The 140,793-nt window shown below is 51.9% G+C and overlaps 4 protein-coding genes and 1 long non-coding RNA gene across 19 annotated transcripts; 3 read left to right on the top strand and 2 right to left on the bottom strand.

The window, feature by feature from the left end:
• Positions 1–12,997: 12,997 nt before the first annotated feature.
• Positions 12,998–16,454, top strand: PNMA8C (PNMA family member 8C). The gene has a single exon (XM_004455881.4). The coding sequence runs from the start codon at positions 13,498–13,500 to the stop codon at positions 14,107–14,109; it is 612 nt and encodes a 203-aa protein (XP_004455938.1). The 5' UTR covers positions 12,998–13,497; the 3' UTR covers positions 14,110–16,454.
• Positions 16,455–29,437: 12,983 nt separating this feature from the next.
• On the top strand, positions 29,438–35,153 carry CCDC8 (coiled-coil domain containing 8). The gene is given in 9 exon segments (XM_058292716.1): positions 29,438–29,870; positions 33,228–33,417; positions 33,584–33,839; positions 33,841–34,005; positions 34,008–34,371; positions 34,374–34,564; positions 34,566–34,649; positions 34,651–35,104; positions 35,107–35,153. Coding segments are annotated over 9 exon segments (2,184 nt in total).
• An 8,301-nt stretch (positions 35,154–43,454) lies between these two features.
• LOC131277650 (uncharacterized) lies at positions 43,455–54,567 on the bottom strand. 3 transcript variants are annotated; one of them, XM_058292713.1, is made up of 3 exons: positions 50,417–54,567; positions 45,245–45,353; positions 43,455–43,994 (listed from the first exon to the last, which is right to left on the bottom strand). In XM_058292713.1, the coding sequence occupies exon 1, from the start codon at positions 54,365–54,367 to the stop codon at positions 53,450–53,452; it is 918 nt and encodes a 305-aa protein (XP_058148696.1). In that variant the 5' UTR covers positions 54,368–54,567; the 3' UTR covers positions 43,455–43,994; positions 45,245–45,353; positions 50,417–53,449. The 3 variants fall into 3 exon arrangements, with proteins under 3 accessions (XP_058148696.1, XP_058148697.1, XP_058148695.1); XM_058292714.1 differs by having other exon boundaries at positions 45,264–45,353; XM_058292712.1 differs by having other exon boundaries at positions 43,455–45,353.
• A 9,741-nt stretch (positions 54,568–64,308) lies between these two features.
• LOC101425320 (hypoxia inducible factor 3 subunit alpha) lies at positions 64,309–123,794 on the bottom strand. Of its 6 annotated transcripts, none has more exons than XM_058292708.2 (25): positions 123,695–123,794; positions 118,105–118,295; positions 117,104–117,249; positions 114,991–115,075; positions 114,537–114,649; positions 113,946–114,151; positions 111,965–112,071; positions 111,372–111,519; positions 105,611–105,729; positions 104,694–104,884; positions 101,772–102,169; positions 100,498–100,615; positions 98,382–98,463; positions 83,793–84,034; positions 80,051–80,198; positions 79,225–79,346; positions 69,768–69,833; positions 69,336–69,434; positions 68,351–68,456; positions 67,200–67,342; positions 66,995–67,082; positions 66,279–66,319; positions 66,010–66,188; positions 64,996–65,077; positions 64,309–64,867 (listed from the first exon to the last, which is right to left on the bottom strand). In XM_058292708.2, the coding sequence occupies exons 1-25, from the start codon at positions 123,718–123,720 to the stop codon at positions 64,805–64,807; spliced, it is 3,309 nt and encodes a 1,102-aa protein (XP_058148691.1). In that variant the 5' UTR covers positions 123,721–123,794; the 3' UTR covers positions 64,309–64,804. The 6 variants fall into 6 exon arrangements, with proteins under 6 accessions (XP_058148691.1, XP_071069734.1, XP_071069735.1 ...); XM_071213633.1 differs by having other exon boundaries at positions 101,772–102,043; XM_071213634.1 differs by lacking the exon at positions 123,695–123,794 and adding an exon at positions 122,340–122,429.
• Positions 122,180–139,846, top strand: LOC111763550 (uncharacterized). Of its 8 annotated transcripts, none has more exons than XR_009184789.2 (4): positions 122,302–122,422; positions 130,577–130,819; positions 131,312–131,387; positions 132,242–139,846. It is a non-coding gene; the product is annotated as an uncharacterized lncRNA (long non-coding RNA). The 8 variants fall into 8 exon arrangements; XR_009184790.2 differs by having other exon boundaries at positions 131,312–132,585; positions 133,232–139,846; XR_009184784.2 differs by having other exon boundaries at positions 122,180–122,365; positions 131,312–139,846.
• The last annotated feature ends 947 nt before the right edge of the window (positions 139,847–140,793 follow it).

Here is a 140,793-nt window from a genome sequence, read left to right as displayed (position 1 = left end):
TCCCCCACCTACCAGCTGTGTGAACGCCGAGAAGTCACCGCCCCTCTCTGCACCTCGATTCCTTCATCTGCAAGGTGGGATCATAACAATACCTGGGCGTAGGGCTATTGTGTGAAGAGAACGAGTTAATATTGGTAAAATGCTTACAACAGTGTCTGGCGTATTACACAAGTGCTGTATAGTATTTTTTTTTTTAATTTTATTTCTCTCCCCTTCACGGCCCCCCCTCTGCTTTCTGTGTCCACTTGCACCTTCCCCGGCACCGGGAATCTGTGTTTCTTGTTGTTGCGTCATCTTGCTGTGTCAGCTCTCCGTGTGTGCGGCGCCATTCCTGGGCAGGCTGCACTTTTTTTCACTGGGGGTGGCTCTCCTTGCAGGGCCCACTCCTTGCACGTGGGGCACCAGAACAGAATCAAGTAAGCTGCAATAAAAATATGCTCCTTTAGCTTCCTACCATCAAATCTGCACTTGCCAGCATACACCTGGCTCTCTCTCCTGTCCCCTGGAGGACGCGTCCACACTCCCAGCGAAAAGCCCAAGTCCGTGGGGAGCGGATGTAGCTCCCGTGGCTGAGCGCCTGCTTCACGATCCTGCCTTCAATTCCTGGCATCTACTGAGAAAATCCCCACCAAGTGCCTTCTCCACGCTGGGGTCCCAGCTCCTTCCTGGGGAGAACTTGTCCAACTCGCGCTCTCTCCCGCATCTTCCCTGTAAACGTCCTCCCTTGACCCACCTCCAGCTCCCCCTTTTCCCGGCTCCCCTGGATGGTGAAGTGCCTGAAGGGGCTGCCACCCTCGCTGGCTGCTCTCTGCCCCCACTTCCCAACAGGCGGCCCTTGTCAGGGTCCTGGGACCCCCTCCTGTAAACTCAGCCCCTCTGCCTTCACACAGACACCCCGACTCCCAGAAACCCTCCCCTCGGTGCTGTTTACATTCCTGGTTTTTAGTAATATCGAACACACAGAAGAGTTTCAGGACCAGGCCCCAGGACACCCGCACGCCCTTCACCCCGACCCCCCAGCGCCGCCGCGGGCGCCACCAGTCCCATCACCCCCCTTCCTCCCTCCCTCTTTCCATATCTATATAATTTTTTTTTTTGGTGTGGTAAAACAGACCATATAAAATTTACAGTTTAAACCATTTTAAATTAAATTCATTAATGCAGGATCACAAATTGCATTTAGTTGTTTTAATTTGTTAAAAGCTGCCTGGAGCAATATGCCAGAAACCGGTTGGCTTTTAGAATGGGAATTTATTAGGTTAAAAGCTTAAAGTTCGGAGGCTGTGAAATGTCCACGTCAAGGCGCCCTCAGAGCTGCTCTCACCGAAGGTCAGCGGCCGGCGATGCTGGACTCCGCCCCGGGGCAAGACCCGGTGGCCGCTCGGGGCAGGGGTCTGCCTTCTCCTCCGGCTTCCTGTTCCTGAGCTCAGCTCGGGCCACAGGCCTCTGGCTTGCCTCCCGCCTCCCTGGCCTCCTACCTCCCCTGGCCTCCCCCCTCCCTGGCCTCCCTGCCTCCCCCCTCCCCTGGCCTCCTCCCTCCCTGGCCTCCTACCTCCCCTGGCCTGCCCCCTCCCCTGGCCTCCCCCCTCCCTGGCCTCCCTGCCTCCCCCCTCCCCTGGCCTCCTCCCTCCCTGGCCTCCCCCCTCCCTTCCTCCCCCTCCCCTGGCCTCCCCCTCAGCCTCTCCTGGCCTCTTTCCGGGCCTCCGGGCTCCCCCAGCTCCAGCCTCCAGCCTCCAGGGCCTCTCTCAGCCTCTCGGGGCTCCTGCCTCTGCCGCGTTCTCTCTGTGTCTCTGCCTGTTTCTCCCGGGTTCAAGGACTCCAGCGAGACCCTCCCCGGGGCCCACCGCCCCGCAGGCCGCAGGCGCAGGCCCCAGCGGAGCCAGGCCAGGGCCCCGCGCCCCCAGGAGCGGATCCGCTCCACGGACACGGCCTTTTCCGGGATCCACAAAAAGCTCCAAACGGTGACAGGCGTCATCTCTTTCTCATCTCCGTCCTCCTGGAGCCAACGGTGACAGGCGTCATCTCTTTCTCATCTCCGTCCTCCTGGAGCCGTCCCTCGCCGCTGCCTGACTTTCAGGGCCCTGGCCCTTTGGAAGAGCCCGAGCCGGGTCGTCCTGGAGGCTGACGCTCCGTGTGGGCTTGTCACCAGCCTGTCCTCACGTTTAAGCTCTGGGGACGCGTTTCTGGCAGAAACTCCACAAGGTAACGCTTGCCCTTCTCAAACATCGGGTGGCAGATGATTTTGGTGACGTTTGCTGTGGTCGTTTGACTAAAGTGGCGCCTGCCGTGCCTCTGCACGCGAAGGCACAGCTTTTCCCATTGTAACTTCTCTCTACCCTTTTCAAGCTCAGCCCCTTGGGTCCCCCCGCCCCGCCTTTGCTATCCTCTCCAGGACCCACCTCCTCTGCCTGACCTGGAAAAGCCGTGAGGACCAAAGCCCCGGGCCGTCTGCTCTCCCCGCACCACACCGTCTCAGAAGACGTCCCTGCAGCGCCAGGACCTAAAACACCCCCCCGCTGCTGAGGGCTTCTAAAGTCACGCCTCCCGCCCTCCCCTGAACGCCAGGCTCGTGGGGCTGACTCCCTTTGGATGTCTGCCAGGCACCTCACGTTTCAGGTTTCTGAGATGGACCTCCTGGCCCCCAGCCCGTTTCTCTGTTAAGCTTCACCTTCTAATGAAGGGACCCACCTCGTTCTAGTTGTTCAAGTCAAAATCCTCAGCATCATTAAAACTGTTCAAATTGAGGCGGGAATCACGTACCATATCATTAGCCATTTTGAAGTGTACAGTTGAGCAGCATTTAGTGCCTTCCTAAGATTGTGCTGCCATCCCTTCTGTCTAGTTCCAGAACTTTCCATCCCACCAGAGGAGACCCCATACCCATTAAGCGGTCACTTCCCATTGACCCCTTGCCTCAGCTCCTGGCAACCACTAGTCTACTTTCTGTTTCTGTAATTCACCTGTTCTGGATATTTCATATAAATGGAATCATGCAATACATGACTTTTTGTGTCCAGCTTCTCTCAGCACCCAACATTTGTAGCATGTGCCAGAACTTCATACATAAAAAAAAAAGTTGTAAAATATATATAACAAAATTGACAATTGTATCCATTTTAAAAAGTATACAATTCAGTATCGTTAATTAGTCACAATGTTATACAACTATCACTATTTCTAGAACTTTATCATCATCCCAAACAGAAAGTCTGTACCCATTAAGCAATAATGCCTTGCCCCACTCCCCCAGCCTCCTTTTTTTTTAAAGACTTATGTTTTTTTAATTTATTTCTCTCCCTTTCCCCCCATTGTCTGCTCTCTGTGTTCATTCCGTGTGTTCTTCTGTGTCCGCTTACATTCTCAGCAGCATTGGGAATCCGTGTCTCTTTTTGTGGTGTCATCTTGCTGTGTTAGCTCTCTGAGTGTGCAGTGCCACTCCTGTCTGAGTGTGCAGTGCCACTCCTGGGTGGGCTATGCTTTTTTCACGTGGGACGGCTCAATGTGGGGTGCACTCCTTGCACATGGGGCTCTCCTACATAGGGGACACCCTGCATGGCACGGCACTCCTTGTGCACATCAGCACTGCGCACGGGCCAGCTCACCACACGGGCCAGGAGGCCCTGGGTTTGAACCCTGGACCTCCCATGTGGTAGGCGGACGCTCTATCAGTTGAGCCACATCTGCTTCCCCAGAATCACTTTTGATTCCTGGCCTCCTCTTGCACCACTCCCATCTGATTCATTAGCAAGTCGTGTGGATATGGCCTCGAAACCCCATCTCAGGTCCAGTTTCACTGGAGTCCAGGTGATGTGGGCTATGGGTGGGAGGCTCTTTGTCTCTTAATAGATAACCTAAGCTGTCTGTGACTTGTGGGTGTGGGACGGTAAGAGGCTGCAGTCCTGCCCTCGGTAACCATGGCAGCGACTCCAGTCCCAGGAAACAGTTTAACAATGCAAAGTTTATAAACTTTAAATATTCAGGGAAAATGCAGACCAAATGAGCTAGAGGCTTATCTGGAATGTGTGAAGTCCATGCTGGGGGCTTACCTAGGATGTGGAAGATATATGCTAATTCAAGCCTATTGAGAACTGAGACAAAAGGATCTTTGGCCTTTCTTCTCTGTATAAAAGGGACTCAAGAGTCTTGTTCAGGGCTCGGGATTGAAACAGAAAGCTCCCGAGTCCGGCCGGCCGTCGATAAACCATTTTTCCTTCTCAAAATCATTCCTGAGTCCTGACCTCTCTATATGCAAATAATTGAACCTCTCTCAAATTCTACAACACAGGGCCATGTGCTGTGGCTCATTCTGTGGACGTGGAGTCCATGGGGCGCGGGGACGGGTCACCTGGAACCTGTCCCTCCCCGTTCTAGACCACGCTGTGGTACTGGGGCTGCAGAATTCTTTGCCCAAGCCAGACGAGCCCGCCCGTCGAAGGCAGAGCGAGCGGAGGCTGGACATGCCTGCAGGAGGGTCTGCTCCAATGCCTGCGAGGACCGTCCCGTGAGTGCCAGACCCCCGGTGGGGCACACATGTCGTCCTGCTGCTGTAACAAATGATCAGAAACCCAGTGGCTGAAAACAACACAGTTTTTCTTCTTCTTCCAGTTCTGGAGATCAGAATTCCAAAACAGGTCTTATGGGGCTCACACCAAGGTGTCTGCAGGGCTGGCGCCTCCTGGAGGCTCCAGGGGAAATCCCGTTTATTTCTCCCAGCTCCTCGAGGCGGCGGGCGCTCCTGGGCAGTTGGCTCCATCACTCCAGTCTCTGATTCCGTCATCACGTCCTCCCCCTTCGATCTCCTGCCTCTCCTGGAAGGACCCCTGTCATTCCAGCGGGCCCCCTGGTGACCCAGCAGGGGCTCCCCACCTCGAGGGCCTCCACGTGGTCACATACGCACAGGTTCCGGGGATTAAGAACTAGCCTTTTAGGGATCTTCATGGGGGGGGGGCGCGGGGGTCGTATTCATCCCACGGCAGGTGGCAAGACAAGGGGGGTGGGACAGGGCGGGGCAGGCTCCCCTCCCGCTGCCGAATCCCAGCACCGAGCCCCGAGAACTGCAAAGCTGACCCTGCTTCCAGGTCCCGAAGAGGGCAACCGGTCAAGGTAGAGAAGGACGTGACATACTTTATTTAACAGTTGGTCAAGTTCATTTGGAATAATTCAACATTCAACTACATGGTAAAGGCGCCTTCATTTGACCCTTGTCCCAGCCCTGCCCAAGCTCCAGAGCCACCGTTTCCTCCTCCCCCCTTCCTCAGTCTCCCCCCTGCCGGCCCCAGCGTCGCTCTCCTGCACTGTTGCCACAGCCCGTCCCTGCTCCACTCCTGACCCCTGCAACGCAGCCCCTCTCAGTAGCCAGACAGATTTTTTTTTAATGTAAATCAGAACCTGCCAGTGCTTAAAATCCATTTACGGATGAGATATATGTGCCAGGACAAATTTTGTTAGAGCAATGCTTCAATAATTTGTTAAACTGCCTTTTGCCTGTTCTTTGATTTTTTGACATTGAAATAAATGAATTTTAAAAAGCCCGGCTGGCTTCCCAGTGGTTTCCCACGACGGGGCAAACGGCGCCTCCCTTCCCTTGGCTACTAGGTTGCCACCACCTGACCTCATCGTCCACTACGCTCCCCTTCCAAAATGATGCTCAGTCTTGTGATGAGAAGCCTGTCAGACTGCAAAGTTAAAAAAAAAAAAAAGTAACACGCAATGCTGTTGAGAGTAGGAAAAACAAGCCTCTTCTTCTTACTCCTGGCAAGGGCATGTGTTGTTGCGACTCCCAGGAGGGCAATTTAGTGAGAGTGATTCTCTGTGGAGTCTCTGGGGCCTGATCCTCCAGGTTCAAGTTCCAGATTTGCTACTGATTCGCTTGAGCAAGTTCATCTTTCCCTGTGTGCCTCAGTTTCCTCATCTGTAAAATGGAGCTCATAATAATTCTTCTTCAAAGGGTTGTTGTGAGAATTAAATTAATAGTGCAAGGAGTCTGAGTAGTTGAATGGAACAGGGACTGTGGAAACGGAGAGGGAGTGAGTTCATTTGCGTGTCTAGCCAGATGGTATTTATTGAGCCCCTACTATAAGCAGGACAGTGTTCCAGCTCCTGGAGATGCAGCCTGAACAGGGCGGACTTCTGGAATGGTTCACGTCTCCTGTTACCCTCTCCCAGAGTTCCTGGCACTGCTTTTCATTTCCATTGATGTCTGTTGGGCTCATTGATGAACCCCAGGTTAGCACAGGACTTGGAGCTGGTTCTAAATATATATAGATATATATTGCTGTGTGAAAGAATCAATTGCTCCTTCTCAGTTCTCAGAAATCCACATCCTCTCTGCTCCAGCACCCTTGTTTGACTGGCAGCTCTATAGATGGTCTGACTCTCCTCCACCACCACCATCTCACTCAGAGAAAAGCCCCGAGGCTCCACCAAAGGCTATGAGGTCCAACAAGATATGGCCTTACCCTCCCTTCTCTCACCACCTGCTTCCTCTCTGAATTTCTTCTAAATTGTCCTTGTTCATTCTGCTCCAGTCCCACTGGCCTCCTTGCTGTTCCTCCAACACAACAGGTGAGCTCCAGCCTCAGGACTTTTGCATGGGCTGTTCCTTCTGCTGGGACGCTGTTCCCACCTGGGGTACTTTTTCCTCAAATATCCACATGTTCAAACGTGCATGACGACTTCCTCCCCGATGAGCCCCGCTCACGTGTCACCCCCTGCAGCCTTTCCTTCACCCCCCCACAGGCATTTTCTCTCTCTCTCCCTTTTCTGCTTTGTTTTTTTTCCCATAACCATAATCACCTCGTGACATGTTCTATCTTTTATTTATTTTGCCCACGGTCTCTCTCCCAGTGGAGAATCAGGGAATTTTGTCTGTCAACAGAGCCAAGAGTACAACTAAAGAGTAACTTGGAAAAATCCCTGCAACAGATAGTGCAGGTAATGTGTTAACTTCCTTCATTTGAAAAGCTCTCTTACTCCTCAGCAAGAAAAAGAACCCCCAATTAAAATTAAAAATAAATAAAATAAACACATAAATATTCACTAGCTGTGTGGCCCTAAGTCAGAGACTTATCCTCTTTTACGCTCAGTTTCTCTGAAAATACAGGAGAGTCTCAATAAATAGTTATTGACTGGATGAATGATTAAATCAATAAAATAATATCCAATTCATGGGCTGTAGTAACAATTCCATGGCAGGACGGATAGAGGGCTTAGAATTTTGTCTGGCACGTAGCGTGCCCTGGGGAAGGGCTAGCCAGGGCGGGTGTTTCAGATAGTCTTATCTGTTTGTGTTTCAGATAGTCTTATCTGTTTATCGCATCCTTCACGAGCCCTCCCAAATGTCACATCTTCCAGGAAGTCTTCTCAGCTGAGGCCAGGCACGATTAGTGGCTTGTTGCTCCAGATTGCCCCAGAGCAATCTAAGCAGATCTCTCTTTAAATCCTGTCAAAACATGTCCCAGGGCAACCAAGCCCAATTAGTGTCTTTTGCACTGTGTGTGGCTCACCAGGAAGCGGAGCTCATCGGTGGTCATTGTGGGGCTCCTCTCCCCGGCGGTGGGCAGGCTGGCTCGGGCTGCCGTGACGGCGGGACAGAGGCCCCGAGAGCAGAGCCCGTGCCTCACACACTCGGGCACGCCCGGCTCGTCGCCCCGAGCCGGGAACGGGGAAGCCTCTTGGTAAGTATTTGGGGACTGAATGAACGCACGGTCTGTCCCCTGCTTCTCGGCTGGGCGTGGGCATGAGTCCGGGAACAAGCAACTGAGCTTCAAGGATTCCTAAGTTCAAAGAGCTTTTGAGGGAAAACTCACCTTTGAATTAAAACGGGCATTTCTATTATGGAGTCAAACATGACCTTTCAAGGGCAAAATAAGACTTCAAAGAAGGCTGTTTCCTGAAAATCCTAGATGGGGGGGGCGATCATTTTCTCTTTCTTTGAAAACTTGAAAGCAACACTTTAGTCTAGGCCTTTTGTTTATAAAGGAAAGCAGGTCAGCGCCAGGGGCGGGACGGGGTCAGCAGCTCGTTATAGAGACTGGGCCTCTGGCGACTGCGAGAGGAGCTGGGGACCTAGAGCCCGACAAAGGCTGGGTGGGAGCTGGGGCCACAAAGGGCTGCTGGTGGAGGCAGCTCTACCAGGCCGTCGCCTCGATGGGTTAGTCTGTTGTTTATTCGGGAAACCGGATGTGATGCAGGAACAACAAAGACAAAATCGCAACCTGGAGAACAGCGTGGAAACTGTGAAAAGGAACCCGCAAGCACAAGCTGGAACCCACGTCTGTCTCTTTGCAACTGCGACCTCAAATCCATGCTCTTCCCCCACGAAGCTGCACCCCAGCTGGCCCAGACAGAATTCAGAGACACTGCAGGAGGAGATGGGGGGGGGGAGCTGGTGGAGCTGAGGCCAGGATGCTGCCCCCGGCCAGCCAGCCAGCTGCAGCTGCTTCACTTCCACCTTGGAAAATCTCCTGCAAATTTCTCTTTTGGACAACTCTACTCCAGAGCCATCCAGAGGAAGAATTCTAGAATATATGGACTCGGCTAAGTTGGCACAGAACAAAATCACCCCACAGTTCAGGAAGAGAGAGTGACCTGCTTAAGGTCACACAGACAGAACAGGAGCTAAGCCGGTGACACAGTAAAGCACCTTCTCAGGGACTGACATGGTGTTGTATGAGGTTACACACTTGGGCCCAGGAGTCAGGGTGCCGAGGCAGAAGTCTAGCTTTGTATTCACTAGCTGTGTGGCCCTAGGTGAGTGACTTAACCTCTCTGATCTTCAGTTTCCCTAGTATAAAACTGGGGACCATCATAGTACCTATGTCATAGGGTTGCTGTGAAATGAAATAATGTACACAGCTTGGCATGACTCTGGGCACACTGGGAGGATGTGTGGCTTACATTACCATGTTTGTTATTCCAATTTTCCTGCACTTCCAAGTACATTGGCCATTGCACTTCCCCTTCTCCTTGAAGATAGGTGTGGTCACATGATTTACACTGGCCAATGAAATAAGAGCAGAAGTCATTCACACTCATCCCTTCCTGGTGGAAGCAGTTCAGTGCTGGTGTGGGATTCCCCAGGCTCCCTCTTCCCTGCTCTGGTGATACTGGGAGCACACATTGATCCGGAGATCAAGGTAGCCCAGACCACTGAGCCACAGCCCTGGAAAGTCACCTGGACCCACAGCAGACTTTGCCTGAGCAGGAAATAAACCTTTCTTGTGTTAAACCTCTGGGAAGTGGGGACTTCTTTGTTACTTCTGCATAACCTAACCAATCCTGACTGCTACAGGATATTAATCAATGGATGTTAAAGACGTTATTATCAATAAACATGCGTAGTGGTGTCATTATTATCAATATTGTTAGGACTTGAACTTTGCTAAGTGAGGGAATCATTGTACACTTAGGCTGAAGAAAGGAAGGCGTAAAGGGAAGAGAGAGGGTTTAGAGAACAGGGTCAAGAATGTGGATCCTGGTTGGAAGGAGATTAAAAACAGACTGAGCTTCAAGGGAGTTCCCACTAAATTGGGGCAGCAGTTATCTGTGAGGGAGGCTTGACAGGTATTGCCTAAAGCCTCCTGTGTGCTGGGCCCAGATCATCCTGGTTTCTCCACCTTTTAAATGAATGAGATTAGTCAATATTTAAACTCTTTTATGGAGAATTACTCAAAAGATGTTGAAGGGTGAATTGATTAAAAGTTTATTGACACAATTAATGGTGTAAATTAGGCATCTCAAACTCTTTAACACCTACAGAGAAGAGGTGGGTGATGTAGAGCATAAGTTGAACTGAATACAGAACAATAGGGAGTGGTGGGGACCGTGGAAAAATAGAAAGCAGGTGCCCCATCTAAAGGGAGACAGCAGCTTCTCAGCCCCAAGAAATTTTCACCGAATGAGACTGAGGGTCTGTTTTGACAGAGCCTCTCATTTTCAAGAGAAGCCAGAAATCTGTATTTTCTTGTCTATATATATATATATATATATATATATATATATATTTAAAGATTTATTTATTTCTCTCCCCTTCCCTCGCCCCAGTTGTCTGTTTTGTGTGTCTATTTGCTACATGTTCTTCTTTGTCCGCTTCTGTTGTTGTTGGCGGCATGGGAATCTGTGTTTCTTTTTGTTGCACCCTCTTATTGTGTCAGCTCTCCATGTGTGTGGCACCATTCCTGGGCAGGCTGCACTTTCTTTCGCGCTGGGCGGCTCTCCTTACGGGGCGCACTACTTGCGTTTGGGACTCTCCTGTGCGTGGGACACCCTGGCGTGGCACGGCACTCCTTGCGCGCATCAGCACTGTGCATGGGCCAGCTGCACACGGGTCAAGGAGGCCCGGGGTTTGAACCGCGGACCTCCCATATGGTAGACGGATGCCCTAACCACTGGGCCAAGTCTGCTTCCCTATATATATTATTTTTAAAATGTTGACTACTGATCCACATTTTTTGAAAAATGGTGAGGATTGGCCAGATAAAACACATCAGAAGACCAGTTTCCAGTGTTTAGTCTTCCAGTTGCATTCCCCTTAGGAAGGCTCTCTTCAGCCTGGTTCACACCCAGGTGTCCGCTAGCTGTGCCCTCAAGGTTCAAGATTCCACCCGTCCACAGGTGGGAGACCCAGAGGAGGAAACACCTTCAGGAATGGGAGAAGCTTCTTTGATATTTAAGAGAGAGTGACGTTCCTCAATGAACATGAGATAACGCTGTGCTGCGTCTGTTGTAAAGATAATAGATTTAAGGCTATGAGAATTATAAAATGTGAAAAAGACAAAAAACAAAATGTTGTACAAGCTAAATGCCTATGAGTCTGTGTTAGGTAGATGCATTTGGGGTGCAAGTTAGAGAAAATCCAATTCAAACCAGCTTAACACAATAAAGATAACGTCCAGAGCATACAAAGAACTGCCAAGCAATAAGAAAAAGATGACAGTCCAATAGGGAGGCAAGGGAAAGACTAATAAGATCTCCAAATGGCCAATAAGCATCTGAAAATCTTCTCAAATTCATCGATCGTCAGGAATATTCAAGTTAGAAACGCGAGTTTTCATTCATGAGATGCCACAACGAGATGCTCACCACAACTGCCAAAGTGAGAAAGCCAGAAAATCACTAGTGTTGGCAAGGTGGAGCAGGACTGGAACGCTCAGGCGCTGTCTGTGGAAGTGTAAAATGGTACAAATGATATGGGCTATGTGTGGGGGCTGTGTGTTTCTTCATGAATAACACGGGCTGTGTGTGTAAATTTTAGAACTTAAGATTCCAGCATAAGCCATGTGTGCATGCAAACAGTAAGAACTGCAGCCCCTGCCTTTTGTAACCATGCCAACCGCTCCAGTGGTTCCGGGAAAGCCAGTTAGATAATATAGGCTCTAAAGGCTGTGGATATTCAGGGAGGATGCAGACTATGTCAGTTCAAGCTTACCTGTAATGTGGGGGATGTGTGTTATTCAAGCTTATCCAGTACTCAAACAATGCACCATTTGACTCCCCACTCCCACATCCTCTGTATAAAAGGGACCCAAAAACCCTATCCGGGACTCGGCTTTTTGGACAAGAGTCCACTGTGCCCCGCCAGTTCTTAATAAATTTTCCTTCTCAAAAATATTCCTGAGTCCTGGCCTTCCACACGCGATCAATGAATCTTCTACCACGTTGGGCAACGGTCTGGCAGGTTCTGCTAAACCTGAACATGTGCCTAGTCTTATTGCCAGTAGATATGCCCATCCACGGTCACCAAAAATCCTAGAGCATTTAACATGTGATTTCACATTTATATGAAATACAAAAACAGACAAAACTAATCCATGCTGCTGAAAGTCAGGACAGTGGCTACCGTTGAGGGGACAGAGTGACTTGGAGAAAGCACAGGGCATCCTCCTGGGAATGCTAACAATAGCCATTTATTGGTCTGGGCACTGGATGTTGTGGTTGGCTTGTGAATTTTCATTTATAATTTGTGCACTTTTCAGTATACATGTTGTACTTCAATTTTTTAAAAATTGAAAATGTTTCACGGGTACATAAATTTCAGGCATGGTTTGATCCAGAAGTATATGATGTCATCCGAGCTTGGTTTCTCTGTGATTCTCTCAGCTCAGCCTTCCTCTGGCTGCAGAATTCATGCTCAAAATGGCTTCTCTCATAGCTGCAAAATGTCCCCCAGCAGTTTAGTCTTCACATTTGGAAGGGAAAAGGAGATGGTCCTCCTCGCAATTATTTACAAGGGTCCTGAGCTTCGTTCTAATTGAACTACTTACTTCACGTTCCAGCCCTAAACCAATCACGGTGGCCAGAGAGACGCCATGCACTGATTGGCTTAGGCAGGGTTACCTGGGTAACGATCTCTGAACCAATCACTGTGGGAGTGGGTGGGATTATGCTGATTAGTCTAAGCCAATCGGGGCCCAACTCTGGAGCCTGCCCTGGGAAGGACGTCAGCCCAACCCGAACGGTAAGGCTTTTTATTACTGGGTGCGCAGGGGAGGATGGACACTGCAGTTATCACATGCCAGGAGATTAAAAATTTTGTTTTGAAACAATCCCACACTTACATGAAAGTTAAAATTACGAGTACAAGGAATATTTTTACACCTGGATTATTTAAGAATAAATTGCCAATCGGGCCCCATGGTCTCTGGATGTTGTAGTGTGACGTGTCCTAAGATATTTCACCCTGAAGATACTCTTGTGTTCTATGGGCAGGTACTTTGAGACAAGGCTCCTATTCCCCACCCAACTTTCCATTTATTTCTTTAACGTTGGTGCTCAAATCGCCCCACCTTTCCTTACTTTCTGACGCGAGGAGATGTTCCAGGCTCATCTTACACCTTCCCTACCCCCACCTTCTCCCCTCCCCTCCTATTCTGAGGCTGGGCGGCCGCCCCTTCACCTCCCAACGAGCCCCTGGCCTCTGATTTCAGTGCGGCGGGACCCGGCCAATGGCAGAGGCGGCCCCGCCCGCGGTTGCCTTGGAGACCGCGGGAACGCGGCGCGGAGGCGGCGGTGACGTCACTGCGGGAGCCTGCGCCGCGCTCGCACCCGGGGCTGAGCCGGGCCCAGCGTTCTCGCGGCAGCCCCCGGAGCCCCCACCGTCGACGCCCGGGATCTGCTGAAACTTCCAGGGCCTGCGAGGTCGTTGGGGACCCCCGCCGAGAGAGGGGGGCAGGTCTTCAGACCCTCCCTGGTGCGTCCTCGCCCGGGCCCGGGAGCCACGCAACGGCCCGCGAACACCCACGGCGGCGCCCGCGAGCGCTTGGAAACGCCCGGGAGCCCTGTCCGGGGGAGGCCGGACCTTGGGCAGCCCTTCAGGCCGGGGCTGGGGGAGCGTGGGGGACGGAGCTGGACAAATCGCGCCTGCCTGTAGCTTCCGGCCGGCGAGGCCTCACTCTCAGGTCGATTTGGGGAAGGAATCGAGGCATCCTGGAGAATTTCGTGGATCCCCGGGGCAGCGTGCACCAGCGGGCCTACTGCTGCCTCCGAGAGCTGGGCAGGATGCTGTTTGGCGTCAAGGACATCGCCCTGCTGGAGCACGGGTGCAAGGCCCTGGAGGTGGACAGTTACAAGTCCCTGATGATCCTGGGCATCCCCGAGGACTGCAACCACGAGGAATTCGAACAGACCATACGGGCCCCCCTCAGACCGCTGGGCAAGTTCGAGGTGGCCGGCAAGGCCTTTCTGGAGGAAGACAGATCCAAGGCGGCCATCATCAGGCTCGCGGAGGACATCAATTACGCCGTGGTCCCCAGGGAGATCAAGGGCAAGGGCGGCGTGTGGAGAGTGGTCTACATGCCGCGGAAGCAGGACGTGGAGTTCCTGACCAAGCTGAACCTCTTCCTGCAGAGCGAGGGCAGGACTGTGGAGGACGTGGCCCGGGTCCTGCGGCAGGAGCTGTGCCCCTCGGGCCCGGGCCCCAGCGCGCTGCCCGCCGCCCAGGGCTGTGCGCCCGGGCGGGGGGACGTGCCGGGGGCTGGAGCCGCCGCGGGGGTGGGCGGGGGGCCGCCCCTGGACTCCACGGGAGGGAGAAAGGCCGGGGACGGCGAGAGAGGCAAGAGGAAGCACAAGAAAAACCGCCGACGGCACCATGCATCTGACAAGAAGCTGTGAGGTGACGCGGGGTGGCCGTGTGTGTGTGTGTGGGGGGGTCTGAGTGGGTGTGGTCCACACATGGTCGAGTGGGGGTCATTCATTCATTCCCGCGTTTATTGCCCACCGTGTCCCAGGCACCGTTCTAGGAGCTGGGGTTACTGAACCCACAAAGGTCCCTGCCTAAATAGCATTCGTGTGAGTGGGTCACGCTGTTACTGGGCTGCGTCTGCGCGAGTGTGAGTACCGTTCGAGTAGATGGAGGTAGTAGCCGAGTGAGCATGAATTACATCTGCTTGAGCGTGGGTCATTCATTCATTCATGTAACTGATATTTCCTGAATACCTACTGTGTGCCAGAGATACAGAAGGGAACAAAACGGACCAAAATCCTCGCTCTCGTGGCACTTTATATTAAATTTTTGAGTACGTGTAGGTACCATTTGAGTGTAAGTCGTCTCTGAGTGTGTGTGAGTCATGGGTGAGTTCGGGCGGGTAATATCTGAGTCGTTGTGGGTAACACTTGACAGCGTGGCGTAATGACACCTGAGTGTGTGTAACCTCCGAGCGAGGGCGCGTCCCAAAGATCCACTAGCGGCTTGGAACCACCTCGACATCCCGCTGGACCAGCTGCGCAGTCGCAGTCGAAGGCGGAGCCGAGCAACGCGTCCAACAGTTGCCATGGGGACCGCGGGGCTGCCCCAGCGCGCGCGCAAGTGTGGGCTGGAAATGGAGAAGAGGAGCGCCGTACTCCACACGCCGGGTCGCCCTTCCTGGGATGGCCAGGCGTCGGGGCCTCCTGCCCTGATTCCACATCAGCCTGTCGGCCCCTGCAGTGAGGGTGTGCGTCCCTCCGCCCCGTCCCCCGCCCCAAATTGAGTCGCAGTAGCTCTGACTTCGGGCGGGGGCGGGAGGAGTGCGGCTGCTGCACTCTGTAAAGCGTAAAAGGCCAGACTGCGGGGAATGACCCAAAGGAGGTAAACCATTAAGAGGGCACCTTCAAGAGTTCTTGGTGAACAAGTTTAATATCGACTTCCTGAGGCTGTAATCTGAGTCCCCTGTGGTGGCAAAGAGGAAAAAAAGGGAAAAGGGCAAAATCAGGTAAAATCCAAATATACGGGGGGGGGGGGGGGGGGGGGGGGTAAACAGATCTCTCCCTCTGGGTGCCCTGACTTGTGAATTTGCAAACTTCCGTTAGCTCAAGGATCGGCAAAGATTTGATCTGTATTTCTCTTTTTAAAAAAATGTCATTCTCACATACATGTGCGGTTTTCCTACCTACCAACCTGGAACACTGGGGACCTCCAGTAGGTTATGGTGGTGGCATCAGTCACCTTTGTGACCTCCGACATCCAAGACTTCCATCTTATCTCCCAGAGGCTGTAAGGTTTTGCCCTCCAGTGAGAGTCAACAGATGAAGGTTTTCACCCTACTATCCCACCTTGGCAGTCAGGGTACAGGTGAGGGACCTACCCTCAGGAAGCCAGAAACTCCTTTTAGGTCCTTGAGTTCCCAGCAAGTGTCAAGAAACAAGGAATTTTAGAACCCACTTCCATTGGCAAGTGAATATCCAGCTTTCTATCTAAAACCTTGATTTCTGTCCCATTTCCCAAGCTGGCTCTCTATCATCAGTTCCAACTTCTTTTCTTTTATGCAACAGTCAGGATAAAACTTTTCCTGCCACCTCAACACATATTTGAATTTCTTGGGAGTGCATCCACGATCTAGAAGTTTGTAGCGCTATACTGATCACTTTATTCCTTGTAAATTCGACCCAGGTATAGTCACCCACACAGTATGGTACTACTGTATTTATTGTTCAGTCACAGAGTATGTGCTTGAAAAAATGTCGCACCAGCCTCAGCATATTTGTTGGTTGCATGCTCTACTCCCATCAAAGCATAATAGTCGTGTAGTAACAAAGGATGGGGTGACATTTCTTATTATCATTGTGCAATATCAAGACTGTATGTTTATTATGGGTGCCGGATGTTTCCCACACAGCGTTTCTATTTGTGATTCACAGCGTGAGAAGTTGTTCGATGTGGCCAATGAAACCAAATTTTTCTACCACTTCCCTTTTGAGTTTTCCTGGACCAATTGAGTTTTCTGGGTTTGCAGTGTAAGCTATTACATCAAACTGTTACCATTCGAAGCTACTTATCTGGGTGTCAAGACCCTGTTAGCACAGCAGATCCCAAGCAAGAATTCACTAGTAAATTGGATGTGCTGGCCAGTGGGAGGCCGCAAGTGGTCTTTGAAAACCCGATTTTAAAAGTGGGTTAATTTATAGCCCTTCATTGTCCTTTGTGATTGATGCTGTGTTGTACAAATGTGAACTTATAAAATAAATGTATGCTAATGAAATCAGGCCCCTGTTTGATATGTTTGGAAGTCCATAGAATATTTAATTTGGAAAAATGATCTGGCTTCTGTGGGTTGCCTGAAGTCTTCCAGCGTTGCATCATTTTTTTAAAAAAGTGGTGTTAGCAGATCTCAGTGACCAAAGAGGACACAAAACACATAACTTTCCCCTATCCTGTGGGCTCCTCAGGATCTCAGGCCATTTTCCAGTGGCTGATGGGAAAGGTGAAATGGTTAACAGTTACCCCGTGTTACAGGCCCTGTGCAAAATCCTTCCTGTTCACTAGCTCCTTACAGCCTCCCGGCCCTGGGAGGAGTGGCACTCCAGGGCCACAACCCCTTATCTAAAACCTTCAGGCCAGATGTGGTTCAGGGATTTTTGGATTTTAGAGAAGGATACTGTGATTGTGCCAGATACTGCATAACAGGTGGTCTGGGAAGACCCCGTAGTGGAATGCAGTAATAGCAAATGTAGGGGATTCATACTAAGTGAAGTAAATAAACACGAAATGGCCTCATGTGCCTCTAGGTCTTGCCTCCAAAGTTTTTCAGGTTTTAGAGCCGTTTGGATGTTAGAAGAGCAGAGATTATGAACCTGTATTATTATCAGGGGATGAGCATCATCTCATTTTATAGATGAGGAATGTGAAGCTCAGAGGGTTAAGTGTCTTGCCTAAGGCCACAGAGCAAACAGTTCAAGTGGGATTAAAACCCAGGTCTCGATTTTATGCTTTATTAATAAAATTGATTTGTTTAAAAAACACAAACACACACATCTAGGTCCTTCAGATGGGAGTCTAAGCTCCTGACACAGGCCTGGCTCTCTGGGCCTGGGGAGGCCCCAGCTGACATCGGAGTCACAGAGCCTCTTCTCTGGTAAGTGACTTGGCACAAACTCCCTGAGAAAGAAGCCAGTGGTGAGCAGCACGTGGAGGGACTGCTGGGGCAGGGGGAGGCTTAGAGCAGAGGATAATGGGAAGGCCTCTGTGTTAACAGTAATAAAATTACTCTTCATGCTTTACTGTATACTTACTATGTACCAGGCACTATTCCAAGCACTTTCCATGAATAATTCATTTAATCCTCACAATAACACTCTGAGGTAGATACAAATAATCCCATTCTCCAGATTAGGAAACTGCGGCCCAGAGCCATAAAATTCGTAACTAGAACCAGGATTTGCACTAGGCTCCAGAGTCTATGCACTTCATCGGCAGGCCACAGGGTTCTGAGAACCAGAGCTTGCATTTGTTGAGCATTTCAGATGGCCCAGGTCCCTGCCGTTGCTTAACTTCCATGGTCTCATTGACTGCCCACGGCCTCCCTGCGAGCCAAGTCTTACTCTGTCTACCATTTTGCAGATGAAGAAACCCAGGTTCAGAGAAGTGAAGGACTCACCCCAGGTCACACAGCTCCAGAGTGATGGTGCCGGGATTTGAACCCAGGCCCAAGACACAGAGGGCAGGCAAGGCGGCAGGGCCCCAGGAGAGGGGCTGGCTCGGCCCAGGAGGAATGGTGTCTGGTAAATCCAGGAGAACGAACAGGAAGGCGTCCGCCCACCACCCTTGGTGAGGGCGGGGGTTGTGTGGGTGGCTGGGAAGCCCTGAGGGATCAGCACACACGCCTGTGATTGCCGCCTGGCGGAGCAGCTGCTCGTGCCCGCGTGCCTAGGTTGACACTCTGCCCTCGCCGTCCTCCTCTGTGCCCGGGGGGCCGCCCTCCCTGGACGGCACTGCCCAGCCCCCTCTGCCCTCTGACTTCCTGTTGGGATCAGCCAATGGAAGCAGCAGGACACCAGGGGCAGGAAGAGAGAGGCTGGGACGCTCTCTCCCTGTCCTGCGTTCGGGTGATCCTGTGTCCCCTGCGATTACAGTTCCTATCGGGAGGCACCCCCTCTTCCACAGCCCCAGCGCTCACAGCCTCCATATCACCTTCTCATGAAGGCAGCGTCCTGGACATCTGGAGGCACAGAGTAGGGTAGAAAACAAGACCTGGGTTCAAGTCCTGTCTTGTCTGCTTCATTGGGCGGGAGCCTGGGTAAGTCCTTTAACCTTAAACGCCTCAGGCTCCTCATCTGTAAGATGAGGGTGGGGGAACCTCATTCACTGGGTTTGTGGGAGGAGTAAATACGTTCAGATATGTAAGGGACTTAGCTCCCCAGCTAGCAAGGGGGCTGCCAAGTGGTGGTGACAGGGGCTGGGCCCAGGGGCTATGGCGTGTTGCACTGAAAAACATCACATTAGCCTGGTTTTCCATTTCTTGCTTCCTGAACTTGATACATGTGTGCCCTCACAAGGTGGATCTGATCCCTGTGGGCTGGCAAAAGGCTGTTTTAGGGAAGTGGATGTGTCTCAACAGATAGAGCATCCGCCCACCATATAGGAGGTCCAGGGTTCAAACCCAGGGCCTCCTGGCCCATGTGCAGTGCTGCCACATGCAGGGAGTGCCATGCCATGCAGGGGTGTCCCCCTGTGTAGGGGAGCCCCACACCAAGGAGTGTGCCCCACACAAAAAAAGCACAACCCACCAAGAGTGGCGCCACACACACGGAGAGCTGATGCAGCAAGATGACGCAACAAAAAGAGACACAGATTCCCAGTGCCGCCTAGAATGCAAGAGGACACAGAAGAACACACAGTGAATGGACATGAGAGCAGACAATGAATGAGGGGGGGAAGGGGAGAGAAATAAATTAAAAATCTTTTAAAAAAATTTTTAATAAAGGCTGTTTTGGAGCCCAGTATGCCGAAATGTCAACTGATGAATACCCCAGGGCAGGGCCCCTTGGGGGGCAGTACCCCCCCTGTGTCCCTGCATTAACAAGGGACACGGCAGACAGGACTTCAAAGCCTTTGTAGTTGCGCAGCTGGGCCTGGGTTAAATCTTGGCTCGCCTCTCAACTAGCTGTGTGACTTTGGGGAAGTGCATGCACCTCTCCAGGCTCACATCTTCATCTGTGAAATGCCACATGGCCCTTTGCAACAGACAGAGTGGACAGCTCGTATGGCAGTTTGAGATTATTTTATGAATCCCGGAAAGAGAGAGAGTATGTTGTTCAACTAATCTATTCCTGTGGGTATGATACCCTCTGATGGCATGAAATTCATGTGAGGGTCCTTTGATTAGATTACTCTGACAAGATCAATTTAGAGCTTTTGATTGGACAATGTCAGCAAGGCGTGACTTGGGTTGAGTGTCCACCCCTTTGCTGGGTCTGATATAAACCCAGAGATACAGGGAAGCAGACTTGGCCCAGTGGATAGAGCAACCGTCTGCCACATGGGAGGCCCACGGTTCAAACCCCGGGCCTCCTTGACCCGTGTGGAGCTGGCCCACGCGCAGTGCTGATGTGTGCGAGGAATGCCATGCCACGCAGGGGTGTCCTCCACGTAGGGGAGCCCCACGTATGGGATCCCCACGTGCAAGGAGTGCGCCCTGTAAGGAGAGCCACCCAGCGTGAAAGAAAGTGCAGCCTGCCCAGGAATGGCGCCACACACAGAGCTGACACAGCAAGATGATGCAACAAAAAGAAACACAGATTCCCGGTGCCGCTGATAAGGATAGAAGCAGTCACAGACGAACACACAGCGAATGGACACAGAGAGCAGACAATGGGGGGGGGGGGAGAAATAAATAAATCTTTAAAAAAACAAACAAAACCCCCAGAGACACAGACAGACACAGGAAAAGGGAGCCGCCATATTTGACCTGCCATGTGAGGGAGGTTTTGCCTCCAGCTGAGCTGCAAAGAGAGAACCGCCCGAGAAGCTCTAAGAATCAAGGCCCAGAGAGAGAGAGAGGAGGCCCGGGAAGGGACAAGCCCTGGGCCAGGCTTGCTACAGCTTCAGAAAGGAGAGGCCTCAGCAGAGATGGACGGCTGGCTTGCTTTGCCATGTGGTAGCTGACTCCGGTGAGAAGTCACCTCCTACGGTGCCTCGATTTGGGCTTTTAATGGCTGTGGAACTGTAAGCTTTTACCCCAAATAAATCCCCTTTATAAAAGCCAACCCATTTCTGGTACTTTGCATGGGCAGCCCTTTGGCTGACTAAAACAGCTTGCATTCAGAAAGTTGTTCATCACAGCTTTATTTTTCGTAAGAACCCAAGAACCCCAAATCAGAAGCCACCCAAATCTCTGCCAATAGGTGAATGCATAAACAAGGTGTAGCATATTTATGCAGTAGAATTTTACACACTAGCAAAAAGGAGTGAAGTACTGATAAGGATCTCAAAAATCATGCTGCGTGAAAGAGGAAGACAAAAAAGGGTACATATCGTATGATTCCCTATATATAAAACTCTAGAAAAAGCAAAACGACTGAGATGCAAATCAGATAAGTGGTTGCCAGGGATAGTGGGTGAGGGGGACTGGGAGGGGAACCCACAAAGGGCACAAGGGAATTTTTTTGGGGTGACACGAGTGTTCTATAACTTGGTTGTGCTGACAAGTGATGCTCAAAGTTATCCAACATGACCTTAAAGAAGGTGCATTGTATTATGTGTAAAGTTTGTCTCAGTAAAGTTTATTTAAAATATATAAACAAGCTGCAGGGTGCCTAAGAGTTACCTCCTGAGAACCTCCGTGTTACTCAAATGTGGCCAGTCTCGAAGACAAACTCAGCATGTAAATGCATTGCCTTCCCTCCCCCAGCATGGGACATGACTCCCGGGGATGAGCCTCCCTGGCGCTGAGGGATTACTACCAAGTACCAGCTGATGATGTAACTAGAAAATGACCTTGAATAAAAGAGTCAACTCAGACCAGCAGAATATCTCAGTCTACATATAATACCAGGAGTTAAAAATGCTTTTTGACCTGAATAAAAGGGGGAAATGGGAAGGACAAATGAGTTTATATGGCGATGAGTCTCCAAAAAGAGCTGGGAGGTTATCAGAGGGGTCGTCCTTATGCACACCTCAGCAGAGTCCCAGAGACAGATAAAGTAGATACAACCCCAGGTATTGGTTCTTCTGAGGGCTACAGAGACCCACAGGTTCTATGGTCATGGCAGATGGAGTTCAGTGCCATGTCAGTTGGCCCTCCTTTGGAGTTTGTGTTTCTGTGTGCTGGAGCTGGACTCAGATGTGATCTTTGTTCACAAGCCTCTCCTGTTACTTTTACTGGATCTGTAGTTGGTGCTGGGGTTTAGTGTATACCCAGGGGACCTGAATCTCTGGGCTGACCATGTGATAGCCAGGCCCTGAGCCTCAACAGACTTTAGTTCCTACACTCTGGTTTTTGGACTTTACCCCACTCAGCTAACATGAGGGTGAAGGTTAACCACCACACCAGGGAGCCAAGAGTGCCTACAACTGAAAGCAGGAGAATTGCTTCCAGCATCCATGTGGAATCTAAGCCCCCTCTTGATAATGATGAGGAGTGGACACAACCATTCCAGGGTCCACAGGATGGAGGAATAGAGTATGGATTAGAGTGGACTTACTGATATTCTAGTCATGAACTATTGTGATTAGTAATCAAAGAAAATGTGGTATTGGTGTGGAGAAAGTGGCCATGGTGGCTGCTGGGGGTAGGGAGTGGGAGGAAGAGATGTGATGTGGGGGCATTTTCGGGACTTGGAGTTGTCCTGGGTGGTGCTGCAGGGACAGTTACCGGACATTGTATGTCCTCCCATGGCCCACTGGGTGGACTGTGGGAGAGTGTGGGCTATGGTGTAGACCACTGACCATGAGGTGCAGTGGTGCTCAGAGATGTATTCACCAAGTGCAATAATGTCTCATGATGATGAAGGAGGTTGTTTTTTTTTTAATGTAGTATTAAAAAAATAAAGACAAAAAGTTACTTGAAGAAAAAAAAAAATATAAACACATAAAAAGGCAGGGCAATCTGGAGGCCTGGGTAAATTACTTAATTATTATGCTTCCGTTCCCTCACCTGTGAAATGGGCTACCAACAATAGTACCTGCTGTTGAGGATGCCCGTGAAGACTCAGAAAGATGGTATCTGACAAATGCTGAGAACGGAGCACTCAGTAAAGGCGAGGGAGCTTTATGGGAAAATTCCTGGTGAGGTAATTTATGTAAATGCCTGAGACTTCACAGGCCCTGGAGAAAAAGGAGGTCTAATGATCACCCCTGGGGCAGCTAGGTGGGGAGATTTTGAAACATTTCCAGGGTTCCCATTGCCCAATAACAATGATTCTTGGTGCCCAGAATGCTAGACAAAAATTCTTGGGAAGCCGATGTGGCTCAAGCAATTGGGCTCCCGTCTATCACATAGGAGGTCCAGGGTTCGATGCCCAGGGCCTCCTGGTGAAGGCAAGCTGGTCATGTGGCGAGCTGGCCCACGCAGAGAGCTGGCGCGGCAAGATGACACAACAAAAAGAGACACAGAGGAGAGACAATAACAGACGCAGCAAATCAGGGAGCTGAGGTGACACAAGAGAATGATTGCCTTCTCTCCCACTCTGGAAGGTCCCAGGATCGGTTTCTGGAGCCGCCTAATGAGAATAGAAGCAGACACAGAAGAACACACAGCGAATGGACACAGAGAGCAAACGGAGGGAGGGAAGGGTGGTGGCACAGGGAGAAATAAATAACATAAATAAATCTTTTAAAAAAAGACTTCTTTATAAGTCTTGTGATTTCATTTTCCTGGGGGAATCTACCCCCAAATTGACCAGTTACAACAACAAAACTTCCCTTCGGCAGGGACACCATTGTCCTTGCGCGACAAGGTCACAGAATAAAATGTGGATGTTTTGCTTTGGAGGCCTCCTCACTGGAGTCGGGGGAGCAGTGGCCACACAGGGCGGGGGATCTGCGTTCACTTCCTGTGGCTGCTGCCACAGATCCCCACAAACTGGATAACAGCAGTCATTTGCGCAGTTCTAGAGGCCAGAAGTCTGAAACAGAGGGGTTGCAGGACGGCGCACCAGAGGGAGACCCATTCCTCGTTTTTCAGCTACTTGTGGCTCCAGGGGTTTCTTGGCTTGCGGTCGCCTTACCTCTGCGGCGGTTTGGACGAATGTTCCCCAGATATTCATGATCTTAAACTTAATCCATTCCTGTGGGTGTGAAGCCATCCTGAGCAGGACCTTTCGATGAGGGTGCTTCAGGGAAGGTGTGGCCCACCTCGATCAGGATGGGTCTTTTTTTTTTTTTAATTTCTCTCCCATATGGTAGGCAGATGCTCCATCAGTTGAGCCAGCTTCATTTCCCCAGGATGGGTCTTAATCCTGTCTCTCAGGGAAGGTCATAAGAGAGAGAAAACCACAGGGAGCAGCCAGGAGCTGGAAGAGAAAGGAGAAGGCAGGAGAGGCCGCCATGTGCATTGCCATGTGACAGAGGCACCAAGGACCGAGGGTTGCCTGTGCCAGGCCCAGAACGCCGCAGTCGTCTGGGAGAAAGCACACTTTGATGACGCCTCAATTTTGGACTTCTCCTAGTCTCAAAACCCTGAGCCAATAAATTTCTGTTGTTTAAGACAACCCATTGCCCAGTATTTACTTCAGCAGCCAGAGAACGGAAACAATTCCAATCTCTGCCTCCATCTTCACATTGCCATCTCCTCTTCTGTCTTCTCTGCTGTGAACACAAGATTAGTTCTTATAAGGACACTTGTAGGGAAGTGGACTTGGCCCAGTGGTTAGGGTGTGCGCCTACCACATGGGAGGTCCGCGGTTCAAGCCCCGGGCCTCCTTGACCCGTGTGCAGCTGGCCCATGTGCAGTGCTGATATACGCAAGGAGTGCCCTGCCACGCAGGGGTGTCCCCCGCGTAGGGGAGCCCCATGCACAAGGAATGTGCCCGGTAAGGAGAGCCGCCCAGCGCGAAAGAAAGTGCAGCCTGCCCAGGAGTGGCGCTGCACACACGGAGAGCTGGTGCAGCAAGATGGCGCAACAAAAAGAGATACAGATTCTGGGTGCCACTGACAAGAATGCAAGCAGACACAGAAGAACGCACAGTGAATGGACAAAGAGAGCAGACAACTGGGGGGGAGGGCAGGGAGGGGGGAGGGAGAGAAATAAATTTAAAAAATAAATTTTAAAAAATAATTAAAAATAATAACAACAACAAAAACCAGTCACATGGTCTAAAATTAAGAAAAAAAAAAAGACACTTGCGATGGCATTTAGGGACCACCCAGATAACCCAGATTAATCTCTTCATCACCAAGACCTTAATTTAATATCTGCAAAGACTTTTTTTTCCCCTCCAAATACAGTCACATTTACAAATGGCAGGGATTAGGACTTGGTCTCTTTGGGTGGCTGCTATTCAGCCTATGAAGGGGCTCTGATGTTTTTTTTCCTTCATCTTTTCACTTTTTAAAGGGGCCCTCTCCATGGCTCAATTTGGAATAACCCTAATTCCCACCTGGCTCCTTTGCAGGAGGTACTGGGATAATTCCACCTGCCCCAAGTGCCTCTCGGACTTACCCAGTTCCTCCCTTACTGCCACCCAGCTCCACCAACCTTCAACTCTGTCAGAGTCACTTGGGGACATTTTTAAAAAATGCAGATCCCCAACCCAGCCTGAGTCTCATCTAGTAGGTTGGATTTCTAAAAATCTCCCCAGTGATTCTAATGTGCAATCAGAATTGAGAACCACTATTTTACATGAATGAGTGAATGAATGAATAATCGATTGAATGAGTGAATGAATGAATGATGGAACGAATGAACTGAGTGAATGAGTGAATGATCAAATAACGGAATGATGATCTTGAACATATGGCTGCTCTAACTGCCGGTTTAGCTTCCAAACTCATGGAACAGCCTTCAGGTGATGGATGGATGGGCAAGGGTGACCCAGTTGTGTGGCCAGAGTTTTGACCACAATGTTGTATGTGTTGAGGACCTACTATGTGCTTTCCATTAACCCACTGGTGTAGGCCTCTGTCTTGGAAGCATAGATAATTTATATCTGGTTCATTCTAGATAGGGATTTGATTTCTGGGCATTCAAGATTTAGGATTAATCTGGTGACTTTGCCAAGGTTACAGATGTCACCTGGGAGAGGGGTCTTTGGGGCTTGCCCACCCAACTTGGCCTCCAACTCTACTCTGCCAGAGGCAGGAGGGCAGAAAAAAGAGAAGTTAGGAGCATGGGGGTTGGATTCTAACAAGCCTGAGTGATTCAAAGCTTGACATTTCCTAGCTTTGTGACCTTCCTGGGCCTCAGTTTTTCTCATCTGTAAAATGGGTATAATGAAAAGGTAAGCACAAATTTTTGAAAGTTTGCTCTGGTGCACAAGGGAAGGAGACCCCCCATTCCCTACCCCCTTTTCTCTAAAAATGCTTATAATTGTAAATTCTTTCTTTGCCCCTTTGAGATGTATATAAATCTTTTTAAAAACTAAGTTTCTTGCCACCCTTACAACCCAGAAAAGTCTTTCTCAGGGGCCTGGGAGCCATCTCGTTGGAATGAAATCATCCAGGAAGATAGGACCCCTAGCTACCCGGGAGAGTGGGAGCCTAACTCTAGCACGCACCTGGCTCCAAATTGCAAACCCACTTCCTGCTGTGAAAATACGAGAAATTTATTTTTCCTTTGGACAAAGGCAATGAGAAAACACCAAGGGCCATCCCAATTACCAGGTGACTTTAGGATGAACTATGTGTGACAAATGTCATGTCCTCTTCCTTGAGGACTAATTATCGGTCATCTTAAGGACACTAGAAAGGAGAGGCGGCTGCTTGCCTCTATAAAATGGTGCAATTTCTTTCTGTCTTTGCAGAATCCTTCCCGGATTGCCTGTATGTGCATCACATTCTGGTTTAATGCATCTTCAATAATAAAACTGTTTTCTTTCTCTTCTACCTTGGTGGATACATTTCCCGGGTTGGCAAATTTTGGTTTTAATTATATTTCCCCCTACAAATCACGCTTGCCTCGGAGGGGTTGTAAGGATTAAATGAGAAAATGTAGAGGGCCAGGAACAAAGCAGGTGCTTAATAAAAGTGATTTATTAGGAGTATCATCGGGTTCCTGGCTTGTGCATATATGCAAAGGTGAGAGCAGTCATCAAAAAAGAAAATTGTGACTGATCTGAAGGCAGGGATATGGAAAGATTTCAAGACATGCTCTTTTTTTTTTTTTTTAAAGATTTATTTTTATTTATTTAATTCCCCTCCCCTCCCCCGGTTGTCTGTTTTCTGTGTCTTTTTGCTGCGTCTTGTTTCTTTGTCCGCTTCTGTTGTCGTCAGCGGCACGGGAAGTGTGGGCGGCGCCATTCCTCGGCAGGCTGCTCCCTCCTTCGCGCTGGGCGGCTCTCCTTATGGGCGCACTCCTTGCGCGTAGGGCTCGCGGGGGACACCCCTGTGTAGCAGGGCACTCCTTGCGCGCATCAGCACTGCGCACGGGCCAGCTCCACACGGGTCAAGGAGGCCCGGGGCTTGAACCGCGGACCTCCCATGTGGTAGACGGACGCCCTAACCACTGGGCCAAAGTCCGTTCCCAAGACATGCTCTTAAGTGAGGGAAAAGGGCAAGTTCTGTGGAAATGGATCTAGTGTAATCCCCTCATCTTCATTCCTTCATCCAACAAATATTTATGGAGCATGTCTAGGGACTGTACTAAATGATGGGAATTCAGCAGGGAATAAAACAGACAAACAACCCAGCCCTCTTGGGTTTAAAATTCTAATAGGATGACACGATAAACAAATAAGAAGGTATCAGGAAGTGGTAAATGCCGAGATTAAAGTGAGTCAGAGTGATGTGAAAAATCTCTGTGGGATAAATTCTAATAGTACAACACCCATGTTCACGACGGCATTACTCACGATTGCCGAAAGATGGAGACAATCCAAGGGCCCAACAATTGAGGAATGGATACACAAACTGTGGGATAGACACACAACGGAATATTATTCAGCTGTAAGAAGAAATGAAATCTTGATGCATATGGCAAACTGGATGAACCTTAGGACATTATATTGAGTGAAATAAGCTGGACATAAAAGGACAAATATTGTATGATCTCACTGGTATCAATTAAATATGATGAGCAAACCCATGGAACCAATAGCGAGACTATAGGCCACCGGAAGACAGAATGAGGGTAGAGAATAGGGAGCTGAGGCTTAATCTGTGCAGAATTTGTAATATGGTTGATTGTAAATGTTTGGAAATGGATAGAGGTGATGGTAGTGTATTAGAGTGGTTGTAATTAGCAGTGCTAACGTGGATATGATTGTGATTGAAAGGGAAAGTTTACGGTGGTTGTATTATAAGATGTCCCATTTGGGTGGTATTTGGGCAAAAATATACCTAAAGCAAACTATGGACTATAGTAAATAGTAATATACTAAAATTTTTCCATCGATTGTAAAGAGTTAAAAATTTTTTTTTCAAGAACTATGCTAAGTGAAAGAAGACAAAATACTACATATTATTAGACTTTATGTAGGGCTGGGGAAGGATAGAGGGATTGAGCGGTGAGTGCTAAAGGGTAGGGGATTTTTCTTTTTGCAGTAATGAAAATGCTCTAAAATTGATGGCGGTGATGAATGCACATCTCTATGAGGATACCAAAAGCCACTGAATGTACACTTCCAATGGATTGTATGGTATGTGACTATAAAATTACTTTTAAAAAATTCTAATAGTACAGATATACTGATATAAACTTTTTTTTCTGGAAAAGTATAGAAGATATTTATCTATGTTTACTGTGGGGGGGAGAGTTTGGAGACTGGGGCTGGGGCAGGAAGACTTCTTTTGTTTTGTTTTTCCCCTCCCCTTCCCTGCCCTGCTGTTTCTGCTGTGTCCATTTGCTGTGTGATCTTCTGTATCTATTTCTCTTTGTTTTCTTCCCTTCTCAACTTTCTCCTCTTGGATTCACTGGGATTCGGTCCTGGGGACCTCTGATGTGGAGAGAGGTTACCGGTCAATTGCATCACCTCAGTTCCTGGTCTTTGCTGCACTTCAACTTGACTCTCCCCTTCTCTTGTGTTGTGTCATCATCTTGCTGTGTGACTCACTTGTGCGGGCATCGGCTTGCTGCGTGGGCACTGGCCCACCATGCAGGCATTCACATGGGCTCTCAGCTCGCCGCGTGGGCACCAGCTTGCTGCGTGGGCATGCGTTCTCTTCTTTTTTACCAGGAGGCCCCAGGGATGAACCGGGGTCCTCCCATATGGTAGGTGGAGGCCTTATCACTTGAGCAACATCCCTTTCCTACACTTGTTTTCCCTTTTATACTTTTCCATAACTGTTGCATTTTCTTAGCATGTGGCGCCTCACTTTTTTTTTTTTTTTTTGAGGTACTGGGCAACCTCGTAGGTGGGCAGCCTGGCTCCCAGAGTTGGCTTTTTCGTTTGTTTACTTGTTTTTTGTTTTTAGGAGGCACAGGGACGAACGCGGGGCCTCCCATGTGGGAAGCAGTGCTCAACTGCTTGAGTCACATTCACTTCCTCCCTTTTGCTTTATTATTATTTTTTCAAGGCAGCCAAGTGTAGCCCAGAAGAGGGATTATGGGCATAATTTATTTCCTCCCTCATTCTGAGTTTTCTTTTAAACAGATACAAAAATTGAAGCTTTAATTATCGAGTTCTTCCCTGGGAGACTGGGAAAGGTTCTCACCTGCCAGCCAGCTGAGCAATTTAAACCACCCACAGCCCAAGTGCCAGGGGTTAGCAAGCTCTGGAAGGATGTTGGGCATTTGGGGTTTTCATTTCTAGGATAATGCTCCCCGCCTCCCACCGAAATAAAACAAAAGGAAAGAACAAACACCACCTTTTGCCAACAACAGAAGCCAAACGTCTCCTCTGCGAGTTTACTCCTGGTCGGAAGACATTTCCAGAGCGTCTCACACTTGGATTTCCTTGGCATTCCTCAAATTGTGGCGCCATCGGGAGTTTTAGTTCCCGGCCTCTCCAAAGCGCTTTTCAGGGAGGGTGGCTTTGGGGTCCAGGCCGCAAGCAGGCGGCGGCCCTCCCCGCGGCGCCCCCCGCCCCGCCTGCCCCCTGCAGCTCCTCGCGGCCTCGCCCTCCCCCTGCGCACACGCCGCCGGCAGTTGCCATGGAGACCGCCGGGGAGGGCGACGCTGTGCCGGAGGCGAGCGGCGGGGCCCCGCGGCGCGCGCGCACGCGAGGCGAGAGCACCCCGAGCGGGCCCAGCGCGGGCCAGGGTCCCGCGGGGCCCTTCCCCGGCCCGCCTCCCGCAGCAGCTGTCTTCGCCCCTCGCTTTCCCGCCCTCCGTCCTCTTTCTCTCTTCTCTCGCCCGCCAGCGCTGGTTGACGCAGCGCCCGCGACGGGCCAGGCCCTGCCCTCGGCGTCGCCGCAGCAGAGACGCGCGCGGTCACGGCCCGGGGGCGCGAGGGCGCGGCGGCCCGAAGGAAAACCCCGAGCGGCCACCGTCGTTTCTAGTAGCGATGGTGTTGGGGGGAAAAAAGGAGAATGGGAAAGCTTGGGGGAGGGGCGGGCTCTTCCCTTGGAGTACGTGGACCTCTCCGGTCTGTGAACTTGAAAGGGGAAAAAATGACGTCTTTATTTTCAGGAACCTCCGAGTTAGCACATCTCCTTCCTGTATGAAGGTGAGCAAAGAGCCACGGGAGGCTTGCAAGGATCTGTGACTCTTGTCACCAACTGATGCGTTCTGGTGGCATTTCAGATCCTAGGGAAACCCCTGAAGCACTTCAGCTAAATTAGGGTGCGATTAGACCAGCTGCCAGATCTTAATTTAATGTGATAATATCAAAAAAAACAAAAATAAAAAATAAAACCCAAAACATATTTTACCAGTTGTATTAGCCAAAGGGATGCTGATGCAAAATACCAGAAATTGGTTGGTTTTTATAAAGGGTATTTATTTAGGGTTAGGAACTTACAGATACCAGACCGTAAAGCATAAGTTACTTCCCTCACCGAAGTCTATTTTCACATGTTGGAGCAAGATGGCTGCCGACATCTGCGAGGGTTCAGGCTTCCTGGGTTCCTCCCTTCCAGGGTCTTGCATCTATCTGGGTTCAAGGTTCCTTTCTTCCCAGGGCTTGCTTCTTCCTGGGCTCAGGGTTCCTTGCTTCTGGGGCTGGCTTCTCTTTCCTCTGCGTGCTTACTTCCCCGGGCTCCAGCTTAAGGCTTCAGCATCAAACTCCAACATCAAAAACCCTCATCTCTGTCCTTTGCCAACGCCCTAATGACGTGGCCCAAACAAAGCCCTAATCATAACTTTAATCATGCCCAGACCAGATTACAAACAATCCAATAATTATTTTTGGAATTCATAACCATATCAAACTGCTACACGATTTAACAAATTGTTGTTTTCAAAAATATATATATAGATAGACAGATACCTGTAGAGAAAAATGGATGCTTCAGTGGAAAACTAGGCATTATCTACAGAGAGCACACTCCTAGGATGTCATATCTGATCTTTCAATGTCTTGGAGCTAATTACAACTCTGTAAATTGGAGGCAGTTGATAGGAATGCAATATCTTATCTGTAAAAATGCAAATTCTGAACTGTCCAGTAGAGATTGATTGATTCTCTGCTGCCCTTTCCCTCTCTACCTGCCCCTCCATCTCCACCATGGAAAAAGATAGTTTCGGCTCTATTTGCACATTCATTTCGATATCCTGATATATAAATGTCTGCTTTTGGCTTCTACTTTGAACTCAAATCTGCCTGCTTCCTTTATGAGTTAAATAAAATCAGTTATATGTGTTTAGAGCTGTATGAAAATAATTTTACTTTTAAAAAAATTCTTTCAACAGTTATATTTCCTTATAATTGGTTTCCTTTGTAATCCAGATTTAATTTTGTGCATCGAAACATTTTATTCTGAAATGGAGCCACGGCACAGAACAGTTAAGAACTCCTGGGTTAAGAGGGCCTGGAGCAGGGGGCTGCCTCTCCTATGGAACTGGGGGTGGGATCCTGAGAAGGGGTCTTTTGGGGAACAGACTTGCATGAGGGAAGGGGGGCAGCTACGCAGAGAAACTTTCAGGGTTGGAGGGAACTGCAAGTGCAAAGGTCCTGGGCAGAAGCAACCCTGCTGTGTTGGAAGAACAGTGAGGAGGCTGGTGAGGCTGGAGGGGCTGAGCGAGGGGAGAGGGCCAGAGATGGCAGAGAGGGGTCCCCGGCCAGATCTTGTGGGGCTTTGTGGGCTGTGGCAACGACTTTGGCTTTTATTCTCAGTGATGGGGGATTTTAAAAAGAGAGGAGACATATCTGGCTGACGTTTTTAAAAAACATCCCTCCAGCTGCTGGGTTGGGAATGGATTGCAGGCAGTGAGGAGAAGCAGTCCAGCGAGGAGGCTTTTGCAGCCAACCAGGCAAGAGAGGAAGGTGGTTCTTAAGGGTTCTTAAGGGCCCAGCGCTTTGCTTCATTGAGGTGGAGGAGGAGACCTGCGGGTCCTTGAGAGTTGTTTTCTGTAGAGCCTGCTGGGCTATTGATCCAAGCAGGGAAGATCTGGTTCAAACATCAGGCCCTCCACGTAGCACTGTGCAACTTCAGACCAGCCTGTTTCCCCATCTGTAGGAAGGCGATGGAGGCAGCACCCAGCGCACTGCGTGGCTCTGAGGATGCGTGGTGTCGGGCTCACGCCGCCCGCTGCAGCTTATTATAACTGATGCCTTGTTGTTGCTGAGCCGGCTACCTCGGAAGGATGCAGGAGGCCTCGCGAAATCCTAATTCTTAAGCCAGGGAAATCCAGACCCAGTATGTTTGTGGTGGAGCCTGAACCCCCGATTTAATTGACTTGCTTTCTATTAGTTAGCATTCTGAATGGTAAAAATCCAAGCAACCCAAAAGGGTGTGGAGGGAAAAGTACCTGTCGCTTTCACCACGGGGTCCCCAGTCCCCCTCTCCATAAACCACCAGGGTGTGCAGCGCTCTACACACAAGAAAGAAGGTTTGGGGCTTCACATTCAGGTCCACACCTCCCTGCTGTGTGGGCTTGGGCAAGAGATTTTATATCTTTGAGCCTCAGTCTCCATAGCCATAAAATGGTAATAATCATAGCACGTGTCTTGACAACCTTACAGTGAGGACTGAATGAGCTCAGTAGAAAGCGCTTCGATGGTGCCCGGATACACAGGAAGCGCCTCCTAAAGCCGGCCTGACCTAGCCCCGGCACTCCTTTTCATCGCTGCATGTTTATTTCACCCGTATAATAGACTGCAGGGAGCAGATGTGGCTCAGTGGTTGAGCAAATTCTATCCATCCCTACTGACCAACGCTTAGCTTCATTCATCACTCAAAAAATATGTGTCGAGGGCCTACTGTGTGCCCAAAACCACGCCAGGCCCGGGCGATTTTCTTCTTTGGCTATCACAAACCGCGTTGCCACAAAACCCGGCTGCGGATTTCGCCACCCGCAGGTACAATTATGCTTATGGCGAGGACCGGCTGGTACCGGGAGTCCCCCTGAGCTTAAAATGGTCACACCGTTGAGCATGGCCTTCCGAGGGGCTGCTCGGGCCGCGGGTGCCGGGAGCTCGGGCTGAGGCCCCGCTGCCCTCGGGGAAAGGTGCTGCGGCGCTGACATGGGCCACCGCGTCCTGCTGGGCACCCAGGGCCCCGCCCCTGTGGGGACGGGAGCGAGGCCGCCCGGGAGTGGCCAGCCCCCCTGCCAGTCTTCCCGAGCCGGGGAGCGTAAAGCGAGAAGGGGGAAGTGGGCACTGAGCGCGCGGGCTGGGGAGGCGGGAGGCGCGTGAAGGTCAGGCTGGGGGCGGGGCGGGGGGGGGGCCGGCTGTCGGGGGCGGGAGAGCCTCCTGGGGGGCTGGGCCGCGGCTCCTCGCGCCCCTGCCATATTGAAGAGCCACACGGCCCAGCCCTCTTTTTCTGCGACGTCCTCTCCCAAGTTCCAGCCGCGTCCCGGGAGCCTGGGCCACGGGCCATCGCGGGCAGCCCGTGCGCTCCAGCTGGTGGCCGAGGCACCAGCCGCCCGGCCCGGGATGCGCCTGGCGCCCCAGCGCCGCCGCAGCCAGCTCACGTAAGCGTCGTGGGAATTAAGCTCCGCGCGTCCTCGGAGGCGGCGCGCGACGTGCTCAGGTCTGGCCTTGCTGCGGGCGGAGAAGCTGGGGTGCCGGCCCCATCCTGGGCGCATCTCCCGCTGGTGAAGCGAGACCCGCCCGGGCCAGCACTGTGGGGTCTCCCCCCCGCCCCTGCCCCAGGCCAGGGGCTGCGTGTCGTTTGGGCTCCTTGGCCCTCGCCCCAGATTCCACCCTGGAGATCTTACAAACTCTCGAGAAAAGCCACGCGGGGGCTGGTCCCCCTGGGGCTTGCTGCCGGCGCCGGGCTGCCGGACCCTGTGGGGCGTCCCCGACGTCCGCGCGGCTGTGGACTTGGACGTGCTGGCGGAGGCCCCGAGGCCCGCGCGCACCTTTGGGAAGATCGGCGAGGCGTTCCGCGGGAGGCGGCGGGCCGCGGTGGGCACGCTGCAGATCGGGGGCGACGTGGACTGTTCGCTCATCCCCCCGCGAGGTCCGGCCGGCGGGGGGCGTCTGGAGGGTCATCTCCAAGCCCGCCACCAGGGAGGCCGAATTTCGGGAGCGGCTCACCCAGTCTCTGGAGGAAGAGGGCCGCACCCTGGAGGACGTGGCCCGCATCATCGAGAAGAGCGCCCCGCCCCCGCCCCCGGCCCCCCCCGAAAGCCCAAAGAGCCCCGAGTCTGGCGAGTCCCGCAGATGGCGACGCCGCCCCTCCGGCTGGTCATGGGCACGGACCACAGCAGCAACGCCAGTGACAGCGACGTCAGCGACTTCGAGGTCTCCAAAGAAGCGGGGCGCAGAGGCGCGGCGCGGGGCGGGAAGGCTCGCAGAATGCCCGTCAGCTACTTGGGCAGCAAATTCCTGGGGAGCGACCAGGAGAGCGAGGACGACGAGGACCTGGTGGAAGCCTTCCTCTGGCGTGGGCAGCAGAACGCCAGAGGGCCTCCTGCGCGCAGGCGCGTGCACCTGCCGGGGCCCGGGTTCGAGGTCAACCCCGGGCCCCAGCTCTCCAAGGCCGGAGGGGGCGGGAGTACGCCAGCCAGGTGGCCTGGGGGCGGCAGAAGCGGAGGCTGAAGAGCTGGGCCCCGGGGTCCTTCCCCAGCGTGAGTGAGGCCGTGCAGGCCTCCTCCGGGGAGGAGGGTGCTGGCGCATCAGGGCTGGGCAGAGCTGGGGGGGGGGGCGAAGTGGGAAAAGCAGGGGGGGGGGCAGGTGCCTGAGCCCCTGGCCAGGAGGTGGAGGCCCAAGATCAACTGGGCCTCATTCCGACGTAGCAAGAGGGAGGAGGCACCATCCAGCTCAGGGGACAGAGGTTCCAGCCGACCAGGGGACAGAGGATGCAGACAATCTGAGGGCAGAGGCCATAGCTGACCAGGGGGCAGGGACTGCAGATAATCAGAAGGGAGGGGCCCCCGCTGACCAGGGGCCAGAGGATGCAGACAATCTGAGGGCAGAGGCCATAGCTGACCAGGGGGCAGGGGCTGCAGATAATCTGAGGGCAGAGGCTGCATCTGATGGGGCAAAAGGCCCAGCTGCCCAGAAAGCAGAACCCTCATCTGCCCAGGGGGCCACCGGGGCAACCCCCAGAGCCAGGGCCCCGAAGCAGGTGAAAACAGTAAGGTTCCAGACACCAGGACGCTTTCCGTGGTTTCGCAAGCTCCGGCGAGCCTTCTGGCACACCCCCCGGTTGCCAGTCCTGCCCAAGAGGGTCCCCAGGGCAGGCAAGGCCAGGAGCCTACGGGTGCTGAGGGCTGGGCCAGAGCAGGAGGGGAGCAGGGAGAGCGAGAGGAGCAGCTGTGAGGTGGGGGAGCATGGAGCACCCCCCCTTCCCACCGAGACACTTTCACTTTGCCCCCACCCCTGAAAGTCAGGTGGAGAGGGGGAAGGCAGCATCTCTCGCATTTCCACCTAATGACCCCCCTTTATTTCCCGTTAACAGTTTATCGCTCATTCATTATTATTATTTTTAATCCATACTCCTTATGGCAACCCAAAGGATGTAAAAAACAAAAAACAAAACAAAAAAATCGATGCGGTGGGATTGCGTCAGGCGGGGTTCTAGTTTCTTTAAACGCAGCTCTGGGCGCTCAGCTTTGTAAAGGCAGAGGCGGCGGGAGAAGCCCGCGCCCTTCCCCTGCCTTCTGTCCCCACCTGACGCACTCGCTGCCTTCTTGGCCTTAGAAAGAGGGCTGCAGCTGGGAACGTTTTCAAACTTACTGTCTGGCCTGGGCTCGCCAGCTGGAGCGGCGCCCTCCTTGGCCACGGCCCCTTGGCTCCCCATCCCCGCCTGCTGGCTCCCGCCGGGGTGGAGGGCTGGGGCGCAGGGTGGGTGTGCTTCAATCCCAGCCGTGGCTAAGGGGCTGTGGGACACCAGCGGGCCTAAAGACCACCCGAGGAACGCGTTCAAAAGGCAGATGCTGGGGCCCCTCATCCCAGAGGTGGGATTTGCTAGCCCTGCCTGCGCGGCGCAGGAATCTCTTTCGCTCCCGCCCGGCAGACTTCCCCTAGGGCAGCGTGCTGGCGCCTGGGCACGAGGAAAAGTCACTGCAGTAGGAGCAAGCCCCAAACTGGGGTTGGGGTGTAGTGGGGGGGGAGGGCCTCAGGGGTGCTGATAATCAGGGGGAGTGTGGGTGGGGGCTGGGAAGCAGAGGCCTCGCCTGAATTTCTCTGCCTTGGAACCTCAAGACTTCTGCCCCCCGCCCCCCTCTGTCTTTCTAGAGGGGAGCAGTGACCCCGTGCTGCTTTGCTGGAGGTGCTCGGCGCTGGGACCGGGCTGTTGAGGCCGCCCCTCGCAGCCAGGAGAGAGGGCGCCCCGGTGGGCTTTGGAAAAGGCCTGGGGCGGGGACCCCACGTGGGGCCGGGACGGCGCGCGGGGGGCAGGGCGCGGAGGGGCCGGGGCCGGGCCAGGAGGGGGCGTCAGAGCCCCCTCCCCCCCCCCCCCCGGGGAGGGCGCTCCGGGCGCCAGGCTGGCGGCGAGGGGCGAGTGCGGCCCTCCGCTGCCGCCGCCGCTGAGAACAACAGCCTCCCGGTGCGTTTGGGAGCTGGAGGGTGAAGGCAGAGCGGCCGAGCGGCCCGGAGACGCCGGGAGAGGTGCGCGCGGCCGGCGTGGTGGCCTTTACCCAGTACACCCGCCTGAGGCCAGCCGGCGCGTCCCCGCGCTTCCTTTCTAACGAGGGCCTTGGGGGACGGGGGGCTCCTTGGGAGGAGAGGAGCCTGGGACCGAGGAGGGGATTTAACCCGGACTGCGTGGGTTTCCCGTCGCCCCTTCACTGCCACACTCCCACAAGCCTCACACATGCACACACACTCGCACTCACACAGGCATGCTCCAAACGTGGCACACACTGGCGGGCCCCACACACCTGTATACAGCATGGACACACGCGCGTAAGCTCACACGCACACTCGCAGAGGCTTATGTATTCACACTCCTACACACACAGGGGAAACCCCTGCAGACACTCTGACACTCCCTGTGATGGGCAGGCTATTGTGTCACCTTGGCCAGGTAATCGTGCCCAGTTGTTTGGCCAAGCAAGCACTGGGCTAACTGTAACACAAGGGCATTTATGGACCTTGGTCACCATTGACTTTATTGCAGTGGTAATTCATAGCTAGCTGGTTATAATTACATCAGTCAGGGAGATTGCCATCAGCAATGAGTGGTGCTTAACCCAATCAGTTGAAGCCCTTAAAAGCGGAAGTGATTCCAGCATTGAGTGAGAATTTCCCAGCTCATCTTTGGACAGCCGACATCTGCCAGAACTCGTCAAGAACCTCCGTTTGGACTTTCATCAGAGCTCCTGGCTGCAGCCTGCCTGCGGAACCTGGACTTATGCATCCCCACGGCTGCGTGAGAGACTCTGATAAATCTCTTACTATCGACGGATATCTCTTGTTGATTCCGTTTCCCTAGAAACCCTGACTAGTGCACCCCCCCATCCTTACAGATTTCAACGTGGGGCCCGCACACATTGCTGGATGCTGTCACACACTTAGACACACATGACCACACGTGCACGCCCTGTGTCATCACCCAAGCACTTGCAGATATGCTTTTCCAAATTCTCTCCTTGGGTCTCATTTTCCCACTCCTGAGTAGCCCTGAGACTTTGAGCAAATCTTTCCTAAGTGATTCTGTCCCTTTTCCAATGGGTACAACCCTTTTTTTGGGGGGGAGGGGTACTGGGGATTGAACCTGGGACCTCATACATGTGAGGCAGGTGCTCAACACCGAGCTACACCCACTCCCTGGTTCAGTGTTTTTAATCCAAGGGGGGTTTGAGAGGTGCCTACCTTTGGGGTTATGGTTTCAAACTCACCAGGGTTTCACCAGCGGTTTTAAGGCAGTCACCCCCAAAAAACAGGGGTTTTGACTCCAGATCAGCTTTTCTTTGGACTGGCCCTCACTGTCACTGAAGCAAAGGGCCAAAAGCAGCAGTGGAGATGCTGCCCCATGGCAGGTGGAGACTTCCTGGTTCCCATCCCTGGCCCCAGGGTGCTGTGACAGGAGATGAAATGGTTGGGGGAGGGGGGTGAGGAGGGGGCTCAGACTGAGGCTGCCTGGCTTGCCCCAGCACTGCCTCTAACAAGCTGTGTGACCTTGGACAGGTCACCTAACCTCTCGGTGCCTCTGTTGACTCGTCTGAAAAGGTGGATCATAATAGAACTTTCCTCCCAGGATTACCGGGAAGATTGAAGAAGGGGTCATGTGATAGTGAGTCAGCCCCAAACAGACCTGGTCTCCTCTTATTCTTTTTTAATTTTCATTTATTTATTTTTATTTATTTATTTTCCTCTTATTCTTGTTACATCTCAGTGGTGATCAATTCTTTACGAGGCATCACAGTCCTGACTGGGATGCCCTAGGGCAGCCCAGCTTGCCCGGGGCTGGCTGTCGAAGGACCTGGGGGCTTTCACTCCCTCCCCCACCTGCACCCCACCTCATCCCCCACACCCCACACCCCACACCCCACCAGGGCCTGACTCTGGGAGATGCTGATGTAATTGGCACAAGGTACGGCTTGGGCATCCTTAGTTCTTAAAGCTTCCCAGGGAATTCCAAAGTGCACTGGGGGAATTAGACCCTACACTAGGAGTTCTCAGACTTCAGCCTGCATCAGAGTCACCTGCAGGAGAGGGAAGAGGTTTTTTTTGTTTTTGTTTCTAATTCTCTCCCCTTCCCCCCTTCAATTGTCTGCTCTCTGTGTCCATTCACTGTCTGTTCATCTGTGTCCGCTTGTACTCTTGTCAGTGGCACCCGGAATCTGTGTCTCTCTTTGTTGCGTCATCTTGCTGCGTCAGCTCTCCGTGTGTGCGGCACCATTCCTGGGCAGGCTGCACTTTTATCGCGCGGGGTGGCTCTCCTTACGGGGCGCACTCCTTGCGCGGGGGGGCTCCCCTATGTGGGGGATACCCCTGCGTGGCAGGGCACTCCTTGCACACATCAGCACTCCACGTGGGCCAGCTCCACATGCATCAGGAGGCCCGGGGTTTGAACCCTGGACCTCCCATGTGGTAGATGGATGCTCTATCCGTTGAGCCAAATCCGCTTCCCAAGAGGGAAGGGTTTTGAACAGCCAGGCCTCACTCCCAGAGTGTCCGACTCAGTAGGCATGGGGTGGGCCTTGAGAATACGCATTTCTAGCAAGTTCCGGGGAGTGAGTGTAACTGGGTGGTTGAGCGCCTGCTTCCCATACACTAGGTCCAGGTGCAATTTCCGGTACCTCCTAAAAAAAAAGAAGAACCTAGCAAGTCCCCAGGCGAAGCGAGGCGGAGGCGGCTGGTACCGGGCCTGGCTTGGCGAGTCTCCGGTCGTGGGGAGTGGCGGGTGGGAGGGTCTCCTGAGACCGGAGCCCCCATTCTTCCCTTCGGGCTGTTCTAAGGTCACTCTTCCGGGACTCTCGGGATATCTTTTTCTCTGACTGAGCGTGTTGAGGGGCCGCCTCGGTTGAACCTCAAAGTGAGGGACCTGGGGTAGGGAGGTAGGGGGTGGGTCAGGGGGAGAGCTCGGGGCAGGGTCACAGCCTCAGGCTCCGGGAGGGGGGGGTCTCTCTCGCCCTGGGATCCGATGGGGGACCCTGGAGCCAACAGCCCTGGGTTCCAGCTCCCTTCCCAGCGTCTGTGAGCCTCAATTTCCTTGTCTGGGAAATGAAGTGAAAACTTGCCTCATCCTGTTCCCTAAAACGGTGGGTGGGCGGGCTGAGAGGAGGCAGGGTTTAGGGAGACCTAAAGGAGTCCCATTTTCAGGACGTCTTCATTTGAGAGTGTCCCACCTCCCCTTTGGCCTGTGGTTTCTTTTCTTCATATCGCTTTTATTTTTATGCTTGTTTTGATTTCTTTTGTAATTGTTTTCGGTCACGTAAAAAGTTGGTGACCCTGTGTTTGGGGGTCCCCGATGTGGGAGGGTTATATTAAGAGGGACATGCAAAGTTCAGGACCCTGCTCAGGACGCGCACTTGGAGGCGTGGAGCAGGCGCCTGCCAGCCTGTCACAACCACACCAGCACACACAGATGCACACGGACACCAAGACACGCACACCACACTCCCACGAGCTCCCACAACCCACCACCGCACGTTCCAGCACGCACGTCCAGACACACCAGCACACACACACACCCCATCACACACGGATCCTGACGAGGACTCACAGGTAAACTGAGAGGCACTCTGCTGCACACACACAGACGCCCACGTCAGGCGGTCACCATCGCGCACGCACAAATCCAGACCCGCACGCGCAGGGACCCCCCCCCCCCCACGCAGTGCAGGTCTGCAGCCCCTCGGACTCTCGGGCGCTTGCACACGCAGACCCACCCACCCCAGTCTGGTCCCAAATGGTCTTTTCCGCCCCACCTTGGCCCACCCAGGTCCTGCTGGGGCCTTGGGGAGCCTGGACCCCTTGTGTGCGTGGGAAGGCCGGGAGGGGACACGTGGCTGGAGGCCGGAGTCAGTCCCAGTGTGTGGAGGGCAGGGGGGGATACGGGAGGGAGGACCCCCTTCAGACTGGAGAGCACCCCACCCAAGACAGGCGGAGGGTCTTCTCTCGCAGGGCCTCACCCTGACTCCTCCCCTGCTCACGGCCCCCCTCCCTCCGTGCCTCCTTACTCCTTACGCCTGCCCCAATCTCACCCCCTCCCACAGCAAAACCCTCTCCCTCCCCTGCGCAGAACCTACCGTGGCTCCCCAGTGCTCTGGGCATGTGACCCAGGAAGTCCCTCGTTCCAGTCTAAGGCGCCAGATTGGGTCAGATGCCCCCTCTAGGCTGCCCCCAGTCCCCTGGGACCCTCTGTCCCAGTCCTGTCCACTCTGGGTCATCATTGTCTGGGGACGAGTCTGTCCCTCTCACTGGACTGTCATAGTCTCCACTGGACCTCTGGAACCATCAGCAGGGCTCGGGGGCAGGGAAGGGACTTGGGAATGTGCGTTGAAAGAAAGAATGAATGGGCGGCGGACTTGGCCCAGTGGTTAGAGTGTCTGCCTGCCACATGGGAGGTCCGCGGTTCAAACCCTCGGCCTCCTTGACCCGTGTGGAGCTGGCCCATGCACAGTGCTGATGCACGCAAGGAGTGCCCTGCCACGCAGGGGTGTCCCCCGCGTAGGGGAGCCCCACATGCAAGGAGTGCGCCCCGTAGGGAGAGCCGCCCAGTGAGAAAGAAAGTGCAGCCTGCCCAGGAATGGCACTGCACACATGGAGAGCTGACACAAGATGACGCAACAAAAAGAGATACAGATTCCTGTGCCACTCACTACAACAGAAGCGTCCATCCATCCATCCATCCATCCATCCATCTGCCCATCCAGCAAACCTCACACCCGTGGCTGAGCAGTTGTGATGAAGTTAGACCTGGTTCCAGCTGACATTTCAGGAGACCAATGTTCACTGCACAAGCAGCTGTTTAATGTAACAGCAGTTTCCTACCTGTCAACTCAGTGGACTGCAGTGTGACTATTAAAAAGCACGCACTGCGTTCCAAAGCACTGACCTGGCAAATGGCCACATTCTATTGCTGAGGAGGGAGAAAACAAGTTCCAGGATAGTGGGTCTAACACAACCATTTCTATCAATCACCTGGCGTCGAGCTGTCTCAGGAAGTGCTATCTATGTTTTCTTCCTCCTACGTAAACTTTTGCCGACAAATGCGATGAAAATGTTTGGATATAGGGAGCGAGTTCGTTTTGGCAAAGCCACTTTTGGGGGCATGAAAGCAAAACAAACATCAAAGTCCACCATACCCAGGGACTTGCATTTTCTGTAGCTGTTCTTCCTTAATTTAAAGTGGGGCAGGGGAAGCGGATGAGGCTCAAGAGAGTGGGCTTCCGCCTACCACATGGGAGGTCCTGGATTTGGTTCCCAGTGCCTCCTGGAGAAGGCGAGCTGGTGCAGCGGGTGGATGTGGCAAGCTGATGCAACGAGATGATGCAACAAAAGAGGTGCAAGGAGGAAAGACAATGAGAGATACGGCAAACCAGGAAGCTGAGGTGGCTCAGGTGATTGAGTGCCTCTCTTCCACAAGAGAGGTCCTGGGTTCAGTTCCTGGTGCCTCCTAAAGAGAAGACAAGCAGACACAGAGAGCACACAGCAAATGGACACAGAGAGCAGACAGCGAGCGCAGACAATGGGGGAGGGGGTGGGGGGGATAAATAAATAAAATAAAGGGGCAGGAGCACAGAACACAGTTCTGGAAAGAAAAGAAATCTCAGATGGACCAGGCAGAGAGGTGGGGATGGCAGGGGGCAGGCTTGACCTTCTGAGCAGGGGATTAGGAGATTGCCACCCCCACCTCCCCAGCCATCCCTTGTGTGCCCCTCCAGGGTGTACACACACGTGTGCAATGAGATATATTCTTTGTTCCACACAAATGGCATCCTAGTATACACTTCCCTTTGTTCCCTGTATTTTCCCCTTAGCAGTGTGTCTTGGAGTTAGTTTCTTAGCAGGTTTAGAGATGTGTCTTGGCTACAGGTAACTTTTGGGGTGGGGGTAACAGTTTTTTGAGTTATAATTCATATGACACACAATTCGTCCATTTATAGCATACGAATCAATGACTTTTAGTATATTCATGGAGTTGTGCAACCACTGGGGACATTTTCATTCCTCCAAAAAGAAAGCTCATGCTCCCTAGCTGCCACCCTCCCCATTTCTTTCCTCTGCACCCCCATCCCTGGCAATCACTGATGTGCTTTCCCTCTGTGGATTTGCCGATTCTGCATATGCCACACAAATGGAAACCTATACCATGTGGCCTTTTGTGTTTGGCTTCTTTCCTTCAGCATCATGTTTTCAAGGTCATCCACGTTGTAGCATGGATGTCGGAGTTGATGACCCGAGGGTATCGGGAATGAAAGACAAAGAAAGATTGGGTTCAGGCGATCTGAGAGCATTGATTTCTCAAGCCCATCAGACGACTTTATTGAGCCGAGGGGCTAGTGTATATACCCCTACCATGAGTGACATTCATCAATAAATCAAGTTACCTATTACCCTTACCTCATTCTCTATTAACTAGTGATTAATGAACACCAACAAACTTTACTGCAACTGTTATTATCAAAATCAGTAAATATACTCATAAATCCTGTTACTCAGGTTGTTCCATCCTAAATGTTCTTGTTCTGCCTGTAGGTGTACTTTTCCCAGCCATCTGCGCTGATAATTATAGGGGACAGCCTGACTGGTCAGTCCAGGAAGTGCCTTTACTTATCTGGAAACAAGATGCCTTTGTTTCCCACATTTCCCCCTTTTTGTTTTAGTCAGGGTGACTGTGTTTGTCTTAGGTTGCCCTTCTCTGAGAGTCTTACCCGTCATTGACTACCAGCCAAGCACACTGACCTAGGGGAACTTATTGCAATGTTTTTGCCAGGACCAAATTATTGGCCTGTCCCATGGAATCCACCTGGCGCAATCTCTGGCAAACACCTTTTCCCAAGCAGGTAACAACAAGGAGTGACAGGATCAACACACACAGCCCTATGTCTAAAGCTGATAGAAAATGCTGTGACTTCCACCAGTTTACAGGATTAAACTTATTTAAATGTGAAATTAAATCATTAAAGATATCCTTATCATTATCTATGTATATTTGATTATGAGACATTTTTAGAATCTTTTTCTGCAATTCTTTAATTTGTAATGACATATTTCCTTTGTGTCCTAGTAAATGATTCTTGATTTTATCCCACTGAAATATTGACATGTTATCATCCAAAGGAGTAATAGAAAAATTACTTTCATTCCAATCACATTTCAATCTTCTTAACAAATTTAAATTATAAACTTGATCTCCTAAATGTAAGACAGTAGATTCTAAGTCACTAACTCTACTATTCAATTCTTCATCAATGTGTTCTTGACTATGCCATAAGTCACTTGCATTCTTGTGCCAATCATGCACGTATTGCTGTGTTTGCATCATTTCATGCAACGCAACAGCAGCAGAGGCAGCAGCAGTGATGACACCAATGAGTCCCAGGATGCCAGCTATTAAAAGTCCCAAAAATCTCTTAGAACATTTCAACAGTCCTTGAGCCAAATGGAAAAGAAGATGACTCTCCGGAGATGACTGCTAAATCCGATTCAGTGCACCGGGATCCACACTCCTTGTCTTTGGTGAGCCATTGTGATAACATCTCCATTCTGTAAAATATTCTCAGGCAAGCAAGTATACAAAGTGCCATCCTTATAGAATAAAGCATTTTCAGTAATGGTAGCCTTCCCTACCACAAACACGTATGGATCTCTGACACATGATTGAAAATGATGAATTTGAGCTAAATGTAAATATTGACCATTCCTACTCTTATTACCATTCCATTCAGAAGTAGATGCCACTCCTAAGAAGACTTTCCATATTTCTTTTTTTTTTTTAAGATTTATTTATTTATTTTATTCCCCTCCCCCCCGGTTGTCTGTTCTCTGTGTCTATTTGCTGCGTCTTGTTTCTTTGTCCGCTTCTGTTGTTGTCAGCGGCACGGGAAGTGTGTGTGGCGCCATTCCTGGGCAGGCTGCACTTTCTTTCGCACTGGGTGGCTCTCCTTACGGGGTGCACTCCTTGTGCATGGGGCTCCCCTACGCGGGGGACACCCCTGCATGGCACGGCACTCCTTGCGCGCATCAGCACTGCGCATGGGCCAGCTCCACAGGGGTCAAGGAGGCCCGGGGTTTGAACCGCGGACCTCCCATGTGGTAGACGGACGCCCTAACCACTGGACCAAGTCCGTTTCCCTCCATATTTCTTTTTGATCATGGATGCCAGTGCTATTGCACCATGGAAAAGGAATCCATTTCCTTATAATTTTTCAAGCATTATTATTCTTAGTAAAAATTATTTCCTCATCCAAATCAAGGGATTCATGAAAGGGATATTGCATATTACTAATTTGCTGTCCTTTACTATTATAGACCATACCAAATAAATCTACCATTATACTTGTTGGGATTTCCCATAGGGGCACTCTCCCACACTATTCCATAGGAATCATTAAAAACGACAGATCCTCTTCCCTTATGGCATTCATACCATCTCTGTATAGCTCCAGCATTCCTTTTGGGACAATTATAGCTTGAATTCTTATATTCTTGATATTGATAAGAAGGGAATAAGGTTACAAACGATTTCATATTATTATTATTAAAAGTAATCATAGTTCTATTTTTCACAGTCATACATAATAGGTGGTTACCAATGCAAAGAGGTCAATAATCAAATGGAAGAAGAAGATTATAAATCCTTTGTCCTTCTTCTTGTGGTTTACGTGGTAACCTATCATCCACGGGCCCAGGAAATTTATGAGTTTTATTCGAATAAATAGGAAAAGAAGGATCTTTCCAAGTCAGCACTCAGAGTAATGGGGGATTAGGTATATAAGCCCAATATGTGTAATTACCATTGCCGGTTTCACTCACTATCATTAGAATCCATATGTGTAGACGACTCCACTTCTTCCGTCCTAGGTTTAATCCTTTTTGCTGGAAGCCAGATTTCTTCTCCATTTTCTGAAATGACAAGAGCATAACCTCGCCCCCATACTTTAACCTTGCCTTTTTTCCATTCATTACTGTAAACATATTTCCAAAATACTGGTTGATTCTCAGATTCTGCAACTCCTGTGGATGTCCGATAATGACCAAAATGACATTCTGCCAGTGTCATAGAATCATAAATGTTAATAAAATTTAAGGTAAATAAAACTTTAGCCAATTGACCTTTAGGTGATATCATACCATCATCTCCCCCTTTTTGTTTTAAAAGCATAGTCTTGAGAGTATGATGGCATCTTTCAACAATAGCTTGACCGTAGGATTATGGGGAATGCCGGTAACATGTTCAATAGCATATTTCGTACAAAAGGAAGCAAAGGATTTACAAATGTAAGAAGGTCCATTATCAGTTTTAATTTTCAGAGGGCATCCCATTACAGCAAAAGCAGAGCAGAGATGTGAGCGAACATGATGAAACCGTTCACCAGTTTGAGCAGTAGCCCACATGAAATGAGAATAAGTGTCAATACAACATGAACATATTGTAGTTTACCAAATGATGGTATGTGAGTAACATCCATCTGCCATAACTGATTAGGAGTCAAGCCTCCGGGATTAGTTCCAGCTTGAAAAGGGCGCGCTGATAGTGGCCCACAAGTAGGACAATTGCGAATAACCTCCTGTGCCTGTAGTTTTGTTAACTTTGGATATTTATTCCGCAGGCCTTTAGCATTAATGTGAGTTAAAGTATGATAATCACGAGCATTTTGTAAAAACTTTACTAGTAAGTTAGTTCGAGCATTATTTGCTGTCATAGGACTAGGCAAAGAGGTATGAGAACGTATGTGAGTAATGTAAATCGGATGCTGTTTTAGTCTAATGCGATGTTGCAAATTAGCAAAAAGTTGAGATAATTCATCTGTAGTAAAGATATGAGCTGTTTTAATATTCTTGACAGTAAGGCATATATATTTAGAGTCAGAGACAATATTTAATGGTTTTTGGAAGATTTTTAACACTTTAATAATGGCAGCAAGTTTGGTACATTGAGCAGATGTGAATGGAGTCTGCCAAGCTTGTTTTTTTCCTGTGGTAACGAATGCTGCTTTCTCATTACTATTTTTATCAGTAAACACAGTACATGCATTTTTTAAAGGTAGAGATTTTATAATCTTAGGTAATATCCAAGTAGTTTTTCGTAAGAAAGTAAGTAATTTTGAAGTAGGAAAATGATTATCAATAACACCTTGAAAGTCACTAATAGCAATCTGCCATTGAGGGTTTGTTACATATAAATGATGAATTTCCTCCTGTGATAACTCACAAATAATACGATCAGGATCAGACTTTTTAAGTTGCATTAAACACACACGTCTTTTTGCCAATATATTAATAATTTTCTGTAGATAACTTTGTAGTTGTTTTTGTCTATTATTAGGTAGGAAAATCCACTCCAAAACTCCCTCCTGCCACAGTAAAGCCGTAGGAGATTGCATAGTGGAAAATATAACTAAATCAACGTTTTTTTTTAGGATCAATTTGTGTTAGCTGTCTTTGTGAAATTTTTTTCTTCATTAAATTTAATTTTTGTTCTGCTTCTGCAGATAAAGAATGTGCACTAGTAAGGTTTGAATCTTCTTGCAGAGTTTGGAATAAATGAGTTACATGTAGTTAGGAATTTTCAACATAGGCCAAATCCATTTAATGTTTCTTAAAAGTCTTTGAAAATCATTAAGAGTGTTCAGTTTATCTTTACGGATTCGCATTTTTTCAGGCATAATATGAGTATTAGCTAATTTTATTTTTAAATAACAAAAAGGAGTTTCTCTTTGAATTTTTTTTTTTTTTTTTTTGCTATTTGTAAACCATATTCTGGGAGAATAATTTCTGCAGCTTGAAGTAACTATTGTAATATATTTTTAGAAGCATGAGCAAACAATATATCATCCATGTAATGGATAATCATAGCCTCGGGAAATTGTTCACGCAACCGCTCAAGAGGTTGATGCACCAATAATTGACACATGGTTGGACTATTCATCATACCTTGAGGCAAAACACACCAATGATATCTCTGCATAGGTGCCTGATTATTGATTGAAGGCACAGAGAAAGCAAATTTTTCTTTATCGTCATGATGTAAAGGAATTAGTAAAAAAACAATCTTTCAAATCTATTATAATGAGAGACCAATCTCTCGGAATCATAGATGGCTGCGGAACCCCAGGTGGCAATGCCCCCGTAGGGCTCATGGCTTTATTTATAGCCCTTAAATCAGTTAACAGCCTCCATTTTCCCGATTCCTTTTTTATTACAAATACTGGGGAGTTCCACGGACTATTGGAAGGCTCTGTATGTTTTTGCTCCAACTGTTCTTTAACTAAACTATGTAGGGCATTTAATTTTTCTACTGTTAGGGGCCATTGATCGACCCATACTGGTGTTTTAGTTAGCCAAGTAATTGGTATGGGACTGCCCTTTCTTTCAATGGCCCCTAAGATAAATTTGCCCATTCTGGACCAGCTGAGCTTAAAGGAAATCCAGTTCCCCTTCTATCTCCTTTTACTTCTAGTATTATATTGCATATCCATGTTTTAGCCTGCTCCGATAAGGTAGGAAAATGAATGAAAGCACCCCACTGACTTAACAAATCACGGCCCCATAAATTAATTCCCACATCAGCCACATAAGGTTGTATAGTAGATTTCTGTTCATCGGGGCCTAAGACATCAACAATATTAGTACTCTGATATACATCAGTCATTGTACCAACTCCAGTAAAAACAGTAGGTACTTTCTGCAGAGTCCAAGATTGTGGCCAATACCATTTAGCTATAATAGACACGTCTGCTCCAGTTATCTATTAAGCCAAAAAACACTTTTCTATTAATTGTAATTGTAGTTTCAGGTCTATCATCACTTACAAAAATTTGCCAATACATATATTTTCCTGTAGATCCAAACCCTCCTTTCCTTTTAAAAGGAAGAGCGGCAGGCTTATGATAAGGAAGCAATAATAATTGAGCAATTCATTGTTTTTTTTGTATTTGAATAGAACAGTTTGAACCATTATTTTTATTTCCTCTGTAAAATTACTATCTATAATTCCTACTTGCACCAACAATCCCTTCATAGTTAAACTACTTCTTCCAACTATAATACCCACTGTATCTTTAGGTAGGGGCCCTTTTATTCCCGTGGAGATGGTTTGAATGCCATCTCCTGGTGTTATACATTTAGTCTCAGTAGAAGGAAGATCTACTGCAGCACTGCCTTGAGTAGCCGCTCTTAATTCAGAGACTGGGATAAATGATGCTGACCGCTGCTGACAGGAAATCGGTCGGCCAGGCTCATGTTTTTTGTCTGAGGGCCCTGAGCTAGGCCCGCAAAGTGGTTTCCCGACTTAATGGGAGCCCCGTTCTGATTAGTTCTAGATCGACATTCATTGGCCCAATGATAACCTTTTCGACATACCGGACAGACTTCTGATGGAGTCCAGGATCCCTTTCCTGATTGACTTACATAAGATCTAAAATACTTTTGAAAATGCCCAAACTTTCCACACTTAAAACAATTCCCTTTTTTCTTTAGGTTATTACTTCCTTTCATGGCAGTAGCTAAGATTGCCATCTGGTGGGTGGTTGCACCAATATCTTGACAAGCTCATACGTAATCTTGAATAGACCCCCCAGCAGGCTTCAATGGTCGAATGGCTTTTTTACATTCATTATTAGCTTGATCAAAAGCAAGTGTTAACAAGACTAAATCCCTTGCTTCAGGTATCTCAATGGTTTTTATTAAGATATCGGTCAGACGAGCCACAGATTCCACGTAAGGCTCATTTACCCCTTGAATTATTTTTGAAAATGATTGCGTTGGCTTGCCAGGTGCACTAATGCGCCTCCAGTCTCCCAGGCACGAATTACGTACCTGAGTTATAGCTGATCGTCATACTGAAGCTGCCTTTGGACTCCTGACCATTCTCCCACACCTAATAATTGTTCTGCGGTAATAAGTATTGGTGGGTTGTGAGCGGCGTTTCTATGCGCAATCATTGTTGCTTCATCGGTCCACCAAGTTTTAAATTGTAAAAATTCAGCAGAGCCGAACACAGTTCTCCCCAACATTTCCCAATCCCAGGGAATCAGACGATCAGCTCGAGACAGGCCTTCCACCAATCCTACAGTATAGTGACTATGAGTTCCATACTGAGTACAAGCCTGTTTAATTTCTTTCAAAACTTTAAATGGAAGGGGTTCGTGATGAAAATATGCTCCTCCTTGAGGATTATTAGCATCTGGAGGAATTTGCTGAATTATAACTAGAAAGGCTGGTAACATTTGCATAGCATCAGGATCACCTTGACGCGATCCTTGTAATAAGCATCTCATTAACGGAGTTACAGGAACCGGATTAGGAACAAAAACACCTTTAATATAATGTTCTTCATTTGATATTTCTGGAAAGATTCCAGGAGTAAGAACCTGAGGCTCCAGAGGTGCTAAGGGGACAGGGTTACACAAATTAGGATAGATATTGGCTTTTGATATATTTAATTTTGACATTTGCTTAGTTAGAAATGGGTTCGTTCCTACCTCAGATTGAGGCTCATCAGCCTTTATCTCCTGCATGTCTTCTTGTTCATCACTCTGATGACCAGCATCATGAGTTTCTGGAGAACACACATTAACTTCTTCCTCATCTGCCTCAGAATGTAATGGATCTAATGCAGCTGCAATCTGTTGTCCTAAAGACCACACTGAAAGAGGTATGTTCTCACCTTTCTGATATGCTCTGTGTAAAGCTTTCATAACCTGTCTCCATTGCTTCAAATTCAAGAGATTTCTCCCTTGTGGCTGAAACCAGTAACAATGTTTCTGAACTAATGCAAAAAGCTCAAGTAAATCTCCTGTTTTTACTGTGACGCTAACCGTATGTAAAAGCGTTTTTAAAACTTGTGAATATTCTTCCAAGCATCCTGGTTGATTACCCATACCCTGATGCTAGTGGAAACAATATCAAAATATATTTACACATGGCAATGCTGAACCCGGGTTACTGCTGATTGTCGCTCTTACCTTAAAGAAGGCTTTTCTGTTTCCGCGTTCCCGATACTGTTGTGGAAGAATCTCTGCCGAAGTTACTGCCTCGGGCCCCACGTTGGGCACCACTTGTCAGAGTTGACCCGAGGGTATCGGGAATGAAAGACAAAGAAAGATTGGGTTCAGGGGATCTGAGAGCATTGAGTTCTCAAGCCCATCAGACGACGTTATTGAGCCGAGGGGCTAGTATATATACCCCTACCACGCGTGACATTCATCAGTAAGTCAAGTTACCTATTACCCTTACCTCATTCTCTATTAACTAGTGATTAATGAACACCAACAAACTTTACTGGAACTGTTATTTTCAAAATCAGGAAATATACTCATAAATCCTGTTACTCAGGTCGTTCTGTCCTAAATGTTCTTGTTCCACCTGTAGGTGTACTTTTCCCAGCCATCTGCGCCGATAACTATAGGGGACAGCCTGGCTGGTCAGTCCAGGAAGTGCCTTTACTTATCTGGAAACAAGATGCCTTTGTTTCCCACACATGGATCTGAGCTTCACTGCTTTTTATGGCTGAATAATATCCCATCGCATGGATCGACCACATTTTGCTTATCCATTCATCATTTGGTGGACAACTTGGGTTGTTTGCCCTTTTCAGTTATTTTGAATAATGCCGCTGTGAACATTTATGTAGAAGTTTTTGGGTGGTGTACTAGTCAGCCAAAGGGGTGCTGATGCAAAATACTAGAAATGGGTTGGTTTTTATAAAGGGCATTTATTTGGGGTAGGAGCTTACAGATGCCAGGCCATAAAGCATAAGTTACTTCCCTCACCAAAGTCTACGTGGAGCAAGATGGCTGCCATCATCTTGCAAGGGTTCAGGCTTCCTGGGCTCCTACTTTCCTGGGGCTTGCTTTTCTCTGGGTTCAAGGTTCTTTCCTTCATGGGGCTGGCTTCTCTTTCCTCTGTGAGTTTACTTCCTGGAGCTCCAGCTTAATTCTTCAGCATCAAACTCCAACATCAAAACTTCAACATCAGAAACCCTCAACTCTGTCCTTTGCCTTGCCTTTTATCTGTGAGTCCCCACCCACCAAGGGGTGGGGTTTGAGTGGGGACTCAACGCCCTAATCATAACTCAACCATGCCCAGGCACAGGTCAGATTGCAAGCATAATTCAAAATTTCTTTTGGAATTCATCAATTATATCAAACTGCTACAAATGGGCTGGTTTTCTGTCTCTCTCGGCTATATATTTAGGAGTGGGATTGCTGGGGCAGATGACAACTCTACCTTGAATATTTTGATGGCCTGCCAGACTGTTTTCCAAAGCAGCTGCAGCCACAGGTAACTTTTCAAGATGAGCTGTGTTTTCCCTGCCCTCCTCTCTACTGAAGAATTCTTACAAATCAAGACAAAGCAAGGGAAGTGGATGTGGCTCAAGTGATTGAGCTCCCACCTACCATAAGGAAGGTCTGGGTTCAGTTCCCAGTGCCTCCTAAAGAAGATGAGCAAGACAGCAACCTGACATGATGGGCTGGTGCGACGAGCTGACACAACAAGAGGCATACGGAAGAAAAACATAATGAGAGACACAACAAAGCAGGGAGCGGAGGTGGCTCAAGAGATTCGGTGCCTCCCTCCCACGTGCGAGGTCCCAGGTTCAGTTCCTGATGCCTTTTAAAAAAAGACCAGCACACAACAAACAGATACAGCAAATGCAAATAATGAGGGGGTGGGGAGAAATGAATGAATAAAATAAATCTTTAAAAAAAGCCCAAAAGTCAAAGCTGTCCTGCAAATTGTTTTCAAGGGAAACAATGGGGTAGGAATATTGAACAATTACTCAACTTCTGTTACTTTCTGTATAAGCCTCAACTAACTTTGATTTTACTGGATTCTTTCCATATTTTGCAACCACTCCCCACCTCTCCCACCCCAGTTCTGGCCGTTTGTGGAGGGTGCTTAAGGAATGACTGCTGCTACCCACTGGGCCTTATCGACAAAGCAGTAAATTTACTCAGCGAGAGTGTGCTGAGTTTGTGAGGTGGGGTATTTGATTTTCACAGCTGTGAAAAGCTCAGCACAACTAGCAGTGGTTAGGAGATGGCCTTTGTCACTAGTTCCTCTTCCTGCTGCAGCTGAACTATTAATAAAATGATTTGAGGCAGTTGTCTGGAAACTTAAAAATAACAGCAAGATGCTTATTTTGTGAATTCCATGTATTCCTGCTATTATTCTTTTTTATTATAGATGTGGGCTCAGGATGAAGAAATCTGGAGGGACCTACACCAAAATGCTAGTGGGGGTCCTCCTTGGGCAGGGGGCTTCTAGCGGATTTCTCCATAATGACCAGCCAGAGCTCATGGCTTCAAACAATGATCTCTTCCAACTCAGTGGGTAGACTGGCTCTTCTGTGGGCCTCCCCTGGGCCACTTGTGGGGCTGCAGTCAGCTGGTGGCCAGAGCTCCTTGGTTGATTCTCCTCTTCCCTCAGCCTCCTGGTGGTCCAGCTCGAGCTTCCTTGTAGCATGGCAGCTGAACAGAGAGGGAGGCAGCAGGCCTCTGAACGCACAGCACCACTGCCGCTGCATTCTGTTGGACACAAAAAAAGTCACAAGTCTTGCCCAGAGGCAAGAGGCGGGCGAACAGGCTTCGCCTCCTGGTGGGAGGAGTGACAGGCCCTGACGGGGTGGAGGGTGGGCGATTGCTGGCAGCCATCGTTGGAGGTAACACAATGCAGCATCTTTCTTTCTACTGTGTTTTCCAGAACATCTGCCCTGGGCATGTACTTGAAACATGTTAAAACAAACTTTGATCAGATGCAGGACATTATATATCCTGCCATAACACACTGAATGGACTGGGGGAGAGTGTAAACTACAATGTGAACTATAATCCATGCAGTGCACCAGTGCTCCAAAATGTATTCACCAAATGCAAAAAAAAGAGCAGTTGTATCTTAATCCAAAATAAAAAATAAAACAAACTTTGAGAAGACGTTGGCATAAACAAGCATCTGTAGAAATAAATGATCTAAGACATAAATTCTTGAATCTAGCTTTAGTTGAGGTGAGGGGTTTGTGGGAAGGTGAGACCAGACGTGGCCGGTTCTTGTGGGCTCTGCTGGGGGTTTGCCCTGAGGCTGCTGCGCTGAAATTGTTTAGCACAAAGAAGGGCTTTCCTCCATCTTGGAAAACCTGGGGGGGCAGGTATGTCGGGGTGCTGAGCCCTAACTGTGGGAAGAGATGAGGGTACCGGACCAGGGGGCTGTGTGGGAGGTGGGTGAAGGGAAGAGGGCCCAGGAAAAACCAGAGCCCCATCCTGGGTGACAGGGCCCGCGGCCGCCCCTGCGAGAGCACCCGGGAGGAGGGGCCGGCTGGGAAGGAGAGGACGCGGTGATGATTTCCTGTATTCCTCACCATGGCAACAGGTGTATGATGTTTTATCACAAAAGTAATACAGGAAGCGGATAAGGCTCAGTGGAGAGAGCGCCCGCCTACCATATAGGAGGTCCACGGTTTGACACCCATGGGCCTCTTGGCCGGTGTGGTGAGGCGGCCCACGTGGAGTGCTGCCGTGTGCAAGGAGTGTCACCGGGCACGGGGCGCCCCCCCGCACAAGGAGTGGTCCCCACGCAGGAGCGCAGCCCGCCCAGGAGTGGTGCCTCTCACACGGAGAGCTGACGCAGCAAGATGACGCAACAAAGAGACAGTATGAGATGCAGCGAACTAGGGAGCTGAGGTGGAGCGCGAGGATGATCGCCTCTCCCACTCTGGAAGGTCCCAGGATGGGTTCCTGGAGCTGCCTAATGAGAATGCAACAAACACAGAAGAACACACAGCGAATGGACACAGAGAGCAGACAATGGGGGGCGGGGAGGGGGAGAAATAAGAAAAAAATTAAAAAGTTACTGTAGACATGCCAAAAAAAAAAGAGTAATATATGCTCTTTGTGAAAATTCAGATAAATAGAAATCATGAAGGAGAAAATAGAAAACTGACTAGAACTCTTTGACCAGAAAGAAAATAGCCTCTCTTATTATTATTATTATTTTTTAAAGATTTATTTATATTATGATATCCCCCCCGGGTCTGTTCTCTGGGTCTATTTGCTGCGTGTTCTTCTTTGTCTGCTTCTGTTGTTGTCAGCAGCACGTGAATCTGTGTTTCTTTTCGTTGCATCATCTTGTTGTGTCAGCTCTCTGCCTGCGCAGCGCCATTCCTGGGCAGGCTGCACTTTCTTTCGCGCTGGGCGGCTCTCCTTACGGGGCGCACTCCTTGCGCATGGGGCTCCCCTACGCGGGGGACACCCCTGCCTGGCAGGGCACTCCTTGCACATCAGCACTGCGCATGGGCCAGCTCCACACAGGTCAAGGAGGCCCGGGGTTTGAACCGGGGGCCTCCCATGTGGTAGACGGACGCCCTAACCACTGGGCCAAGTCCGCTTCCCCTCTAACTATTTGGTCGTCCACTTACAATTGGCTATAGATGCACGTCCGGATTTGGATGTAGATGAGGAGAGACATGTTCACAGACAGGGACGCTGCGGCGGGCGGTTGCCCCCCACGCACGCACTCGCTAAACCCCGTCCGCGTCCTAACCCCTGCGACCTGGGCACCTGGCGTTGTTTGGACCGAGGGTCTCTGCAGAGGTGATTCATTAAGGCTCTGGAGACGAGCTCATCCCGGCTGACTTGGGTGCGCCCTGGAGCCAGCAGCTGGGGTCCTTACAAGAGAGGGCCCTCCTGCGCAGTGCTGATGCGCGCAAGGAGTGCCGTGCCACGCAAGGGTGTCCCCCGCGTGGGGGAGCCCCACGCGCAAGGAGTGCACCCGTGAGGAAAGCCGCCCAGCGTGAAAAGAAAGAGCAGCCTGCCCAGGAATGGCGCCGCCCACACTTCCTGTGCCGCTGAAGACAACAGAAGCGGACAAAGAGACAAGACGCAGCAAATAGACACCAAGAACAGACAACCAGGGGAGGGGGGGGAATTAATTAAATAAATAAATAAATCTTAAAAAAAAAAAAAAAAAAAAGAGAGGGCCCGGGGACACACGCGGGAGGACGGAGGCGGAGAGGCGGTGGCGCGGCGCCCAGCCCAGGAGCGCCCGGCGCCCCCTGAAGAGGCGGGGAAGCCCCCCAGAGCCCCCGGAGGGAGCGCGGCCCCGCGGGCGCCCAGGTCAGGCTCCCGCCTCCAGACTGTGAGAGGACCCGATTCCTGCTGCTCGAAGCCGCCGAGCTGGTGGCACTCTGCCAGGGCGGCTCTAGGAGAGGAGCGCAGGCGCGAGCGCAGCGATGGCTCTGGGGGTGCAGGCGGAGCTGTCGGCGTAGACAGGGTGCGGGCGCCCGCGGAGACGGACGCGGCTAAGGCTGCAGGTGGAGATGGAGACAATCCGGGGGCCCGGGGACCCGCTGCGGGATGGAGTGGACCCGGCCCGCGGCAGCGGCACCCCCAGGCACACCGCAGAGCCAGCCTCCCAAGGCGCGCCACAGTCAAACTCTCCAGGTTTTCCGGAAAATCCTAAACATCTGAAATCGCTTTCTTTCATACCCCCAGAGAGCCTGCTCCCCCCAAAATATGAGAACCAAACTCTGGTCTTTGTCTGGCGAATCCTGCTTTGCCCCAGCTCCCTGGAGCCCAGGAGAGAAGGGGCGAGGTAAGGGCTGGCAGAGGAGGGTCTAGGGGGGCGTGTGGGGTCCAGACTCCGCTGCAATGAGAGAGAAACTCCCCTGAATGGGTCATCTGGGAAGCTCTGGGGAAGAAGCTCCAAGAAAACTCCCTAAAACACCCCTACTTTACTGACAGAGGAGGGGAAATCAGAAAGCATAAGGCCCAAATACTTTTGATTCAGGGTTAGGGAAAATTGCAGTGTAAAGCAGACTGGGCAAATTAGAAATATATGTATCCCATGCAACCAACGCAGATTAGAAAAATGTGCAGATTTAGAGAAGCGCACGCCCTTTCTGAGGTGCTTTACTGCCACCTGCTGGCAATCAATATAATGACGATGAAACACCATCAGGCTAATAGCATCCCTGAGTTGTGTCGTTGACAGTCATAAAAGCATTTACTAAGCCATGCTGAAAGAAAAGATGGTTAACAGAAATGCTTTGCGAAATGCAAAGCTCTGAGGGAGCTGAGCATCTTTGGTTTTGGAGGAAAGGTTGGGGAACCGCCACATACCACTTACCAAAGGAGAGAAAGAGAGCAGAGTCTGATAACGATTGAAGTGATGAATGCACAACTATGCGATCATACCAAATACCATTGATTGTACACTTTGGATAGATTGTGTCCTTTATTAATATGTATCAATGAAATTCTTTAATCCATTTTAAAAAGATCAGAGTGTATGGGGTAGGATGAAAGTCTTATTTAATGTCAATCTTTAGACAGTCTATATCTCATTCAACATGAAATGTAGTTTCTCTTTATATGTTGTTTGCTGAACAAGGCAAAAAGCTTTCTCCATAATGCTCATAATGCTTTTAGCATTGTGCAATGGACACAACCAACCCAATGTCCACAGAGAAAATGTGGAATGGGTGTGGGAAGGGTAGCCATGGTGGATGCTGGGTTTGGGGAATGGGAGGAAGAGATGAGATGTGGAGGCGTTTTCGGGATGTGGAGTTGTCCTGGGTGGTGCTTCACGGACAATTACGGGACATTGTAGATCCCCCCAGGGCCCACTGGATGGAACGTGGGAGAGTGTGGGCTATGATGTGGACCATTGACTATGGGGTGCAGTGATGCTCAGAGATGTACTTACCAGGTGCAATGGATGTGCCACGATGATGGGAGAGAGTGTTGCTGTGGGGGGAGTGGGGGGTGGGGGCGGTGGGGTTGATTGGGACCTCATATTTTTTTAATATAATTTTTAAAAAATAAATAATTAAAAAAAAGTTTTATAAAAGAAAAAAAAGAAAATTTTCTTATCTCTCCTTGAATAAGCTCTACCTCTTCTGGTGAGTCCTTGCGCAAACTGCTGTCTACTTCTGCCTCAGTTTCCTCATCTGTAAAATGGGAATAATACCTGTTCTGGAGTCAGCGTCCTCACATCTGTAAACTGCTTAAAACATTGAAAGTGCTTGATTCCACTGTGAACTGATGAGGGGCAGACTCCAGAGCCAGCCTGCCGGGGTTTGAATCTGGGCTCTGCCACTTGCTGGCTGTGTGACCCTGGGCACCCATCTTCACCTCTCTGCACTTCAAAATAGGAGCACCAGCAACCGCTACTTCATAGGGTTGGCATAAGACGTAAATGGTAATTCAGGTAAAGGGCTTAGAAGAGCCAGGCCCACAGCAACTGCTGTATGAGTTGCCTCCTCAGGCGTCCAGTTTACAGGGGAGGAGACTGAAGCTTGCACAGGTGCAAGGTCTCCTCGGGCCTCATGAGATGCCTGTGGGAGGCTGGAGGAAGGCGGGGGAGAGCCCGCACGGCTGGCCACGTGGCCATCCTTGCCCACGGTCTCTGCAGAGCCAGGAGTGGAAACACCAACTCTCTGGTGCTGCTGGACCATCTGGCTTCCTCCACAGCCCCCACCCATTTGCACCCTACATCCTGTATCCCTGCTTCTAGAATGGCCGCCTGCTTTTTGTTTCTGTTTTCTTTTTCCTTTGCAAATGTTGGCTCCGTGCATTTATTTTTTATTGTGAAATACAAATAACATACACTTCAGCTTTTTAAAGTATACTATTCAGTAGCATTTAGTATAATCACAGTGTTGTACAACCAGTCCCACTATCTACTTCCAGAACGATTTCGTCACCCCAAAAAGAAACCCTGGACCCATGAAGTGGTCGTTCCCCCGCCCCCCCCCCCAGCACCTGGGACCACCTGCCCGCTCTGTGTCTGTATGGTGCTGTTCTGAGCATCTCATAAAAATGGAATCAGCCAATTCGTGACCTTTTGTAAATGGCGTCATCCACGTTGCAGCCCGTGCCTGAACTCCATTCCTTTCTGAGGCGGAATAGTATCCCATTGTAAGGGCATCCACGTTCTGTTTCTCCATTCACCCATCAGTGGGCATCTGGGCTGCTCCCACCTTTTGGCTCTCTTGTAAATCATGCTGCTTTGAATATGCATGGAGAAGTTTTTGTCTGAACGTCCTTTTCAGTTTCACTGGATATATATATATCTAGGAGTGGGATTGCTGGGCCATATGGCCATTCTATGTTTAACTTCTTAAGGAACTGCCAAACTGTTTTCCACAGCACTGCACGAGCGTTCCAAGTTTTCCATGACCACCTGTTGTGAAGGCACAGGCTGCAAAGTGTTAAGATCCCCCAGAACTTTCCACACTGGCCCTTTTCTCATCCTGAAACGTGCACTCATCCCCCCCCGCCTATGACTCTCAGGCTTGAACAACTTCCGCCCATTTTCAGGTGTCCAAATCCCTCCACCTGTCCTTCCCTGTCCTCCCTCCCCCCTGCCCCTCCCCTGGGCCTATAACCTCATAGTTACCAGCTCCGAGTTTAGGCAGACGCAGCGTTCAAATCCCGGCGCCTTTGCTTTCTTTCTCTGGGACTCTGGGATGAGTGGCTTTACCTCTCTGAGCCTCAGTTTCCTCATCTGTAACAGCAAGGGCTGGATGGCCCGTGGGTGATCAAATGAGACGAGAGCTTCAAATTTCTAGAGCAGTGCCAAGCACGTAAGAGGGATCGAGACCATGGCTGTGAGTTGAGTTCAGGGCACTGGCAGGCCGGGGAGGAGAGCAGTTCGGCACCTGAACCTCTCCATGGTGATTCATTCTGTCAACAAACATATCCTGAGCAGCTCCTCTGTGCCCTGGCACCGAGGATACAGCTGTGGACGCCACAGGGCGTCCCACCCTTGGGAGCTGACGTGCAGGTGGGCATGTCGACGTTCAGCATGGTCAGCCAGTTGTCCGGTATAGTGGGAGGCAGTCGGTGCTCTAGCGAAAGAGCAGGAAGGAGATGGGGAGATGGGAAGTGCAGAGGGCGGGGGGGGGGGCAGGTGAAGGGCTGGAAGGAGACACTAAGTGGGTGAGAAAGTGCGGAAGGGAAGAGCAGAGAGAGAGGGCAAAGGAGGCAGGCCCATGCTGGAGGGTTCTGGTGGGCCAAGAGGGCCGTGAGGGAGGTGAAGGGGGGGAGGGAGGATGGGACCCGGTGGGGGAAGGCAGGGCCTGTGGGCCGCATAGGAAACGGGCTTTTACTGAGCTAGTCGGGAGCCCTGGGAGGGTTTTGAGCACAGGGACGTACAAACTCAGTTTCCCCACCTGTCAAGGGCAGCAGTGTGGGGGTGAGGGGTAGTGGGCACACATCACTTTGACTGCCAGACAGCTGACAGGTGGGAGGCAGGCCCTGCTGGGCTGCTGAGGGCAGGACCCATCCCCCTGCTGCGGGAGGGACCCCCATTCCCCTGTTGCTGGAGGGACCCCCATCCCCCTGCTGCTGGAGGGACCCCCATCCCCCTGCTGCTGGAGGGACCCCCATTCCCCTGCTGCTGGAGGGACCCCCATCCCCCTGCTGCTGGAGGGACCCCCATCCCTCTGCTGCTGGAGGGACCCCCATCCCCCTGCTGGAGGGACCCCCACCCCTCTGCTGGAGGGACCCCCAACCCTCTGCTGCTGGAGGGACCCCCATCCCCCTGCTGGAGGGACCCCCATCCCTCTGCTGTGGGAGGGACCCCCCTCCCCCTGCTGGAGGGACCCCATCCCCCTGCTGCAGGAGGGACCCCCATTCCCCTGCTGCTGGAGGGACCCCCATCCTTCTGCTGCGGGAGGGACCCCCATCCCCCTGCTGCGGGAGGGACCCCCTCCTTCTGCTGAGGGTGGGCCCCCCATCCCTCTCTGCGGGAGGGACCCCCCTTCCTGCTGAGGGCGGCCCCCAGCCCCCTGCTGCGGGAGGTGACAGCAGTCCCTCTTCCAGCCCCTGGCAGCCAGAGCTTGGCCTGTGACCTCACCTTGGTCAGTGACTGCGGGTGGGGGTTGGGACAGCTTGAAGGACCGAGAAAGAGACCAGGGGAGAGAACCCTCCCACCCAGCCGCCCGAGCCGGGGCAGCTGTCCCAGGCCCTCACCGTCAGGGGAGGTGGGGGACTTCCGAGACCCCTCCCGGCGCTCCAGCCTCTCCTGGCCTCCTTTGTGGGTGGCCCTCCTTGGGTGAGGGGGGAGGTTCTCACTCATGCCTGGGACACCAGGGGCCCCCTACAACTGCTCCTGCCCAACCTGGAGCCCCCCAGCACCTGACCGCACCTCACGCCCTGTCTACAGGTGACCCCCGCGTGGCCCACCCATGCCCCAGCTTGGGGGCCCTGACCCAAGCTCTAACCGGGGTGGCGCCCCCATCTCCGCACCTGCGACCTCAATTTTAATTCCCTGTTTTTCCAGGCATCCTCGATAAACTGCCTTTTAGAAGTTTTTCTTTTCGTGTCAATTGCCTGCCTTTAACCCCAGATCATTCCTTATATATTTGCCCCTATTTTTTTTTTTTTTAAGATTTATTTCTCTCTCCCCTTCCTCCCCACCCCAGTTGTCTGTTCTCTTGTCTATTCACTGCGTGTTCTTTTTTGTCCGCTTCTGTTGTTGTCGTCAGCGGCACGGGAATCTGTGTTCTTTTTGTTGCATTATCTTGTTGTGTCAGCTCTCCGTGTGTGTGGCGCCATTCCTGGGCAGGCTGCACTTTCTTTGGCGCTGGGCAGCTCTCCTTATGGGTGCACTCCTTGCGCGTGGGGCTCCCCTACGCGGGGGACACCCCTGTGTGGCAGGGCATTCCTTGCGCGCATCAGCACTGTGCATGGGCCAGCTCCACACGGATCAAGGAAGCCCGGGGTTTGAACCTTGGACCTCCCATGTGGTAGGCAGACGCCCTAACCACTGGGCCAAGTCTGTTTCCCCCTATTGATTTAAAGCTTGATTTACTGAGATCTTCCCCCAACAGGTGCTCTCGTGTGCATTCATGTCCCTTCTTTCATCTTGTTGGTTTTTATTTTTTGTTCTTATGGGTATACTTCACTTTTTTGTTCCTTACTTTTTTTTTGCTTAAGACAGTAAACTCTATGACGTTTCCGATCACCTTCACTGCCAGTATCTCGCACAGTATCTGAAACTCCCATTTAAAAACTTCCTATAGCCTTTTTGAAAAAGACAAAATTAGACCCATTCCTTGCACCATGTACAAGAATCAGCTCCAGCAGATGAGCGATCTAAACGTGAAGGATGGGGGTGCACGCCCAGAGGCGGGGGGAATTCCCCTGTAACACGGAGAGGCTTCCTAACTGTGACCCCGAGGCACCAAGAAACGGGGACTTCACAGACGTGAACTGCGTGGCAAAGCACCACACGCCAAGTCAGAAGCTCCAGGACGACCGGGAGGAAAGGACCAGCAGCACGCTGCCGACGGCTGCGTCCAGGGAGCCCGGCCTCAGTCACAGAGAAGTGAAAGTGGACATTCTTTTTGTAGAAACAGGAAAGGAAGGGGAGAAGAGGGTATTCTTCAGAAGTGTCAATGTCATAAAAGACAGGACAGCTGAGGAAATGTTTCAGAGGTGACTCAAAAGAGTCTTGTCAACGAAACGTAATGCAGGACAGTACTGGGTCAACTGATAAAACTGGAATAGAGAGAATGGGCAGATTAAATACAAACGTTGTATCACAGGTAAATTTACTAATAGTACCGTAGTGTGATTATACAGACTATCTTTACTCTTAGGGAACGACATATTTAGGGACAAAGGGCTGTGATGATTGCAACAGTGTGTGTCTTGTGGGGATGGGGGGTCCACACTGAGCCCATGAGGGACCCTGGGTAAAGGGGATCCATGTACTTTGGACTCTTCTTGCAACTTTGTGTTGAGCTTGAAGTTCTCTCAGGACCGTATGCCAGTTGGCAAGGCAGAATTGAGTCATCCTCAACACAGAAGGCCAAGCAACAGCCAAATGAAATGCCAGCTCTGAGTCTTTTTTTGGGAGGAAACACTGCATCTCTGGGCTTAATGTTAATTCCAAGGATTTGGGGCTCAACCAATAAATTTACTTTCAGTCAGGAATCAGAAGAAATTAACTTCAAAAATCCTGCTCCGAAGGGCCCAGCATGGCGGGCTGCGTCTCTCCAAGATGGAGGCTGCAACGGCTCCCATCTCACCTGTGCGCCCGCACCGTGCCCTGCCGCTTCCCCACCGAGGCGGAAGGGTACTTCTCACCCCTTGAGTCTGGGTTGGTCTTAGTGACTTGCCTGACGGACATGTCGTGGACGTGATGCTTCGTCACTTCTGAGGTGAGGCCTCAAGTCCTGTGCTTTGCACCTGGCCATCTTGGGATGCTCACTCTTGGGACACGCCTGTTGGAACCCAGCTGCCGTGCTGTGAGAAGCCGAGGCCAGGCAGGGCCGCGTGCAGGCGCTCCGGCTGCCAGGTCCTGGCCCACAGCCGGCACCACCTGCCGTTTACGTGGGGCCATCTCCACGTCCAGCCAGTCGGGCCTTCCAATGACGCAGGCCTGGAGGCCACCTGCCTGCAAACGCCTCAGTCACTGAGTGCAAACTGTGCAGCCCACGCAGCCAGCCTAGGGAACTGAGGAAGAGGCAATTCCTATTTGTAAGCCAGCGAGTTTTGGGGCGGTGTGCCGTAAAAGATGAACTCTGCCCAAATAAAGGCCTGGCCCTTGACTAGCTGCTGGGAGGTCACCTCCCTTGGGGTGTCCTGCCTGGTATGTGTCCTCGTGTACCTGGGAACCTTGGGCCACAGCAGCCCATGGTAGCAATGTGACTCATGGTGGGGCCATGGGCCACACAGCATCACCTTGATCTCCGGAGGGCTGGAGACTGAGGTCAGCCACACAGGTGGTCAGCTGCGTCCCAGTGAAAACTCTGGACCCCAAGGCTCAGGCGAGCGTCCCTGGCTGGCGATACGCCACGTGTGCTGTTACGTCGCTGCTGGGAAAAGCACGCATTGTCCACACCTCCCCTGGAGAGGAGAGGGCACCTGGAAGCTCACCTGTGCCGGGGCCTCCTGGCCCTGGCCGACGCCAGCCTGTATCCTTCTGCTGTAATGAACTGTGACTGAGTATAACGGCCTTTCTGAGGTCTCCAAGTTCTTCCAGCAATTTACCGAACCTGAGGGTGGCCTTGGGGATCTGCCAAGTTGCACCAGGAAGAGAACCACAGCACCCAGAGCCTGGTCCCTGGAGAACGTGACCCTCTTTCGTTGGCCAAATCCCACCTGTGGACCTAATGCCCTCCTGACACCACCTTGATTCCTGTTTTCTTTCTCGTGGCAACTGGCAGGTTGGGACTCAGGCCTCTTTCCTGAAGACCCTGAAGGCTCAGCGCCTTCTCCCAGGACAGGGGCCTCGCTCACTGCCCTGCCCCTGGGAGGGGCCACCCGAGGGCCCCGAGCACTCGCCGGCCTCCAGCCCGGTGTCCTCGCCTGCAGTCCAGCCCGCTCACACCTGCCCTGGGAAGGCTGGCTCCCTGGAGCCCGGCCTTGAGGACAGCAACCTCCCGGAGGATCAAGGCCAGCGGCGAGCCCCAAAGTCAGCAGGCAGAGTAAAACACCTCTGTCCTCCCTGGTCTGGAAGTTTTTGCCTCGTTACTTACTGTAAAGAACACTAGGTCTGCCCCCAGGGGAGCTGGTCCTAGCTCTGGCAAAGCCCCGAGGGGCTGGGAGCCGTGAGGGCAGAGGGCAGCGCTTGGTCAATGCCTGCCGCGTGCACGGGCAGAGGAACGCACGCGCCTCTCCTCCAGCCTCCGGGGCTGCCTGGCCTCGCCGGCCCACCACCCTCGGCCCCCCGTGTGAGGGGGACTGTCCACCCCAGGCAGTGGAACTCTCCCCAGAGCCCCCATGGAGACACAGGCGACTGCAGCAGGGAGAGTGTGGGCCCAGGGCCCACCTGGCTCCACCGGGGAGCCCCAGGGGAAGGGGTGACCCCTGCACCCACCCAGGCAGCCCCACCAGCGGACACAGGCTGACTTACAATAATGACTTTATTTTAACATATTTAATTACAGACATAAAATAGCTGGGGAAGGGGGTGGGCCCCAGCCAAGCCCCGCCCTGGGGCTACCGGGAAGGGGGTGCAGGCCAGGCCTCCCTGATGACCCTCCTTCGGGGTCTTCCTATGGCGGGGCCCTATTGCTTTAGCGGGGGGAGGAGCCGCGCACTCGAGGGGCCAGGGAAGCCTCGCGGCCCCCGCCCCCCAGCTGGCCTCCCTCCAGAATGCCCGGGCTGAGGCCCCCGGCCCAGCCTCTCCACCTCCTTCCTCTTTGTCCGGGGAGCAGACCCTCTGGCCTGCCCCGACTGCCCCCCACCCCCTCTGCAAACCTAAAGGGGAATAAATACAAACTTTACAAAGTAAAAGGGGGTCCAGCGTTGCCCTGGGGCCGGGGCCTGCTCTGCCCCGGGCCCGGGCCTGGGCTCGGGGGAGCGGAGGAGCCCTGGACGCAGGCTGCCCCCGCGGCCGCCTCACATCATTCCCAGCTGCAGCAGCGTGTTGGCGTAGGCCATGGGCTTGACGTTAGGATGAGGCTGTGGGACCGGAGGCGGGACGGACACAGACAAGAGGCTGGCCTCAGGGGGTGCTGAGCGCCAGGTGCAGGAGCAGCCCCCTTCCTCCCCAGGCCTGGGCAGGGGCGGGCGCGCAGGCGCCGACTCACCACTGCTGTGAACTGGTGGAACTGGGGCCGCAGGTCGGAGCCCCGGAGGTGGATGTAGGAGGCTTTGTTCCCCATCTGGTCGCTGTGGGGACATGGCAGGGGGCTGGTGAGGGGGCGGGCGCGGGCGCAGAGGGGAAGGAAGGTGGGAGAGGAGCCCAGAGGGAGGAGCGGGGGAACGGGCACGGGAGACGGGAGGAGGCTGGAGGGAGGAAGAGATGGGGACATGGGAACGACGGGACCTGGGACAGATGGACGCTGGAAGAACACAGATCTCGGGAGAGCTGCGAGCTGGAGAGACGAGGACAAAGACGGGAAAGGGGGCAGATGATGGGGAAGGGAGAGAACGGAAGAAGGGGGGCCCCGCAGGTGGTCAGGCGGGGGATACAGGGAAAGGGGAGGAGGGGCGGGCACGAGCGGGGCGGCGGGCGCCGACAGGAGCCCCAGCGCCCCCAAGCCGGGGCTCCCGCCGAGACCTGGACACACCGCTGGCCCCAGCCCCGGCTTGAACTCCAGGGGCCGGAGCGGAGCTCAGGCCATTTCAGGACAGACGACCTGGTCTCCTCAGCAGGCAGAGGGCAACGGGGAGAGATGGGAACATGCAGATTAAGAGGCTGAAAACATGGGCTTTGGGTCCCACTTGGAAGAAATCAACTGAAAAATGATGTTTACACGAGACATTGGGAAATGGAACTCTGGATTCGGGGATACAGGAATTACTGTCTGGTTTTCAAAGGTGAGATAATGAATGGTATGGTACGAGGGTATGTTAATCTTTCCTTGTAGAAGCACACTGAGCTATCACTGGGTGGAGCAATACGAGGGCTGGGGCTCGCTTTAAAATAATCTGGGTTTTCTTGTGGGGTGCTGAGAGGAGACAAGAGACGGCCCTTAGTGCCAACTGCTGAGGCTGGGTGACAGGAAAACGTAAAAAGTTAACAAAAATGAGGACAGCCAACCTGGGGGCTGGGGCGGGGGGAGAGGCCCTGAGGGAGGTGGGGGAGGCGCAGGACGCACCAGTAGTTGGGGGCCGAGAAGACGGTGACGCAGCGGCCTCCGTGGGCCACCTCGTAGCCCTCGGCCTTGACCTCGTGGCTGCGGATGATGTAGTCCAGCTGGTTCTCCTCCAGGAAGGCCTTGGTGACGTCGGGCCCGAACTGGCAGCTCACGCCCCGCTTGCTGACCGAGCGCCCGTTCTGGGGGTGGCAGGGAAGATGGGGACTCAGGGCGCCCGGCCGCCTGGCCCCGCCCACTGGCCACCACCCCGGCCTCCCTGTAAGACTCACCTGAGGCTGCGGATCCGACCAGAGCAGGTCGCACATGGGACCTGGTGGGGGACAGGGAGGAGCGTCAGGAGCCGCCAGGACGCCAGGGGCCCACTGCCGCCCCAGGCGGAATCCACAGGCCTGGCTCTGGCTGTTCTGCCCCTGCCACACGCAGCAGGAAGGAGGCTCAGGCCTCTCCCACTCAGCCTCGCGGGGCTCCCCAGGCCTGGGAGCCCCACATGCAGCCCTGACTCCCTGAACCACTCCCTGCTCACCTGGGATCACTCAGTCCACACCCCTCGACTCCTCGCTGTGTCTCTCCTGCCGAGGGCTCCCCACCCTCCCCTGGCGTCAGTTCCAGTGGCCGCCCCAGAGTGGCCCCCCCACCAGCGCCCATGGTCACTGTCCCTGGGACCTGAGCAAGCACTAGGGCATCACTCTGGGATCAGCGGAGGACACACAAGTAGGTAGCGCCCAGTGTGTGCTCCACACTCACTATGTGCTGTGCCCTGCACTGCAGGTGCTAATGCACCCTTGCCAGGGTGGCCCAAAGGGAGGTGCACAGGACCAAGTTACAGGTGGGGAAACTGAGGCTCAGACCTCCTGCCCTCCAAGGGCACAAAACCAGGGCACGGACCCAGCTCAGCTCTGCTTCTAAGTGGGATCCCAGGGCCCGAAGGGGGTGTCCTCTGGCCCCAGCCTGGCCTCCCGGCACCCCCTGCCCCGACTGCAGTCACCTGAGTCTGGGGGCTGCCGATTCCGCTCGATCTTCCGGATATCATCCAGGGTGACGCCGTCCTCACTGAACAAGCCCCCGTGCATGATCTGGGGGTGGGGAGGGGACAGCACTGTGAGGAAGATGACAGCACGCCCAAGCCCGCCCGCCCATGGTGCCCCTGTGGTGACGGGGTGGGAGGCACGCTGGGTCCCTGCCGGCCTCACCAGCACTTTGCCGTTGATGCACTGGGCCAGCGGGAGCCACTCGAACACCTCGCTGAAGAGCTCGTACATCTGGGCCGTGTACTTGGCCTTCACCTCGCCCTCGAAGCCGTAGATCTGGTTCATGTTGTCCGTCTCGTGGTTGCCTGGCCGACCGCGGGGGGAAGAGAAAACCAGCCTCTGTCGAGTGCAGCCTCAGCGCCCTCAGCGCTGCGCCTGCACCCCATGCGCCCCGGCTGCCCTGTACCAGCCCAGGGGCCCCAGGCCCTGACCTGGGGCTGGCTCGGTGGAGCTCAGGGAACCTGGGCCAGGTGGAGGACAGAATCCCCCCACAGCGGCAGGCGGCTGGCGCCACACTGCACCCGACCCGCGGCAGAGAGGGGACCCCAGGCTCGGGTCATGCACAGCCGGCTCCACGGCCATGGACTCCAGCGCTGCCTCCCCTCCAGGAGGTGACCCAAACGGTCTCATCAATTAGGGATTTTTTTTTCATTAAAAAAAAGTTTATGTATTTCTTTCATGAAGGAACAGGTAAGAAGGTTCAGAGCTTGACGGCAGGAAGGTGGGAAAGCTCCTGCCCCCTCCCTCCTTTGGGGGTGGCTCTTTCATGCCCCTCCAGCCGGGAGGCCTGCGCGTGGCTCTTGGATGTTTTCTTTCTCTGGTTGACGTGAACTCCTCCGGGAAAGAGTCGCAGGGGCCCTGGCATCCTGGGGCCATGGGGAAGGCAGGCAGGAAGGGCAGAGCCCCGACAGGTCCCGCCTTCTGCACCAGGCACTTAACTCCAGTGTTCGGTAGCTCAGCTACTCCAGTGGACTGTCCTACGTGATCAGGGCCAGCCGGGAGCCGGTTCCAGGCTTTTGTGCAACTTAGAAGAAAGGGGCCCCTTCCTCAGACCCTGGACTGCCAATGCCCAGAAGCGGTAACACACACGTCTACACTGGGGTGTGGATGCTGCCCCCAGCACGACGTCACTGTGCAGTGCCCAACCCGCCCAGCCTTACAGGGCACATGATCTCGGCGAAGGCACAACATAAACACAGCTGCAAGTATTATCTCCTCTTCATAGAAGAGGAAACTGAGGCTTGTGGAGGGGAAGCAAGTGCTCTGCCCAGGGCCCCACAGCTCACCCCAGGGCCCACCACCTCCCGGCTCACCTCGAAGTAGGTGAAAGTGATCTGGGTACAGGAGCTTAAAGCCGAAAAGGGTGAGGATCACTTCTACAGAGAAGGAGCCGCGGTCCACAAAGTCGCCGTTAAATATCTGCTCTGCTAAGGAAAACACGGGCCAGAGGGGCGGCTGCTCCCACGCCTGCAGCCAGCACGTGCTGGGGAGGCAGGACGGTCAGCGGGGCTCAGGGGGCCCGGGCTCTCGTCCCACTCCTCACCCTTGCCTTGTGGCCTCTCGGAACCTCGGGGAGACGGTGCTGAGCACCCGCCCTGCCCATTTCCCAGCGAAGCCAGGGGTGGATGGAGGGGACCCTGGAAACCCCCATCATCTCCAGCTTCAGCTCTCCCCCAACGCCTGAAGTCAGGGGGAGAAGGGACGCAGGTCCTCCCACCCAACCCTGCGCATGCCTGGTGGTCCCACACAGTGGCCGCTACCAAGCAAACCTCCAGACGTTAAGTCAGTGCTTCTGGAGCAACAGCCGGGGCCCAGCCCTGCTCTGAGCACTTCACCTGGGCTAGTTCATCTAATCCTCACGGTTAGCCTAGGAGGCAGGCCCTACTACCATCATCAGCATTTTATAAACGAGGAACTGAGGCACTGAGCAGTGAAGGAACCTTTAAGGCTACAAAGCTGGCAAGTGGCAAGGCCAGGACTGGAACCCAGATGTGAGCAGGGCCGGGTGCTGTATGCATGTGATCTCGTAACAGCCCCATTTCACAGATGCACAAGAGCCGGGGCCCAGAGACACACAGCCACCTGCCCAAGGCCACCCAGCATAGGACAGGACCGTAGCCTGCCTGATCCTGGAGCCTGGAGCAGGAGGCCAGCCTGCTGTTCCGCCCAAGTCTTGGGGCCCGAGCAACACTCAAAGCTTTGCACCTTCTTTGCTGGAGGGGGATCATATCCCTCCTGTACCCCAAATCCAAGTGGGGGGAGGTGAAAGGGGAGGTTGGCTCTTTTGAGGAAGGATACGTAGGGGTTGGTCTCAGAGGGTAAACCGTTGAGCTCAAATATGTTGAGGAGGTCATAGTACTGGCCGTGGGTGTCCCCGCACACTGTAATCTTCTCTGTCTGGAAGAAAAGAGGCCACCGGAGAGGGAGGGGCCCAGAGAGAGATGTGGGGAGGGAGCAGAGGTGAGGGGAGGGGCCAAGAGGTCACGGCAGACCCAGAAAACCATGCAGGGGACTGACCGAGGGAGGAAGATGGTGGGACAGGGATGGAGCGCGGGAGAGGGGAGACCCCAGGGGACAGACGGGCATGGGGGGGGGGACCGGGGGCAGGGACACCCGGGGGAGAGGGAAGGGCAGACCAAGCCAGGGTGTGGGCGAGCTCATGGGCTCTGGGGCCCCTCTGCAGTCAGGGAGCCCGCCTGCCCGCGCCCACAGCCCGCCCCCGGCACGCACCTCTTTAAGTGTGGTCTCCACCAGGGTGCTGAGCTTTGAGAGGACTTCCTTCACCTGCACCAGGATCTGCAAGGCAGGGCGGGCCGTGAGGGGCCTGGAGGCCGGGCCGCCCAGGAGGCGCTGCTGCGCTGGGGCAGGGCGGGGAGGACGGGCGTGGGGCACACCGCCCCGCCAGAGCGGGCCCACGCTGTGCTCTGAGGCATGTGAACACCGGGATTATTTCACAGGAAAACCCCAGATCTTGGTTCTTTAAAAATAACCAGCACCCATGTAGGAGAACTTTTGATAAAACAACTGTCCTGGACACTTCTAAATGTCAATATCATGAAAGACTCATCCAAAAAGGCTGTAAAAAAGACTAAAAAGACAGAACAACACTATGCAATATTGATCCTTCAGTGAAGTCTGGACTGAAAAAGAAAAAAAGCCCTGAAAGAACATTTTGGGGGAAACGGGAGGAAATTAAGACTATAGATCTGTAAATATTTTTTACAGATTAAAAATGTTCTTAAAACGTCATGAATATTTTACCAATGTTTCCAGATTTTACAGACGGCCTGTGGACTATTTACAGTTGATAATATTATCATATCAATGTTATCCTTCTGAGGTCAGATAATTGAATTGCAGTCATCCAGAAGAACATCCTTACTTTTAAGAACTACAGGGTACATTGGATGCAACTCATCTCAATGGTTCAGAAAAAGAAAAGAGAAATGTATGGTGTGTATATGTTTATGTATGTGTGCATAGAAACACTGAGGTAAAGGAAATGTGGCAAAATGTCAGCCTCTGAGGAATCTGGCTGTGTGGTCACGTTCCGGGAACTGTTTCTTTGGCTTCTCTGTAGGTTAGACAACTTGCAAAATAACACTGGAAAAAAATGTTCAGAAAAGTAGACATGTCCATGTCAAGTTGGAATGTACAAAATGACAAAACAAGGCCACTCTGTCCCTAACAACAAGAACAGGCCGAATCACCAACAAAAAGCAAAACAAAACAAAAATCACAGTCACCAGAGCTGAGGGTGCAAAGAAACCTAATTAATCAAATTGCTGCCGGTGGGAAGCCTTCTCCTAGGGCAGAGAGACTTGGGGTCGCTTTGTCGCCGCAGCGCTGAGGGAGGACAGGACCCACCCAAGGAGACCCGGCCTCAGGATGCCTCTGCCCACTGGCTGCTCTCCGCCTTCACCAGGAGGCAGGTGGAGCGAGACCTCCTGGGGCTGAAAAACAGGGGGCTAGACGGAGGACGAGAACTCCCAGAAACCCAAAACACTGGCAGCCAGGCTGAAAAAGAGCTCTCCCACGGTCCCAAAGAGCTAGCAACTTTAAAACATACAGGCAGCCCTGGAATTGCGCCAGGATGAAGATTCCAAGTCCTGCTGAAGGAAAAGTCCCTATTCCACTCTACAAACATTTCAAGCCAGTGGTGAACTAACTGCAACTACAGCTGCACCTCCACGGCAGGCAGGATTGAGACACCCCTTCACACCAGCTGCCGACAGAAGGGTGTGCCGTTTTCTGTGGAAAATTATTTACTTCAATCTCTACTGTTCTTTTACATAAAATGTCCAGCATACAATAAAAAAAATTATGAAACACATGAAGAAAAGACAAAAGAAGCAGATCCAGACATGACTCAGATGATGGAATTACCAGACTTTAAAAGAACTATGACAAATATGTTAAAAGAGCTGGTAGGAATGGTGGACTATATGTGTGACTATATGGACAATTTAGGCAGCGATGAAAACGTTAAAAAAATAACCAAATGAAAAAGCTAGAAATTAAAAAATACAATATCAGAAATACTGAATTTGATGGACTTAAAATCAGTTTGAAATAAAGAGTGACCATGAAGACAGTCTAATAGAAATTATCCAAACTGCAACACAGAGGGAAAAAAAAAGAAGAGAGTAGTCAAAGTCTGTGAGACAGTATCAAATGGTCTAACAAACATATAACTATCTAAGGTAGTCTACAATAGACTTATTGTCATTCTAGCAATGGAAGAAATTATATCACTGATGTGGAGGCAGGGGCCACTGGAGGGTCGGAGTGTTGGAGGGTAGGGAGAGGGAAAAACAGGTATTTTGGGGACTTGGGAATTGTCCTGAATGACACTGCAACAACAGATACAGGCCACTGTAAATCTTGTCATAACCTACAAAATTGGGTGGGAGAGAGTGTAAACTACCATGTAAACCTTAACCCACGCTTAGTGGCAAGACTCCAAAATGTGTTTACCAATTGCACCTCACTAATAAAAGATGTTGTTAATGTGGGAAATTGTGGGAGGTGTGTGACATTTGTATAATCTAAGTTTCTTAAAAATAAATAAATAAAAAATTTTAAAAAAAGCATATAACTGGATTTGCAGAAGGAGAGAAGAGAAGGAATGAGAAGAAACAGATGAAGAGATAATGGCCAAGAACTTTCAAAAACTGATGACAAAGCAATGCAAATGGAAAAAGACCTTGACCAAAAGTGGGAACGGGTAAAGACAAATGAGTTTATATGACTAAGAGACTTCAAAGTGAGTTGGCCTCCAGAGGTTACACTTAAGCACCTCTCACCAGGATCTCACTGACTGCCACAGTAAATACTGCCTCAAACAACAGGCCACCTCAGGGCTCTGGAGACATCCAGACTAGACGCAGGGCTGACAGCTCAAGAGATGCACGCCCTACCAGTGGGCCTTGCTTTGGAATTCATGCTCCCCAGTGTGACAGAGATGGACTCAGTTGTGCCTTCCCTACACATGGCTCTTCTGCCCCTTCTATTTGAACCTATAGTTAGTAGTAGACTGGATAGGTGTGTGTCCAAGAGACTTAAATCTTTGGGCTGTCCATGTACCAGTCGGGCCCTGAATCTTAACAGAGTTGCAACACCTACTCTCCAGTTCACTGGACTCACCCAGGACAAGGAAATAATGAAGGGCAACCATCTCAAGGAACAGAGAGAGTCTGCAACTGCGAGCAAGACATTCTCATCCACCTGCCCCATGGGATCTAAGCCTTCTCTCAATCAGAGGCAGAGTGGGCATCACCATCCCAGAATCCTCAGGATTGGGGAGTCAACGATGGACTAGAGTAGACTTACTATTATTCTTCTACAGGCTTATTGTTAATTCTAGCAATGGAAGAACTTTTATCATTGATGTGGAGGTATTGGCCACTGGAGGGTCTGAGGGGAGGGAGAGGGAAAAATAGGTGTAATTTGGGGGCATTTTCAGGACTTGGGAATTGTCCTGAATGACAGTGCAATGACAAGTACAGGCCATTATATATCTTGTAATAACTTACAAAAATGTGTGGAAGAGAGTATAAACTACAACATAAACCATAATCCACACTTAGTGGAATCCCCTATATTCTTAGTGTATCATTTATATAATTTAAGTATCTTTAAAAACTATATATTCAAAAAACAATAAAAATATATGACAGTGGGGTAAAAACCAAAACTGATGACAGTATTAACTTATAGATCTAAAAAGCTCAGCAAATGCCAAGCAGGATAAACAAAGAAAGCTACTTGCAAGGCAAACCATAGTTAAACTACTGAAAACCAAAGATAATAATCCTGAAAGCAGTCAAGGAAAAAAAAAGGATATGCTAGGATATCTTAGAGGAATGAAAATACAAATGAAGGCTGAATTCTGAACAGAAACAGTGGAGGCCAGAAGACAATGGAAAACAATATTTAAAGTGCCAAAAGAAAAACGTTAACCTAGAATTGTACATCCAGCATAGATATCTTTCCAAAATTATAGCAAAATAAAGGCATTTTCAGGCAGACATTCTCAGGTCTGCTGAGAGAATTAGTCTCCTGCAGACCTGCTAGTGGAAAGAATGCTAAACATAAGTCTTTAGGCAGAAGGGAAATGATACCAGCCAGAAGTTCACATTTGCAAGAAGAAACAAGGAGTAACAGAAAGGGTAAATACACGGGTAAATATAAAAGACATTTTTAAAAAGTTATCCGATGGAAGAAAGCAGACATATTAAAAAAGGAAAAGTTATCAAAAAGTTATCTTATATACATATATACACATGCATACATTTCTTTAAAAGACTTGACTAAAGAAATAATAACAATGTATTTATTGTGGAGTTTATAGCAAATGCATAGGTATGATAGATACACAAAGTTCAGAAGGAAGTAAAAGGAATACTGTTTTAAGATTCTTACATTTTTCATGAAATAGCATAATATTATTTGAAGGTAGAATAAGATAAATTAAAGTTGCATATCTGGAGCAGCCCTTCTCATCCAAGGTTCTGGGAAATATAATTAAGCCCTACAGGAAATGTTTTGAGTGGCTATTTTCTCAATTCTCCCAAGGAGGGTACACAGATAGACGGGAGAGAAGTTAATTCATTGTATATAATGGATGCCTAAGTGCATTAAGGCAATTCTTTCAAGAGACACTGGTTGAGAAGAGTTGCTCTAGAGTAACCACTGAAAATACAAACAACTCCTCTAAAAACACACAGAAGAAATAAAATGAAATACTAAAAGACCTTTGACACACACACACAAACAGGAGAAACAGGAGAACAAAGAGATGGGACATACAGAAAACAAATATCAAGATAGTAGATTTTAACACAACCATATCCAAAATAACACTAAATATAAATGAACTAAAAACTCCAATTTAAAGGCAGAGATTCTCAGGCAGGATTTAAAAAAAGAAAGACCCAACTATATGCCATTGTTACAAGAAAAAAACTTCAAATAAAAAGATGCTGACAGGTTGAAGGTAAAAAGTCAAGTTCCTTCTGGTGTGCCTTTCCTCTTCCGGTCTCCATTTCTGTTCCACTCTCTTACTTCCTCTGTCCCCTGCCCAAGTCTCCTGCATAGTTTTCCTAGGTCTGCCATGACCTCTTAAATGTAAATACTAACTATAAGAAATATGGTCTATTTTATTAATAGAAAAAGTGAACTTCAAGCCAAAGAGTATTGCCAGAGACAAAGGACATTTCATAATGATAAAAGGATCAATTTATCAAGAAGGCATAACAATCTTAAACATCAATGTGCTTAATAAAAAAGCTTAAAAATACATAGAGCAAAAATTGACAGAACTATAGGGGGAAATAGGCAAAATAGTTGGGGTATTTAATATTCCTCTTTCAATAACTGATGGAACAATTAAAACAAACAGTAAGGACATAAAAGAGTTTTTCCAGTGTTATCAACCAACTCTATAACCAATGACAGCAAAATACACCAATATAAGACCTAGAAATAGCCCAAATTTGAATCATACAAAGTATGTTCTCTGACCAAAATGGTATTAAATTAGAAATCAATAACAATAATACACAGAAAATTCCTAAGTAGTTAGAATTTAAACAACACACTTCTAAATAACTCATACGTCAAACAAGAATTCACAAAGGGAACTAAAAAATTTTTTTCAACTTAATGATAATGAAAACACAACATACCAAAATTTGTGGAATGCGGCTAAAACCCTGCTCAGAAAGAAATTTTAGTTTTAAAAGCTTGTATTAGTAAAGAAGGTGTAAAATCAATGGTCTGAAGAAGTTAGAGAGAGGAATATTAAACTCAAAGCATGTGAAAGAAAGGAAAATTTAAAAATGAGTAAATATCAATGACATAGGAAAAAAAAAATAGAAAAACTTACAAAATCCAGACCATGTTCTGGATATGAAGGGTAGCTAATTTAAAAGAACAAATGCTCTATGAGGCACTTCACGAAATAATGCTGAAAAGAAAGTGGTATTATGGCATCCAAGACATCTGTTTAAGGTATCCTAGGATGTAAGTGAACTGTACCAACTAGGTAACAATTTCTTGAAGAATTTTTATTCTCTCTAAAACTGTAAACAAGTAAATAAAATTTTTAAAAAATCTACTAAAGGTAAAAAAAAAAAAAGAATGAAAACTAATGACAGAAAAAACAGAGAAATTCAACAGTCAAAAGTTGGCTCCTGGTTTATCATGATTATTAATTAACAGTTAATCTTGACTATCGGCTAGTTAATTATTAATAAAACGGATAAACTTCTAGCAGGACTGAGCAGGGGAAAAAAAGCATAAATTACCAAAATAAGGAACGAAAGCTGGGAATATCATTTAGACTCTATAAGCATTAAGAGGATAATAAGATATTATAAACAACTTTATACCAATAAAATTACACTTAAGATGAAATAGGAAAATTCCTTGAAAAACGTAATTTTCAAAAGTGGCACAAAAAGCCACAAAGAAAACTCAGGAGCAGATGGTTTCACTGGTGAATTTTATCTAAATACAGACCAATATTGCTCACATACACAGGTGCAAAATTCCTTAACAAAATATTAACAACTTAAACTCAATAATATATAAAAAGGCTAATATATCACACCAAGTGGGACTTATTCCAGTAATTCAAAGCTAGCCTAACATTTGTAACACATAATTCACCAGATTAACATAGTTAAGGAGAGAAAACATCATAGGATCATCCCAATAGACACAGAAAAACCATTTGACAAAATTCAATGCCCTTGATAAAAATTCCCAGCAAATGTAAATTAGAAGTGAACTTCCTGACCTTGATAATGGGCTTTAAAGAAAAACCTACTGGGAAGTGGACTTGGCCCAGTGGTTAGGGCGTCCGTCTATCACATGGGGGGTCTGCGGTTCAAACCCCGGGCCTCCTTGACCTGTATGGAGCTGGCCCATGTGCAGTGCTGATGTTCGCAAGGAGTGCCTGCCACGCAGGGGTGTCCCCCGCATAGGGGAGTCCCACACGCAAGGAGTGCGCCCCATAAGGAGAGCCGCCCAGAGCGAAAGAAAGTGCAGCCTGCCCAGGAATGGTGCCGCACACACGGAGAGCTGACACAGCAAGATGACACAAGGTGATGCAACAAAAAGAAACACAGATTCCTGGTGCCGCTGATAAGAATAGAAGCAGTCACAGAAGAGCACACAGCGAATGGAAACAGACAGCAGACAACTGGGGGAGGGGGAAGGGGAGAGAAATAAATAAATCTTAAAAAAAAATCTTTTAAAATAAAATAAAATAAAGAAAAACCTACAGCTAACATCACACTTAATGTTAAAATACTGAACACCTTCCCCTAAATTCAAGGACATGAAAAAAAAAGTTCAGAAACTATTACTCATGTATGAACCTATCAAATGATACCACTAAGAAATTCAAAATTGAATAGTCAAGCCACAGATTAGGAAAAAATACTTTCAAATACATATATCTGTCAAAGGACTCATATCTAAAACACATTAAAAAAACTTCCACAAATGAACAATAAAAAGACAATCCAATTTAAAAATGACAAAAAGACTTGAATATTTCATAAAAGGAGATACATGAGTGGCCAATAAACACAATGAAAAAGTGCTCAACGTTACTAGTTATTAGAGAAACAGCAATTAAAATCGAATAAGGTACTAACGCACACCTACTAAAATGATGAAAATAAGATTCTGACAATTTCAAGGTAGTGAGGCAACGGAGCAGTACTAGAACTCTGATCAACGGCTGGGAGGATTGCAAAATGGTACAACTACTTTGGTTTTTTCCCTCTTTTTGTTACAAGTACTTTGTAGAATTGGTTTTGGTTTCTTATAAAGTTAAAAATCCATCTACCCTATGACACAATAATTGCACTCCCAGAATTTGTTTATCCATGAGAAAAGGAAACATGTTCACAAGACTTGGACAAGAAAGTTCAGAGCAGTTTTATTCATGAAAGCTAAAAACTGGAAACAGTCCAAATGCCCATCAACAGAGAAAAGCATGAATAGTAGTGTATGTATTCAAGGGACTACTACTCAGTAAAAAAAAGGGATGCACTCCTGACACATTCAGAATATGTATGAGTGACGCACTCCACAATGTCAAATGAAGGAAGCCAGACACAAGAGAGTCCAATCTCATATGACATTTATATGAAGTTCAAAAGCAGGCAAAATTAATGTATGGGGCTGAAAAATCACATCAGTGCTTGCCTCGGGAATGGGGGTGGGCGCTGACTGGAAAGGGGCACCAGGGAATTTCCGGGCGTGATGGACATGTTCTGTGACTTGTTTGAGCAGCAGTTACAAGGGCATACAGAACAATCAAAACTCATCTAATTGAACTCCTAAGACGTATGTATACCATTTTATATAAATTATACTTCATTAAAAGCAACCAGGGAGGGAAGTAGACTTGGCCCAGTGATTAGGGCGTCCGTCTACCACACGGGCCTCCTTGACCCGTGTGGAGCTGGCCCATGTGCAGTGCTGATGGGCGCAAGGAGTGCCCTGCCACGCAGGGGTGTCCCCCGCGTAGGGGAGCCCCACGCGCAAGGAGTGCGCCCCATAAGGACAGCTGCCCAGTGTGAAAGAAAGTGCAGCCTGCCCGGGAATAGCACTGCACACACGGAGAGCTGACACAATAAGATGATGCAACAAAAAGAAACACAGATTCCTGTGCCGCTGACAACAACAGAAGCGGACAAAGAAGAACATGCAGCAAACAGACACAGAAAACAGACAACTGGGGGGGGGGGGGGAAGGGGAGAGAAATAAAAAGAAAAAAAAAAAACACAGTAGCCAGGGAATCCCCCCTACCCTCTCCCCACCCACGTGGCCACCACCTGAGCTAACCCACAGAGCACTAGCTATTTGCTTTTTAGGATCAGGCACTGTTTTAGGTGCTCGACAGGCATCATCATTTCATCCTCACAACCACCTGAGCTGGGGTACTATGATTATCCCAGTTGACCAAGGAAGAAATCAAGGCAGAGAGAGATGACACCACTTGTCCACGGTCATGCAGCTAGAAGTGGGGGAGCTGAGATTTCACCACAGGCTGTCTGGCTCGAGCCCTTCACCTGGAAGCTTTGCCAGCACCTTCAGACGGGGTCGGGGAAGCCCTGCTGCTTCCCACACCCTCCCAATCACAGGAAGTCCTGCAGCCTCACTGTAGGAGCTGGTGGTCCCATCCAGCCGGGACACCAGAGCCCACATCTCAACCAGCTCACCACCTCGTGAGTGGCCGCCCTCCTGGGTCCTCAGAGGCAGGACAGGCACCAGGCCCCAAACAATCTGTAGCCACAGGCAGCCAGTCCACAGACAGCCAAGACACCTGGGTTCAAAACGGGGCAAACGGCTCCACGGCTTCCTCAACTTTGACCTGGACAAGGCACCTACCCTCTGGCCCTCTGACTCCACCCGTGAAACGGCAATGCCTGCACCTCACCACATTGCTGGGGCCACTAGAGGAGATCAGCAGTGACCCCTGCCACGCCACACGCGCCCAGAGAACGTTAGCTCTTGTTACCACCCCCTCCCTCGTCCTTACGAGAACCTAAGGCTCAGGGCCCACCGCCTCGGAGGGCACCTGCCCCCTGCAGCTGAGCTGAGGCACAGCCATGCTGTAATGCCCCCCGGCTTGCAGGTGTGTGCAGACCCTGACGAGGTTTACCTGGTAGGCACATTTCCGGTGCAGTTTCTTCTGATCCTTGTACCACTGCATGAGCTCCTTCATGAAGGTGATTGTCACTTTTCCGTCCTCCAGCTTGGGCCCACTGTACTCATCCTCAATGGCTGGTGTGTGCAGGGGGAATGAGAGTCAGTGGCCACAGCCATTGTGGCAGGGGGAGGAAGGGGGTCAGTCCCCAGGGGCGGGGCGGACCTGGCTCTGGATGCCACAGGTCAACAGAGGTGTGGTGGACGGAGTGAGAGAAGGTGCCACTTTCCCCTCAGGCCTCTCAAGGCCCCTCCTTCGGTTCAGGTCTGACTGAGCTGTCACCTCCTTCCTGACCTGTGTCTAGCACATCCCCCTCCTCCACGCCCCTTCCTCCCTGACCCTATTTGGTTTTACAACACTTAACCGCCACTTACTCTTTTGCTGACTGGTTCATAATCCACCCCCATACTGGAACATCAGCCCCCTAAGGGCAGGGACTGTGTCTGGTGTTCAATAATTACCGTGGAAGGAATGACTGAATTTGCTAAGCGCCTAGAGGACTTAGAGGTGAATCAAACCCAGGAGGCCCGGGAGGGGTCGGTGGCCCAGCAGCCAGTGGGGAGCTTGGTGGGGTGGGCAGGGGTCAGCAAGGTGGTGGGCTTGTGGCTCACCCACCTGGCCCAAACTGGGGAATAAGGCCCAGCTCTGGCCTGGAGCACTCCCAGGAATGCAGGCAGGGGAGCAACGGACAGCCCCCCACCACGCGGGCGGGGCATGGGGGGCGCCATGGAGGACGTGGCCTACTCTGCGGGAGGGGGGCTGGCACCCAGGCCTTACTCACTCATGCTCTCGATGTCGAGCGAGTCCACGACGGAGCGCTTGTGCTCGTCGCCCGCGATGGCCCGCTCGAAGGCCTTCTGCTTCACGATCTTGTTGCACTCCTGGTACTTCATTTTGGCATCTTTGTCGTGAGGCTTCACCTTCACCACCTGAGGGGGCATCGAGGCTCAGGACGAGGCTGATTGGTCTCCCTGCCTCCCTCGCAGCCCGCGGAGGCCTCTGCGGGCCTGGACACGGAAGCCACCACGTGCCCGTGGCCTCAACCCCCAGGCCTCAGTTCCTGCCTCCCCAAACTGGGCGGGGTGTACCGTCCAGAGCTGCTGGGAGAGGAGCTGGAGGACCTCATGAGGGGGCTCTTCACAATCTTGGCTGCAACCAGCAGTAAAACCGAAGGCGCACAGGCAGGGAACACGTGCCTGTCTCGGGTTCCTCAGGGGGCAGGGCGGGTGTGAGGCGTGCCTGCCCGGGACAGGCAGGGGAGCATGCTTCCCTGATGACACCATTACTAAGCATTAGATACACGCTACTACCAAGATGGGAGGCGTCGGAGAGGAAGGGGTGCCAGGTCCAAAGCCACAACAGCCCGGACTCCGCGAGGGGCCACGACTAGCTGGGTGGTGAGGACTGCCCCAGCCTCAGTTTCCTCTTCTATAAAATGGGGTCCTAAGGGGCCCACCTGCCTGGGCTGTGGCAGGGGCTTGCTGCACCAACTGGAGTCACCTCCCTCGCTCCACTCAGGCTTTCGGGGAGACTGGGGCAAGCTACTTCCCTCAGTTTCCTCCTCTAAAGAGAGGTGAAGAGTGGCCCCACATCCAGGCTGCCTCGGCTCAAATCCCAGCTCCTTCAGCCACTAGCTGGGTAATCTCTCCGGGCCTCGGTTTCCTCCTCTGTAAAGGGAGTAATGCCTCAGTGGGCTGCCGTGAGGATTAGGCGCAGGAAGCCTGGTCACGGCGCAGCGGGAATTATTTTATCATCTATGATGCACAGGAAATGCCCGCGGCGGGGGTGGGGGTGGGTGGCGCGTGCCGCCCGAGGCAGGCCCACGGCACCCGGTGCTAGGCCGGGTATCTACGGCAGCAGCCGCTCTGCAGCCACGTGGTCGGCCCGACACCCGGGTTCTCACGCCACAGGCCTGGTGAATTAATTTAGCAAGTCATAACCAAATTAACACCATATTAGCAAAGCAATTCCCTGTGTCAAAAAAAAAAAGGCAATGCAAGTGAAACCCTCAGAATTTCTGAGGGCTTCTGCACTTGGCCTTTAAAATGGCAAGCACTGTGCCACAGACCCTCTGCCCTGACCCCTGCCCTGTGGTCGGGGCCACGACCCTGGAACCAGCTGCCACTTCCTGGCTGCGGGACCTGTGGGAAAGAAGGCCCATCTGCCGGGCCCCGGTGTCCTCCTGCTTCAGTCAGGGCTGGCAGGGCCCACAGCGGAGGCCTGCTGGCGCGAGCAGAGCTGCGGTCACGGCGCCAGGCGTGGTGGGGCGTGCCGTGTGAAGGGCTACCTGCTGCTCTGTGACCGTCACCTGGCCACACTGTGGCTTGTAGTGACAAATGCATTTCCAACTGACTGCACTGGACTACTCTGCCACAAAACCAAATCCAAATCATCTTACAAACCAAATCCGGCAGGGCCCACAGGACTCCCAGAGCTGAGTGCAGAGAGCAAAGGACCCAGGTGCTGGCTTCTGAGGAGCCTACCAGGGGGCGGGGGCCAGCTGAGGGGACTAGCTTGGCCATGTGGGTGGGGGGATCTGGTAGGAGGCTGGGCCCTGGAGCGAAGGCAGGTGGAGCCGCGGGGAGCGCTCCCTGCACCCGGCCCCTCAGCACTGCTGGTGCCCACAGCCCCTCCTGTGCTGTGGAGTCCTCCCCCGTCGAGGCACCACTGAGGCCACCCGGCTCCACGCGCCAGGCATGGGGCAGGCCCAGCTTAAAGGCACCCACCTCGCTCGTGGGTGGGTCCTACTGTTCTCCCTTTCAAAGATGAGGCCACTGAGGTCTAAGAGGCACCGGGTACCCTGACCAAGGAGCCCTGGTCTGCAACCTCACACTAGTGACTGCCAAGAGTTTCTACGACCTACAGCAAGAAATGCACGCTTTACATCGCGCCCAACTCTCGCCTGCGTTTATATAGGGGAAAACAGCTTTTTTGAAAACAGTAAAGGGGAGCCGATGAGGCTTAGCGGTTGAGCACTGGCTTGCCACCTATGAAGTCCAGGGTTCAATCCCTGGCTCCAAGGCCTCAAAAAAAAAAAAAAATGTATATATATATATATATGTGTGTGTGTGTGTGTGTGTGTGTAAATAGATACATAGAGATTCTTTTTCCAAACAACAGATTGCTCTATTCCAGTCTATTCTGTTTAATAACGACAAGGGTGCTTGCCCCCACCCATTATACTGACTTCCTGCCCACTAATACCTATGAGCCCGGCTGCAGGGTTCAAGTCCAGCCCTGCACTTCCTAGCGGGGACCACCGTCCCTCCCTCGACCCCAGGTTCCTTCTCCTAAAGCTGTGAAGAGCCCACAGCAGGGCTGGGCAGAGGAGAGCCAGGCTGGCCCTCGGGCTCTTCTGCTTCAACCAGGTCCACTTGGCCCCTCCTCCATATCTATCTCCTGCTGCAGAAGACAGGGCCTGGCTGTGTCCCTGGAACCTGAAAATCTGAAAGCATCTGCCGGAGAAGGGCTCCAATCATGGGAGCTATGTCCAAGCTCGGGGGGACAAGTTCATGTTAGGGGCAGCCACAGATGGCAGGAAGGGACCCCCAGCCTATGTCCTGCCCTGCTGAAAAGGCAGGTGAGACCTCAGGCTGGGCCAGGAAAGGACCCCCTGCTCCTTTCCCTGGGGAAAGGTTTTCCTGCCAGCTGGCAGGCAAAGACCACGCCCCAGACCTGCCCCTGCCTCCGTCTTCTGCCCCCACCCACCTCCTCCGGACCCCTCCTCCCACTCAGAGCCCCCTCAGAAAACTGCTGTCCAACCCAGCGCCACCCGGCTGGCTACTCATTACTAAGCCCTCCAGCCCAGTGACCTTCACTAAGGCCACCTTGTCAGCCCATCACCCCAGGAGGCAGTCACTGCCCTTGATGCCATTTCCCAGATGAGGATACCGAGGGAGGGGCTTGGCCTGGGAATGGCTCCCCGTAGCCGCCCCCCCGCCCCGACAGAGGTGGCCCCTGGTCCAGGGCTGGGCTCTGGTCTACACCCAGCCCCCTCCAACTGCCGCGTCTGGCATCTCAGCACCCACAGCTCATCTGCGCTCCCTTGGTCGCATTCGCCATGGTCTCCTTTCTTGGAAGCACGTACCCTCACCTGGCTCACCAAGTCAATGCCCGGGTGTCGGCCCCGCCCCCCGGGAAGAAGGGCCACAGCATGCTTGCTCCCCAGTAGCGACGACAGTCACAAAGCGAAGCCGTGCAGGAGCGTGTGCCAGACGTGTCCTCTGTGCTCTCAAAGAGAACCTTTCACTCCTCACAGCCACCTTGAGGCAACTCATGCTAGCCTCATATGCCAGGTGTGGAAAGGAAGGCAGAGAGGCTGGGTAACCTGCCCAAGGTCACACAGCAGGCGCTGCAAAGCTGGGAAGGGAGCCCGGGCAGCCTGCTCCAGGTAGGTCCTCCCTGGATAAGTGAGTTGTGAATACACGAGAGGCCTCCCCACATTCCACCCCCACCAGCCGCGCGGCTCAGAAGCTGCCCCTCCTGGCTCCTAAGCGCCTGTCCCAGCCTGCTGTCCGGCTCACCGTCTCGTAGTCCCGCAGAGCAGCCCGGAACTTGCCCAGCGCCATGTTGCTGGCGGCCCGGCGGTAGTAGCCCTTGATGTACTTCTTGTCGATCTCGATGGCCCGCGTGGCGTCGGCCAGGGCGTAGCCGTAGCACTCTGTGCGCAGGTAGGCCAGGCTGCGGTTGCCGTAGTAGATGGCATTGCTGGGGTTCAGCTCGATGGCCTGGCTGTAGAACTTGACGGCGTTCTCGTAGTCCTTGGCTGGAGAGGCGGTGGAGGGGAAGCATGAGGCAGGACTGCTGCGCCAGCCAGAGTGGCCCCTCGACTAGGGCCCGCCCGGCTCCCCACTGACGGGTGGGGCAGCTGAGGTCCAGGTCCACAGGGGAGCTCAGCGAGGTCTCTTCAGCCCGCCCCACCGTCCACCCCCATCCCCACTGTCCCGCCCCAGCTCAGGCCTAGTGAAAAACCACTTCCACGCACCCACTCACCCAGCCGTACCTTTTGCCCAGCCCGTGAGAAGTAAACAAACCCAAGGAAAGGGCCAAGAGAGAGAACAGGAAGCAAAGGGAGAACCTACTTAGGCCTTGCGACAGTTTGAAATTTTTATGACTCCCAAAAAGATTATGATTTTGAACTAACCCACTCCTGTGGGCGTGAGACCCTTCAGGACTGCGTCAGTGAGGCGTGACTGAGGCTGAGTCCCGGCCCTCCTGCTGGGTCTGATCTAAACGGGGAGATGCAGACACGGAGGGAGAGAGCGGAAAGGGACTACTGCCATTTTTGATCCTGCCACGTGAGAAGAGGACTCGCGATCGCTAGCAGCCAGAGCGGAAGCACGAAGCCCCCGAGAGGCCGGGCCCACGGAGTGCCTCGGGCTGAGGAGAGGAGCCACGTTCCTGATCGCCCGCAGCTGAGCTGAGGAAGAACGTGGAGCAGCTGAGACTGAGCGAGGCCTGGAAGGAGACGAGCCGTGCCTGGTGCCCACAGCTGAGCTCTGGCACGGTGGACGCTGGAGGGGAAGGCAGGGACCTGGGCAGAGTGTGGTTGCCATCTTCCCCACGTGGCAGCACCCCAGGATCACTAGGAGCTGACTTTGGTGAGAAAGTATCTCTGAGGGTGCCATGATTTGGACATTTCATGGCCTTGAAAATGTAAGATTTTTCCCTAATAAAACCCCCATTATAAAAGCCAACCCACTTCTGATCCTTTGCATTGGCAGCCCTGTGGCAAACTAAGACAGACCTCAAGGAGAAGGGGATATATCAGTAGAGACATAAAAGAAGTGACACATGACTGCAGGAACAGCAGGTGCAAAGGCCCTGAGGGGGAGCGAGGCTGGTGAAAGGCCAGTGTGGCTGGGGAGGTCAGGGGGGCTGGGAGGAGCAGACCCCACGGGGCTCCACGGCCACAGTGGGGCCCAAGCATTTACATTCTGAGCAGTGCAGTGACAGGCTGTGACATCAGGCCAAGGGGAAAAGATCAGCTTTTGCCTGTGCCCCGCACCGCACATCTCCAGTGCAAGCGCCACTCAGGTGCTCATGTTACAGACAAGACCCGCGGGTCCTGCTCAAGGTCAAATCCCAGGCTGTCCATGGCAGAGCCGCCCTGCAGGCTCATCCAACTGGGGGATCACGATGTGCCAGGTGCACAAGGGGCTCTGGGGACAGGTGTCCCTCCGCTGACCCCTCGCAACCCCGAGGCTGGCCGCATCAGCCCCATTCTCCGGTTGAGGGGACGAGCTCAGAGAGGGAAAGCTCACGATCACACAGCCAGGGGCAGGCGGGGTATCCTGATCAAGGCTGAGACCTGGATGCTCCCGTTCTCAGTCCAACGCCAGGAAGCCATGGGCAGAGGTGGGCACAGACGTGGCGGGCGGCTGGGCTCCGCCCTGGCTCTGCCTCGTGCGGGCGGCGGGCTTCCGTTTCAGAGTCCTTCTCTACCCACTCAGCCTGCGAGGGGCACTCCCACCCGAAACGCCGCTCGACTGTCCCCAAAGCACCTACTGCTGTCCGAGGACCCATGATGCCTTTTGTTCTCTTTGCTCCTGGTCTGAGCATATGAACCGTGAGGGCAGGGGCCCCGCCTGCCTTGTCTGCAGCTGTCTCCCAGTGTGGGGAACAGGGGCTCAGGGCGCGCGCCCCATCGGCACCTGCCAGGCTGGGACCAGGGAGCCCCCTCGCATCACCTGGAACAAGGCCTGGCCCTCGCAGGTGTGCCACGAGGGGAGCAATGGAGAGGACAGTGAGGATGACAAGCAGGTGGTCTTGACTATGGGGCGCCCCGTTTGCCATGCCCCACCCAGGAGGAAGGCCAGACCGTGTCGGGGCAGAGGCAAGTCTGGAAGGGGTGTGCGCAGGGTGACGGAGCCTCACAGGCAGGGCTGGGGCGGGAGGCAGACCCCAGGGGAGGCCAGAGCGGCTGAGCCAGCCAGGCCCCTTCCTCGCTAGCTGCCCCCTCCCTTTCTGGGTGGGTGGAGGCATGTTTCTCTCCAGCATCATCTTGAGCCACTTGACCACACACACTTCGTACCCCCCTCCCTGGGGCCGCAGACCCCGTCCTTTCTGCCGCCTTGCTCTCCTTCAGCCTCCAGCTCCCAGCCTGGCATCCCTTCCTCCAGGAAGCCCCTGCTGACCCCCAGGCTGGGTCAGACGGTCCCCTCTGGCCATCACTGTGTGGGGAGGGTCTGTGAAGCCTCACGAGGGCAGGGCCAGGGCTGTCTCTCCAGTCCTTTCCCCCCTTCCTCAATCCAGATGCCAGGCCCCCTCCCCCCAAATCGCTGCCTCTGCCTCTTACCTGTCTCCCAGCACCCATACTCAACCACCTACGCAGCCTTTCTGGCTGGAATCAGGAGTGAGGCTGGCAGAGGCTGAAAGGCCTCCCACCCTCATCTCCTCCTTTTACCTTCTCTGGGTGAATCTCATTCATGCATTTGTTCATCCACGTCTGCCACATACTACTGAGCCTCTGCGCAGGGCCCTAGGCTGGGGACAGCGCCACGTCTGAGGTGGCCTGGACTGTGAAGCGTCCTGGGGCGTGGAGAGTGTGAGAAGTGGGGGTGGGGCAGTCGTAGAAGGCTCCCCCAAACGGGAGGACCACCTGAGCCAAGTCTTGGGGGACGCGGCTCAGGGGGCAACAGAGCTCGGGGCCCAGGGAAGAGCCTGTGAGGACCCCAGGGCCGCGGAGTGTTCAAGCGCACGCTCTCGCCGGGTCCTGCCCCGAGGAGCACCCCTCTGCCCCTCAGAGCCTGGCAGGCGCTTCTCTTCACTCACTATAGAGCCCCAACCCTGCGCCCTGGGGCCCCCAGTGCCATGGAGAGACAGGTCCACCCGCAGACGGGGAGGACCAGGGGAGCCCAGAGGGAGAAAGTGGGAAGAGAACGGAAGGGCCTTCCAGGCTCCAGGAATGGCTCCTGGGTGAGTAAGTGGCGACAGACAGAGGGAGCGAGGGAGGGCGGGCAGGCGGACAAGGCTAGAGAAGGGAGAAGCCAGGGCCTGGGGCTGTGGCCAGGAACGAAAAAACAGCATTCCTCCTGACCAGTCTAACTCTGGCCGTCTTTCACATGGCTCAGACATCTCCTCCAGGAAGCCCTCCCTGACCCTGCAGACAAAGGCAGATGCTGCCCTGGGCTCCCCCAGCCCGGCCCTGCCCACTCTGGGCCATCACTTTTAAGTGACAAGTGTGTCCCCCAGGACTGTGAGCCCAGGGAGGCCTGAGTCCAGGACTTCCCAGAAACAAGAAGGACAGGACCAGCAGCCTAGCTCAGGCCGACTCTTCTGGATGCCAGCGCCTTCGAAGACTCCTTCCGGCTTCTGAGCACATTCCAGAGGTAGCCCTCGTGAGGCGAGGGCTGGTCGAGTGGCTGCTGGGTGTCCCGGGCCCAACCTCAGGTCTGCTGATCCTAACACAGGCCCGGTGGGCCCTGGGCTACCTGCCTCTACCGATGAGAATTACAGTCTACCCCAGCTCTGTTCTCCACACTTTACAAATAGGGTTCCAAACAGGAATCTTTATGACATTCTCCACTCTAGAGATGAGGAAACTGAGGCACAGAGAGGTTAATAAAAGGGCCAGGGGCCACACAGTGAGAGAAAGGAACAGGATTTCAGTGTCTTAACCCTGACATTGTGCTTTCTCACTTCTTCTCTATAAAGTCTCACCTGCGGCCTCCCCGAGGGTTAAGCACAGCTCACCCCTCCCATTTTACAGAAGGAGTCACCCAGGTCCAGAGAAGAGGGGACCAAGCTGAGTCACAGCACATGGACCTGAGCTCAGAGGTGACCCAGCCAGGGGGAGGGGGCCCCTGAGCCCTGCTCGGCCCCCCTCTCCCCGCCAGGATGGCTCTGAGTAAGGACTCTGAGCGCTGAGCCAAGCACGTGGGGAGGAAGGGGGATATCCGCCTCTGCTGCTCACACTCGCTCTGACCTTGGGCAAGTGGTTTTGCCCCTGAGCCCCAACTTCCTCTGTGAAACAAACAGAGCCACTCTGCCGACCTCCCAGCGCCCCGAGAAGGACTACACAGTGGTGGGCCTGGCACACTGCGGGGGCTCAATTAAAGCAAGCTGTAATTATTCTTTTTATTGTTATTTCCACAGCCCCGGAGGCCGGGGATGGTGCCTGCCGCCGCCCGCCAGGCAGGGAGGAGTTCTCTGTGCCAGCTCAATGCCAGGTACCTCTGGCTGCCTGCCCAGCCCTGGGGCTCCTGACAGCTGGATCCCAGATCCGCGGGGGCAAGGTGCCCCTCCCAACGGCCTACTGTTGCCCAGAATTCCTAAGTAGCCTCAGCATCAACCCCCTACCCACTCCTCTTCCCATGTCCCATTTCAGGGACGCCCCCACCCAGCTGGAGACGGGGTCTCATCTCAACCCCTCAGCCCCCAAAGTCCAGCTGTCACCATGTCTGGTCAAACCGGCCTCCTCCACGGCTCTCAAATCCACTCACTAACTTCCGTCCCCTCGGCCCTGCCCTGGTCTGGCGTCCTGCCTCTCCTGCCCAGGTTCCTGCTTCAGCCTCCTTCCTGGCCTCCTAGTCTCCAGGCCTGCTCCTTCCACCCAGGAGCTGAGGAGGTCTTTCTAGAGCACAGACCTGACCCTGTCCTTCCTCTGCTCAGATTCCTGCCATGGCTCCCCAGGGCCCTCAGCAGGAGCTCACGCTCCTCCCTCAGGCCTGGCAGCCTCACGAGGAACCGCTCCTGCCTCCTAAACTCCAGCCCCTTCACCTCCCGGTGCCAGGCTCCCCTCCCTTTCCGGCTTTGACCACCTGGGTCCGTGGGCCTGGAGTGCCTCTCTCTCCTGGCTGCCACTCTCCTTTCCTCGGAAACACTCGAGCCACTCTCTGGCTCTCCCTCCATCTGCATGCCACCATCTCTCCCCTGCCCACCGGTCTCCCACCTGGCTTCCTGGTCTCCAGCCTTGCCCTTGTGTCCACTCTCTGCACAGGAGCTGAGAGACCTTTTTCAAATGCTACATCAGACCACAGGGCTCCTCTGCTTAAAACCTTCCCAGCTCCTTCTGGCCCTCAGAATGACACCCCATCCCCGGAATCAGCCCCTTCTCCCACCAGTCCCACCTCCCATTCATTGCTCCAGCCTGTCCAAACATCCACAAACGTGGAATCTGTTTCTGCTCCCATGAGAGGCCAAGTCCTTCACTAGAGTTCTGGATCTCCCTCCTGCCACCTTCTCCTCTCTATTGGACCACAGTCTCCTATCCTTTTAAAAAAAAAAAACAGCCTCCCTTGATCCCACTTTTCCCTCCTGCTAGCCCTCCCCCATTTCTTCACTCCCCTTTGGAACCAAAATATTTGCAACCCTTGTCAACATCTCCTGTCTCCATTTCCACAGCTCTCCCATTCACTCCAGTGCCCTCCCAGCAGGCTGCCACCCCACCATTCCCCAGAAATTGCCCTTGTCAAGGTCACCACCACCATCTGTGGAGCCAAAACTGATGGTCAAGACTAGGCCCTTGCCTGGGCAGCATCCGACCTAGGGCACCAGGCCCTCATTTGGGAAACATTCTCTTCTTCCAGCCTTCCTGACATCACTTTGCTGGTTTGCCTTCAGCCTTACTGGCCACTCCTCCTCAGTCTCCCTCTCTTTCATTCTAAATATCACACTTCCCTGGGTTTTGTCCTAGGCAGCTTATCTTCTCCATGCCCAAATTCCTCTTCAGTCCAGACCTCCCCTAGGAGCTCCAGAGTGGTCCATCTACCTACTCCATGTCTCCTCTTGGTTATCTAAATAAAACTCAAACTAACCTTTGCAATGACTTATAAGATCCTGCCTGATCTGGCCCCTGGCTTAATCTCACTCTGTTTAGGGTCTCCCCCTTAAACTTGCTGAACCCCTAGCCACACCAGCTTCCTTTCCTTTCTCACCTCAGGGCCTTTGCACATGCTGCAAGAGCCACCTGGAACATTCCTCCCCAATTCTCCTTTTCCAGGTTTCAACTTAAATACCCACTTCCCCGTAGACCTTCCCTAACATTCCTAACATGCCTCCAACACTTATTCTCTGCTTCAGCACCTTGTTGGTTTTCTTCAAAGCACTCATCTCAACTTGAACATTTATTGATTTGCACATTTACTCAATGCCTGATTCTCCTGTTAAACGCCAAGCTGTATAAGGGCAAGGCTACATCTGTCTCATTTGTAGCTATTTCCCTAGAGCCCAGCACAGTTCTTGGCACACAGCAGGTTCTCAATACATATTTGTAGAACTAATGAATGAATGGGTGTCCCCGCGTCTCTTTCCTAAGAAAGAGAACACCCAAAACTATTCTTGGGGACCCCCGCACACACTTTATACTCCCAGGGGACCCAACTCCCTTTCCATGGGTCACCAAATCTCTTACTTCCCCGCCCCCCACTTTCTCTGCTGGGACTATCCACCCTGCCCACCCCCTTTAGTGGCACCCACCCCGCCCTTTCCACTCGGTAGCGCCATCATTCCCCTGCCACATGTCTGCACTTGGTGGCGCCCTCTTCAGGTGTCACCACCAGGTAGCACTTCTCCGAGGCTCACCATCTGGCAGCGGCCTCATTCTCGTCCCCCTCCCGCCCCACACTTGGTAGCACCCTTAGCCTTCCCAGTTAGTAGCACCCGCTCTGCACACCACATCTTGGTAGTACCCTCTCCTTCAAAAGCCCCCTACGTCGCCTTTGGTAGCTCCCATCCTGGGTCTCCCCGCTCCTGTCCACTTGGTAGCGCCTGCCCCGCGCCCCGGCTGCCGCTCCGCGTTGCCATGGTTCCGCGCGGGCCCGGTGTCCCTCGGCCCGGGCCGCTCTCCACCCTCACTCGCCCCCTTCGGGGCGGGCGCACCTTTGAAGTAATCGTTGGCTTGTGTCTTGAGCTCCTCTGCCCGCTTCAGTGCACCATCAGCCGGGGGCTCGTCCCGGGGGGGCTCAGCACACTCAGTCCGCTCGCCCTCCGCCATCGCCATGCCGCAAAGCGACCCCCACCCTGGCAACGGCTGCCAGCGGCACCCGGCCCAGGCGTCGCGAAGGAGCGCCGAGTTGCCGCCGCCGCTGCCGCACAAGCGTCGTAAAGCGCGGGCCCCGTAGGCGCCCTTTGCGCGCCTGCGCAAAACCCTCTCGTCGTAGAGCGTGCAGTTTGGTGAGCCGAGGGTCCCCAGCAGCCCTTCCTAGGACGAGCCAATAGGAAAGATGAAAGGGCGCACGAGAAAGGCCCAGCTTAGCCCGTGCTCCCGAAGTCACGGTGTTCTGAGGCCGCAAAAGTTCCCGGGGTCTTAAAGCGGGATTTTCCCCGCCCTGCCCTCGTGTTGGTGAGTGGGTTGCAAATGCCTCGGGCCAAGGTGGAGCTGGACCTGGGCTTCCGGCTCTGCTGTCTTTTACTTGTGAGACCCTGAACAAACCCTGTTTCCGCGTTTCTCAGCGCTCTCAGTTATTTCTTGGAAAAAATGGGTGGTTACTCAAACAAAAGTTCCAACCCTGAGGGCCCGTGTTTCTAAGTTGTTAACCGAGGGCATCTTGAATCCTTAAGCCCCGGGCAAGGCTCAGAAGTTTGTCACACCATTTCATTTCTTCTCCCAATATTCAGCTTCCCAAATCCTGCTGAGTCTAAAGAACGACTTTCCTCTTTGTCTCTTCTTTTGCCTGGATCACAGCTTCACCCTCTTTCTGCCGCTTGCGTTCGGCCCTCCAGTTTACCTCCCCAAGACAGCTAGGGGGATCTTTCTAAAACAGGTATGACCGCAGCGCGATCCCTAGCCTTCCATGACTTCCCAGTGCCCTTAGGAGAAAACCCAAACTCTGATGTTCTAGGAAACCCCAATAGCGTAGATCCCGGCAAACCTCCAGATGCTATCCCATCCGGACAGTGCACACCTTTCTGGTCCATTTTTTCCAAGCCCCCCGCCTCTACTCATGCAAAATCCTTAGTATCAAGTCCTCTGGGTTTAGCTCTGGCTACCCTTCAGGAAGCACAAGCTGTCCCACCCCCAAACCTTCTGGCCCTGTCAGTCTGACCCCAACCCTCCCCCCACCCTCACCGCCCTAGAAAATAGATATTAGTGTCCTGTTTTTCTGAAGCTTTCAAAGGTCAATGCACTTGCCCAAGGTCACAGCAGCCGTTCCAGGACTCTGTCCCATCTGATTGCTTTGCTTTTAATTCCTACTCTACTGCATTGGCTCCAGGGCTGGCAGGGCTTTGTGGGGGTTTTCTGTTTGTTTTGGGGGGTGAGGGAGAGGGGGCTGGTGTAATGGATTTGAGGCCAGTTCAGCCATTTTCCTGCTGTGTGACTTTGGGCAAGTGGTCACCCTCTCTAAGGTTTTCATCTTCTGTAAAATAGGGCCTCTGTATAGGGTCAGTGAGCTCCCATGAGTAAAGCGTTTGGTGGAGGGCCTGACACAGAATAAGTACGTTTTCATTTACACGCAGAGTGAGGCAGAGTGCCTAGTCCTGTGATGGGGGGTGAGGGGTGGCCCACAGGTGCAGGAAGCCAAAGGAGGGCCTTGCCCAGCTGGGGCAGCCAAGGACGGCTTCTTGGAGGAGGAGGTATCTGGACTCAGGTCTGAAGTATGAGTAGGAGATAACCAAGGGAAGAAAAGGAGTTAAGACAGCGGGAACAGCAAGTGCAAAGGCTGGAAAATGGTTTTCTTCCCTGAAAAAGCTTCCTACATGGAACAAAGGAGAGGACTTATGAGGGCAACTTGTAGAGACGTGACAACCCACACGTGATTCTGTAGACATACAGTCACTCTTTCCTGTCCACACACACGGACAGAGAATCATGTCACAGACACTGGCATGCTGAATTAAGTGTTACACGTTACACATTATGTACACAAAATCACAACAGACAGACACACGGATACAAATACATTACCTCACGCCCACAAACACAGAAACCTATATGTGAAGGTTGAATGGTAGAACCCCAGGGGAGGGGGACACGGACGGATATGTTCTTAATCTTAACCCCATTCTGTGGGTGTGAACCCAATGTAAACAGGGCCTTTGGGATATTACTTTTAGTTATGGTGGGTCCTAATCCTGTTACTAGGGGTTTATAAAAAATACAGCCGTGGGGAGGAGCTGGAAGCACTAAGTCAGATGAACCTGGAAGAGAAAGGAGAGGACATCATCATGTGACAGGAAAACCCAGGAACCCAAGGACCGCCAGAACGCAGCCAACCTCCAGAGAAAGCAAGCCTTCTGGCCTCCAAAACCATGAGACAAATTCCCATTGTTTAAGCCAACCCATTGTGTGGTATTTGTCAAAGCTGCGAGAAACCAAGACACCAGAGTAACCAAAAACACATGTAAGGCAGAATCCTCTCACCAGGATAGTAACACACATGCATAGGAAGTTACAATACACACACACCCGGGGCTCAAAGAATTATGTCACGCAGACACACACACGACCTCACCAGACACACGCTATAGGGACCCCCTGAGGGACACAGATTCCGACACATGCAGGTGCCCACGGCGAGTCACCCTTCGCACCCACACCCCTGAAGCAACCCCACAGATGACACCACACACGGAGCTCTGGTGCCTGTCCAGGCGAGGTCTTTATAGTAGGATGGAGATGAATGGGTTTCAGAGGCAGCTGTGGCTGCTCCAGACCCTTCTCACCCCCCGGCCAGCACAGTTCCCCCCATGAAGGGCTCAGATCACCCCGAGGGAGGGAGAGGTCAGACCCTTCTCCACATAGCACCAATCTGGACAGGCCATCCCCTGACAAAATGCAGTGGGCGGTGCCTTCCAGAGAGGGGGCGAAGTACGTTGGGGGGGGGGGTTCCTGTGGGAGACCAAGAGTAGCACCATCATAAAAAGGGGGCTGGGAGCAAAAGGGACACAAAGGTGGTGGCAGAGAGCTCAGCAGTCCTGGCTTCTCTCCCACCTCACAATATGCAGACAGGACTGTGCGTGGATCAGGGCGGCTGGAGAAGTCTCCTGGCTTGAGAACCTCCCACGGGAGCCCAGACACTGGGGAAGAAAAAGCCAAGTGCATATCTGAGGGGCTGCGGTGGGGAGTGCAGGGGTTCTAGGGCAGGCAACTTCTAGGGATATGAGATTGCCAATGGCGAGGCTTAGGCATGAAGCCTTTGAGCAGAGAACCCTGGAGAAGGATCTGGAATGGAAACTGAGGGGAACAGTGAGATGGGAAAGCCCAGACTTGAGTTAGGTATGTGCGGGCTGGAATCCGGGAATCAGGAGCTGTAAGCTTTGGAGCCAGAAGAATTTACAGGGTGGTGAGTCCAGAATCAGAAGCATGTGGAGGCTGAGTTTTAGAGCCAGAGGAATTTAGATCTTAAATCAGAAGGAACCAGAGCTTGCATGGTCCAGAACCAGTGAGTTTCATAAAATAAGGTGTAGAATCAGAAGACGTGTGAAGACAGAATTCTAGACCCAGAGTAATTTGGAGTCATAAGACAAAATGAGGGGAAGTTGGAGATTGTGAGGTCTAGAACCAAGGGAACTCATAAGGTCTATAATCAGAAGACTTATGAGGCTGAGCTCTAGAACCAGAGAAACGGGAGGTTTTTGGATCTGGAATCAGAGGACTCTGGAAGTTGCAAGGTCTAGAGGTTATATAGTCTATAACTAGTAAATGGTGGAGGCCTTGAAGTCCACAACCAAAGAAAAGTGGAGCATAGTGTCTGCTTCTGGAAGAACTGATTATTATAAGAGTCAGACACAAAGCCTATTTTATTTCTTTATGGGGAAGGCAAAGTCTTGAATCTAGAGAGTTGAAGCGGAATGAACTGGGCATCATGAGGTTTAGCCCCAAAATGATCAAAAAATTAGGTCGTCTGGATGTGAAACCAAATGCATCACAGATTGGGAGATCCAGGGCCCATAGGAAGCTTGAGGTTGTGGAGGTCAGAACCACAGGAAATTGGAGGCTGTAAGATTGGAAACTGAGGGGTTGGTGGGTGTGAAATCTTGCACAAGAGGGATTTATAGGGAGACGTCTAGAAGCAGAGGACGTTAGAGAATGAGCTCTAGCATGAGTGGAATCTGGTGGTCACAGGCTCTGGAGCAAGAGAGAGCAGGAGGTCATGAAACTTAGTGCCAGGAAAATCTGGAGACTGTGAGGGTTGAAAGCAGGCAGACTTGGAGGTTGTGAGGTCCCAAAGGAGAAAGAGCTGGTGACGGCGATGTCTGGGTTCAGAAGGGCCTGGAGATATGGGGTCTAAACCACGACATGCTGGAAGTCGTGCAGCCTAGAACCAGAGGCGGTTGCCTGTCGGATGGTCCAGAAGCAGAGGGAGCAGGAGGGGGCACCTGTGACAGGAAGATGACAAATGAAGTCAGTGTCCAGCAGGGCTGGGGGGCACAGAGGAGAGGCGGGAGGCAGAGCTGGGTGGAGGCTCAGGAAGCTGGAGGCCCCACTGGCAGGAGCTGGGGGTGAAGTCTGGTCCACTGCCCCCGCCCACTAACACGTGAGGAGTTGGGGGGTGGGGTTGGAAATCAGGGTCCCACATTCTTATGGCCATTGGCAACTCATAGCAATTAAAAATCATTGCAAGAAAACAATAAAAAGTCAAAATCATCATCAAAGAAAGAAAGGTGATTATAGTTCTCAATGTCCCCTAGAGCCCAAAAACAGATTTGACCCCTCCCACCTCCCTCACCCTTCATTTCCCAAAATAAAGCTAAGAGAATCTGAAAAAGGGATGGCGAGGTAACCAAGTATGGAGAACCCCAAGGGAAGTCCTGAGAGAAGGAGGAGGGGGCCAGGGACCCCCTCCCAGAGGTCACTGTAACTGAGTCCACCCCAGAGAGCCCCAGGTAGGGGGCCAGCGGGGTGGAGGGCTGAGGTAGGCCCAAGGTGGGCGGGGGGCACTCAGAGAAGAGAGGGAGACCCCCTCTGGCGCCCCCATCCTGTGCGCTGGCTGCCGGCTTGGAGTGTGGTTGAGGTCCTTTCTGGGGAGCTGGGGTAAGAACAGGGACGAGGGGCCGGCTCAGTTGGCCTGGGCCGCTGGCTGCAAGTGGCTCCTGGGCTGGGTGCTGTCCTCCTTTGGGTAGAGAGCGAGCAACGAGGGGCCCAGACCTGTGGGGGAGGGTGGAAGATAAACCGTGGGGCCCGCAACCTGGCTTCCGTTCCCGGGGGTTAAGCGTGCAGGCAGTGAGCCAGGCAGGCCTGGATACAAACAGCGGTGAAACCCTGGGCGGCTGGCTCTGCTCTCGGAACCTCAGGCCTCGGGAATGTTTAGGGCAGCGGTCAAGAACCTGACTGTGGAGCTGGTCACTGTCAGAGCCTGAATCCAGGCTCTGCCATTTATTCGCTGAGTGTTCTGGGACCGGCAACCTCATCTCCCCATGCCTTAGTGATCACATCCGTAAAATGGGCTACCAACAGTGCCACGCATGCAAGGCTGTCGTGGGGACTAGGTGAGTGAATCCAGGTAAAATGCTTTGAACAATATCTAGCCTGCAGGGAGCGCTCAGGACCTCTGTTGTGTGAAGGCGGGAGACACTCACGCCCACCTCATTTAGGCTTGGTGCCAGGTGCTGGGGACATAGCAGCCAGCAGAACAGACGAAACCGCCCTGGCCCTTTTGGAGCCAGCATCTGGGTCGGGCCAGTTAGATCACGCATATAAAGACTCAGCACGAAGTTTGGCCCAGAGCAAGTCATGGCAAAATGACAGCTCTTCCTTCCCTCATTCGTTAAAAAATATGTCCCAGGGGCGTCCTCTGCCCAGCCACTGCCCTGCCTCGTGCCCAGGGGAGCACAGCCCTAAACTTTGCTGTCACAGGGCTCACCAACAGGGGGAGGCGCCCAGCAGTCAAATAACAGCCCAGACACAGGTCGTTATGGACCGTGCTAGGTGCTCTGAGCCATGAGCTTAAGAAGTGAGGGAACCTGATCCCATCTTGGGGAGCAGAGGCTTCCTGGAAGGGGTGATATTTGAGCTGAGATCTAAAGAATGAGGGAATTAGGCAAAGAGGAAAAAACATTCCAGGCAGAGGAACAACCGTATGCCAAGGCCCTGAGGCAGCCTCCTTCAGCAGGATGCCTCTGCGGTCGTCACAGTGCCCTCCAGATGCCCTATGCACCCTTCCTCTCCTCTCTATTTCCTCTGCTTTAACCAAGCAGGCCTTCTTTTTGCCCAGACAAGACAGGCACGCTCCCACCTCAGGGCCTTTGCACTGCTGTTCTCTCTGCCTGGAAGGTTCTTCCCCAAGATATCCTCATTGCTCACTCTCCCACCTCCTCAGGACTTGGCTCAAACTTTGTCTTCTCAATGAGACGGTCCCTGATCAGAATATCTAAAATTCAAATCCCCCACCCCAGAACTCACTTTCCCCTCACAGACTTTATTTTTCCCAGTAGAGCTTATTTCCCTCTTTTGTGCTCTTTATCTGACTTGTTGATTTGTTTATGGTCTGGCGGCCTGAGATGAGTCTGCAGGGCCTGGGGTCCAAGATGAGGGCTCGATCTTTCTCTGGAAGGCTCTAGGGAGCCCTGGAAGGGTTCTGAGCAGAGGAAGGCCAGGGTCAGATTTGAGCTTTGGAAAGGTCCCCCTGGCTGATGCCTGGAGGCTCCAGTGGAACTGGCGCTACTGGTAGTTGCCCTGGAAGATGATGGTAATAACCCAGGTGAGGGCAGCAGCTTGCTCTGGCTCCGTGGAGGCCACTGAGGGCACCAGGGCCGCCACTAGGACCAAGTGCTCAGGTCTTGTACTGAGCACTTCTGGGCAGCATCTCCACAAGTCCTCAGAGACAAAGGTAAGAACTACTATGGCCCCCATCAATAGAGGGGGAAACCGAGGCTCCAGAGGCAGGGCCCAGTTCATAAAGCCACTCAACTGGGAAGCAGCCGAGGCCGGACTCAATCCCCATTTGGCCAGGCTCCGAAGCATAGTCATATGCAGCTTTCAGGAGCCCTGGGCGGGGCCTGAGCCTGCTCTTCACCCAGGGGCGGCCTTGGCAAGCCCCTGGCTCCCTCCGGGTCTCTCTTTCGCATCTGGGCCCCACTGGGACGGGTCTCTGAGAGGAGGGAGGGGTGTGTGCTCGCTTCCACCAAGGGTCACCGAAGGCCCCACTGCCTTCTAGATGGCTCCACCCCTCTCTCAAACATCTGGGGAAGAAGAGGACCCCAGGATCTCTGTCCGCCCAGGTTACACTCACCCCGAGGCTCACTCAGGTGCAGGAGGTGGGTGCTGGGGTCCTTCCAGCTCCCTGGGGCTGATCCTCCGGTCAGAAGGAGACTCTGCAGGAGGGGACAGAGAACCACCACTGTCATTGTCACCATCCAAGGAGGCAGGGTGGGGCCACAGTCAGGGCCACTGTCGGGGTTCAGCAGCTGCTTGTTGGGCAAGTCTCCGTGCCAGGCTTCCTCCAGGTGTGCCTTCTAAGCCTCGCTCCCCCTGCTCTCCCTGCTCTCCCGGGGCCCAGGGGGCTGACCTGCGTGGGCCACATCACTGCACAACTTGCTCTGTGTGTTCCCACTGGGCTCAGCTAACGGGAGACACCAGCAGGAGGAAGAAGTGGGGCATTTTAATCTTCCAGCTGCTTCCCCACAAGGTCGCCATGCGTTGGCTGTGTCCCTCAACAGAAGGTTTCAGCTTTTAACAGGCGGAGTCGCCTGTCTCCAGGATCTGATGACCAGCTCCCTCCTGCTCCTGCAGGCTAGGTGTGGTGCTAGCTCCCCACCCTGCTAGTTCCAGGGTAGTGCACCAGACCTCGTTAATTTCCCTACACCCTACAAGCACCTTTGCTATTTCAGTGTGCCCTCTGTTACCTGCCCAGAATCTGATATAGTTGCTTAGCCTCTCTTTGCCTCATTTTCCTCATGTGGAAACGTGTATCGTCATAATTGTATGTCAAGAAAGTGGCTATAGGGAAGTGGACTTGGGCCAATGGATAGGGCATCTGCCTACCACATGGGAGGTCCACGGTTCAAACCCCGGGCCTCCTTGACCCGTGTAGAGCTGGCCCATGCGCAGTGCTGATGCGCGCAAGGAGTGCCCTGCCAGGCAGGGGTGTCCCCCGCATAGGGGAGCCCCACGCGCAAGGAGTGCGCCCTGTAAGGAGAGTCGCCCAGCATGAAAAAAGTGCAGCCTGTCCAGGAATGGCACCGCACACATGGAGAGCTGACACAACAAGATGACGTGACAAAAAGAAATACAGATTCCCGGTACCTCTGATAAGGATGGAAGCAGTCACAGAAGAACATACAGCAAATGGACACAGAGAGCAGACAATTAGGGGGGAAGGGGAGAGAAATAAATAAAAATAAATCTTTAAAAAAAAGAAAAGAAAGTGGCTATAAAATTAGGTAATTTATGCAAGATGCTTAGAGAAGTCAATGTCCAGCACACAGTAGGCACTCACTCAATAAAAGTAAGCTGTTGATATTTTCCACCTCACCCCTCGTGTTTAAACAGCCCTTTGCAGACAGAAGCCAGACAGCCCTGCCACAGGCAATGGGGAGCCATGGAAGGTCCTGGGGGGAGGCCTTGTGGAGTCCAGGCAGGCTTTCAGAAAGGGCACTCTGGTGCCTAGCTGCAGAATGTACAGCAGGGGCGAGACTGGAGGAAAGGAGACTGGGGGTCTTTGTTTTGTTTTGTTTATACTACCATTTGTCAAAAGCCCACTGCATGTCGGATGTATGCCTGATTTCATTTATTCCCCAGGCTCAGTCCTGTGAGGTCTAACCATCCCCATTTTCCAGATGAGGAAACTGAGGCTCAGAGTGGCAATGTCTCCCGCCCAAGGTCACATAGGTGGCAGAACTGGAAGGCTCAAACCCAAGTCAGTTTGACTCCAGCGTCAATGCTCTTAACTTTACACCAGCAACTGGAGACCAAGACCTGCTCTAGGACTGGGAGGAAGGCCCATGAGAGCAGAGAAGATTCCTACAGATTCTCACTATTATTCTATTATTTCTCCCTTTCCCCTGCTTAATTTTCCCACTTGACACTTGTGTGTATATATATATATTCATTCCCCTTCCTACTAGAATGTCAGCTCTATGAGGGCAGAGATTTGTGTTTTGTTCCCTGTTGTATCCCCAGTTCCTACAACAGTTGAGCACCATGTGCATTTGATGGTCTGCAAAGCCCTTCATACCCATTATCTGAACCAGCAGATCAAGGTCCTATGCTCAGCTGGGCCACTGTCTGTGTGACCTTCAGCCAGTCCCTGACCTCTGGAACTTGGTTTTTCTGTCTGTAATATAAAATTGGAGGTTTGAGCCTGCTAGGCCTGAAGGACAGAGAATTCCACCAATCCCCAAACATACCAAGGTGAGAGGAGGCAACAGGAAGTGTTTGGGCTCTTGGCTTGGGGTCCGCTTGGGTGGTTTCATTCCCAGTAACTCCACTCCTTCAGCCTCATCCCCTGAACTCTGGGCCAGGGTCCTGGGAAAATGGACAGCAATCTGAGAACCCAGGAAATCTAGGCAGGTATGGGCACCAGTGTAGGCAAGTAATGAGCATTCATTCACTCCCCAAGCACTCATTTTTACCTCTACTCATATGTCCACCAATCCATCCATCCACCTATCCACCCATTCATCCATCCATCCATTACCAGTCTATTTTTCCATTCATCCATTTGATGATCCATTACTTACCCAAACTCCCATCCAGCTATCCTTTCATTCATCTACCTAGCCATCTATCCACCCTCTCACCCTCTGTTCACTCTATCCATCCATTCTTCCAGCCACCCACCTACCTATTCATTCATCCATCAGTCCATCAACCAATCCACCTTCCCATTCATCCATCCATCCAGTAATCTATTACCTACTCAGCCATCCAACCTTTTCTTCACCTACCCTTTCATCTATTTCTCCACCCATCTACCCACTTGCCATCCATCCATCCAGCCATTCATTTACCTACTAAATTCATGAATCCCCTCCCTCCCTCATTTAAGAAGTATACATTAGGCACCCACTATATATCCAGTCCCAAGCTGGGATCCTAGGAAGATACCAAGGTCTGCCCATAAAAGCCTCATAAGGATTATAAAAAAAATAAAATATTCTAGAGAGTAAATAGGCAGATGCCTTCTACCTGGAGAGCAAAATCCTGACTGAATGTTAGTAATCTAATATTCTTAGAAGCAGAACATAGACTCTGAAATTAAATGCAGAGTTCTATCTGTATAAATATTCTTGGGAACGAGACCATAGCTTTCATCAGCTTCTTAATGGGGTTTTTCTAAAGATCAAGTATTAGCCTCTTAACAATAACAAACATTGTCACTAGGCCAGATATAAATGTACACCAAAGGAGAGAGCCCTGGATGGCCAGTGGGATTTGGACAAACAATGAGAGCAGTGGAGGGCACTGAAGAAGGGGGCACAACCTAGGCAAAGATGTAGAGCAGAGAGGCTGGAACAGACCTGGAATGTGCTGGGGACACTGAAGGCTTGGCCAGAGCAGAGATCAGGGTAGGAGGAATGGTGAGGGATGAGGCTGGCCTAGGAGGTGGGGGCAAGCCGGGGAGAGGTAGAGGACCTGCTCAACACTCCCTTTAGGCCCTCCCCGCTTCACGGTGGCTTACCTCTTCCGAGCCCCAGCTACGCGGAAGGATGCTGAGCGGTTCTTTCTGGAAGGGTTGGAGGAGCTCAGCCGGGGGTCACTTCCCCAGCGGGGCAACATGGAAGGCTCAGGGGTCGGAGGCGACCGGCCATGGAAGCTCCGAGCACGGGGCCGGGGAGTAGCCCTCAGAGGTCTGCGGTGGGCCCTGGAGAGCTGCTCGCTGGAGCTGAGCTGGAAGTCATCATCCATGGAGATGTAGGGGGCCAGCATTTCCAAATCCCAAGCATCGGCATCCTGCGGGGGGCAGGAGGGAGTTGAGAGCACGAGCCTTGGGCTCCGGCGGACCTGAGCTGGAGTCCTGGCTCTGCCACGTCTCAGCTGTGTGCCCGAGGTCAAGAGTCTGAGCTTCCGTTTCCTCATCTGTAAAATGGGGGTAAGGAGTCTGTGGCAGCCAGCCATCCAGATGGCCCCTCAAAGAGCCTCCCCTCTCAGCATTCACACCCTTGCGAGTCCCCTACCACAGTGCTAGGGCTGATCTGGATAACAACATAGCACCTCATGCCACTTCTGAGATTAAGACATAAAAGACACTGTGGCTTCCATTTTTGGTGCTCTCTGTCTCTGGGACCACTTTCTCTGGGGTCAGCACATGCATAAGCAGCCCAATGGAGAGGTACCCATAGAGAGAAACTGAGGCCTCTCAGCCAACAGCCAGAAAGGAACTGAGGCCTCCTGCCAACAGCTGTGTGAGGGAATAGGAAGCAGGCCGAGAAAAACACTCAACTGCAAATGTATGTTACCTTTTCTGGAAAAGGAAGGAAGAACTCTGAGAGTAAAGCTAAGGAGAAAAAATCCTGGGCAGCAGTAGGGATGAGTTCTAATCCAGGAACTCCCAACATCTGTTCAGTTCAATTTCAAAACTGCTATGGACCAGTGATAGCCATGTGCTCCCTCTTCCCCCTTCTTTGAATAGGAGTGTCTATGGCAGTTACTCTAGGCCTGTCCCACCACTCTGTGTCGGGTATGTGGGTGGCAGATTAACTGGTCTTTATAGTTCAGAGAGGACTACAGAGTGAGAGGAACTGTACTTAAGGAGCATCATCTGCCTCTGGACCAGATTTTCATGATGAGATTCTAGACTCCAACCTGATGCTATAGTGGGATGAGACTTGGGAAGGAGGCCTTGGGCAGGGGTAAGTATATTTTACATGGGGAAGAGACGTGAATCACTAGAGGACCCTAATGTTGCCTGCTTTTTGGTATATACACTCTTGTGTAGTTGTCTCCCTCATTGTACACGGTTGGTCTGTGTGATCACTAAAAAACAGGAGAAGTGATGGTACGTCACTTCTGAAATTCGGTTATAAAAGGCTGCGACTTCCATCTTGGGTGTGTTCCCTCTTGGATTACTTGCTCTGGAGAAGCCATCTGCCATGTTGTGGGGAAACTCAGGCAGCCTGGAGGCCCACAGGGTCAGGAACCGAGGCATCTAGCCAAAGTCAATAAGGAACTGCCAACAACTCGGAGTGAGCTTGGAAATCGACTCCCTAGCCCCAGTTGACTGTAGCCCTGGCTGACAACTGTAATATCACCAAAGACTCTGAACAGCTAAGCCACTTCCGGATTCCTCATTCTCAGGAACTAGGTGACAGAATGTTGTTTTATTTTTTGGGGTGGTTTGTTATGCAGCAATAGATAACTAATACCTAATGCCACTGTCACCTATCTACTCAATCATCCACCAAACATCATCCATTCATCTTTCATCTGTCCAATGAACCAATGGTCTGTCTAGCCAAATATCCACCCAAACATCCACCTATGACTCTAGCCACTCATCTATTTAAGCACCCCACAACCCTTTTCTAAAGCCCAGATATGTTAGTGGGTTCAGAGAAGATGGTTCTATCCACACCCACCCTTACATGAGCTATATCTAGATTTGCCTCTGTTGCCTCAAGGTCTTTTCCAGAGGCAAAAAGTTTGTATTTTCTACATCCACAAGTAGCTCATCCGGGAGATCAGCCTGGGGGTGGCCAGAGTAGAGATTTAGAGGCGCAGAACCTGGGGATGTCAACAGTCTGCCAGCCTGGACATGTGAGCTCAGGGACAGGAGCGGGGGCCAAATGTCTGGCAGCTGGGGCACCAAGGAGTTTGAACAGCAAATGCAAGTGAGTTCTGGGAACCTGGATATTCCAGAGTTGGACTGCCTGGGCAGAGACTGACAGAGCCAACACCCAAGATCAGAAAAACCAGAGCCTCAGGACAAAGGTCTGGTAGGAGAGGTGGCGGGGGACAAAGCAGAATCCACAGGTCCCAGGGGTAAAGGGTGGGGTCAAAGGTTACAGTCTATTTCCCCAGTGGAGAGAAAGTGGGGGAGAGGCAAGCCAGAGTCAGGGAATAGGGACCCCTGAGGTCAAAGGTCGGACTATATATGGCCCCTAAATGGAAATGGTAACCTCTGCAGACTGTTGAGCACCGACTAGGTTCCAGGTCCCTACGTGCTGCCTGTCGGTGCACTCACTCGATCCTCCCAACAACCAACAAGGTAGCTACTTACTATTCTCACCTGACAGGTGAAGGAACCAGGCACCAAGAATTGTTTGCCCAGCACAATACAGCTGGCAAGCGGCAGGTTCCCCATGTGCATCCAAGTTAAATTAGACATTCCTGACTCTGAGGCTCAAGTTCAGAGACCAGTTCTAAAAAGCCAAGGTGGTCACCTGTTCAAGCACCATTTTCCAAGTTGGAGTCCACACCCAGGAACTGTAACTAAGGTTGAAGGATTGGCCCCTTGGGCCTGCAGGGTTCTAAGGCTCCAAGGAACCCCAGGCCCCGTCTCCTCCCAACCTTTCCATTACACAGGTGGAGAAACTGAGACCCAGAGAATGGCAGGGTTCAAGCCAAAGACGGAAAAGCCCGGATGTCAAGGGCTCGAGCTTACCAGAAGAGGACTCCGGGGGCGCCGCACGGTCGGGGGTGCGCCGGGGGCGGTAGCTACTGAAGCCCCATCCAGGACCGGTGCCAGCAGGCGAAGGAGGTCAGGGCTACAGAAACGGCGGGGGTCAGCAGCCAGGACCGACTCACTCAGCGCAGGCGGGTGCAAGAAGGCCAGAACCTGGGTACCAGGGGCATCTGCGGGAGACGTCGGAGGTAGGGAGGACATGGGTGGGGAGGTCAGCTGGGGCTAAGGGGCAGGACCCTTGACTGCCAACCCCAGGGCAGGGCACCGGAGCGGACATTTTCAACCACCAATCGGGATGGACCCTGATTGGGGTCTCAGTGCCACCGCCCAGGCCAGGTGGTAACCCTGTAGGTGCTGGATTGTGGAGAGGCCCTGGAGGGTCCCAGGAGAGGGGCCAAGGCAGGGTTGGGGAGGGTTGGAGGGGCACAGTTATCTCATGACAGTAGTGAGTTGTCAAACATTTTGGAAATGTTTCAATATTTGGCGAGCCCCGATTCTCCAGCTGTGCAGAAAATTTCTCTGGGGGCTTGCACATTAGGGAAAAAAGGCCTGAAGGTCCTCGAGGAGGCTCTAAGGTCCTAGAGGTGAAGCTGTGGCTTGGAGCCAGGAAAAGGACACTGTGAGCATACACGCCAGGGCTCCGGCTGTCAGCAACAGCTCAGAAGGGACAGGCAGAGGCACTGGGAAAGGAGGAGGGAGGAGGAGGTGGGAAGGGGCTGAACTTGGGGGGTCAAGGGGATGGCAGAAAGCCCTGGAGCAGGGAGGGGGTGGGAATCAACGCAGGGGCAATGGGGGGGATGGGTGTCACAGCAGGATTCAGGCCAGAGAGTGACAAGCGACTGACGCCATCGTGCAGGGACAGAGCCCAGCAAGCCGAGCCCCGCCCTGCCCCATACCAAGGCCGTCCCCAGGATCAGGGGTGTCCTGCTGCGAGGGGGCGCCCTGCAGAGCTGGCCTGCGGGAATGTTCCTCCGTCTGCTCCAGGGACAGCACCACTCCGGTTTCTTCCACCCGGCTGGGGTACAGGGCAGAAAGGGGGGCAGAAGTCAGGGAAGGGTACTCGGCCCCCTTCCCAGGCAGCCCCCTCAGCTGGCGTCCTATCCCAGCAGGCAATCTCGTCCAGGGGCTGGAAGGCGTTTTGGAGAAAGTAATTGGGATGTTTACTTGTTTCTTCTAAGGATTTAGCTTTTGTTCACCAGTTTTCATTATAACAACATTTAAAAGGAAGTGACGCTTGTTTCCCAGGCCCTCTTTGTTCAAGAAAAGCCAGAGGAAAGAGCTGGCATTTAGCGTAGACTGGGTAGAGTAGAGAGAACAAGGGCAGAGACAAAGGGGGACCACAGGGTGGAGAGGCAGGGAGCCCAAGGGGCAGAGGTGAGGTGGGGAAACCGAGCCATGGAGAGGAGGGGCCTGCACGAGGTGTAGGAACTAAGCATCCTCTTTATCAGTGTTAACTTCTGGACATATTCTTATCAATGCACTGGTGAAGAGCATATTCTTAATGTATGCCTGAATATATTAACAAATATGAAGAATTCATAGGCATTTATTTTTATGAATAGCATTATATTTAGAAGCCTCTATTCATAGACATTTTTCACATTCAAGGGAACAGACTTAAAATACATTCTTCTTGTGTTCTCCCCTCCCTTCTCCCCAGCCGCTAGCTGCAGAGAGAATCCAAATGTTCGCTGGGCAAATTGATTTCTGGAGAATTCGTCTGGGGCTGGGGACCAGGTCCACACTTGCATCACGCCATGGAGGACTGAAGGGGGTGATCCAGGCTCCCCCACCAAACCTATGACCCCTCCCCACCAGGCCCCCAACCCCTCCTGGGATTGGAACGTCCCAGTTCAGGCTGGACAGAAGCCATCCTCACCCCCACCCCACCGAAACACAGGCACACGCAGTCACATATGTACACACACTTGGTATACAGAGAAGCCCACACTTCGAAACTCCAACAGGCGTGGCCTCACACATCTGCACACACGTCTCGTGCTCACACGTTCGCTCACTCCACAGAATTCCCCAGACCAGCAGCGTTGTGTGTCATTAAAGAGCGAGGGCTCTGAGGCCAGCAGCCCAAGTCCAAATCCCAGCTCTGCCACTTGGGAGCAGTGTGACCTCAAGCAAATGACTGACCCTCTCTGGGCATCTTTTTCCTCACTTGTAGAGAAGGAATAAGAGGAGTGCCTCCTCCCAGGTTGTGGGAATTAAATGAGTTAATATACATGTAAAGGTGCACAGGGTGAGTACCATGTGTTTGCTGTTGTTTACTGAGCACCTACACTATCTACCAGGCACTGTTTAAGGTGCTGGGGAGGCAGCAGTCAACAAGATAGAGGAAACTCCTGGGGCTTAAATGCTAGTGGAAGTCTTAAGAAAAATATAGTATTTGTATGTTAAATGTAATGCCTACAAAGCATACTATGTATCTTTTGGTATACAAAGACATATAGTGTGTTTTATAGCTAGACAAATACATACAGCATGTTAGAGCTGAGCTATTCAATACAGCAGCCACTTGATAAACGTGGTTTCTGATACCTTGAAATGTGGCAGGTCCAAATTGAGATATGCTATTAGCGTAAAATACCAAATTGCAAAGGCTGAGTATAAGGCAGAAAAGGATAATTTTTATACTGACTTAACACTGAAATGAGAACGTTTGAACATATTGGGGAAAATGAAACATACGGTTAAAATTAATTCCACCTGTTTTGTTTTTTTTCTTCACTTTTTTAACACAGCTACTAGAAAATTCAAGATGACATATGCAGCTTGCATCACCTTTCAGCCAGGCAGCGAGCCCTGGGTTAGGTGGTGAAGAGTGTTAGGTAAAAACTAAAGTAGGGAAGGGGGAAAGGGATGTTACAATTTTGAAAAGACAATCAAGGAGGCCTGGTTGAACACACACAAAAAACAAGATAATTGCAAATTCCTTTAAGTGATCTGGAACAAAAGTACAGGATAGCAGGAGTGAAAACGGGGAGATCTGACCAATTGTAGGGGCTCAGGTAAAGGTCTCTCAGGAAGCGGTATCGGAACTGAGGCTGGAAGGATAAGTGGGAGGAGAGGGCACACCTCACGAGAAAGGGAAGGGCACATGCAAAAGGCCTTGAGGAAAGAAAAGTCTGGCATATTACAACACTGAAGAAGCCAATATAGTTCAGAGAGAGGGAGAAAAGGAGTCAGATCACACAGGGCTGGATGAGTAACGGAAGGCACGAGGCCTTTCTCCCAAGGACACTGGGGAGCCGTGGAAGGATTCTGAGCAGGGAAGGGACATGAATTAATCGTTATTTTGGAAAGAATTCCCTGGCTGTTGTATGATAGGCAGTGACCAGAGGGCTTCAGATATCGGATGGGAGGTGAATGCTATGAACAAAAGAAGAGATGGTAGTGGCCGAGGAGGAGAGAAGAGTGGATTCAAGACGTGTTCCAGAGGTGATCAAACGGATGTAGGGGAGAGATGATGACAATGACTTAGGAGAAACTCTCAGATTTCTGGTCTGAGCAAAAATAGGAGATCCCATAGTCACTGATCACCAGTGTAGCCTCCAGACCTGGGTCAGCCTGCCACTTGCTAACTGTGTGACTTTGGGCAAGTAACTTGCCCTCTCTGGCTCTCAGTTTTCTCACATAAAAAAAAAAAAGGGGGGATCAAAATAGTAGCTACCACGTACAGCGGCTGTGCCCCACACATTGGTTTGATTTTTATGAAGCCAGGAGGCTCAGGCGTGTAAGGGAGGAGTGGCCTACAGATGTGAGCGCCTGGGCAAAGGTTTACCTGCACGCCTGCACCCACACACCATCCCCACCACACTAAGAACCATCAATGCCGTGTGCGCCTCACTTCACTGGTACTAAGTGCCTATCCATTCCTCGCCCATTTTCTGCCAGTAAAACTGAGTTCTCCCCGCCTGCTTTTTGCGTCAAGTGCAAAAGAAGGAAATCCCAGGTCTGGCCTGAAAAAGGAAAATCTTCATAATGGAAAAAAGGAGTGTCTAGAAGAGGTGGGGGAGAGATCTTTCCATGTCTCAACTTGGTCAAAGATTCTGATTTGAAAAGGTGTCCTAATGAAGTTCATAAAATTATCAGTGTTGTCTTCTTGTGCCATACGAAGATTTGTATGAAAACTCCAGTAACCAACTACTGTTTTCTATTAACATGATCTGCCCTTGGGCAAAGGGATCTGGGAAAACTCCCAAGGCTTTAGAAAATGGTGCTGTGTCCTGAAAGATAACCTGCAAGGAGAACCTGTAATTTTAATACTATTTTATATGCTAATTTGCTGTCTTCGTTTAAGTCTTTGTTAAATCCACATCCCTGCATTTGTAAGTGGTATAAACACTTCCAAGATGCAAGATGGGGGGCAGCAGAGAAAAAGCCTATGCTTCTACCACTCTACACCTATTCAAATGGCTAAAAAACAAAACAGACAATATGAAATTCTGGTGAGGATGTGGAACAACTGAAACCCTAAAACACTGCTGATGGGAATGCAAAATGGCACAGTTTCTTATAACCCATCCAGTCCACTCCCCGATGTTTACCCAAGAGAAATGAAATCTAATGATCTTACAAAATCCTGTATGAAAATGTTCCCAATGGCTTTCTTTATAATTGCCCCAAACAGGCAACAACCATATGTCCTTTAACTGGTAAATGGATAAACTGTGGGAAACTATCATTTCTACTAAGGAATACTACTCGGCATTGAAAAGGGACCATTGGCCTGCTATGGACTATGGGTGAATTTAAATACATGTCACGGGAAGAAGCCAGACTCAGAAAGTGACATGGTGCATGATGCCATTTATATGATATTCTAGAAAAGGCTGAACTGTCAGGAGACAGATCAGTGGTTGCTAGGGATTGTGAGGTGGGATGAGGGGTTTATATTATGGGTGGAAAAGTGTCTCCCAAAAGGACAAGTTCAAGTCCTGAGCCCTGATTCCACAGCTTGTAGCAATTTGATATGGTTATGCATTCTAAAAATAGATACTGGATTATGTTTGTAAACTGGTCTGTACCTGGGTGTGATTAAGTTATGATTAGGGCTTTGATTGGGCCATGTCAGTAGGGTGTTGAATCCCTGCCCTTTGGTGGGTGGGGACTCACAGATAAAAAGGCATGGCAGGGAAGCAGACTTGGCCCAGTGGTTAGGGCGTCCATCTACCACATGGGAGGTCCGCGGTTCAAACCCAGGGGCTCCTTAACCTGTGTGGAGCTGGCCCATGCGCAATGCTGATGCGCGCAAGGAGTGCCGTGCCACGCAGGGGTGTCCCTGCGTAGGGGAGCCCCAGGTACAAGGAGTGCGCCCCGTAAGGAGAGCCGCTCAGAGCGAAAGAAAGGGCAGCCTGCCCAGGAATGGTGCTGCCCACACGGAGAGCTGACACAACAAGATGACGCAACAAAAAGAAACGCATATTCCTGAGCTGCTAACAACCACAGAAGCGGACAAAGAAAAACACGCAGCAAATAGACACAGAGAACAGACAACCGGGGCAGGGGGAAAGGGAGAGAAATAAATAAATAAATCTTAAAAAAAAAAAAAAAAAAGGCATGGCGAAGGACAGAGTTGGAGCTTTTGAGGCTTGAAGGTTTCTGATGTTGGCATTTTGATGTTGGAGTTTGATGCTTAAGTCTTAAGCCGCAGCCCCAGGAAGTAAGCACAGAGGAAAGAGAAGCAAGCCCTGAGAAGAGAGGAACCCAGGAAACCTGAACCCTCACAGAAGGCTGAGCCATCTTGCTCCAAATAGACATTGGTGAGGGAAGTAATGTGTGCTTTATGGCCTGGTATCTGTAAGCTCCTACCCCAAATAAGTACCCTTTATAAAAGCCAGCAGATTTCTGGTATTTTGCGTCAGCACCCCTTTGACTGACTAATACAACAGTCTCATTTGGAAACAGGGTCTTTGAAGATGTGATTCTTTACAACGAGGGCTTCCTAGAATGGAAGCGACCACACGGACAGACCCAGAGGAGACTGCCACGTGAAGACAGAGACCAGAGAGAAGGCCGGGGGGGGGGCGGGGTGAAGCTGGGCTGGCCAGCTGGCAGACACCAGAAGCCGCGCGAGGCAAGGAAGGACGTGCCCGGAGCTTTGGAGGGAGCGTGATCCTGCCAACCCCTTGATTTCACGCTTCCGGCCTCCAGAACCGTATGATGACAAATTCCCGTTGTTTTCAGCCACCCCATTTGTGGTATTTGTTTTAAATGACAGTCCTAGGACACCAAGACAGTTGAAAACAAGAGAATTTTTGAGGCTGTTAACCTGTTTTATGTCTTGATTATGGTGGCAGTTACACAGCTGTATGCATCTGTCAAAAGTCACAGACCCAGGCACCAAAATGAGAGAATCTTACTTACGGAAACTACACCTCCATTTTGTAAAGAAAAACCACCACGATTCCACTGTATTTCTTATTTTAACTTACTCTAGTAGTACACACACCCATACACATACATGTGTACCTGTAGACACACACGTGTGCATGCACCGGGCCGCATACACTCCACATACACGGACACGTGCATGCTCCCTTATGCACACTTTTGCACGACCCATGCACGTGTGTGCACCCTCATACACCTGTCCACACATGGGGACCAGACCCACACACTCACCCACCCCTGCCTCCTGCTCACCTGATCAGGAAGTGGACGCAGATGATGCTCTCTGACTGGGGGCCACGGCCCCCCGACACCACCGTGGCTTGGGTCTGGGTCCATAGGTAGCCCCCACTCCGGGCCAGGAAGCGATACTGTCCTGTCACTGCCTGGCCCTTGCTCAGCACTGGGGGGACGGGATAGGGAGAGGTCAGGGAGGCAAAAAGGCCAGCTGGGGAGGGACAGGCTCTGGGGGTGGGGGCTGGGCATGAAGGGCCAAAGAGAAGGTTCCTTGAGGTTTGGGGAACAGGCAGCTGACGATGGAGTGGGGAGAAGGCTCCCTGGGGAGCTGAGGGCCACTGTCAGGCTGGGGTGGGAAAGGAGGCTCCCTGGGGCGGGGCAGCTGGGGGGGGTGCTGGGGTGGGAAGGGAGGCTCCCTGGGGAGGGGCAGCTGATGTCTGGAGTGGGGAGGGAGGCTCCCTGGGGAGGGGTGGCTGGGGGCGGGTGCTGGGGGGGAAGGGAGGCTCCTGGGGAGGGGCGGCTGGGGGCCACTGTCAGGCTGGGGCATGCAGAGGCAGCTCCAGGCCTGGCTGTGGAACGTGTGGAACGCGTGGAACACGTGGAACACATACAGGTGTGGATGCTCCTGCTGACCGCCTTGGAGTCCAGGGCGTGGATGTACTCGTAGGCGGAACAGCCGATCAGGTCCTCGGGGCTGTAGCCCGCCACCTCCGCAATCCTAGGCATGGGGGGGCAGGACCTGGTCAGGCCAGAGTTCAACTGGGCGGGGGTGGGGGGCAGGGACACAGGGACAAAGCCAGCAAGACAGGGTTGTAAAAGAGAAGGGGGGAGAGAAATAGAAAAAGGCAGGGTGGGGTGGGGGGTGCGTAGCCTGCCAAAGCTGTCCACGTCCTTATCCTCAGAACCTGGAATGTTCCTTCACACAGCAAAAAGGCCTTGGTAGATGGGATCAATTAGGGATCTGGAGATGGGGAGCAGATCCTGCACGATTGGGTGGGCCCACTGGGATCACAGGGGTACCAGGAAGAGGGAGGCACTGAGGTCAGAGCTGGAAAAGCAATAGTGGAAGCATGGGTTGGCAGGAGCGCTCTGTAGATGGAGGAAGGGGCCACGGGCCGAGGAAGGTGAGCAGCTTCTAGAAGCTGGAAAAGGCCAGGAAACAGATTCTCCTGAGCCTCCAGAAGGAACCGATCCTCCCGACACCTTGACTTGAGCCATTAGGCTCACTTTGGACCTCCAACCTCTAGACTTGAGGCAGCGGATCCACGCGGATTCGAGCCACTGTGTTGGCTGTTTGTTACACGGCTGTAGCTGTTGATATTGTTTACGAATTCCAATAGGTATTGATTATGTTTGTGAACTGGTCTGTTCCTCTGGGCATATCAGATTGGATTGCATTTAGAGGTTTCACTTTTACTTGATTAAATAATGATAAAGGCTTTGGGCCACGTCAGTAATGAGGCCTTTGGGTGGGGACTCACGGAGAAAGCAACGTGGCAGAGGAGAAAGTTAGAGTTCTGAGCTGGAGTCCAGGAAGTAAACACACGGGAGAGAGCAGAGCAGCTGAGCCTGGAGACAAACAAGCCTGGCAGCGAGACGAGACTTGTCCCAGCCTGCAGGTGATCCCAGAAGAAGCTGGGACCACAGAGCCGGAAGAGGAAGAGGAAGAGGGAGGCGAAGGCCGGCAGCCATCTTGCTCCAACATGTGGCAACAGACTGTGGTGAGGGAAGTAACTTACGCTTTATGGCTGGTGACTGTAAGCTTCTACCCAAAATAAATACTCTTTATAACAGCCAACAGATTTCTGGTGTTTTGCATCAGCACCCCTTTGGCTAATACAGTGACCGCGGGAAACTAATACAAGGGGAAAGAGTGGGTGGAAAAGGGAAGAGAACGAGAAAGGAAGAGAAAGAAAGAAATGAATGAACGAAAGAGTGAAAGAAATAGAAGAGGGGAAGGAAAGGGGAGAAGGAATAATCAGAAAAGGAAAGAGAACAAAAAGAAATAGAATAATAATGATTTTTAAAAATCTGCTTCTATACACTCTGCACCGAGCACCTCCGTGAGTGTGCAGAACCACCATACAAGGTGAGTCAGTTATATTCCCATAGGACAGATGGGGAAACCAAGGCACAGAGAGGCAGAGCCACTTCGCCAGGACACACAGCATTTAAATCCAAGGGGTCCCCATTCCTCAGCATCTCTCCAGTGTGAGGCAAAGAGGGAAGATGGAGGAAAACTAAAGGAGGGAGGGAGGAAGGAAAAGGGCAGAGGGAAGTGAGGGAGAGAGAAAGCAAAAGGGAAGACGGAGGGAGAACCACTCAGGACAGTGTATGGAGTACTTCCTCCGGGCTGGACCCTGGGCTCACTGCTTTATACAAATTGATTTATTTAAGGAAAGCGATGGAAGGACAGGGAGGGACACTAAGGGAGAGACAGAGAGATTGGAAGATAGATCCACAGAAAAATCAGACATCGACAGGCAGAGAAGGATGGAGTCAGAGGGAGATGCGGGGCGGGGCGGGGGGTGAGGGGACAGAGCCAGGGGACTTGGGTGTGGGGAGGGGCAGGTGGGCGCGGCTCCCGGGCACCTCTCGTCGCAGTAGGTGAACTTCATGTCCAGGCTGTGGCGGCTGATGAAGGCGCCCCGGCCCAGTGGGGGCTCCAGGCTGCCGGGGTAGGGGATGGCCTCACAGATGAGCACCAGGCACTGCAGGGGCGGCTCAGAGCCGGGGCCCGCCGGCGAGGGCTGCGCGGGCGGCTTGTAGGTCCTCATGTGCCCAGAGCAGTGCAGCACCTGGGGGCGTGGGAGTGGGCTCAGCAGGGGCCCGGGCCGGCTGTGGGGACATCTAGTTGCTCCGGACCCTGGGCTACTCGAAAGTCTCTGTGGGCCCATGGGGGTTTGGGAAGAAATCCCTGGGGGCTCCAGAGGTCTCTCCCCCAACCCCACGGAGACCCTGGTTCAGGGAGTCCTGAAGGAGCCCCAGATTCCAACCACACCGAGCCCCAGGCTCGGGGGGCTGAGGAGATCCAGCCGAAGGAAGACTATGGGGACCTCCAGCCCCCCTCCCAGACGCTAGCTCTGGGTCGAGGACCCACTAGACCCAGCGCAGGGGACCCTGGGCTCCAACCCCCTCGAAGCCTCTGGGGGACCCTCGCCACCCTGGCCGGGCCCCGCCCACCTTCCAAGTGGCCGCCTTGAGGTTGAGGGTGCGCCCGCGGCTGGTGAGGGTGCTCTTCATGCGCAAGGAGAAGCACCGCTGGGTGGGCGCCTCCGGCTTCTTCTTGGACAGGCCTGGGGAGGGCATGGGAGTCACGGGGCGGCCGTGGACCGGCTCCAGTTCCTCAGCACCCGGGGCTCCAAAGCCTCCCCAGCCTCACCTCGAAAATGGACATGGAACCAGAGGCGGATCTCCAGGGGTGGGGCAAGTCCCCTCAGAGCCCCCAGGCCAGGGCTGTGTCCCCTCAGAGCCCCCAGGGCGGGGCCGTGTCCCCTCAGAGCCCCCAGGGCGGGGCCATGTCCTCCCTTCATTTTTTCTCTGTCTCCTGTTCTACTAGAGGAGGGGAAATGCTGAGGGATGGGCCCGCCCATTTCCTCATCTGTGAAGAGGGAGGGAAGGCCTCCAGGGGACTCACTGTGCCTGGGGGTCAGGGCGTCCTGCAGCTCCTCTTGGTCACAAGGATGGATGAAATCAAAGATACTGTGTCCGATGAGCTCAAGCTGCGAGGGAGAGGCGAGGGGAAGAGGTCTTGGAGGGAAAGGGCTTTCACCACAGCCTCGGAGCCACCTCCTTCCTGTCCTCACTGCCCCTGCCCTCGTTCATGAGCCTGGCTCACCCTGCCAACCTCTTATTCCCTCATTCATTCATTCACTCACTCGCTCAACAATCATTTATTCATCAACTACTATATGCGAGGCCTTCATCTAAAAGGTATGGACACAGCAGCCCACACAGAAAAAACCTCTGCCTTGTAGAACTGACTGTCCAGTGGGAGGGAGACAGGCAACAAACAAACCAAAATAAAATTACGAGTGTGTGTGTACGTGTGTATCTCAAAGCAATATGAAGAAAATGAAAGCAGGGAAAGACAAAGAAATGATGGGGGAGCTATTTGAGGAAGGCCAGTCAAGGAGAGTTTTTTTGAGAAAGTAATGCGAATTGCTGAACCCCGTGAGTGGGTTTGGGGTTGTCTGCAGCAAGATTGTTCCAGGAAGAAGGAAGAGCATATGCAAAGGCCCTGAGATGAGATTCCATTCAAATCATGGCTGCTCCACCCAGGTAAGACTCAACTCATTTAAATTCAAGAATGAGGAAGGGGACTTGGCCCTAGGGCGTTCCGTCTACTACATGGAGGTCCGGGGTTCAAACCCGGGGCCTCCTTGACCCGTGTGGAGCTGGCCCACGCGCAATGCTGATGCACACAACGAGTGCCCTGCCACGCAGTGGTATCTCCGCGTAGGGGAGCCCCACACGCAAAGAGTACGCCCCATAAGGAGAGCCGCCCAGTGCGAAAGAAAGTGCAGTCTGCCCAAGATGGCACCAAACACCCGGAGAGCTGACACAACAAGATGGCGCAACAAAAAGAAACACACATTCCTGAGCCGCTGGGACAAAGAACACGCAGCAAATAGATACAGAGAACAGACAATGGGGTGGGGGGCGGGAGAGGGGAGAGAAATAAACAAATCTTAAAAAAAAAAAAAAAGAAATGAGCCTAGTGCTGGGAGCAGGGGACAGAAACGAAGGGGACTCACATCAGTTCCCAGTCTGGTGGATTTGGGGAAAATGAGATCTACCTCCTCTGACAGCACCACCTGTACCTGGATTTGAATCCCGGCTCTGCCATTTTCTAGCTGTGTGGACTGAGAACATTCTGAGCTCAAGGACTCACATGAAAAGTGAAATTAGTACCAGGAGTGGGGTAATGAATTCTAGGCAGAAAAACAATAGATGACAACTAGGGAGCCCACTTGTGTGAAGTAGAAATAAAGAATGGTTACCCTCTCATAGGGCTTGCTGTCAGGATTCACTGAAATTCATACTACTTCCTAAGTATCTCTTGTCTAGGTCTTCTCCTCTGCATGGCCCCTATCTTCTCCTACCTGTCTTCTCCTACCTGAGTCCCTGCATCCACCTCCTTGCTGGTCTCCCAGGCTCTTACTCCCGTCAATTTTATCTCCATGCGACAGCCACGGAGATTTTCCTAAAATGTAAATCTGATTCCACCTCTCGGAAACAACCTCTCCTCTGCTTACAATCCATGGCTCCCCAGTGTCCTGGACATAGACTTTCTAATATCCCTAAATTATCTGGGCCTTGCTAACCTCTCTAGCCTTTTCTCTCTCAACTTTTCCCATTGTGCTCTGCACCCAGCCAGTATAAACACCTTTAGTTCCCCCCAAATTCTTTGTTTGACCTCACCTCTGGGCCTCTGCATGTTCTGATCACCCCGCCATGTGCATTCCCAATTTTCACTGGTCCCCTCCATTCCCCAGTTTCAGCTCTGATGTCTTCTCCTCTAGAAAGCCCTCGATTACCCCCTAGACCAGGCTGGGTGCGCCCTCCCACAGGCCCCTGTGCTGCTCCATCCCAGCCCTGACCTGCCTGAGTCTTCCTATCTGGTGACCTACCTGTCTCCCCTCTGCACCGTGGGCCCACAAAGGCAGGGCCTGAGCCGTCGTGGTCATCACCGTACCCCCAGCATCACTGACTACAGGGCCAAGCATACAGTAGGCAGCTCGTCTCACCTGACTGAGGCCCAGGTGCTTACTGACGTTCTCCGACAGGTAAGCCATGTCTCCCTCGGCGGTGAGAACCATGACGAAGCCCTCCAGGGCCTTCAGGTAGCAGGAATCCAGCAGTTCTCCCCCTGCTGCCACCTGGTTCCACTGCCCTGGTGTCCGGGGTGGACAGGCCATCTCAGATCAGCTCTGGGCCGAAATGGCTGACTTCCCCCACTAGAGGAAGCTTAAGTACCCCCAGGTGGGCAGGGCACATCCCAGGGGCCTGGAGTCCCAAGAGAGTGGGCGGAGCCAAGGAGGACTAGAATTCCGAGAGCAGGGCCGCACCGGGACCGAATTCTAAGGAGCGGCGGTCTCCCAAGGGAACAGAATTCTAAGGGGCCGGGCCTCCCAGGGATTCAGGATTCGTAAAGGGCAGGGAAGCAGAATCCTAAAGAGGCTGACTCTCCCAGGAGACAGAATTCTAACGGAGTAGGGATTCCCTAGGGACAGAGTTCTACTGGGGCAGAACTTAGCGGGGAATTTTCCCTCAGAGAGCAGGGAATTCTAGTAGGGCAGACTCTGCCAGGGTAAGACTTTGCTTCCCCCACAATAAAATTTTCTCAGGGTGCTGGGATTCCAAGACGAGTGTGTGTGCGAGAAAGGCGCCCGCGGAGGGGAATTTTACCCGGAGGGGGCCTTCACGTGGATGGTTTCTAAAAGGGGGCGGGAGAGGAGGGAGAGGGAACACGAGCGCCCCTACCTTACAAAGCCTCTCTGAGGAATTTACTTTACAGGGCCTGGCCTGGCCGGGAGGCCTCCCGGGGAACCAAATCCTACTTGTCCAGGCGCCTTCGGGATTTACGGGCCTTCCACTCCTGGAGTCCCGAGGAGCCGCAGGACCAGGGTGGGGCCGCCCACGTGACGGGCCCCCGAGGGGGCGGGACTTCCCTGGGCTCGCGGAGGGGGCGGGGCCTGCCGGGAACGCGCCTTCCAGGGGGCGGGGCCTCGCGGGAGGCGGGGCTCACCCACGGCGCAGAGGCGGTGCATGCGCAGGTAGCTGATGGTCAGGCGCATGATGGAGGCCTTGTCCAGGTGCGCGCTGACGCCGCGCGCGAAGGGCAGCGTGTGCGCCAGCTGGTACAGCACCTCGGTCTCCTGGCTGCGCCGGCTGCGCGCCGCGTCCCGCGACTTCTCCTTGCGCAGCTCCGTGCTCGACCTGCGGGGGCGAGAGCGGCGCTCACGGCGGTCCGCCCCCCCCCCCGGTAGGGCAGGAGGAGGACGGGACAAGCGCGCGGTAGGGCCCGGGGTCACGGAGGGCAGGGCCACGTCGCCGCGGGCCACCGCGCTCCGCGATGGAGCCGCTCCTAGCCCAGGTTTTCCCCTGTCCCTGTGCCAGCCCTGCTGCCCTTTGGGCGCCAGCGTCTCTCCTCTCCAGGGTGTGCGTTGGGCTGCTCTGTCCCCTCGGTGACTTCTCTGCTGCTTATTTCCCTAGCTGGGGACGCCTGGGGGCCAGGGAGGCCTCCTGCTGGGAGGGGGCGCTGGCCTCTTAGGCCTGCAGTTCTTCAGCCCCCAGGAATGCCCTTGCCTGCCCTTCCCTTCCTCAGCGGAGATGAGCCCTCAGAACCCAGGAGCACAGATCTCAAAGTCCAACGACCCACCAACGGGGGACTGGGTCTCTCTAAGGCAACAGTAAACCAACCCCAGCTTTCTGTGGCACCAACAGCTAACCTCCTCACCCCTGCCCTTAAGTCCACTGCAAAGGCCCAAATGTTATGTTTAAGGTTGGGGGTGGAAGGAGGGGTGTGGTTTTGTCAGAAATACCTGCCACTTAGCCAGCGTTTACAATGACAGTCCTCGTGCCAAGCCTGTAACTCACCTCTCCCTATGCTCACACAAGGCTAGGTTCACACAAGGAAGTATCTCCGTTGAACAGATGGGGACATGAAGGCACAGGGATGGGCAATGCTTGCCCGTAAGTAGCTGGGATCTGAGCGCTGGGCAGCCCAAACTCTTAAATTATCGTAGCTGCCTCTGTGGCTTCAAGCTTGTCTGGAGGGTTTAGAGCTTCTACTGGTCTCTGTCACTGTCTTAAAAATTCAAACTCCATGTGTCTCTGCATCCAAAGTCTGCACACTTCAGTATGTGAATAAAGAATTACAGCGCTTAGTACCTAGGTCAGGGAACCTAGTATCTACTCTCATCATCCACTCATCTTATAGTATACTTAGTTTCGATCTTATCTATATTTATAATATTGATAATGTCCATTAATACTAAGCAGCTCTAATTTGCTAAGCGTTGGTGTCTAATGCTGGGTTAAGCAATACGCCTGTAGGCAGACAATCTTCGGAAGAGCCCTGCAGGGGAGGCATTCTAAGCCTCCATTTTACAGAAGGGAGACTGAGGCTCTGAAGGGTGGCCCTTTGCCCACGAGGTTACAGAGCCAGGAACTGGCAGGCTGGGATTTACGCTGGGCAGTGAGCGTCCGGGCTTCCTGATTGGCTCCAACTCTCTCCCGGCGGCCCTTGTGCCCAGGGAAGCAGGGGAGGGGAGGCTGTGAAGGCAGGCCCCCGATCATTTCTGGGGATGGCATCAGCTCCACTCCCAGGCACCAGGGGGAGCGGGAGGCGGTTCCAGGGGGCGGAGTCGCTCAGTTCCACTGGGTGGGAGGCACGGAAGGCCGGCAGGCGGGAAGGGGGAACTGGAGGGGAGGAGGCTGCAGAAATCCCCTCACGCCCTCCCCCCCTGGCTGGTGCGGGGCAGGGGCCTCCCGTCCGCCCTGCCTGTGAGGACATTCCGTCCTGTTCTGTTCCAGCCCTGTTTGTCTTCCTGCCCAGAGGGTGGGGGTGGGCGGGCCTCACCCAGCTGGGGGCCCAGGCAGAGGGAGCAGGAATGGGGGTGGGGCCGGCCCCCCACCTCCCAGGCAGCTGGGCTCCCTAATCCTCTCTGTGGCAGAGCAAGTCCTGCCATAGAAGGAGCCAGCTGGTGGCTGCAGCGGGACCCTCCTTCCAGCTCCCAGCCTCTTCCCCCTGTTCTTCTGAGCGGGAAGTGTGGGCCTCTTGCTTGCCTCACAGACAGCCTAGGGCTTTGGCCTTTCGCGCTTAAGCAGAGTGAGGGCTAGTTCCTCTGGCCTAGGCCTGTGTTCCAATCCTGACTCTCTCACTTATGAGCTGTGTGACTTTGGGCAAGTTGCACAGCCTCTCTGAGCGCAACAACAGCACCTCCCTCCTAGGGTTGTATTCTTCTTTTAAACATGAAATGTGGGAAGCGGACTTGGCCCAGTGGTTAGGGCATCTGTCTACCACATGGGAGATCCGCAGTTCAAACCCCGGGCCTCCTTGACCCGTGTGGAGCTAGCCCACACGCAGTGCTGATGCACACAAGGAGTGCCGTGCCACGCAGGGGTGTCCTCCGCGTAGGGGCGCAAGGAGTGCACCCCATAAGGAGAGCCGACCAGCGCGGAAGAAAGTGCAGCCTGCCCAAGAATGGCGCTGCACACGGAGAGCTGACACAGCAAGATGATGCAACAACAACAAAAAAGAAACACAGATTCCCGTGCCGCTAACAACAGAAGCGGACATAGAAGAACACGCAGCAAATAGACACAGAGAACAGACAACTGAGGCGGGGCCGGGCACGGGGGGTTGGAAGGGGAGAGAAATAAATAAATAAATCTTAAAAAAAAAAAAAAGTAAAGATGAAATGCGTCAATATATGTTAAGGACTTAGAACTGGACCTGGCAACTGGCTAGGGTTATATCAAGGTTCCACTTCTCCCTCTGTCTGCATCAGGGATGGCAAGATCAGGCCTTGGGGGTACTTGGCCATGTGGGCTCTGGTGGTGAGCACGTGACTTGGTACATCTACAAGCCAGGTACACACATGGCTTGTTTACAAGTAGCTGAGGTGGAGGACTAAATAATAGCGATAATAACAGCTTTGGTGTGGTAGATACTCCTGGAACTAGAGACCCCACTAAACCCTAGGAACTAGGGAGCAGAAAAAGATATCTCCCCTTTACGGAGGCAGAAGGAGAGGCGCTTGACCCCAGGGCACGCAGCTGGTGGTCTTGGCACCTTCCATGCCTTCACCGCTGGACGCTCAACGCCACGCCCCAGGTGATCTGTCCCTGTGCCTATTTATTACTGTCCCCATTTTCCTGACAAAGAAACGGGCCCAGGGAGGTGATGTGACTTGCCCAAGGTCACAGCTTGTAAGCAGCAGAGTTAGGACTCCAAACCAGGTCTGTGTCCTTCTGCCCAGAACTCTCTGGCTTGAACACAGTTTACTGGGCACCTATTGGGTGTCCTGCGAGGCACCCGTCACCTCACTGGCTCCTCGCCTTAGTCCTGGAGGGGGTATGCCCTTTACTTTCCAGGCTACGCAACCTGGGAATGACCAGCTGGAGAGGTGGTCAGCGGCACAGGCCACACAGCTAGGAAGCAGGGGAACCGGGATTTGAACTCTGCCTTTGGGGTCCGCGCCCTTAGAGGTCAGGCCTTAGCGGACATGCCCACCCAAGGGGCCCCCGTCCCTGTGCTTCCTTCGCCCAGTGGCTCTCGTCCCTTCCCCCTCCCCCAGCACTGCTGCCTCCGGATCTCCCCAGCTGGCTCCGGGCCCAGCCACAGCCCAGCCCCCTGGCACTTTGCCCGGCCTGGGACGTGCGGCTGGAACCCTGCCACCCTTCCTCCGTGTTCTAGACGAGAACAGAGGGTGGGGCCAGGGTCTGGAGGTCCCGGGCTGAGGCCTGGGAATAGGGGCTGGAGCCCATCCCCCTCTCCAGCCAGAAGGGGAGAAGCCCACCTCTTCCTTGTCCTGAGGAACTCAGCATCTGCAAGGAGAAAGTAGGGACACCGCACCCCACATTCAGGACTGCTCCTGGGCCCTTCTCTAATGACATTCAGCTGGGTATTGGGGGGATCTTGCAGAAAGTATTGGGGACAGGGGGGCTTAAGTCATACCTGGACAGAGACTACTCTTGGCACTGCCTGGAGGTGGCCTGGGAGGACAAGGGCAGGACCTGGGTTCCAGAAGGAGCCTGGGGGAGGTCCCTGGAACCCCGCCTCTGTTCGTTCCTGAGGACGGGTATTCTGGTGAGCCCCGCCTCCTCCAGGATTCCCTCAGTCCCAGGAGGGCAGCACCTGGGGCAGTGTGCCCCTCTGGGACTTCCCAGGAATATCCCTGCCTCGGGTGAGATGGCAGCAGGCCCGAGCTGGGGGCAAGAAGGAAGGAGAGAAGGAGGCGTGGGGAGCCCACTCACCATCACCCAGACCCCCTTCGTCAGAGGTGCCATCCTGGGGGGCGCAGGAGGGGACGGGAGCGCGGCTGGGTGCCGGGTGCGAGGTACGAGTGAATCGCGCGCAGCGGTGGATGACACGACAGGAAAGGGCTGGCCTTGGGTGGGGAGGGGGGTGCCCCAGCTCAGCCAGGAGGGGCCCCCAACCCCGCCAGGAGGGGGCGCCAGGAGGGGTGGGGCCGGGCTGCCCCAGAAAGGGTGGCTGGTGTTCCTGCGTCGGCCCACAGCCAGGGCTGGAGTAGAATGAGGCGGTGGGGGAAGATCCTGAGGGTGTGTGTGAAAAACATGGGGTGTGGGTGGATCCAATCAGACCCGCCAAGCCAGGGGGGAGGGAAGGGGGTGAGGCTTGCCGGCCGCCTCAGCTTGGACAGGGAAAACCGAGGGTCTGGGACACTTACTGGGGTCTCCTGGAACATGGCCAGATAGGAACCCTTAAGGGTGGCCCCAGGGCACAGACCCCTCTCTGCCCCTGCAGTCTGCACCTGCAGGAAGTGAACACCCCGGTTCCCCTCCGCCCAGGACCACCCCGCTGGGGCCTGGGGGGGAGGGGGGCGTTCCCAGCACAGCTTGCAGGGTCTCACACTGCGTCTGGCACAGCACCCCGCCATGGGGTCTTCCCCCAGGATGGCTTGGGTGGGGTTTCCCCGGCGCTTCCATTTACGCCTCAGTCATGGGGACTGGGCCAGGGTGGGGCGTGGGATAGGGGCCAGAGTGTCAGGCTTGTCTCCCTGCTATTAGAGGTGGTGACCCTACGTTCCAAAAGGAGACCTAAGGGCGCCTGGAATGGGGAGCCCTCTGCCCATTTCTAGGGGAACCCAAGGATTGGGAGATTGTCAGGGAGGGTCTGATCAAGGAGGATCCCTGCTCTCTTGATCTCCGGACCGGAGTGGGATTCCAAGGGATTCCCTCTATCTGGGAAGGCTCAATTTGGTGGGACCCCGTAATCCCTAAGATCCCAGGTTGGCAAAGAACACCTCAATTCTGGGATTCTGGAGGCTGAAGGAGGCAAAATGTGGAGACAATGCCTCCCCCCGAAGCCCGGGGATTATTCAAACCCAATTCCTTGGGCACCCTGAATTTCACCCCCAACCGGGCGGGAAGCGAACCCTGAGCTTCATGAAATCGGGGCTCACGACCCCGAAGCTGCTGCCGGGAGAGGGGCGGGGCAGCCGGGGAAGTGAGCGAGTCCCTACCCCTGCAAATCCCCGAGGGCGGAGGGCGTGGTGGAGGTGCGCACCCGCGCGCCCCCCGGCCGGCTCAGGGGTCCCCAGAAAGAGAGCCCCCCGGTTCCCGCCATCCCTGCCCCCGAATCGCGGTACCTCTTGCGCTCCTGTCCCAGCGCCATGGCTCGCCCGTCGCCGCCGCGGAGCTCTCGGAGGCCCCTCGCCCCCTCCCCTGGCTCTGAGAACCCCCTCCCCAGTCCCGCCCCCCGCCCCCCGCCCCGTCGTTGGCTGCGCCTCTCCCTGCCCGCGTCCTGATTGGGTGGCGGGCCCGTCACTCCTGGCAAAGGGGCGGGACCCCTGGCGAAGGCTCTGAAGGCCAAGGAGGGGTGGGAGGTGGGGGTGCCGGGGGAGACCCGCGCGCACGCCCCAGCCACGCCCCTGGCCGCCGACTTCCCGGGCTCGGGCTCCCGCACCTTCGGGCCCAGCCCGCCTCCCCTGAGAAGTCCCCCACCGATCGTCCTCCCAACCCACCCTGCACCTCCCACCCCACCCGCCACCTCTATTTCCTCCCCTATTTCCCACCCTCCTTGGGCCTCGCCGACCTCCAGTGCCCCCTCCTCTCCGCCCGGCCTCCTCAGTCGCCCCACTTCTGCAGTCCTTCCCGCTCCGTGTCCCACCCTTCTCGCTCAGGCCCCAGGCCCTCCCTGCAGCCCCCACCCCTGCGCCTCACCTCGCCCCGACGCCGCCGGTGTCAGCCCCGCGGCCCCGCGGCCCCACCGCCTCCATCCCCCTCGGCCCCGCCGGGATCCCATCGCCTCGCTAACGCCCCTTCCAGGTGAACCCCACTGATGAATGATTAAGCTTAGGGCGAGCAAATACGTGAAACGCAATCACACCCACTTTTAAAGGAACAGAGAAACGGCGTCTTTCTCCCTATAGGTAAGAAGGCAGAGGTACGAGGTCACACGAGGGGTAAAAGCATTACACCTGGATAAGGACGCGTGTGTGGGTGTGTGTGGGGGCTGCTAATCAACGGCGGGAGGATCAATATTCTGGAGGCGGTGTTGGGAAAGGAAGAGGATATTACGGCAGAAGTCTGTGGGTTTTGCCCCCCTAAATATCTGGCTCGGTTTTCTTTTGGGGAACCACTTCTCTGCCCTCTCAGTCTGTTGTGTTTGTTAGTTTTTTGGATATGTTTGTTTTGACTGGGAACCGATCATACTACCACCAGCTCTAGACATGGGCATAAGATCCAGACTGAGCCAAACAGTTTATTGTTTCCTTGGTCACAGGGGTTGTTGGGGGGGGGGGCGTCATGTGACCTAACATTCCCCAATGGGAACCGACCTTGAGACTTTTGCCTTAGCTATCAGGAAACAGGTTCTCTATTTCTGCCACCCAGAGGAAAGAGGCATCTTTAGATGGAGAGCAATGCAGAGGAAAGCAGAACTAAGCAATTGGGAAAGATGGTCCTGGCACCAGCCCTTGGTACCTGGATCCAGCCATACCTGAACTCCTTATCAGTGTTACAGTCCATTTAGTTACTGGGCTTTTACATGAACCATCATGTTTCTTTGGTTGTTGCCATTGTTGTTAAATACTGCTTTCTTTCTTTATTTTGTGCTTTGATTAGTATGAATTGATTTTAGCTGCTTGCTCCCCAAAAGAACCTTGATAAACAGAAAATAGCTCTTGAGCCTTGGTATGGAGGCATGTGGAGTGTGAGAAATTGAAAGGCCTGACTTACAGAGGGCTGCCGTGAAAGCAGTGTCCTTGGGACTGGTCGGGCTTTCGGTAAGGGCATCAGGTAGCAGAAAGTTTCAAGGAAGAAATTGAGGAGGGTGGTGTGGTTATGAGCCATAATGAGCATTCCAGAGGGCATGATGGAAGGATTTGGAGGGGGGAAGGAGTGGAGGGCTGAGTCATTGGAAAGGAAGTATTGAATGATATTTGGATTAGGGTGCCATGGCAAATAGACAATCTGCAGGACTTAAATTTCTAGCATTGCCCTAGGAAAACTGATACCTGTTAATAGAACTAATGCTTTTTTTTAAAAAAAAGATTTTATTTTACTTATTTCTGTCCCCTTCCCCCTTGTTTGCTCTCTCTGTCCATTCGCTGTGTGTTCTTCTGCATCCGCTTGCATTATCTGGTAGCACTGGAAGCTGCTTCTCTTTTTGTTGCATCATCTTGCTGTGTCAGCTCTCTGTGTGTGTGGCGCCACTCCTGGGTGGGCTGCACTTTTTTCATGAGGGGTGGCTCTTTTGTGGAATGCACTCCTTGTACATGGGGCTCCCCTATGTGGGGGACACTCCTGCATGACATGGCAATCCTTGTGTGCAACAGCAGTGTGCGTGGGCCAGCTCACCACATAGGTCAGGAGGCCCTGGGTTTGAACTCTGGACCTCCCATGTGGTAGGTGGACGCTCTATCAATTGAGCCATGTCCGCTTCCCTAAAGCTTTTTATATACAGATGCACTAGGCAGTTATGATCTAAGTTATCATTAAACCTCACCTGGAGATCCCTGGCAGCTTAGGCAATAAGGGAAATGTGTTTGTTGAAATAGTTTCCTTTTTTTTTTTTGCTAAAAAGAAAGTGTTTTTGTTTATCTGGAGAGAGAAGTTTAATTCCTGAAACCAAAATTTAGGAAGAAATGACAGCTTTTGTGTTTTAAAATGTAGAGAGGGGAAGCGGCTGTGGCTCAATCAGTTGGGCTCCTGTCTAAGATATGGGAGGTCCTGGGTTCGTGTCCTGGGGCCTCCTTGTGAAGGCAGGCTCACCCGCACGCTGCAGAGTGCCACCCAGCCCACAAGTGCTGCAGAGAGCTGACTCAGCAAGGTGACGCAACAAAAAAGGGAGACAAGCAAAAAAGAAAACAACCACAGAAGAGCACTCAGCGAATGGACACAAGAGAGCAGACAGCAAGTAAGCCACAAGGGGGGAGGGAAAATAAAATAAATAAATACTGACACAGGAGAACACACAGCGAATGGACACAGAGAGCAGACAGCACACACACAAAAAGCCACAGGGGAGGGGGGGGGTGGTAATAAAAAAAATGTAGAGAGATCTGAGCCACCAGGAATTGTGGAGGTGCCTCACTCAGCCTGTGGGGGTTGTGAAGGTCTCCTAAGGAGCAGACATCTGAATGGAGACTTGAAGGAGGAACAAGAGTGAGGCAGGTAAATAAAGGGCTAGAGAAAAGTGTTCTAGGCAAAGGAAAGAGAATGCATCTGTCCAGAGGCAAGAGAGCTTAGTGCATCTGGGCCTTGAAAAGTGTCCTGTGGCTGCAGCAGGGAGCGAAAGGAGAGGAGGTGGGGTGCGATGCTGGAGTGGTGCCTGGGGGTGAGATCAAATCAGGCCTGTCAGCATTTAAACAGCTCGGGTTTTCTCCTGAAATCACTGGGGAGCTATGGAAGGGTTTTGAGCAGGAGAGGAACACCTTATAAGTATCCCTCTGTCTGTCATGTGGACAAGATTGGGGGCCAGGGAACAGGCAGGAGGCTGGGTGGGGACCTGGCTAGGAAGAAGAGATGGCTGGGTCTGGCAGGGGCAACAGGGATGGGGAGGGGACCCATTAAAAAGCTTTTGAGGTTCATCCATAGAAGAAGGGACAAGCAAACTGTACTACACCCATACAATGAAATATTAATCAGCAAGGAAAAGGAATAAACTGTTGATACACACAAGAACATGGATGAATCTCAAAACCATTTTGCTGAATGAGAGAAGCCAGACACTTTTAAAAAAGAACATACTGTGTGATTCCATTTAAATGAAGTTCCAGAACAGGCAAAGCTGTCTATGGTGGGAAAAAAATAAATCAGAACAGTGGTCGCTTTAGGCAGGGACAAAGATTGATTGGAAAAGGGCATGAGGGAACTTGCTGGGGTCATGAAAATGTGGTTCTTTATCTTGACAAGGGTTTGGCTTACACAGGTGTATGCAGTTTCCAAATTCAGTGGATGGAAAAAATCTCAGAGAATGGATACTTTTGAGATCTGTGCATTTCCCTGGATGTGAATTTTACCTCAGAATTGAAAATAAAAAACAGTAAAGAAATATTAATAGGCATATTGCAGTCTTTCAGGGTTGTACTGTTATCTGCAGCTTTCATTGAAGTGCATTAAAAATTAAGCTGGAGAGATGAATGGCCGAGAATGGATAGATGGGTAGAAATAGGTTAAAGCAAATTCAGGAAAACGTTCCTAGTACCAATAGGAGATTGGGCATTTTGGGTGTTCACTGTAAAGTCTTTCAGCTTTTCTGTGTGTTTGAAATAATTTAAGGGAAGCAGACTTGGCCCAATGGATAGGGCGTCCGCCTACCACATGGGAGGTCCGCGGTTCAAGCCCCGGGCCTCCATGACCCACGTGGAGCTGGCCCATGTGCGGTGCTGATGCGCGCAAGGAGTGCCCTGCCATGCAGGGGTGTCCCCCGTGTAGGGGACCCCCACGTGCAAGGAGTGCGCCCCATAAGGAGAGCCACCCAGCGCGAAAGAAAGTGCAGCCTGCCCAGGAATGACACTGCACACACAGAGAGCTGACACAACAAGATGATGCAACAAAAAGAAACACAGATTCCCATGCCACTGATAAGGATAGAAGCGGTCACAGAAGAACACACAGTGAATGGTCACAGAGAGCAGACAACTGGGGGGGGGCCGGCGAAGAGGAGAGAAATAAATTTTTAAAAAATTAAAAAAATAAATCTTAAAAAAAAAAGAAAATAATTTAAGAGCATGAGGGGCACGGTTTGGAGATTATTTGATTAGGTGGTTGATTATTTTGATTGTAGAGATGAGGGATTAAAAAAATCATGTTCCAATTTTGGACAACAGGAAACATTTTCAAGTTGGGTTGGGGTCTTTTCCTCTCCTCTTTCTTCTTCCCCTGATCTATTTATCCAACAATAATCCCATCTATTAATCCATTTGGTCATTTGATTTGGTCAACAGATATTCACTGAGAGCCAAATGCATGCCAGGCACTGTTGTAGGCTCTGGGGATACAGCAGGGAAGGAGGCAGAGACCTCTGCCCTGCCCCATGGGACTTACACTCGAGTGGGGGAAACAGACCACACAGAGGAGTAATAAGCAAAATATTTAGGTTGCAGTAAGTGTTACGGAGGAATGGAAAGCAGGGCATATGGATAGCTAGGGGTTTTTTTAGGCAGGGAGGGGCTGTAATTTTAAATGGAATGGTCATGAAAGAGTTTAATGAGGTGCAATTTGAGCAAAGACCTGCAGGCTAGGCATGTGGATTTCTGGAGGAAGAGTGTGCTAAGCTGAGAGAAGGGCAAGTGCAAAGGCCCTGGGGTGGGACTTGCCTGACAAGTTCAAGGGCCAGCAAGGAGGCCAGTGTGGCTGAAACAGAGAGGTGGACAGGGAGAGTGGGAAGAGATGAGAGCAAAGAGATGGTGTGGGGTGGGAGTGGTGTGGACAGTTCATATCGGAAGGACCATTTCGGTTCCACGTGGACTTTCATTCTGAGGGAGACAGAGTGTGGAAGATTTTTGATCAGGATGGTGACATTATCTGGGTTAGGTTTGGATTAAGGGAAAAGGTTTCCCAAATCCTCAGCTGGGAAAGAACTGAAGCTCTCTAATTTAAAGAACAAACCACTCCAAGGAGAAGACTTATTTTGCTCACGACTCTGCCATTTCGGCATGGCCCAGTGGGGACAGTGCCTCCCCGCTCCATGTGGCAACAGTTTGAAGGCTGGGGACCGAAACCAGCTGAAGGGCTCCCTGTCTGATGCGTCTGCTGGTCGATGCTGCTTGTCAGCTGGCACCTCACCTGGATGCTGGGACTGGAACTTTCCATGTGACTGCTTGGCTTCCTCACATTATGGCGGCTGGGTTCCAAGGGAGCAGAAGAAAGGTGAAGCAGGCTAGTTAGATCAATAGACTGATCTGGAAGCTGGCAGAAAACCGCCACCATTAACACGTGGACATCAGTGCCCCCAAGATGGCTGCTGGAAGTCTCCTGCGAGATTCCCCATTCGGAAAGAGATTTCTCTGGAAGCCAGGAGAAGCCCCGGATATTCTCCAGGGGCCTTATCATTGGGGCCTCCCAGGGGATTGATAGGTGGAGCAATCAATTAAAACAACAAATGGCTGGGACTTCTCCCCTCTCATTAGCAAAGGGGCAGAGTAATTAATGGTTCAAGCAGCAAGCACCAAGGCTGAGCCAGCCTTCCCTTGCCTTCTGATCCCTGTTCTGGCCTTCGCCCCCTGCCTGGAACATCCTGCAAGTAAAACCTGGGGATTTATAATCTATAATGGGGAATTGCAGTCTGTAAATTGGCCCTCTTTATCACTCTTCAGTCCCTTCCTCTCTATCTGGGACCCATGATATGTTATTTTCTCCCATCTCTTTTCACTGTTTCTTAATAAATTACTGACCTAACTAACCCGGCTTGCTCTCGAGATTCATTTCTTGTAGCTTAGCCAAGAACCTAGAGAAAATCAGGCTACAGAGTGTAAAAAAAGAGTTAAGTTTAATTTTCACATAAAGGTAAGGCCAGAGCCGGCTCTGCAACTGGAGGAGGGAGAGAAAGGGTTGTAGCGGGCTTTGGCGCCTAGAATTTGAAAAGTGGCGCCAAAGTGAGGACAGGGCCAAAATGAGGGTGGCCAATGGTGAGAGGTGAGGGTGGGGCCAAAGTGAGGGCGGGGCCAAAGCAAGGGCAGCCAATGGTGAGAAGCGAGGGCGGGGCCAATAGCGAAAGCAGCTCGGAATTTGAAAAGCGGTGACAGGGGTGAAAGCTGCACAGAGCCTGCCCAGTCCGCAGGAATGTAGGGACCCAGTGGACACTCAGAGCAGGAACCCCGGTAAGTTGGTTAGATCCCTCAGATAGGCTGTAACCCCTGAAGTACCCAATCAATGGGGAACGCCGGAGGGACCCGGGTTTAGGTTGTAAATATCACTGTTTCTTGTTGTTTGGCACAACGGCCATGTTATCCAGGTTGACCACGGCTCTTGTTGATAACATTCTCTTTTCCCCCACAGTCTGGTGAGTCTTTGTTCTCTTACAGGTGCAGTTTTCTAACAGCTTTGGGGGCTCGTCCAGGATCCAAAGCCTCAGAGGGGGACCCTGGGGCAGACGAGGGGAAGGCACACTCCCCTGATCAAGGAGACTCAGACTCTGCCCTTGGGGGCCCGCCTTTGACAGCGGGAAGGACCCGAGGCCAGATGCTTGGATCTGCCAATTGTGGATGAGAAAACGGGAAGGGAAAATCTGCCTCTCATTGACCAGGCAGCTCTGTGCATGGTTCAAGGTAAGAAAAGGGACTATTAAGTATTGTCTTGGTGGTGGGGAAATTCTGATAAGTCTGGGATTGAAAGAAACCCAACAAGGCTCAGAATGGGGAATAGAGGCAGTAGGTTGACTGGGGAGGGGCTATCTGTAAGATCCCCTGGGGACATTTCTCCAGATAGTCCATTAGGGAGGATGTGGGAACATTGGACAATAATGATCGTACCAAAGGAAAGGAAATGACTACTGATATATTCTGGCCAAAATACGAGGCAGATGAGGATTGGCTCTATGCCAACCTTGTCTTCATAATTCTTATTGTGTTGTTTCTGTTTGTTCAGTGTATGTTTTAATACCTCCAGGTGGTAATATTAAATTGACAATGAAAATTCTTAAAAGAGCTCTATTCAAATGACTAAAATGAAAAATGAACTTATATTGATAAATAAATAAAGTATGGAAATCTTTGAAATGCCTAAATTGAGATGAATAGTTTATTCTTTTTTTTTCACAGAATAGTATGAGGGATATGAGACCTAAGTAGATATAGAAAGGCATAAAAGGTCTGTGGGAGTGCTGACCAAAATTTGGTAAGTTTGTTTAAAGGAATGTGATACAATACCTGGTTTTCATAAAATCAGAATGGAAGTATGTAGGAAAAAACTTGAATGCATATGGCAAATTGTAGAGGGTATTGTAGAAGGTAGCATTAAGTAAGGGAATGTGTTTTGTGAAGGCAGAATTTGTCTTGAGATGAAGCAACTATTGTCTCTGTGGTTATGGATAGTTATAAAAAGTTTGTAGAAGCAATGTTTAAACTGAAATATTTGAATGGCTAATTCCAGTAAGTCATTATTAAACAGAAACAGAATTGATTTTAATAACAAAAAGTAGTTTTGTTAGGCCTCAAAACAAGGCCTTTATGGATAACCAGAGATGGCATGAAGAAAACTTCAACACGAGGGTTAGGCAAACTCACATTTATTACATCTGCAGAGGTAGGGAGCCAAGGCCAGTCCACAGTGACTCAGACCTGACTCCCTCTGCTGCAGTTTCACTCTTGTTTAAATACCCAAGTTACTACTTAGCATTTGCTTTGATTATGCATTAGTTTTTATGCATATGGATGAACATACATAGCTGGTTATGTAATTGTATGATTAGTATGTTCAGGAAATCACGCTTGCACATACATTGCATGATCAAGAAAGGGGCAGATAACTCCACCCCTGGGTGGGAATTTTACTATGTTAATTAAGCAAGTTGAAGTGAGGACAGCAAGGGGCTACTTCTGCGCAGGTCCGGCCAACTGGTTGAAGCTGGTTTTCATACTTCATTGCTTCAACAGGATATTCTTGACCACCAAAAGCGGAATTTGGACCGAAGAGAGGGTTGCATTTCATTACCTTCTGATTTACATACAATTCTTTTCTTTGTATCCTAGCAACAGAGAAAGAAACAAGTTACTTTCAGGTCATCCTACATCCATCAGTTTCATAGCAGGAAAAACTGTCAGAGGCCACCTCAATCTGCATATTAAAGTGGTGGTAAAGGAAGATAATCTGGTTTCCATTGGGCATCTGTATTGCTGAAGTAAAATACTTGTTAATTAATGTCATCATGGTGAAGGTGTAGAAGTAAAAATCTCCATGGTGCTGAAGGGTGCTATGCGCCGGGCCAGTGGAATACCAGAGGCTACCATCCTAGCTTCTCTCTAGGGTCAGTGGTGCTGCAGCGTGCTGGCTGTGTGAAGGACGTGATAAGCGGAGCAGTGATTACCAGAGTGCTGTAAGTAGAACTTAAACATACTTGGCATTATGGCCTGCTTCCATGCAGAGACAACTTGTATGGTGTTGCAAACCTGGAGCTTAGATCTATTAATTGCAACTCAAAAAGAAACTTTTGATTTCGTTAGTGCATTGCTTGGTATTAAGTACTGTACCTATATCTCTCCTATTCTAGATATATGCTTGATGATTGAGGTGATATCTTTTCTAGATCATATGCAGAGGGATATTGAATATGTTAAAAGGTCCTGGTAAACTTCACTTTCTAAGTTAATGAACATGCTTAATCCAAGTCTCCCTCCTAGCCCTTATTCTAAAATCTGTCCCACTCATATCCTGGGGAAGACTGGCGAAACCACATGCCATCCCGCCAGGGCTAAGCATTTTCTCACCAGGAAGGAAACAGTAAAAAAGGTGGCTGGGATCCACTTCAGCTTAACCCCTTCAAGATGGTCTATGGGTAACCTTTCCTCACCTAGGACCTGGAAACCAATTTCTGATGAAAACCTGCAAAAAAAAGCCCATTAACTTTGAGAAGATACAGCCTTTAGGCACCTGGCCTTTTCTATTTTTGTGGCCCAGTATCCTTTCAGTGAAACCCTATATCCTCAAAATTCTAATTAAGTTCATTTCTTCCATCTTGTTAGCCATACAGGGATTTCATCCAGTTTCACCCAGGGTGCCATAGTCGTCTTCCTCCAACCATGATAGAATAGCAGGAGGGTTTTACACCTTGTCAGGTAAGGCCTACTACCCCTAACCAGCAGGAAGCAGTCACAAAAGAATGACCATTGTTCTTCACCACCCCTTGGAGAATGAAAGTGTAAACTCTCAGGGGAAGATAGAGGCTTTAGGGGAGCTCAGATTGATTCTGGTGTAGCCCCTGTTTTAGCCCTCCCTTCCCTTGAGAAACCTTTCACCTGTTTGTTACAATAGAAAAAGGGACAACCTTGGGGGTTCTGACCCAAATTTGAGGAGGTCAAAGGAGACCTGTAGCCTTCCTTTCCAAAATCCTGGATCCTGTCTCCGGGGCATGGCCGGGCTGCATCCAAGCTGTGGCAGCAACCGCTCCCCTGGTAGAAGAGAGCAGGAAGCTGTCTTTCGGGAAGCCTTAGTCGTTAGCATCCCTCATCAGGTCAGAACTATTCTGTCTCAGTAAGTGGGAAGATGGTTGAATTATTCCCGAATTTTGCAGTATGAGGCTGTCTTAATGGGAAAAAATGACTTGGTATTGACAACAGACCAGAGCCTAAACCCAGCCTCCTTCCTTTGGAAGGGATCTGGCCAAATGGAGGTTCCTGAGCATGATTGTTTAGACCTGGTTGAGTATCAGACCCGAGTCCATCTGACCTCAGGGAACTTCCCCTGCACTGGGGGAAAATTATTCATAGATGGGTCCTCCAGGGTCCTAGAAGGAAGGAGGCACAATGGCTATGCAATTGTGGTTGGACTAACTTGTGAAGTGAAAGGAGCTTCCTGATTGCCCAATGACTGGTCAGCTCAAACTTGTGAATCATATGCATTAAATCAAGCCATCAAATTATTAGAGGAAAAGGATGGTGCAGTCTACACTGACTCTAAGTATGCCTTTGGGGTGGTCCACATCTTTGGAAAAATTTGGGAAGAGAGGGGATTGATTAACAGCAAAGGAAAAGGGCTAGTCCATGGGGAATTAATAAAACAGGTATTGTTTTATTAATCTAAATCTTCTCTTACCTGGGGAAATATCAGTGGTGCATGTAAATGGACACCAGAAAGGTCACACGTTTGAAGCAAAGGGCAATAGGTTAGCAGATGAAGCCTCTTCCCCTTTGATGATCTTGATACCCTCCATCCTGAAGAGTTCGGGGTCCCTGCATTCTCTGAAAAGGAGGTGAAAGAGCTGGAGCAGTTAGGAGCAACCCTAGATGATCAAGGGATGTGGCTCCTCCCAGATGGCAGGCAAATGTTGAATAAACAAGTGATGAGAGAGATTTTGGCCTTCTTACACCAAGGGAGTCATTGGGGGTACAGGCCATTTGTGATCTGGTTCTTAAGTATTTTGGATGCTTGGGCCTTTATACCTTAGCTAAGCAAATAAGTGAATGATGTATAATTTGCCAAAAGATCAATAAGAAGCTCTTAAGGAAGCAAGAACAAGGGGGAAGGGAGCCGCCTCAGACCATTCCAGAATATTCAGGCTGATGACACTGAAATGTCCCCGATGGGTCGGCTAAAGTATCTTCTGGTTATTATAGATCATCTGACAGGATGGGTGGAGGCATAGCTTCTGGCCTCAGCTACAGCATCAGGAACTTCTAAAACTATCCTTGAACAAATCATTCCTCATTATGGGTTAGTGGAACATGTAGATTCAGACAGTGGTGCTACTTTACCTCATATGTGCTGCAGAATGTTATGTGAGGCCTGAGTGTCGCATGGAAATTCCGTGCACCTGGGAACCCTCCATCTTCAGGGAGAGCGGAGAGAATGAGTCAACCTTTCTCTCTCTCTCTCTCCCTCCTTTCCTCCCACACCCTGGTTGTCTGTTCTCTGTGTCTATTTTGCTGCATCTTCTTTGTCTGCTTCTGTTGTTGTCTGTCTGCTTCTGTTGTTGTCAGCGGCACGGGAATCTGTGTTTCTTTACGTTGTGTCATCTTGTTGTGTCAGCTCTCCGTGTGCACGGCGCCATTCCTGGGCAGGCTGCACTTTCTTTTGCGCTGGGCGGCTCTCCTTACAGGGCGCACTCCTTGCGTGTGGGGCTCCCATACTCAGGGGACACCCCTGCGTGGCAGGGGGCACTCCTTGTGCGCATCAGCACTGCGTGTGGGCCAGCTCCACATGGGTCGGGTCGAGGCCCGGGGTTTGAACCGCGGACCTCCCATGTGGTAGATGGACGCCCTAACCACTGGGCCAAGTCCGCCGCCTGAAACAGGCTTTCAAGAAGCATCTTTCTAAGTTGGTGTTAGAAATAAAGTTACCCTGGATTATGTGCTTACCCATAGCCTACTGAGAATTAGAACTGCCCCTAGGAAAGAACTGGGAATGCCCCCTTACAAAATGCTTTTTGGCTTGCCTTTTCCTAGGAGGCAGTTGAAGGATCTCTTCCTTGAGAATTATATACTGGCTTTGTCCTCTACTTTGTCATCCCTCAGGTATCGTGGTTTGCTGGCCCAGACCTCGCCTCTCAAATTCACTGTCCATCAACACCAACCCTGGCAGTTGGGTCCTAATCAAGTCATGGAAGGAGTCCAAACTTCAGCCAACTTGGGAAGGACCCTATCTAGTTTTGCTGACAGCTGAGACTGCAGTACGGACAGCAGAAAAAGGCTAGACCCACTGTTCTTGAGTAAAAGAACCAGTACTATGGAAGCAGACTTGGCCCAGTGGATAGGGCGTCTGTCTATGACATGGGAGGTCTGCGGTTCAAACCCCGGGCCTCCTTGACCCGTGTGGAGCTGGCCCATGCGCAGTGCTGATGTGCGCAAGGAGTGCCCTGCCACGCAGGGGTGTCCCTTGTGTAGGGGAGCCCCACGCACAAGGAGTGCGCCCAGTAAGGAGAGCCACCCAGCGCGAAAGAAAGTGCAGCCTGCCCAGGAATGGCGCCGCACACACAGAGAGATGACAACAAGATGACACAACAAAAAGAAACACAGATTCCCATGCCGCTGACAACAACAGAAGCGGACAAAGAAGAAGATGCAGCAAATAGACACAGAGAACAGACAACGGGGGGGTGGGGAGGGAGGGAAGAGAAATAAATAAATAAATAACTCTTAAAAAAAAAAAAAGAACCAGTACCCAACCCGGATGATAAGTACTCAACAACACTATCCGAGTCCTGGGAAATAACTCCAACTTCAGACCCCTTAAGGATCACTCTGAGAAGGCAATAGTTGGAAAGCGTTTATCAGAAAGGAGAAGGGACTTGTCAGACTCTAAATCAGGAAACTTTGTGGGAAGATATCCCTGCACTTAGAGGGAAGGCTATTACCTATACCCACCTTGTCTAGTGCCTTAGGAGACTAGCAGATGAAGGATTTAAAGTTTCTAAAAACGGAAATAATTATACTGACTGTGATGCTTCAGATTCAGGTCGTGACAAGACCCATTAAATTGATAGTAAATGTAACCGAAGGCCTAGAGTCTCAGACGGTGCAGTTTGATGCCTTCCAAGTGATAAAATATGGGGATTTAGGACATGAGTGTTGGCTGAGTGGGCAAAATAAATGTCTAGGCCCGGAGTCACTGAGACGTTATCTCAACCTCCCCCACGTCTCGACTGGAATTTTGTGTGGTGGGCTACTGAGTTCAAGGGGTGGACCACTGGGCACGGTAGAGGCTGCACTCACTGGAAACCCTTAAAGGACAAGATAGCCTTTTACAAAGGTAATACCCCATCAGACTGCAAAAACCTCCAGTGGAACCCAATGGTAATAACCATTAGAAAGACAGACAGGTAAGTGGACTTGGCCCAGTGGTTAGGGCGTCCGCCCACCACATGGGAGGTCCGCGGTTCAAACCCCGGGCCTCCTTGACCCGTGTGGAGCTGGCCCATGCGCAGTGCTGATGCGCGCAAGGAGTGCCCTGCCACGCAGGGGTGTCCCCCACATAGGGGAGCCCCACACACAAGGAGTGCACCCCATAAGGAGAGCCACCCGATGCAAAAGAAAGTGCAGCCTGCCCAGGAATGGTGCCGCACGCACGGAGAGCTGACACAACAAGATGACGCAACAAAAAGAAACACAGATTCCTGGTGCTGCTGATAAGGATAGAAGTGGTCACAGAAGAGCACACAGTGAATGGAGACAGAGAGTAGACAACTTGGGGGCGGGGGAAGGGGAGAGAAAAAAAAAAAAAAAAGACAAATTCAGCAATAATAACCGTTATTCTTCCCCTGACAGAGTCTATGGGATGGGGGTGGACATACAGGTAAAGCTCCCCCGTGGAGGTTCTGTATTCAAGTGCTTCCTCCCCCTGTGGATATGATGTCAGCAAGGCCCCCTCCAGCTAACCCTTCAGAGAGACCAAGGCAAAGCCCACCAAAGGCCAGTTCCCCGATGCAGAATGATCCCAAAGCAGTCAGGATACTTAAGGCAGAGGATTTAAAGCAGACCATAGAAATAGAGACAGGATATGGAGATGCAAATGCCTGACTGAATGGGTCAGTCCAGAGTCTGAACAAAAGCAACTGTGATGCTTTTGCAGCCAGCTGGCCCACTGCTAATATCGTACCCTTTCCTTTCGGTATGGAAGAGCATGAAAGGGAGTTTAAGTGCAGGGTGCTCCTCTTCCAGAATGCTATCCCTGGTGAAAATTGTAGTACGTTGTCCTCTCTCTTCCCTCCTGTCAGAAAGGGAAACACCAAAGCCATACGGGCTTCCCACCTGGGTCCAGGAAGTCACTCTGCCTGTCTCTCTAGATGGGGAAAAGGGGTCCAGGACCTTGGGACCATGGCCTTGTGTATGCAAGTATGGAACCTGAGTGAGGACAGTACTGGCAACTTCTTCAGTTTGCCCATACCCCAAGCAGACCTTTGATGGTACTGTGGAAAGGGCCTCCGACCAGCATTATTGAGAAGTGGGGAGGAACCTGTGCTCTGGTTCACTTGGCCATCCCATTTACCCTGGCATTTGGAAAAGAGGAAGAAACATAAAGCCAGGGAAAGGGAAAGAAAAGTTTATCTGGTTCCTTGGATGACTGAATTTATCTAGATATTATAGGAGTTCCCCAGGGCATCCCAGATGAATTTAAAGCTAGAAATCAGGTAGCTGCAGGATTGGAATCATTCTTATTCTGGTGGGTCACCATTAACAAAAGTGTGGATTAGATTAACTATATATATTATAATCAACAAAGATTTTTCAATTACACTAAAGATGCATTAAGGGAAGAGTAGAGAAGCGGATTTGGCCCAAAAGATAGGGCATCCACCTACCACACGGGAGTTTCAAGGTTCAAACCTAGGACCTCCTGACCCGTGTGATGAGCTGGCCTGCGTGCAGTGCTGATGCATGCAAGGAGTGCCATGCCACGTAGGGGTGTCCCCCGCGTAGGGGTGTCCCCCGTGTAAGGGAGCACCACGTGCAAGGAGTGCGCCCTGTAAGGAGAGCCACCCAGCACAAAAAGAGTCCAGCCTGCCCAGGAGGCACTGCACACATGGAGAGCTGACGCATCAAGATGACACAACAAAAATGAGACACAGATTCCCAGTGCCACTGGCAAGAATACAAGTGGGCGCAAAAGAACACACAATGAATGGACACAGAAAGGAGACAACTGGGGGCAGGGTAGGGGGAGAAGTAAAGAAAAAATAAATCATTAAAAAAGAAAAAAAGGGGGGAGAACAGAACAGTTGGGTGCTACTAGCACCTAGACATGATGCTAGCAGAAAAAGGGGGCATCTGTGTAATGATTGGAGGTAGTTGCTGTACCTTCATCCCCAGTAATATGGTCCCTGATGGGACTATCACCAAGGCTTGGAAGGCTTAACAGCCTTATCTGAAGAGTTAGCAGAAAATTCTGGCATTGACAACCCTCTCATGGGATGGTTAGCGAGCTGGTTGGAAAATGGAAAGGAGTGGCACTCCGTCTTGACTTCCCTTATCATCATGGCTGGGGTGCCCACAGCAGTTGGATGCTGCATCATCCCGTGCGCCTGAGGGTTAGCTCAAAAACTCATTGAAGCAGCCCTTACCAAGCATGCCCACACAGTACAAGCCAAACTACTCGTCCCCCTGAAAGAGGAAGATCTCTATGATGAAGAACGTGAGGAGGCTCTTAGCAGATTTGAGAAATGAAATTGTGAAAACTAAAAAAAGTCTAAAAGAAAGAGGGGAAATAGTTGGAAAGGGTTGTTTAATTTTCACATAAATGTGAAGCCCAAGCCGGCTCTGCAGTTGGAGGAGGGAGGGAAAGGGGTTCTAGCGGCTTTGGTGCTAAGAATTTGAAAAGTGGCTCCAAAGCCAGGGCAGGGCCAATAGTGAAAGCAGCACCAAATTTGAAAAGTGGTGCGAGGAGTGAAAGCGGTGCCGAGCCGACCCAGCTCAGAATGTAAGGACCAGGAGCAGCCACTCTGAGTGGGAACCAGGTAAGTTAGTTAGACCTCTTGGATAGGCTGTAACCCCTGAAGTACCCAAGCGATGGGAACAGGGGAGGGACCTGCATGTTAGGTTTAGGGTATAAATGTCAGTGTTTCTTGGTGTTTGGTGCACTGGCCATTTTGTCCAGGTCTTGCGTCCTTTCTTGCAAGATCGTTAATAAAATTCTTTTCTCCTCCACAATCGGGTTAGCCTTTGTTCTCTTACAGGTACAGCTTTCTAACAAGAGGAACAAAGAGAGAGAGAGGAGCAGGAGACACAGAAGCTGTGACTCCTTTTATGCCCTAGCCTGGTGTCACTTCCATCTCATTCTTTTCATCAAGGCAACCATGAAGGCTTGCCCAGTTTGAAGGGGAGGGAAATGGACTGTGCTTCTTGATAGGGAATGGCAGGTTCTGGAAGAGACCGGAGATTTGCTGTGGCCTTTTGGGGAAATGTCTGCTACACTCTCTATACGAAAATATCCACTTGTGAGCAGCTTCATAGAGGCAGAGGCTTTGGCCTTGGACTGGTGGGGAAGAAAGGTTTGTCTTATTGACAGGGAAAGAGGGTTCGGCAACAAAAAACCCAGAGCTGCACGTGCACCCAGATCTGAGAAGCCAGTGTTGCTGGCCAGTGCCTCCTCCCTCTGCTTGCCTGATGTTCACCTCCCTCTGTGTGCCTCACCCTCCCTCACCGTCCAAGGCTTGAGGAGCTCCTTCACAGCTATCCCTGGGGATGTGGTCTGATCTCTGCCCCCTGTCCCCGTGCCTCCAACTCCTAATAAGGTGGGTTTAGAAAGATCAGCTGCCATTCCTGGAACACTGCCAAGGTCAGAAAATCCCTCCAAACTCAAGCCGGGGCCATCCTGGAATCAGGTGATGGACACAGACAGCAGAGTATTTTGTTCCCTGGCACCATGCCCTGTGTTTTGCTGAGCCCTTTGCATTCCTGCTCTTATTGGAACATCACAACAGCACCCTTAGATGGGCTCCATTATTTCCACATAGTGTGGTGGTTATGAGCCCTGGCTCCGGAGCCAGCCTGCCTGGGTTCAAATCCCAGCTCCACCGCTTCCCAGCTGTGTGCCCTCAGACAAGTTATTTAACCTCTCTGTGAGTTAGAGAGACATTTCTGAAAAATGGATATGT

This window comes from Dasypus novemcinctus, unplaced genomic scaffold, assembly GCF_030445035.2.
Source record: "Dasypus novemcinctus isolate mDasNov1 unplaced genomic scaffold, mDasNov1.1.hap2 scaffold_230, whole genome shotgun sequence".
NCBI lineage: Eukaryota > Metazoa > Chordata > Mammalia > Cingulata > Dasypodidae > Dasypus > Dasypus novemcinctus.
Note: the sequence above shows the minus strand (reverse complement) of the source record. Positions and strands in the feature narration are given on the sequence as shown.

Coding starts and splice junctions, on each gene's coding strand:
- PNMA8C (XM_004455881.4), top strand. CDS start 13,498: ATGCTGTTTGGCGTCAAGGACATCGCCCTGCTGGAGCACGGGTGCAAG.
- LOC131277650 (XM_058292712.1), bottom strand. CDS start 54,367: ATGATTTCTATTTATCTGAATTTTCACAAAGAGCATATATTACTCTTT.
- LOC101425320 (XM_058292708.2), bottom strand. CDS start 123,720: ATGGCGCTGGGACAGGAGCGCAAGAG. Junction 111,520..111,964: donor CAGCAGGAGCATCCACACCT/GTATGTGTTCCA, acceptor CCGTCCCCCCAG/TGCTGAGCAAGGGCCAGGCA. Junction 67,343..68,350: donor TCACTTTCACCTACTTCGAG/GTGAGCCGGGAG, acceptor GCGGTCGGCCAG/GCAACCACGAGACGGACAAC.